The 141934-nt window shown below is 48.3% G+C and overlaps 4 protein-coding genes across 5 annotated transcripts in view; 2 read left to right on the top strand and 2 right to left on the bottom strand.

The window, feature by feature from the left end:
* The window catches only part of NR5A1 (nuclear receptor subfamily 5 group A member 1), a 15305-nt gene extending 9005 nt beyond the window's left edge, over positions 1-6300 (top strand). Inside the window, exons 4-6 of the mRNA XM_014880006.2 lie at positions 2247-2366; positions 2873-3020; positions 6053-6300. Coding sequence (XP_014735492.1) covers positions 2247-2366; positions 2873-3020; positions 6053-6300 — 516 coding nt within the window. The remainder of the gene's footprint in view (positions 1-2246; positions 2367-2872; positions 3021-6052) is intronic.
* Positions 6301-10805: 4505 nt separating this feature from the next.
* On the bottom strand, positions 10806-30310 carry ADGRD2 (adhesion G protein-coupled receptor D2). Its single transcript, XM_014879975.2, has 25 exons — positions 30247-30310; positions 30107-30167; positions 29283-29513; positions 28488-29141; positions 28249-28347; positions 27712-27797; positions 27052-27333; positions 25732-25843; positions 25383-25517; positions 24984-25104; positions 23678-23783; positions 23329-23384; positions 22149-22275; positions 21938-22041; positions 21210-21312; positions 20874-21027; positions 19970-20103; positions 19324-19439; positions 18328-18448; positions 15054-15095; positions 14805-14858; positions 14404-14545; positions 13837-13895; positions 11955-11985; positions 10806-10921 (listed from the first exon to the last, which is right to left on the bottom strand). Exons 1-25 carry the CDS (start codon positions 30292-30294, stop codon positions 10806-10808), a joined length of 3294 nt encoding a protein of 1097 aa, XP_014735461.2. The 5' UTR covers positions 30295-30310.
* A 9853-nt stretch (positions 30311-40163) lies between these two features.
* On the top strand, positions 40164-59591 carry PSMB7 (proteasome 20S subunit beta 7). Its single transcript, XM_014880009.2, has 8 exons — positions 40164-40307; positions 40431-40524; positions 40684-40781; positions 41089-41229; positions 41778-41893; positions 48072-48130; positions 58790-58941; positions 59422-59591. The coding sequence occupies exons 1-8, from the start codon at positions 40246-40248 to the stop codon at positions 59531-59533; spliced, it is 834 nt and encodes a 277-aa protein (XP_014735495.1). The 5' UTR covers positions 40164-40245; the 3' UTR covers positions 59534-59591.
* Positions 59592-60031: 440 nt separating this feature from the next.
* Positions 60032-105056, bottom strand: NEK6 (NIMA related kinase 6). Of its 2 annotated transcripts, none has more exons than XM_088177516.1 (10): positions 104937-105056; positions 88683-88803; positions 81551-81691; positions 80594-80656; positions 79441-79551; positions 76213-76321; positions 74859-74966; positions 68281-68375; positions 64653-64766; positions 60032-62038 (listed from the first exon to the last, which is right to left on the bottom strand). In XM_088177516.1, exons 2-10 carry the CDS (start codon positions 88773-88775, stop codon positions 61928-61930), a joined length of 945 nt encoding a protein of 314 aa, XP_088033642.1. In that variant the 5' UTR covers positions 88776-88803; positions 104937-105056; the 3' UTR covers positions 60032-61927. The 2 variants fall into 2 exon arrangements, with proteins under 2 accessions (XP_088033642.1, XP_088033643.1); XM_088177517.1 differs by having other exon boundaries at positions 88683-88806; positions 104937-105042.
* Positions 105057-141934: the final 36878 nt, after the last annotated feature.

Here is a 141934-nt window from a genome sequence, read left to right on the forward strand (position 1 = left end):
AGATAAGGATTGCCTCTCAAAGACAGCTTGCATCAGGCCTTTGATAAAGCACTCGGAGGAAAAGCCTTGACATTAAAAGAGGAAGATCCTTTGCTTAACTTTTAACAGCGAGCGTGTGTGCTGCCGCCTCGCTGGGAGGATTGATTGTCTCTGAGTGCCCCTCCATTAGCAGCCCCCTGCTCCTGTCAGGCCAGGCCAGGGCAGGGTGCAGCCCTTGACCCCCTGCAGCAGAGCCTCAGTGCTGGAGCTGCCACCCAACCTGGGCACGGGGACAGCCAGCTTGGTGCTGGGGACAACTGCACGGACCCCAGCCAGCTCTGACAGGCCCATGCAGCCCCCAGCCCCACCCCACCATGCTCCCAAGCACATTGCCCCCATGCCACGGCCATGTGGCTCTGGTGCACTGCGACGTTCCCAGGAAGCAGCGCAGCACGTCAGAGCAAGGGAACAGCCCTGCAGCAGCCATGAAGGGTGAAATGTGCTGCTGAGGGGCTTCAGGGAGGCAGCCAAACACCCCTCAGAGTTTGGGAGAAGCAATTTTTAAAGGAAGAAAATAAGATTTCAAAATTGTTGAAGTTCTTTCTTTGGAAAAGCTAAATTTTTAAAACAGTTTTCAAGGCAAAACCTTCTGTCTGTCTCTTCTGGAGCTCATCCCGCTCAGGAATGAGGCACAGGAAAGAACTTCCAAAACAACGCCCTGGCTGAGCCAGAGCGGAGGCGCTCGGCACCGGCCGGGATCGTGCAGCTGGGCTGGCCCCAGCTCCCTGCTGGGGCTGGCCACTGTCACAGCCGGCCACTGGCCTTCTGGCAGGGGTCACCAGGCTGCAGAAAGTCTCCATTAGGGTTCAGTGCAGAATGAGCTTTTCCCCAGGGTTTTGTTGAGCAGCTGACCTGGAGCCTCACGCTCTGCAGTGCTGGGGCATGAACAGCAGCTGCTGCACTGGTTGGGGGTGAGGGGTGAGTGTGGCCTCGGCAGCCCCGCAGTGCCCACAGCCCTGAGGGTGGGCAGGAGCAGTGCCACAGCCCAGCCACCATCACTGCCTTCCTTCCCACCTCAGCTCATCCCCTGCACTGCTGCACAACTGATTCTGGACACCCTCCACCCTCCAGGGACAAACCCCAGCAGGGAGCACCGGCTCTGAGACCATAAAGCTCTTTCTCATCTGGCTTCTATTCCTTTTGCAATCTCCCAGCGCGGGTTTATTGCAGCCTCTTCAGCAAAACGAGGGCATTATCCAGGCCGGTGATGCTGCATCTGTCTTCCCTCTATTAACGGGGGAGCACAATGGCCCTGCAGAGCTCGACTGCTGGCACTGGATGTGCTCCTCAGGGCTGTAGTGGAGGCTATACCGTAATCCCAACCCTTTCCCTACACTGTCCCTGCAGGATAGGGGAGTCCAGACAGGGCAGGAGTTCAGTTCTTCGTGGAAAGGAGATGGGGTTCAGTGGAGAGCAGTGCTGAGGGGATGAAGCCAGTGACCCATGGTGGTTCTTAGCAGGACAGTGGGGAAGGCAGCATGCCCTACATCCTGCCACAGCTCTGGGAGATTTTAGCTCTTCCAAATGCAGCTGTTGGCTCTGGCAGCTCGTCCCACCAGCCACTGGTGCTGCCTGCAGTCCCCAGTGCCCTGTGGGACCTTTGGGGACCCTTGCAGCCTGGCTCGAGCTGCTCACAGGGACGGTCCCAGGTGTTTGTCTGGGCACACACACACAGGCACATGTGATCCCAAGTGCGTGTGTTGGAGCGTGGGCAGGGCTGGGCTGGCAGCTGCAGGGCACAGCGATGTCCCGTGCCCAGCAGCTCCCCCACGGCCCTGCTGCCCCCCCAGACCTGCCATCCTGGGCAGGGAGGCCAGCATGGGCACTGTCTTCTTTCGTTTTAAAGTATCCAGAGGGGCTGTCTGGACACACAGGCCCTTTGTGCAGCCACCGTGTGTCCCTCCCGCAGTCATTTTGTTAAAATTTGTGTGCGATTTGAGGAGGTTGTGGCTGGTGGGGGAAGACCCGTGCTGATAAGAGCCAGCAAGTGCCACTGAAACATGTTGAGCTGCTTTGAAGCCAGCTCTGCAAAGCCACCTGCCCATCTCCTCTCCTCCAGCCCAGGGTTCCCCTTTCTGGGGTGCAGCTCTAGCTCTCCATGCTCACCCCAGGGACCCCCCTCCCATGGGATGCCTGCCAGGCACAGGGTGAGTGCTGTGCACTGCAGCACGGTGGGTGTCAGCTGTGCTGCTCCTGCTCTGTTTCAGGTGGGTGACCAGATGAAGCTGCTGCAGAACTGCTGGAGTGAGCTGCTGGTGTTTGACCACATCTACCGGCAGCTGCAGCATGGCAAGGAGCACAGCGTGCTGCTGGTCACCGGCCAGGAGGTGAGAAATGGCCTCTGGGACTGTGGTGGTGCTGTGGAGGGGCAGTGGGGATGGACAGGGGCTGCATGGGGGAATGGAGTGACTTCTTTCTTTCTTTTGTCCCAGTGTGGCCAACTTGGAATAGGGCAGGCAGGTGGTGTTGTTACCCTCTGGATCTGCTTGTGCAGAAGGTCCCATCCTGTCCCATCCTGCCACACAGCTCCTGGTTCTTGAGAATAATGTTTCTTATGGAGAGTTCAACAGCCCCACCATCAGCGGTGGGATGGGAGGAGGGGCCCCTTCCCTCTCTGGAGGTGGAGATGTGGTGCCTTCAATTCCAGCATCCTGTGAAGGGCCCCCTTGTTTTGAATCGTGTTCCCATTTCGCCCACCAGTCATTTTTTTGACACCCCTAACTCTCGGTCAGTGCTCAGGGCTAAACCCGGCTCCTGCCCCGTGTGAGGTGTCCTGCAGCAGGCTGTGCTGGGACTGGGGCTGCCAAAGCTGATGCCACCGCTGTCCTGGCAGGTGGACATGTCTGCCATCGCAGCCCAGGCCGGCTCCATCCTCAACACGCTGGTGCTGCGGGCGCAGGAGCTCGTCCTGCACTTGCACTCTCTCCAGGTGGACCGGCACGAATTCGTCTGCCTCAAGTTCCTCATCCTCTTCAGCCTCGGTGAGTGCAGCTGGGGGGGCACTGGGGCGAGGGGCAGCGCTCTGGGGTCTCTGCCAGCGGAGTTTGGAGTGGGAGCGGGGCTGGGGGGGGCTCCGGCTGTGCCACAAAGGAGCTCTTAGCGAGGAGCCAGGAGCGAGAGCTGGCACCTGCCTGTCCCCCTCTCCCCCGGCACTCAAAACCTCTCCCGCTGCGGGCCCGGGCTCTGCTCCAGCTGCAGGGCACGTTGTCACCCCCTTGGCCGATCTGAGCCTGTTTTGGGCACTCTCCCATCGCAGCGGGCAGGGAAACAAGCGCTGATATGGCTGGGGGAAAACAGGAGTGTTGACAGAGGCGGCCCGGCAGGACCGGCCGTATCTCCCGGGATGTGCGTCAGAGAGAGCCCGAGCGGGGCTCGGCCCGGGGCTCCCGGCTCCTGATTAGCCTCAGCCCGGAGGCTGCGGTCGGGCACAGCCGCCTCCCACCTCACCCAGACTAAATAACACCGCAGCCTGGGCGCTGCTGCCAGAGCCTGAAACGTGCTGGGGTGGCAGAGCCCGCTCCTGCCCCCGGGATCCCTGTGCCAGCCCACTGCTGGGGCATGGTGGTGGCAGAGCTGTGTCCATCCCCTCCCTGTCCCCATGCCAGCCCTGTCCCTGTTCCGATGGCTCTGTGCTTGCACTCCTGCACCGCGGGGTCCCGTGCAGGGACCAGCGGTGGGAGCTGCGCTGCAATCCCCTCCTGCACCTGCAGCATCTCCTCCCTCAGCTCTCCTTTCCTCGGGAGCTGTTTAGAAACCCGGAGAAACGAGACACGATAATTCGCTGCTCAGGCAGTGATAAGGTGTGGCACAAACAGTGCCCAGGCTGGGAAGTGAAGGAGCCGGGGGGGGGCTCGTACCCCGAGCCAGGACCTTCCCTGTCAGCTGCCCCGCGGGCTCAGGTCCTGTCCCGTGTCCCCTGTGTCCCCTGGCATGGCACACACAGGAGCGTGTCCCCCTCTCCCCAGTGGCTTCCCCAGAGCAGCGGCTTTCAGGGAGCGTGGAATCCAATAGCTGTGTCCTCCCATGCATCATTTTGCCCCAAATGCAACTTTTTCTCGCCATATTGCAGAGCTCACTTGGAGTAATTTGCCCTTCGTAGGCTCAGCTGTAGAGGACGGGATTGTGTATTATGTGCAGGATGTAATTGCCTTTAACAAGAGAATTTCCACATTTACCACTCTGCCACAGCACAGTCAAAGCCAAGCCCTGCTCACAAGAGCTGCCATTTGAGTTCTAAATAGATTTCTCTCCTGAGCAGGTAAAGAGATTTAATTAAAATTAGGGCTTCTCAAAATAGCAATATTTATGAGGACGGCACAGGTTAGCTTTGTTCTACAGAAGGGCTTAATAGAGCCTTAATGGATTGACCTATCATTCGATTTCATGACTTACATTCATGAAGCAGCTACTCTTGGGGAGGGGAGGAAGAGAGGCTTTTATAGCCCACATTCCCTTAAGCGTTTGCAATTTATCAGCAGCTTCTCCCAAACAAAAGGAGCTGTGAATAGGAAGAACACTTGAGGGCATAGAAATAATCCCAGGCATATCTGTATGTGTGATGGGAGGCTTTGTCACAGGACAGTCTTTGCAACTGCTGCAGTGTCTCTAAATGAAGTGAGTCAATGTTATTTGGACAACATTCTTTATTCCTTGCAGGAATGAAAAGATTATTCAAATATTCAATTAAACAGTGAATAGGGTCTTTCAGAGAACCAGGTGAGTTCATCGAGTAGAACTAGCTATTGTTGAGCCAACTCAGGGGATAGATTTGACATTTATCAATATAACTTCTTTTTTTTTAATGACATGCACAATAACCTGATGCAGATAAAGAGATTTCATAACAGCAACCCGGGTAGCAGGAGACAATAGGAGCAAATGTGCCGTCAGAGTGAAAAGGGAAGGGTGATCTGATCCACTGCATCTTGGCACACCCTGTGCCCTTTGTGCCTGTCCCCCGCAGTGCCCGTGGCCATGGGCATGGCCCGAGGCTGGGGCTCCCCGGGGGCTCAGGGCCCCAAGACTGTGCTGTGCCTCCCCTCCCTGGGGCTCTGCAGTGCCCCCGACCCCACCTCTGCTCCCGGCTCTGACCCCCGACCGGGCTGCAGCAGCTTCGGGTGCCACAATCCCTCCAAGGGAGCCCCAAACGCCATCTACCTTGGCCAGACCCTGTGCTCAGATTTCTCTGTTTCCAGCTGGTGAATTTGGCCACGCATCAGGGTCTGTGTGCACAGACAGTGAGTGAGGCTGTGACCAAGGCAGTGCTCCCAAGTCCTGCACAGTAAATCCACTAAATCCACTTGCCCTGGATGAACCCTGCCGGGGTTGGCAGCAAGGTCTCTGCTGGGCAGGTGTGTGGGACTATGGCTGTGTGCAGTGTAGGTGGTGATGGGGCAATGCCCATTTTGGTTCCCTAAAGCCACCAAAATCTGCGTGCAGGGACGATTGCCCCTGCCTGCACTTCAGTGCTGCTGCCTGCTGAGCTGCTCCCTGCCCTGCTAGCAGCAGAGCTGGCAGCAGGATTATGGAAAGCTGCTGTGGCCCTGGCGAGGTGTGCAGGATTAGGGTTTCCAGGCTGGTGAGCCTGGTTGCCACATTGGAAAGACCAGGTTTATCAGGGAATTAATTCAGCCGCTTCCTCGACCTTCAGGAATTAAAGAGGGATGATGGCAGCGACTCCCAATGTGTTGGCACAGCTGGCAACACCTTCTGGCTTTGCAGCTCCCTGGGCAGCGAGTTCTACTGCCAGGGGGTCTGGAATCTGTCTTCAGCATCAGGGAAGACCTGCGGAGTAGGGTAGGGATGGAGTAGGGTAGGGATGGAGTAGGGTAGGGATGGAGAGCCCGTGGCTGGGTGGGGACAGGCTGTGGGACCCCTCCTGTGTTTTCATGCATGAAGGGACATTGACCCAGGCGTGTGGATCCCTCCTGGCTCACCCAGCACAGCGTGGCACAGACAGATGAGGCAGACAGGTGAGTTTGGCACCATTTCACGCCCACGCTCCCCCTTGCAGATGTGAAGTACCTGGAGAACCACACGCTGGCCAAGGATGCTCAGGAGAAGGCCAATGCGGCGCTGCTGGAGTACACGGTGTGCCACTACCCCCACTCCACCGACAAGTTCCGCCAGCTGCTGCTGTGGCTGGCAGAGGTGCGGGCGCTGAGCCTGCAGGCTGAGGAGTACCTGTACCACAAGCACCTGAGCGGGGAGGTGCCCTGCAACAACCTCCTCATCGAGATGCTGCACGCCAAGAGGACTTGAGCGGCCACCAGCGCGACCCGGTGCCTCCAGCAGGGGCGGGACTGGTGCCCGGGGCTGGTGGTGCCTTCCTCAGTGATGCTATTTAACCTCTGCTATTGGAAACGCCCCAGAAGGTTTCGTACACAGCAAGGACAGCTGAGGCTGCAGGGCCGTGGCTTGGCAGTGCTGACCCCCAGCTCCACTGCACACCTGGTGCCCAAACCTGTCACTTGCCAGCCCGGCTCAGCAGCACCAAGAAAGGGTGAAGCCTGTCCCGGTTTTTCTCCTATTTCTGCTCCTCTCCTGCTGCCCCCACCAGCTGTTTCTTTACTGCCACCATCCCTCCCCAACCCTGCCCATGTCTCAGGGCCCCTCGTGCACAGGGCAGGAGAGAGGGGAGGTGAAACCCCTCCAGGTTGTGGTTTTATGGTGGTTGAGGTGTCTCCAGGCACCAGGGAACACACGGAGGTGGAGGATTTCTGCAGGAAATCTACACAGAATGCTGGGGCTGGGCTGGAGATGTCGGCCCCATGCAGCCAGGACCCCAAGGTGCAGATGCCAGGTCCCAATTGCTGCCAGCTCTGTGTCCTGCAGCTGCCCTGGGCAAGACAGGGCAGGCAAGGACGGGCAGTGCTGAATCCTCAGCTGAAGTGCAGTGCCTGCTGCTGTTGGAGACAGCAATTCTGGGGCAGCCACAGTGCCCAGAGCCCAGAGCTGCCCACGGGCAGTCCTGCCCACAGGTGTGGTGGCAGAGCAGCCCGGCAGGAGGGAGGTGCAAGCTCTAGCATGTGCCCAGGGTCTTGGGGAAACTTGGGGAGCTCTGCAGTGCCTCTCTGCATTTATCTGCTGACTGAGTGGGTAAGGAGGAACAAGGATTGTCCTGCACTTCATGCTGGGCCTCCTGGCCCCCTCCTTTGCTCTGCCATGTCCCCAGGGGACAGCAAATGCTGTGCCAAAGCCACAGGCAAGGAGCTCTCTGTTCCTCTCCTATCATGGGATCGGGGCTCACAGACAGGACTGGGAGCACTGGGGGTCGCAGCCCCCCCAAACTGGGCCGTGCTGGACTCTCACTGCTGCTTTCTCTGGGTCTCAGCCGTGCTCTCCTCTCCTCTGCCCCAGCTCTGGGGGTCCTGCAGCATGGCTGGGGCTGTTCAGGTTTGTTCCCTGGGGCTGGGGATGTCCCCGTGCCCAGGGGCCACTGCAGCTCGGCAGAGCCGGTGCCTTGAGGAGCCACAGAGGCTGCACGGTTTGTGAAGCTTGTTAGACACACAAGAAAGAGCATGTTTGTCTCTGCTTTAACACGTTTGTGCATTTTCCTCCTGAAGTCTGTGGTTTGATTTCACCTTCTTCTTTTTGTGAACTTAAAGAACTGGAGAAAATGGTTTGGGAGGTAAAAGATGTTTTATTTTCAGAAAATGAAGTGTCCTTAAGTGTCTCTCTCTGTCTCTTACATCCTTTCCTCTCTCTCATCCCTGCCCTTCCCCACTCCTCCCCCTTCCTTCCCAGGCAGAAGGTTACCAACTTCCTTGTCAGGAGCAAACCACTGTAATAAATTTTGCAGTTCATTTAAAATGGCAAACTTTGTCTTTTTTTGGCTGTCTTTCTAACCCTTGTGGTTGGTGCTTGGCTTGGGAAGAGCTGGGACAGCAACATTTATGGGCAATTAGTGGGCAGTGCCCTGGTCCTTGCACCGTGGCCAAACCCCCTTCACTGGGCTCAGCCACACAGAGCTGGACATGAGCCCCTTCCCTCAGACACAGTGCAACAAGGAGAGGAGGTTGTCTTTAAAATCAGCATTTACTGTTGTCATAATCAGCAAAACCCCACCACATTTTCTGTGTTCTAAACACTACCGAGGTAATAGGAGAAGAGGGAAGGAGAGCAGCTCCCAGCTGGCGAGGGGCCAGGCCAGCCGGGCTGGAGCCCAAGCAGGAGCAGGGAGAGGATTTTTGTCCTAAACAGCAGAAGATGCTATTGATGTCAGCTGGTTTAGAAAAGGCTTGAAGCCAGCTGCTGGCTTCCCTAGTGCCTGTGCTTCATCCACAGCCGGTCCCCAGCCCTGCCCCAGCTCAGGAGTGCTTCCATCCTCACCAGAACAGGAGTGTGGGCACAGCCTGGGCACGGCTGCCAGGGACAAACTGGGTTTGTTCCCATCCCACTGCTCCAGCCCCTCAGGCAGCACCAACAAAAGCACACAGCCAAGCCCTGCCAGTGCTGCTGGCAGGGACAGGGGCAGTGCTGGCAATGCTGCCCCAGGCCAGCTTTGGCTGCCCTGGCAGAGGCTGCAGGAGCTCTGGGGACCCCCGAACACAAATACCTGCCTTGGAATGCCTGCCCAGGAGAGGAGCAGGGCAGTCAGCAGCAGACAAAGCCCCATGAGACCCCCCCAGTGCCCCTGCCGTGGTTTGGCAGCACGAGGTGCTGGGAAGGAGTGCAGGGTGGCAGCTCTGCCCGGGCTGGAAAATCTCCAAGGGAAGCCAGCTCCTCTGACCTGCCATCCTTCCTGCTGGAGGACCCTCTGAGTTGCAGGCTTGTCACCCAGAAACTTCTCAGAAGCCTAAAGCAAAAGAGAGAAGGTCTCAGCTCTGCTGGCAGCAGGGGAGGGCAGGGGTCCCTCCCAGGGCAGTGGGAGAACTGGTGGGATCCCACAGCACAAACCTGCCACAGGACAGAGCTGTGGGTGCAGGTGGCACAGCTCTGCCACCCCAGACACCCCCCCCTGTCCCTCTGGGGTATCTGAAACATGGTCCCTGTGACAGGGAGCCAAAGCAGCCTCCATGCACAGGGCCATGGCTGTAGGGAAACCTTTTGTCCCCTGGTCAGTCATCCCTGAGCACAGCACCCAGTGCTGGGAGCACGGAACAATGAGCTTGAAATGGGGTTTAAGGAAAACACCAGCTCTGCCATGGCAGGAAGCACCGTGCCCCATGGGCTGCATCTCCTCCACAGGGTACACAAGGGACTCCTCAGGAAAGGCCATGGCACCAGTGGTGACCCCAGCAGGGCTGGCATGGACAGGGTCTGCATTTCCCCCCATGACACTCAGCTGCTTTCCTGGCTTTGTATCCCAAACACTCACAAGTTCCTTATTATTTCAAACCAAGCTTATGTAACACAATATGGTGAGAGTTGCAGAATTACTCAGTATCGATCAGAGGAAGGCTGGGCTGTGGAGACAAGATCCATGTTGCTATGTGTGGCTTAGCAACATATAAATGTATTCAAACAGAATAATGAAATTATCGTGGGGAAACAAAGCAGCCATCACTTGAGGAGATGGAGGATGTGGAGGCCTCTTGGAGCCCTTGTTTGCCAAGACAAGGAAGATGGGACTTATTGTTTGTACAAATATGTGAACGGCCCCAGCCATGCCCTGCTGACAAAAAGTGTGTAATGAAGCCAGGCAGGGCTTGCTGCACAGAGCAGCTCCTACAGCTGGGCTGGAGCTCATTACTGTGGAACTGCTCCATGGACTGAGCCCTTTTTGGGGGGAGGCCATGCCTGGCTCTTGCCACAACCACGCTGCAAAATTCCCCATTGCTCTGGCTCTGGCCTGGCATTCACCTGGATTTTATCCACCCTTATCCTCACCCATCCCACCTCCCCATGGACCCACTGTCTGTCCCTTGCCCTTGGAGCCAGTGCAGCACCCAGAGTTCTCACAGGAGCGTGGCTGAGGCCCTGGAGCAGAGAAGTGCTGGACCCCATCCCAGATCCAGCCCAGCTTTCCTGGGACAGACAGGTGGGCTTCTCCTAGGTCTGTGCCACAGCTCCTGCTGGCAGCAACACTATTTTCATCAGCTGGCTGGCATCTTTCATATAAAGATGTCTGGGGCTAAACTTGTCTCTTTTCATTAAACTATTTGGGAGACAACAAATAAAAGAGGGAGCAGTGTGTGTGCTGGAATGATCTGTCCCCATTCTGGCACCCAGGAGCTCTGCAGTGCTTTGCTCTGTGAACAGAACACGAAGGCACAGCCTGTGTGAGGCTGAGCTGCCCTGGGGTCCCCAGCAGCCCTGCAGCTGGGCACCACAGCCTTTTATTAGGTTTTATTATCTGCTTTAGTGGCTGGAGGCACTTGTGGCTGAGCCCAGAGCAGTGGCGGGGCCAGCACCAGCACAAGCACAAGTGTGAGAGAAGAGCTCTTCTGGTTCAAGATCTTCTCGTTGAGCCCAGCTCAAGGATTGCCCAGGCCCGGGGGCAGCCTGGGGGGCTCTCAAGGAGGGTGGCCATGCACAGCCCTCCTTCCACCCCTGGCCATTCCCATGGCACCGAGCCCAGCCTGGTGTTCCATCACCCTCTGTGCACACCTGGGCTTTAAAAAACACACTGAGGGCTCACCTGAGAAAATAAAGCCAAGCTAAAGAACCCACTGCTTTGCACAGCTGGAGTTTAATAACACATGTGGGTTATAAGATATGCAGAAGAAGGTGAGGATGGGTGTACAGAGCACAAATGCCTGTGTTGGGTGTAGATCTTGCAGCCTCTGAGACCCCGCTTCTGTACCCAAAATGTCACTGCACAGCTACTCCTGGGTGCCACCATCTCTGCCTTTCTCATGTGTCCAATGTGGGGAGGAAACCTGCACTGCTTCTGGCTGGCATCGTCTCGAAAATAGTCTGAGGATGCCCTGCTTAGACACTTCATGTGGAGCAAAATCAGAAACCTGCTAATGCACTGCTTGCCTTGACAAAAGGAAATGTCACAATGCAGGAAGAATGTGATCACTCCACCCCTGGTGTGCCCTCACTGCACTGTCCTCCTGAGGGTCCCCATCCAGAGGTGGCACTGGGAGTGCCCAGCAGTGGTTGTTAAAGAAAATAAAGTGAAATATGCTCCATTTGTATTCCGAGGAGCTGGGGACTTGCCCAAAGCCAGGCTGGGGAGCTGAGGAGGCAGCAGGGAGCTGCCATCCAGCAGAGGCCTGGGGCTTAGGAGGGATTTCTGGTTTTAACTCTACCCACCTCCATGGTGACATTGGCCTTTCTGCTACCTGAAACACAAGAAGCTAAATGGCTGCTTTTAAGCTCATAAATCCAGCCCTGTCTGATTACCCCACCTTCCCAGCTTCCCTCCCTTGGGATCATGGCACTCCCAGCACCCACCAGTGCTTTCTGCCACAGCTGCTGGTTTAAATGCTGGTTTAGAACAGCCCAGGGCAGGAAGAGCTGCTGCCCCCCTGGAGGCAGCCCAGCAGCAAGGGGTGCCAGTGCCTGCTGCACCCCACAGAGCAGTGGGGCTGGGGGCAGGCAGAGAGCTCCAGGAACCTGCAGGGCCCCTCTGCCCCCTGCCCATGCCTGTGACCCTCAGCTCTGCTGGCACAGCAGGACCCCAGGAGCTGGAGCAGACAGGGATGGGCACACAGAAAGGTGCAGGGACATGGGGAGAAACCAGGCAGGTGTCCTGAGATGGCAGCTTTGGCTGAGCCACCAGTGCTGCTGGAGAGGCAGTGCCACTGTCGGGGCTGCTGGGGCTCCAGAGCCTCACCTCCCCCTCGTCTCCTCAGGGGGACACAAATTCCCCAGAGCCTGGCCAGGACAGGGCTGTCAGGGCAGTTTGGAAATAACACAATTCCTGAAGCCTGAGCAGAAATCAGCCTCCCTCCAACACACAGCCACAGGAACCAGCACCGACAGCAACAAAAACTACAGAACATGATGTAGGCAAAAGTTACCTGAGCATTTGAACGCTGTCAGCTCTACAGCCTGCAAGAGGGGAGAACATGTGTTAGCAGAGTATGGGTCTGGTGGCTTTGCTGCTGGTGACCCCCAAAACACTCCCTGGGACCAAGCAGAGCTCCCCAGAACCCACCCAGCCAGTGTTCCAGCACTGAGCTGCTGCACAGGCTGGGAACCAGAGCCTTCATCCCAGCCCCGAGGGACGGGCACCTGGCAGTGTCCCCAGACACAGCTGCAGTGGGGAGGTGACACCCTGCTCCAAACCCCCACTCTGGGGACCCTGCCAGCCCCATGGTGACCCACCAGGCTGGAGACCACAGGAAAATCCAGGAAAGGATGAGAGCATCCCTGTGCTGCGGTGGGAAGAGCCCACACAGTCTGCACTCTGTGCTTAAGGGGTGGTGAATGCTGTGGGAGATGTGAAATTCCCACTGCCAGTCCAACAACAACAAAGATCACCAAACAACATTTAAAAAAGCTGAAACACGGAGAACATCTTGTCTGTGTTTGTATCTTCAATCGCTCGGTGTTTTGTCATTTTAAGTGTTTTCAAACGCCTTTGAGTAGCATCTTCTCTTCATCCCAACTATTGTGCAGCTGCCAGTGACATTCTGGGTTGGCCGCTCCTCCGGCGAGCGCCGTGACTCAGCCGGGGAGCAGGGAAACAGCCCTGGCTCGTGTAGCTGAGGGCACAGCAGGCAGGGCACGGGCGTGCCCAGCTCCTGTGCCAGCTCACAGACCCTGCTGGGCTCTGCACCAGCCCCGGGGAGCGCCGGCAGCCCCGGGCACCGACTGCGGGCACCGACAGCCGGGAAGGGAACACACGCACATTAAAAATGCAGTGTTTATGCAGCAGAGACACAGCAAAGCCCTCGGTGACCCTCACACGCAGGGAAGCACTTTCTGTCTCTGCCTGCTCAGAAATGCCACGGCCTTGGCATTTAGGGGATCTGCTGCCTCCTAATGCCCCTGCCTTAGGGAGCTCGGGTCCTTGGGCTAATCCCTGTGGCCCACGTCTCGTATCTGGGGCCAGGAGCTTAGCTCTGACCCTGCTTCACACAGCCAGCACCTGGCTGGCTGAGAAAAGCATCACCTGCCAGTGAGTCCTGGTGTTGCTCAGCACAAGGGGCCTGGTGCTGCAGCATTAACCACAATATAAATCATGAGAGGTGGAAATATGGATTTTACTGAGTGGCTTCAGAACGATATGCCAGCTATAGAAGTATTATCTATTGGATAAATAAGAGCTATCTATGTGACATAGGTTTTCAAAGGATAAATATTAGAGAGGGAAAGAGAGATCCTTCAGTGAGAGACTCATGAAAGTAGTGGTGGATTTTATTCTGAGGAAATTACAGCACTTGTATGTCAAGTGCACAAGGACTGATGATCATTTCAATAGCAGGAGATGGAAGTGGGAGCAGAGTAGTCAAATTTAAATTGCTCCCTGCTTTAGGCTGTGCCTTGCTGAGCTCTCCATCCTGATGCAGGCAGCACAGCCCTCCTGGGACAGATGAGACTTGCCCATGGCACCTGCCCCACTGCCTGATTTAATTTGCTATCCTTGGGAAAGTCTCCTGCTTGATCCAGACCAACCTCAGCCTTGGCTTTATGGCTCGAATTCAGTGGCACCTCATGTTCCTGTAGGGCCCTGCTCTAAGCACCCTCCTGGTGTGGCAGGGGGCTGGTTCCCCACAGGCTCAGGGTGAGCCTTTGCCTTGGAATTCCACTGCTCTGGGGCTGGGACCACCTCCTCTCCTGTCCTTGGAAAGGTGCCCTGCCCTGCTGTCCCCCTGCCCAGGCTCAGGTGGTGTCCCTACAGAGCTGCTGTGCTCTGGCTGGGGTGAAGGTGGAAGGATAACACAAGATGTTACATACCGGTCTCTCGGGTGACATAATTGATGAAATTCCCATGGGAATTTTGGCTCCAAAATTTCCTAAAGAGTGAAGCAGCACAGTGAGTTCACAGACCAGAGAACAGAAATATTTATGCTTTCCCAAGAACTTGGTGCTTTGTGTCCCCACTGAAGCAAAGGGACCAAATGGGTTTTCTGCATCACTGCACTCACAAAGTGGTTGGAGAACAGAAAACATTTTTTCCCCAAAGCCAAAATCCCTATTTTCTACTGTCACCTTTGCCTCTCCTCCAGAAAATTAATCTTAAGACACTAACATGGATTTTGGCCTCAGGAGAATGCAATGCTGCCTAACACACTGAGGAGACCCCCCTGCCCAGACCCAGCCTGGCTGCAGCCATGGACTGACCCCTCTGAGACCCACGAGGACTCTGCCTTCCCCTGCAGCAGCACCAGACCCTGTGCTCACAGGCACAGTGTGCAAAGGAATCAATGCACTGCCAGGTGCACTAAAATTCAAGTCTTGGGAACAACATTTTACTGTGGTGTCACCCCTGGCCTGGGCTAACAGTGACAATGATCCCCTTGCCTTTGTTGGTGATGTTCTTCACTGGAGGGTCTTTCTGCACAGGGCTTGGCAGGGCACTCCCAGCTGCAGGACTCAGCTTCCCTGTGTCCCAGGAGGTCGTGTTTCTTGGACTGGATAAGTAGTTGATGGGATGAGAGCAGTTCTGTAAGGACAGGCAAGAGACACAGGACAGTGAAAACTGCAACGATTCCACCAGCACTGCTTTGGCTCCCACCCCACCCTGGCAGAGCAGGCTGCTGCCTAATAGGGGTAGGCTATCTTTGGTTCTGCAAAGAAGGGAGACAAAAAATCAGATTTCTTTCCAGCATCATCTCCTCAAAGCAGACCCACGGTACAGCTGGGACCCTCCTCTGGTGGGTGGCTGATGGATGAAGGGGCAGCAGGGATTCTTTCTAACTTACTGTGAACGAGAGGGCTTTCTTCTTGTCCTTCATCCTCTGGATGGCATTCCTCACCTGGAGCAGAGCAAGGACATGAGAGAGGGCCACAGCAGCTCCAGCACAGCTGGAGATCCTCCAGCAAGTCATGGAGAAAAAGCAGCCACGGTTCCAGCAGCACAGTGGGGCTGTGCTGGCAGACCCAGCTCCCCTCAGATGCCAGCACACAGCTGCTGTGACGAGTGACTGAACACAGCCAGGGCCATCTCTTACCTCGCTGTTACAGACGGCATACACCAGGAATATGTACAGGCCCTGGAGGGGAGAGAGCAGAGCAAGGATCAGAGGTGTAGGACTGGTTTGTGCTCCTTGGCATGGAGCAAACGGGCTTGAGGAGCTTTGGAAGGGTGAGGCTGGCACAGATGGTGGGCACAGCACAGCCAGGGACAGCCAGGCAGGACAGACCTCCCTCCACAGCTGAGAGCAGGCTGTGCACAGAGTCTGCTGCTCTCACACTCGAGGATCAGTGAGCACCTTGGCCACCACAAGTGCTGGGCACAGCTGTGTGAGGGATGTGCCCAGGGAGAGTGCCCAGAACGAGCTCTGCCTGGGGCCACAGCCTGGGGCTAATTACAGCTCCAGACCCACGATTTTGGCCTTAAAGCAGCCCTATCTGGCCCACCAGATTTATGTTATATCTGTGGGTGTTTTGTTATCGCAGCTAGATAAATCAGCTGCAGCAAGAGATGCAATTCATCTTGTCTCCAACGAGCCTTGCTCTCATCTGTGAGCTCTTGGCAGGCACAATGGTAGCAGCCCCCTGGCACCGAGCCGTGACCTGTCCTTCAGCCAGCAATGCTGGTCACTCCCCCAGACCAGATTTCTGGCCAGGCTTCCAAGGCAGGTCTTCCTTGAAAGGATCATTCTGGATGAGCGAGGGGAGGGGGGAGTGGAGAGGTCGGCTGGGAGGAGAGTGAGGAAGGAGAGGAGGCCCAGCTGCAGAGGGCAGGAGTGGAGATGCAGCTCTGGGGGAGCCCCCTCCTGCCTGCACGTCCAGCCCTGCTCCTGCCCCACAGCACCACAGCCTCCCTCTTGCTGTGCATCACTCTCTGGGCTCCTGCCCTGCCTGGCTGGAGAAGGAGCTGTCATATTTGCCTTGAAGACAGGTTTGGGCTTCTGCAGAGAGCAGTCAAACGAAAAACAGCCCCAGCAGCAGAACAACTGCACAGGACTCACATGTGAAGAAACACTCTGGCCTCTAAGGAAATTCCAAGTGATCCACAGGACTGTCAGCAAAGGGGCTGGCAGGATGGCTTTGTCTCGACTCTGCATCTTCTCACAAGCATTTATTTCTCCTCTGGGGCAATCTACAGATTGTCCTGAACTTGGTAATGACGGGGCAGAGGCAAATGAGTCCAGCACAGCCGTGTCTGACCACACAGCTCTGAGTCTGCAGTTCTCTCCTGCTCAATAACCCAAGCGTGGCATGAGGACACACAGACAACTGATGCTGTTTAATTAGCACTAACACAGGCCTCCTGCCACCCTCCTGATATCCCTAAGAGCAGAGATGTGGAGAGGCAGCCTTGTCTGGCCTTGGAACCTCCCCTCGGAGCCCCGACGGATGTGCGTGAGCAGCACCCGGCTGCTGGAGCAGCTCCAGCCAAGGCAGCACATCCCTGAGCAGCCACTACAACATCCCTGAGCAGCCAGGGCATCCCTGAGCAGCCACCCCGTGTGCAGGTGGTGATAACTCCTGGGTTCACCCTTGGAGAGCTGGGCCAGAGCTGCTCTGCAAGCAGCCAAGTGTGCCAGAGGGAAGCACTGCAAACCCAGCTGCTCCACAAGCACGAGCTACAGCAGGAGCCAATTTCTACTGAAACAAATGAAAAATGGGAGATGGGGGTGGAAAACTCTCTCATCCCAGTGGTTTGGAGGGCAGTGCCTGGACTTGGATCCCCTGGAGTAGGATTTGTCCTCAAGCACTGGGCAAGAGACCCTGAACACGCAGTGCCAAGAGCTGGGTCTCTTGCCCAGGGAGCCCCTCGGGCACCTTTGGGGCAGGCACAGCTCAGCCCCAGGGCTGGGTTGACCCACCCTGTGCCCCTCAGTGTCCCCCTGCTCCCCCCTGCCTGCTGAGAGCTCCACGTTCCCCTCAGGCCCTGTTGGGAGCCTGCTGTTCAGGGGTGCTCAGGGGTGTTCAGTGCTTCTCTAGCTCCATCTACAGCTGCCTCCTCTCAAGGTTTGCAAGGCCTGTGTTGATGCTTTGAATCGCAGGTGGCAAGCACATGTTCCAGGAGTGTTTGTCACCATGTGTCCCTGAGCTCCAGATATCCCGAGGTGCTGGGAACAGCCCCAGCTTGGTGCAGAACTGAGCACTCCTGGCAGCTGGGATTTACACAGTTTGCTTTGCTCTCTTAACAGGCTGGTTAAAGCTTTAAAGTCTTTGGATGAAAACAGTAAATTCAAAAGCAAATATTAAGTGTTGCTTTATGTATCAGGTAATGATATCACTTTCTGCCCTCCAGAATTCCTTATTAACACTCACTAATTAACAACATGACTGCAATAACAGCAGCCATGGCCATGGCCCTGGAAGGTACCAAGACAAGCAAAAAGCCTTAGAAATGTAGCCAGGTGATGAAGAGGAATGAAGAGTCTGAAGGAGATAACATGATCCACAAAAGGTCTTGCAAGTCAGAGCTAGAAACAGCCCCCAAATTTTCCAGCTGTCCCAAGCAAGGCTCTGATCACCAGCTCAGCAAAGCTGGCACACCAAACCCTCCTGCACCTCACCCATCCCAGTACAGCTGTCACTGGGCACTGGGAGCATCCCTGGGGAGCAGCTGCATGGCTGCAGAGGGAAAGTAAATTCTGAAAGGGAAAGAAATTTCAGTTCTTCATTCTTAGTTCTTCCCCAGCTCCCTCAGTAAAGCTGAACTCCAGGAAGGTGGCCCTGCCTGTCCTGTTCACAGAGGTCACAACCTCTCAGAATGTCTGAACAGGAGCCAGATGGAAAATACCCATCCTGGAACACACCACCCGAGCAGCAGAGCACGCTGTGGCTGGATGTGACCTTTGCCACCCTCTCCAGCAGCAGCCCTGCTCCAACAGGGACAGTGACACCCAGGGCCCTGCCCTGTCCTGCAGGAAACAGGCTCATTTCCCAGAATCAAACAGCAGGAGGGATGTCTGCCCCAGTTGACTGCACAGGTACCATTTTAATTACCCATTATATGAGCAAATAAAAACTCCAATGAGTTTGTCACTGCCATTTTGAAACCACACCGATGTGAGAAAAACTAACACAAGTAACAAGATTCGAACTGGAAGCCTGTAGGACACAGCCAGAGACTGGTGCTCATTAGATGTACAAGGTGTATAGAGTTACATTTTGTATCTTAGAAGGATGAAATGAGTTTTCTCAGACAAAACAGCCCAGTGACTCGGGAAAGCTGGGCTGTGTCCAGAGCTGAAGTGTTCCTGCCTGCAAGGACGGGTAGAGTGCTCTGCAGGTACCTGGGGACCCAGGTGGTGCAGGACTCACCTGCAGGGAGTTCAGCACGATGAAGACATAGGCCCAGACGATGCTGAGGTGGACAAGGACCCCACACAGCCAGGTGAGCCCCAGCACGGGCAGCAGCACCAGCACGGGCTTGGCCGTGGCCCTGGGGGAAGGAAGAGCTCAGGGTTACCCGGGCATAGTTCAGAGATGAAACACTACCAAGACACTGGCTGTGGAACAAATTCCTCTGCAAACAAAATAAGTTCAGGCAGGAAAAACCAAATATTTCACCTCCCAGACCCCAGTGTGCCAGCCCTGCTCCTCATTTATCACTGCAAGTTAGCAAGAAGGGAGCTCTTTGACGTCATCAGCCATGAGAAAACAGCTATTTTCCCCCCAATTTCTGCTACAAGGAGGGTTTCTCCATTTGTTTTATTTGCACATGGATGTCACCCTGCCCTCCAGCAATGCCCTATCTTTGTGCTTCTGTAAATTTGGGAAAATTTATTTATGCTACGGGGGAACAATGCGTGTCTAGCAGGGGTATCCGGCGCCAGCTAACAACAATAAAAATTCACAGAGCATGATAAAGTAATGACTCAGGCAGCAGTATTTTAGAGGTCTCTCAGTATTGACTGATTACAGAAGTGCCCACTTCCCCTGTGTGTATAGCCCCCACCAGCCTTACTTTCAACCCACCAAGCCCCAAGCTTGGATTTCTGCAGGCAGTGCCAAGGGTGAGACTTAGGAGTGTGAGTGCAGATGGAGACCAGCACTGGTTTCTAAGCCGAAGGTGCTGGCTGGGATTAGAGTCTTTGGGTGAGACACAGTTACCCTGGGGGAGAGAATCCCTTCTGCCCCTTCTGCTCTGGCTCTCACAGCTCACTGCCTTTCACTTGGCCAAGCTTCTCTGGGCAGGCCGTGCCAGTGCCTCACCAGCTCCACTGGAAAGGATTTCTTCCATGGATCTAACACTGTCTCACATAGCTCACACCCAGAGCAGCCACAGCTGGCAGAGCCAGGCCCTTCCCTGCTCACCAGATCTGTGTTCCAATCTGGTTCTCCAGGCTGCTGTTGGGTGTCAGCATCTTCAGCCTCCTGCGGGCGCTGGCCACCGTCACCGTCACCACCCGGAGCAGCACCAAGGTGTTCACCTGCCAGGGCAGAGCTGCTGCACTCAGTGACATCCTGCACTCTCAGCCTCAGTGGCTGACACTTTTCTGCTGGTGTCAGAACTTGGGGACAAATATCACTACCAAGAAAGCAATGAAATCCAAAGACTTCACAGAGCTATCTGCGCAGGTATGAAATCGAGGAAACTTATCCCAAAACTTCTCCTACAGAAAGCCTTCCCTGTTAAAGGTCTATTCTGGACCCCATAAACATTGGACCTTTTTCTGCTTCTGAGTTTTGTATAATGATATTTCAAGGATGTAGATGCTCCTGTATTAAAATCAGACCTGTATCTAAGGCAGTGTCACACACCACGTTCCTAACAGAACAGCCAACCAAGAACTGGTCAGCAAAATTTTCTTAAAGTCCTTTTCCCTATTTGTGTTTTGGAAGTCTATATAAAATAAAACAACGTTTTTCCTATAAAAGCAGCAGACACAATGACTCTGCAGTGCTTTTCAAGGACCAGACCCAAAGGACTCCCACCCTCCCAGCAGGGCTTGGCACTCACAGCCAGGATGAAGAGCACGGGCCCCACGAAGGCCCAGATGACATTGGTCTGCACGTTCAGCCAGCAGTGGTTGGCTGCCACATACTTGTTGAAGGAAGTTGCAAGGGTCACCCCCACGATAAGGACTGGAAGCCCTGCAGAAAAACCCACAGGTTAAACCCTGGGAAAAGCAGAGATGCCCCATGCAGGGCACTGTGCACCAGACAATTGCTTCAAACCCCCCCTGAGCACACAGACTTCAGTGTGAGCCTCCAAAACCCCACGAGCAACATCAATTCTCTGCAGCTGAAATCTGTCCTGGCTCAACATAGCCAGATTTACAAGCTGTCAGCATCTTTCTCTGAGGTATAAAACATTCCAAGTCCTGAGTCCTGACCAAAGCAATTTATTCCTCAGATTGCTTTTTTAACAAAATGGACAATCAAAGACATAAACCAATCCAAAATACTTGAAGTGGTTGCCCAGTGTCTAACTAGGTGTGTGCTCTTTGAGCAGCACATCCCTAAAGAGGCTCCTCTTCTACACAAAACTCAGCTTATTCAAATAATTCCATGTCCCTAAAGGGCTCCCTCAGAATAAAAAGTGCTTAGTGAAGAACACATTTATATTTAATTACTATCAGACAATAGCTATGCTCTCCAAGAACAAGAACTTACCATAAATCTTTTCCTCCATTTTTTTTTACTGAACTCCTGGATTTAGAAATATAGCAGAGATGCTGCTTAACTTATACTCTAAGACTAGCAATTTGACAAATAATTCAAGAGAACCTCTGCAGGGCTCTGGCACCTAGTTGTCATATTAAATTAAATCAAACAATTGTACATCTCTCCTATTAAAACTTTCCCTAGAAAAGAAAAATAATATTTTCCTGAGGACCCGAGGCAGAGGAGTGTGCAGATACCCCAGCCTGTCACGTAGTAGAACTTCATTCTCCTGTCTTCACTCATGTTGACTGCTACCACTTTGCTCCAGAGGAGAAGCCCCTCTACCAGCATCCATGAGAAGGCTGCCATGAAGAAGAGATGCAGGAAGGCAGTGACCATGAAACACAGCACCTGGAGGGGACAGAAACCACAACTGCACAACGTAGGTATGTGCATCTCCAAACAGAGACACAATTCTACCCGAGGTGCCAGTTACAGGTGATTAATAGCAGGGTTTATACTTCTGTTGTGTTGCTGTGGCAGTGACTGGAGCCTGGTCACGGGGCTGAATGGGCCATTCCTGGTGAGCTCACCTGGTTGGTCTTGGCCAACTCACTGAACATGAGCAGAGCTTCTCCTGCAGCCAGGGCAAAGATCAGGTTCTTGTGCACAGTTGTTCGTTCACTCTTGGGGACGCTGGGGAGGGAGAGAGGGAGCCCTGAGCTGCAGCCAGACAAAAGGGTCTGCCTGTCCTCTTGGGCTGTGCAGGCCAGCCTGGGCAACACAGAAAGTGGTCTCTGTGCCACTCACTGCAAAGATGACAGAAAAAAAAACCAACAAAAGGGGACAGAGGACAGCCCTGCTGTGCAAGCACTTGGTGCTGGGAACACTTTTGGATACTCAGCCCTTGGCCACAGCTCTGGGAAACAGGCAGGGAGGGGGAGGTGGAGGTGGAGGGAGTCACTGCCATGCTCACAGGGCAGAGCTCTCTACTTGCCAAGTGACACAGAAGGGTTGGCAATCAAAGAAGTAGTCCTTGCTCCATTTATTTTATAAAAACTAATTCTAGCAGAGCAGCTTTTACAGTAAACATCGTTAGCAATTGATAAAAGTCTTGCCACAGACACCCAGGTGTGTGCACAGATCAATGAGCATCTCCACAGAAACAGCCAGGGCTGAGGCCCTGTCCAACAACAACCACGGAGCACAGGGCAGCTCCCACCTCTCCCCACGCCGGCAAAGGACACTTTGAGAAAGGCTCTGAAGTAAGATACCAAGCAGAAAATTCAGAAAAGACTACAAGTGTCCAGGCTTTTCTTACCGAACTACCAAGAGCAAAATGAAGGTGGCTATCAAGGCACAGAAGGAAACTCCACATCCAATAAAAGTCAAAGTCTGAAGTGTGAACTCCTCCTTGGCGGTCCTCTGCTCCAGACATGAAAAAACAGAAGACACGAATCCCTCCTGGATTAACCACACCAGTGACAGTGCCAGCACCCACCCCACAGCAGCTGAGACAGCTCCTCACATACCTGCATCTCGTACACCTGCAGCAGGATGGCAAAATTTGTGGTGTGGTTGCAAAAACAGGAGGTGGAGTCTGGGAGAGACATCACCACAGAGCAGCCAGCTGTGGACCACATCCCACCAGCATCTGGGCTAACATGCAGCAAAACCAGAGAAGACACACAGAAATTACCTTTCACTTCCACAGAAAGTCAGGGCATGATGGGAATTTCATTCTCCCAGGAAAAGCACAGTTTAAAGGAGGAAGATGAGGATAACAGAAACAGGTATTCATGTGGACTTCCCTTTGGTTCACCCTTTGTCTCAGCAGCTTTGCCTCATCCAGCAGGCACGCAGTGAGAATAGATCTGGTGTCAATGTGTGCATTAAAGAGTGGAGTTCAGCCATCACAGCTTCGAAGAGAGCCCAGTTATTGCCCAGCTCCGCAAGAGTTCCCTGCCCAGCCCCTCCCCTGGGAGCAGCACGGGGCTGGCTGTGCCCGACTGAGCTCAGCCTGCCACAAACCCAGCGTGCTGCCACCGGGCTCTGGGCCCTCAGCACATCCAGCAGTGCTCCCGTCTGAATTCCCTGGGCAGCGACCACGGCTGCAGCTCTGTCCCCACTGCCCCTTGAGCCTCCCCAGTACCACAGGGAGGTCAGGATCAGAGCAGGGCTGCTGGCACCCTCTGGACAATATCCAGCTGTTTCCAAAATCACGCCCTTCCCACCTTTCCCAGCCTGATCCATGCCTGCTACAAGTCTGGGACTCTAAGGAGGTTTTTTTCACTTGAATGACTTAATTACCAATCCATAATATATCACAGCCTCAGTGTTCTCACCACAGTGACATTCAGCAAAAACACATCCCAGTGCCAGGCAGGATTTATGAGGCTGGGAGTCCTGCATGTCTTTGGGGCATGTATCTTGGACTAACTCTTCTTTGTCACAGGCAGCAATCATAATTAACTAGGGCTTTCCATTTGAGTTGTATATACCTCATTAAAGGTCACTTGCTTGTGAGTGACTTCTCCAAAGGAAATCTTCCCAGGAAAGCATTCTGCTCCAGCAGACAGGGGATGTCAGCATGCAAAGGAGGCAAAAAATTCCAGATCTCTACTCTTACCATTACATTTATATTGAGATGTTTGATTTTCCAGTGGAAATAAAAAACTCATAAATCTGGGGACCCGAACTGAAACAAGGCACCTGAGGCTGAAGTTCCAGAAGGCACAGATGGGCCCCACCAGAGTATTGGGCAGGTCCTGCAGGCAGAGAGGGGAGAGGAGAGGTCACACAGACACACACGGGCTGGACACGGGGGTACAGGTCACTCACTTGGCTGGAGCAGGGTCAGTCAGCACAGGACAAACACCCCCCAGGGACACAGAGCCCAGGCAGGAGCCCTGGGCACGGCACAGCCCCATGCCAGAGCTCTGGGGGGCCGAGCCACGCTGTGACAGCGGGTCAGGCTGGCAGGAGGTGCCCGGGGGGGCACAGCCCCTCGGGGGTACCTGGGCACGGTGATGCACAGGTGGGCACAGCCCCTCGGGGGTACCTGGACGCGGTGCTGCAGGCGGTAGCGCACGGACGTGCTGATCTCCTGGAAGTCACTGAGCAGAGTGGATGAGATCACAGCTGTGCCCACCGCGGTGCTCAGGTACCTGCAGGGACAGGACGTGCTCAGGATCCGGGATGTCCCAGTGTACGGGAGAGCTGGAGGGATGCGGTGGCTGCCAGGGCTGCCTGCAAAGGGGCTGGGCACGGGGCAGGACGGACCTTGGGACAGCCGGCAAAACCCCAAACCCCACCAGTGCCCCGGCACCGGGCACGGGCACTGCAGCATCCCCAGCGTTCCAGCTGTGCAGCCCAAGGGCGGAGCGTGTGCGGGATGTAAGGGGTGTGAGGGATGTAAGGGATGGATTTGCGGGGTGTGAGGGATGTGTGGGATGTGCGGGATGTGTAGGATGTGTAGGATGTGAGGGATGTGTAGGATGTGTGGGATGTGTAGGGTGTGCGGGATGTGTAGGATATGTGGGATATGTGGGATGTGCGGGATGTGTAGGATGTGTGGGATGTGTAGGATGTGTGGGATGTATGGGATGTGTGGGATGTGTGGGATGTGTGGGATGTGTAGGATGTGTGGGATGTGTAGGATGTGAGGGATGTGTGGGATATGTGGGATGTGTAGGGTGTGCGGGATGTGTAGGATGTGTGGGATGTGTGGGATGTGTGGGATGTGTGGGATGTGTGGGATGTGTGGGATGTGTAGGATGTGAGGGATGTGTAGGATGTGTGGGATGTGTGGGATGTGTAGGATGTGTGGGATGTGTGGGATGTGTGGGATGTGTAGGGTGTGCGGGATGTGTAGGATGTGTGGGATGTGTGGGATGTGTAGGATGTGTGGGATGTGTGGGATGTGTGGGATGTGTAGGATGTGTAGGATGTGTGGGATGTGTGGGATGTGTGGGATGTGTAGGGTGTGTGGGATGTGTAGGATGTGTAGGATGTGCGGGATGTGTAGGGTGTGCGGGATGTGAGGGATGTGCGGGCGGCCATCCCCACCTAGCGTTCGGAGCTCCGGGAGCGCTCCCAGAGCCGCCACCTCCAGAGTCACCTCCTGCCCAGCCAGAGGGGACCCTGCAGTAGCCCCTGGGGGCTCTGTCCCCTGCCACCCCAGCAGAGCTGGGAACCCCCGGGAGCCAGAGGCACGCAGGAGACCCCACGGGGCATCTCAGTGCACAGGGCAAGGGCTGAGATGGGTCGGGATGAAGGCGACCCCAAAATCGAGGCACCAGCTCAATATAGATTTGGAAATTAGCTTTTTTGTGGCACTGGGGTGCGGGGGGTTCTGTTTCACTCACTTCTGTCCCCCATCAGAGGCAGCCATGTCCTGGGACACGGCACTGGTGCCACTGCCGGACAGACAGCGCTGCAGGGAGCCGTAGCCAAACCACATGTTCTTCACTGTGACCCTCTGGAGACCTGGAGGGACAGAGCAGGGCACAGGTACAGAGCACAGGGCAGCGCTGGACACCGCTGCCCTCATCTGGGGGGGGATACTGGGGGTCCAGAACACCCTCAGCTCCCAGCTGTGTCTCTGTAGGGGCTGTATAGAATCTCTCCCCCAGGGCCCCTCTCCCCTTCACCAAGGGCATCCCCTCCCCACACTTCCCCAGACCTCATGTGGGCAAGGTGAACAGTCTGTGCTCTAAGGAAGGTGATGCGGGAGTAGCAGGGGAGGCTCAGGTGTCATAACAAACCTCTGGATTTCAGCCTTTGCATTTCTTCTGCAGGAACTTCGATGAGGTCCTGCCTGCCTTTCTCAGGGGTCTGGACCACGTATGCCTCACCACTCAGCTCCTGCTCGCTCAGCTCCAGCTCCCTCACCTCCAGCCCTGTGCACGGGTAAAATCAGGTGCTGAACCAGTGCTCAGCCTTCCTCCAGAGCTACTGCTACAGCAAAAGTGTGCACAGAGGAAATGGGGAGCAGGATGCAGGGCTGGCAAGAGATGAGCCAGAGGAGGAGAGGAGCCAGGAGTGGATTTGGACTGGGAACCAGACAGGGTGACTGGTCTGGGTCTTGGTGAGATATCCTCCAGTGCCACTCACCAATATTCCCATGTTGGATCATGATCTTTGTCCTCTCTGGGGTCAGCAGTGGCACCAAGAGTGACACCATTCTGTCACAGAGCTCAACGACAGCCATGGGCCCCCTGATAACCTGCAAGCACAGAGAGAGTGATGGAAATCAGCACCTGCACCATCAGCCCTCCATTCCCACAGCTCACAAGAGCTTCCTTAAACCTTTGGTCCTTTGCAGAAAAAAAAAAAGAGAAGTTGGGACTCAAGGCTTTGGCTTTGCTTTTCTGTGAGTTCTCTACTGAAGGATGTTCCCAGTTCCTTCAGCAAGGAGACAAGTCTGGCAATGAGGGAAACTTGCTGTTCTGCATAAAAAGCCATTAAAACAGCATGGAAATAAATAACTATACGAGCTTCTGGAAAGAAAGACCTTTAGACTTGACTCCTGATTTTTACAAAGCTGTAGAACAACCATCTGCTCTTCCTGGAAAAGGTTTCACCCAGAAATAGACTCTGCAGCTGAGGAGCAGCAGAAGAGTGGCCCCATTGCTCAAGGTCCTGCTGTGCTGGATGCACAAGAGCCACCCCTGCAGTGCACAGCTCCCACCCTCAGCTGCACCAGTCACACTGGGCCAGAGCTGGGCTTATGCCACTGTGGAGAAGCTGTGAGTGACTGTGGCCATGGAGACCTGAGCAACTGTGAACAACGAGGCAAACTCTGAACTGCTCAGCATCCTTTAATATCCCTGGCTTGGTTCCTGGGGCACTGGCCAGGCCAGACACTGTCACACATTTTCCAGAGACAGGTGGAGAGTGCAGACCTTGCACCAGGCACAAAAAAACACACTGAGCATGGAGAAACACCTCACAGGGGTGGGATGATGGAAATCCCTTATGCAAAGCCTGACAGTGTTTTAAGCAGTGAGGGGGGTGATGACGAACAGCTCCTTGGCAGCCCATCCTCAGAAAACACAACACTCGAGAAAGGGAACAGCAGGACGTGGGAGCAAGGAAACGACACAGCACCAGGAGTCTGTCAACTGCCAATCCAGACTGACAAAGTGGAGAACTTGAAGAGAGCTGAGTCCACCACTGGAGGGGTTTGCAAGAGAGGCACCACTAGCATTGCACTTTTGCACAAGAACTTGCTTGCCCCTCCAATAAATGGGGCACCAGGAAAGCAGCTGGCCCTGATCTGAGCTCCATGTGCTTGCAGCATTCTCATGTGCTCAAGGATGGCCACAGAGGCTACAGGTGACCATGCAAGGACAGTGTGACCAGCCTGTGGTCGTGCAGCAGGCCAAGGATGAGCAGATGAGGCACACGGAGTCAGACAGGTGACACCATTACCTGGCTGATGGATGACCATGTCCCACTATTCTGCTCTTCCAGAATTAACTCCGTTACTTCCATGTAATACTGGCCCAACTGCTCCAACATCTTCAGCTCATCTCCCTCCTGGATTTCCATATCTGAAACTTGCTTTAGTAACTGAAGCACTGCAAGGAGGTCAGATGGCTCAAGCACGGGCACTTCTCCTCCTCTCAGAACAGTTGCCAAGATATCAAGAGCATCAAGAGCCATGGAGAGGTTCATGTCCTGCACATCACTCGTGAAGACACTGTCAGGAATCTGTCATGGAAAAGAGGGTTTAGTTCAGTGCAGAGCCCTGACTGTCCCCGATCATCAGCTGTGCCCTGGCAATGCCCTGCATGCCCTTGCTGGCATCAGGACACTTGTCTGGCCAACCAGGAATATCCTGGGGGAAGGGATCTCCTGTCCAGACTCCCATCCTCAGTGAGATGAGTCAATCTGAAGCAACACTGCTTGTTTGGTCACAGCAGAAGCTACAGCTGTGCTGGTCACAATCTCCAACAGCAGCTCAGGAAAGGTCTCAGGCACAACTGCTGTCAAAGTGACCTCAAACAGCCCTAGGTGCCAGCATGTCCACCCCAGCAGCTCCTGCCTGCTCCACGTGCCAGCTGCCACTGCTGGGGCTGCAGGACTCACCACAGTCCTCACTGCAAGGGTGTTCACGAGGCTGGCGAGTGAGTGACTGGACTCCAGCTGAGCTCTTTGCAGTTGCCAGTATGCATCTGGGGACAAACCAGAACCAGAACCACTGCTGTGGGGTCCAACAGCATGGTTAACACATGTCATTTCAAAGCCTGGCCAATGGTCCTCAGACGGTGGCTAAGTCTGCAGGACAGGCAGGACAAGGAGACTAGACAGCTGCATTTTATTTTTAGCACAAGATCCCATCTGGAGAGACAGTTTCACACTTGTGCCAACAAATCTGGAAATGCCTGGCTTGGGAGGCACTCACAGCACTGCAGCCAGAAGCCATGGAAGGTGTGCCACCACTGCCCAGCCGGGGAAGAGCCAAACCCCCTGCCAGAGTGCAGGCAGCTGCAGCAAAGTGCCAGCCCCAGTTTTGCATGAGACCCCTTCAGAGCAGGGACCTCCCCATCCCTGGCCACCACCCCCTGGGAGCTCCAGGAGTGCGTGCAGTGGAAGCAATGCAGAAATAACTAACAGATGCTGTACCCTTGCTGTAGAGACAGATGAAAGGCAAAGACTGCAAACAAGATTCATAACCGAATCCACTGCTGCCAACCTCCAGAACTCTGCATTCCTCAACAGGCCCTGTGGAAACACACACAGACAGAAGGGTCTCCCAGGGACACGCCATCCCCAGCAGGAATCACCTTTCCTGCAGCAGCCCACAAACGCTGTGGGCTGTGCCTTAAAGCCAGGATAGTGACCACGAGGATACTGAGACTTACCTGGGCAGAGAAGCTGTGTGGTCACTGCCTGAACGGTGCTCTCCACTTCCAGGGCATTTGAGCTCCAGCCAAACACAAGGTCTTGCTGTACCACCCAGCACGAGCGAACCTTCTCAATCTGCTCAGTGCTGAGGACTTTCTGCCAGATGTGCAAGTCAGTGATGTTCCCACTGAAGGACTCCTTCGCCCTGAAGGTGCCTCCCAGGGAATCTTGATCCTGCCCAATTATGAAGGTCCCTTGGCCATAGATGGCCTGGGGGGCAGATGTCCCCACAGAACACAAACCACTGGCAGATGCTCTCCTTTTCCCATCGGCATAGATGGCCCAGGTCCCATTTTCCTGCTGCCAGGTCACACAGAAGTGATGCCACTGTCCATCAGCACGGAACACAGGCAGGTAAGGGGAATGGTGCCCGTGGACTATGAGAGCAAACCGAACAAAGCCTTCCTCATCCACGAAGCCACGGAGCTGGAACTCGTTAATGAAAGCAGGCACGGCGTAGGAGAAGACGGTGGCGATGTCCTGGGTCCTGGTGTCCCACTGCAGGTGGGCACAGGCTGTGACAGCAGGCAGTGCTGGGAAGTCAGAGAGCACCTTCACATATTTTGTGTCTGTTTTGTCTCTGAATACCAGGACTGGTACGGTGTGGCCACCTAGGAGGAGGAATTTCAGTCAGCAGAAAGGAAGAAGCACAGGTCAATAAAGTGACAATTAAAATAACAGGGGACAACTACTCCAGTCATATTTTTCAGAATGCAAACATCTCTAAACAGCCCATGTCCACTTATACTCACGTCTCCTCTTTGTTTTGTGCAGGACACTGTCCCTTTCCTTTAGCCAGACAGAACCTCTGATGTGGTGGGACTGCAGCAGTTTGCTGAAGGAGCCTTGCTCAGTGTCCTGGGGTTCAAAGAGCAGCTGAGCAAAGTGCTGCTCACAGTACCTGTCAGCTTGCCACCAGTCCAGAGCAGTGGCCACATATTCATACGTGTGTCTTGGGGTCTCAATTGTGACAGGAGCAAAACCTGGAGAAAGATACACATGGCATGGGGAAACAGAAAGCCTCTCCAGCCCAGTGTTAAAAACACTGTTAAAAACATGGGGAGCTCATCTCCCCGTGCAGCCCCTGGGCTGGTCAGTGAGCACAGTGTGAAAGGTAAGCTCAGATTTTGTTTGACCTGAACTGAGGGATGCCTGTGACTCTGCTCTCTGGCCCAGGGCTAGAGCTGGGCACACTCCATGGGACACACAAACCATGCTAAACTCAGCACAAAGGAAAAGCTCACTCTGCTATGCCTAGGGATGGCTCTCAGAAAAGCTTGTTCAAAGATGTTAGGGAAAAAAACTTTTCTTGCTTGATCCCCACTTCCCAGCTCCTCACAGCTTCTGCACTTGCAGATGCAATTTGCATACTCAAAATAACCTGTTTGGTTTGCATTTGCAGTGGGACACAGAGCAGCAGCTGAGCAAATACCAGCTCTGCAAACAGCATTTTAGGCACAAAACAGGGTAACAGAAAAAGTTTCTTTACCTTTATTTGCACCACCAGAAAGCTTTTGTTTCTCTGTGCTGGATATTGCTTGTGAAACACACAGAGAGTGCTGATGAAAACACTAACCTTTAGAAGTCTGGTTCTTGGCAAGGGCTGCAAAGGCAAGGAGACTCCTGGACAGACCAACCTGGTGGAGAGGTTGTGTTGTAACATTCAGAGAAACATTGATATTATCTGAAATACCCAGAATAAAAAAATATACTCACCAGAAAGATGAAGAACCAAGAATCAGGTCTCAAGTCTCTCCTATACATGCTGACCAGCTGGGAAGTTTTTACCCTTTGCTAGAATAAATAAAATATTACTGGAGATGTATCACAGAGGCAGAAGCATTCTGCAGAAAGCCAGTTCCCTGAAGATGCTGCTTTCCTCAGAAAGTCTCGAAACAAAAAGGAGAAAATTACTCCCTCTGAAATATCTGCCCTGAATCTTATCCAAAGAATCCCCAGATCTTCCTGAAGAACTTAAGGTCTCAGTTTAACATTTGTTTGCAGGATGCAAAGTAATCAAGCATTAAACATAGAGATGTGCAATATTAAAGAACAGGCAAGATCACAGAGCCTCTTCATCTGCACTAACTAAATAAAAAAGCCACCACAAATGGCATCATTAAACAGTGTTGCATCACTGGCAGCTTCTCTCGTTGCCGTTAAAACCTTCAGGAGCAGAGCACCAGAGCAGACCCTGCAGGGCAGAAAATCCAGCCTCCATGAGCCCAGACACAGAGCCCAGCATCACGGAGCCATCCCGGGAGCTGCCAGAGTCAGGGCTTGACAGCGAGCCCCCGCCTCTGCCCCAGCGGGAGAAAACCCGGCGTGCACGGCAGTAAAAATCCCAGTAAAATCATAGATGAGGGTACGTAAAGAGACAGGATGGAAACTGGCAACGCCAATGCAAACAAGCCTGAAGCTCTGGGCACTGGCATCACCAGCTGTGAGTAATCTCTGCTCTCAGCTGTAAATGCACATTGAAGCACTTTGCTGCTCAGGGACTTCGGAGACCCCTCTGCAGCCCGGCCTCTGTGTTCACAGCGTTCCAGAGCTCAGCAGCGCCTTTGGAAACACCCAACACCCTCAGCCCTCCAGGGAAAAGTATAAATCTGATGAGTGAGAGGGAACCACGGCATCGCTCCTCAGCCTACACCTGTAGCCTCAGGTGTCCACTTCTCCAAGGAGGACCCTGGAGATGCTGCAGGCGAAACGCGGAACCCGGTTTGGGGAGAAGAAACGGGGCAGTGGGGATATCCCGGTGTCCCAGTGGGCAAAGCCCGGTGTCCCAGTGGGCAAAGCCCGGTGTCTCAGGGTACCCCGACTCTGGGGCCGCCCTGGGGAGTCCGAGCAGGGCCGAGCTCCGGCACGGCCACGGTGGGACCGGCGAGACAGCCGGGAGGGGCGGAGGGGGAGCAGCTGCGGGGTCCGGAGGGACGGAGAGCGGCAACCGCGGCGGGTCCGCTCCTGGGACCACGGCTCCGCACCCCGCACCCCGCTCCGCACAGCTCCCCGCACCCCGTACAGCTCCCCACATCCCGCACCCCGTACATCTCCCTGCACCCCGTACATCTCCCCACATCCCGTACATCCCCCCGCTCCCCGCACGCTCCGGACCGGCGCACATCGCAGGTGCCGCCGTTCGCCCACCGGACCCGCTGGTCGGCGGGATGGCGACTCCGAGTCCCCGGGGCGCTGCTGGGTGCCCGCACCCCACTGCTCACGTCCTCACCCCATATCGCACCCCGGGGCGCCCCTCCAGCCCACCCCATCCCCCTGGCAGCAAAGCACTCACAGCCCTCCCTGCTCGGCTGTGCCAGCAGCACCGGGATCTTCTTCCCTGGCAGTCACTGCTCCATAGAAGTGTCCAATAAACCTTCCCAGAAAATCTGGCACATGATCATGGCAAAGAAGTCAGGCAGTGGGGAGTGACCAGGGATCCTCACAGCAGCAAGAGCCCAAAGCAGCCCAGGAGTGCAGGTGAGGAGGGACAGGTGTGGAGGTGTCCAGTGGGTTCCTGGTGTAACGTCCTCACCGAGCAGCTTCAGCATTCCGGTGTTTCCTCACACTGGGGCCTGCAGCTGCCCCGGGGAGAATGCCAAGGCTGGGGGCTCCAGGTCACCCCCATGGCTCTGGCACTCTCCACCTCACCAGCCAGAGCTGCTCCTTTGGTTGATGCCCACTCACTTTTGCTACAGCAACAGGCACACAGCTCCCACTCCTCTCATCCCAGTAAATGCTTGAATCACACCATGGATTCACCAGCAACTGCCTTTTGTTCCTCAGGGTCTTCGCCTGGGAATGAAGACAATTTTCCCATCCCAACGCCTCTGCTCTCAGCAATAAATCTCCCACAGAAGAATGGGCCTTGGAGGCAGCTGCTCTGGGCTGCTTAGTCACCACTGCCAGTTGGGAAATGGCCTGGCACTCCTGGGCAGAATGGCACAGAGTGCCAACAGCCTGCCAGCAGCAAGGCAGCAGTGCAGAAACTGTGCTCAACTCCCCTGCTCTGGCCAAAACTGGATCCTGCTGCCCTCGATAATGGAGGGAGCAAAGGGCACGAGGCAGAGCCCAACTTTACACCAAAGGTCTTCAGAGGGAAACTGCAAAACTATTTCAAGCTTATCAAATTTAGGTGTGGATTAGGTTTAATGAGAGTTAGAGTTTCCCAGCAGGCAGCAAAACTTTGGTCTTTGTGCCTGTGTCTCAGACAGAATGAATTACCTTTTGTAAGAGCACAAAATGCAGTTTTCTGGTAGCATGAGAAAAGGGATCAAACCCTCAGCCTCCCTCTTCTCTGTATATACAAATAAAACTTCCTCTGTGCACATGCAGAGAGGTGAAGGGAAATTTCCTGTGATCACTGAATGCCACCCAAGTTTTCAACCTCACCTACACCAGTTATCTGAATTTAAACATGAACTGATTTCCATAAGTATACACTGGACTTTCAAATAAAGCTTGATGCTTTGGCTGGCATCAAGGATGGCTCTAGAGACCCTGGCAAGAAAGCATCACTGGCATTTCAAAGGAAAGGTCACAGCCAGCAAGTGGAAACCAACAGTTGGCATCTCATTGTGCTTTCACCTAAAATCCCACTGAAAAGGCCCCAAAGAGCACAGCCCAGGAAATATGGTTCCTTTGGACCTCCCAGCTCTCCAGACGATTTCTGTGCACACATGGGCTCTGCCAACTGTTTGCTCCTTGCCATGGAGCAGATTCATTGCCATCAGGGCTGGCAGCTCCTCATGGTATCAGCACTAATTCCCACAAAGCCAGTCAGCTGTCTCCTTAGGGCAACTGCAGTTTCTGGAATCACCTCCATTCATACATCTTAACGTCAATTGGAAATGACAGAGTTCCTAGAGTTAAGAGGTGTCGATCCAGCACATGAAGACCTTGGCAAGCAGACACACAACCTTGGGATGGTTGGATGGCAAAATCCCAAAGCACTTTTAACGCTGGTAAATCTCTCTAACAAGCAGCTGAGCAAAGGGCAAGTTGTGTTGTGCCATTTGGGTGATGCTGTCACTCTGGGTTAGCTTGGTTTGGAATAGGTTGCAGTTCTGTTTACACTCAGTCAATTAAAAAAATCAGCTCAGGTGCATTTTTAAGGAACGTTTCCTTAGCAGTGAGTAAACCCTGAGCTGCCACCCTCGAGGCACATCTTTCACACAACCCTTGGAAGAGCTTCCCAGCACATGGGAGAGCAACATGTTAATCTTTATAAATCAAATATTTGCCAAATGGAGTAGAAGCCATGTGTCTGAGCAAGATGCACTGAGAAATGGAACAAAGCACAGAGCATGTCAGAGATCACTCAGTCATGTGCAAGCCTGTCCCTCGCAGAGTTATCCTTCAAAACAACATTCCCCTAGCCCAGTTGGACATGTTATTCTCCTCCAGTCTCTTTACATCCTGCTGTGTGCTGCTCAGGACTGACACTCTCTCTAACCCAACTCCTCCTCACTGAGTTTAGGTTCACCCAAACTTTCAATAGAATCAGTTTCGACCCAAGGCAGGTTTCCCAAGGGCACAGGTAGAAGAGATGCAGACTCACCTCCCTCCCCAGTCCTGGCGCTGTGAGTGTGTCACACAACTGCCATACTGCAATTATTTTACCCTTTCACTCATCTGAATGTTTCACAAGCTGCTGCTGGCTTGTGCTGCTGCGGGTTCTCCGTGCCAGCTCTCCCAAAAGAAGATTCATCAGCATTCAGGGAGCAATTAACCCTTCATTGCAGTGCTCTGGTCATGGCACAGCTTCCCACTGTTCAGTGCAGGACATCCCATCTCTGTCACTCCAAGCAGGCTCTTAAAACACGTTACCACTCTCACATGGATCGAGTTATCAGAAGCAGCAGTGCCTGGAAGAATCTGGACAACTCTCCCAGCCCCTCTGGACAAAGGCACGGTGCCACACCTGACCTGCACACTCACCTGACCTAGAAAACTGGTCTGTACCTGGCCGTGCATTGTCAAGAGCACAGTTCAGACTTGGGATGGCAGGTGCCATTTCCCATCCACAGCTCAGCAGGGCAGGGACAGAAAGGACACGTGCTCAAGCGATTTCTCCAGGTGTCCAAACAAGTTCCTCACCCTGCACACTGAAGGTCTGCACTGATGTGATTTTATGGCCGGACACCTTCATGTTTGGCAATGCCATTATTTGTCTAGTTCTCTTAGTTTCCTCATGCCTTCTCCTTTCAAGTCTGTCACATCAGGGTTGACCAAACTTCCTGATGCTACAGGCTTCCCATCAAGAGCCTGGTAGGTGATGGATATGTCCCTCAGGAAGCTGAAGGGAGAGGGCACAAGGTCACAGGCAGAGCAATACCTCCCCAAGGGGACAGAGGGACCCATGGAGGTCTCAAGAGCCTGCCTATACCAAACACCTCCTTGCACAGGAAATGTACAGTTCTCCCTGCCAGCAGCAGGTGACCTGTCCTCAGCACAGCAAGCACACCTCAGCCACGGAACAGGGACGTGCAGGGCTCTGCAGTGGGAGCTGTGCCCAGCACGGCTGTCATCACTGCAGACCCCCACCCACTGCTTTATGGCATGTGGCAATCCTAAGTTACATCCCTGGGGAGAAGGAGCTGATAGCAAGGAAAGGATTTTCCTAGTTTTCCTCCGGCTTTCCTGATTCCTGTGTGTTGGAAGAACACCTGCATCAGGAGAAAAAAAAAATGTTTGAGACTTCCTGATCAAATGAGTTCCTCTCTAAGAGCTGCTCACATCTTCCAGGTTCAGGACTGGTCACAAGCAGTCACTGGCTCTACTTGTGTCAGTGCATTGCTGCTGTGTTGCTTTTGGGGCCCTTGCAGGACCAGTAATTTGGGAGACCTTTAAACATTCAGAGTGCAAAGTATGGAGTCTCCAGGCATGGAATTTGCATTAGTTAGATAAAAAATCTTGTCTGTGGAGGCTGCTGCTTAGTCCTGGTCCTGGCTGAGCAATGCAGAACTCCCAGAACTCTGCAGCTCTTGAGTGCAGAACCCCTCTTGGTCTCATTTCCTGTGATACACTGACAACTAAAAGACATGTCAGCTGAGAAGAAAGTTCCCTCTGCAACCCCAGACTTACATTTCAAAGGATCCTGTTCCAGTGCTGTTTTCCTTTCTAACTAGAGTTAGGTTTAACCAGGATTTTATTTTCTTGTTTTTGCTTCTTAAATGCCCCCAAGTCTCAGTGAGGTTTGTTTCAGCAATCTCATGTGGACATGCCAGCCTTAATCTCACTCTTCCAGGCCCTCCTCATTGTCTGGGATGAAAGCCCAACACAGAGCCTCCCTGCTAATTGCCAGCTTTCTGTTTCCCAGTGACAGGTGTATTGTCTGGAGGAACAGACCCAATTGTGTCCCTGCGCAGTGGGACATCAGCTGCTGATATTACAGAGCCTTTCAGGGAGCTTGGGCACAGCTCGTTGTTTAGTGCCATCATTTATAACAAATCTGTGTAGCCCAGAAACTTAACAGAAAAAACAGGAGCTGTCTGTATTACTCATCTTTTTGGTGTTTTTTTTTCTCAAGCTACTAACTACTCCTAAATCTCCCATCCTCCTACCAGCAAGACAGGGCATTTGATTCTGATCCTCTTTGAAACACTAAATCTCTCTGATACCTTTTTTCCATAGTTTTTAATAAAGGGATTTTGCTGGTTTAACCAGACAGCCACTGTGCATCCACTTGAACCTGGAATCACAGCTAGGAAAAACTCTGCAAACTGTCATTTCTGTGAGGTGTAAATATGCACAGGCTGAGGTCACAGCCATCATGGGGAAATGGTTCAAATCCTCTGGAGGTCCTGAGGAACACCATCAGGCAGGGATCTGGATTTGGGGGACAGTGACTGTGCCTGTTGTATGAAGTAAAAAGAGGAGCTCTGGTGCTCAGAGTGAGGAAAGGCAGCAGCAAGAGAGCTCCTGAGAGATGAGAGAAAAGCATACAGAAACAATATTAGACCCAGACTGCATCTGTCTTTCCCATTTTTCACATTAAAGGATAAAGCTTTCCATACGTGGCTGTTGCACGACAGCAGAGCTCCAGCCACTGTGACAGCACCAGCGGCCAGAAACGCAACAGACCATCAAGCAGATGGCCCAAGTCTTCTCTGCAGGAGCCTGGCAGTAGAGAAACCATCCCTTCACTGGCTTTAATCACGTCAGTCACAAGACAGGAGGGTCTACAAACAACTGGCATAAGCAGCTCCACGTTTACAGGAGCACAGATGCCGAGGAAAAGGAAGCACATTGTGTCCAGCTGAGCCCTGGGTGTTCAGTCAGCTCCAGTGTAGATTCCCAACCTGGACTGGGAATCCTCCCTCACAGCCCTTTTACTGACATCCTGTCCCATGGAGAGAGACAGTCTGTCCTCACATCTACAGCCCTGCCAGGAGCCATTCCCATTCAGAAAAGGCTCTTCCAGAAGCTCTTTGGAACTTCTTTCACATCTCACTACATCATCCCCTTTCCTGCACCACTTGTCTGCTCCAGCTTCAACTTCTTTCAGTTTTCAAAGTAGTAAAGGCACCCTCCTGGACTCAAGGCAACACTCTATTTCCTCTAATGAATTTAAAGATGTCAAATGAGTCTGCTTTTGGAAGTTTTGGTTACAATGAAGAAGATCCCAGCAAGCTCACTTTCTGTCCTGACCTGGGCAAAAACTGACTCGATAAGCTTTGGTTTAGCCATAGGTTGGTAAAGTTTGAGTCTATCTAGTTCTGATCTTGTCAGAATTGTATTTAAATTCTTCTGACAGATTCTTGGCTTGCAGCTCGTTAACAGATCGTTGTTGAAGCAAGATGTTTGAAATTAGAGTGGTTTGGAACAGGAGAGACACATGGTGCATTTATTCTCCAGTTCAGCGATTATCTCCCTGCCTGGCTCCACTCCTCACACAAGTTCACCTTGGGACATTACAGGAGTTGCTGGCTAGTTTGGGAGCTGGGAATGCACACCAGCCAGGAATATGTTGGAATTTGCACCAGACACAGCCATGATGAGGGGTCAGGAGCACCACCAGTGCTTTCAGCTCCTGGCTAGTTTGCATTGCCTCTGACCAGCTCTAAAGAAAACCTGTCCTGTGCAAGGCTGGCTGGGTGGTGCAGAGGCCAGCCTCACCGGGTAGAACTTGACTTTTTCTAACTCCTTTATTCTAGAGAGCAAAACATTGCCTGGTGATTTCCTCTAGTTTCCCTGAAACAGCATGTTTGCCTCTCACACTGCAAGAGCAGGTGCAAGCTTCGTAGAGGAAAACCATACTGAAGATTTCGTTAAACATTCCAAGTTACCCAGCGTCTCTTCAAAAGGTCCAAGAATTTGAGATGTCATTTGTCATTCACACTTTGAGAAAGCACTGAACACAAAACTGGGAACCCAGGCAGGTGTCAGACACCAAAATACCTGGGAGTTTATACATTACACACACACACTGAAGACAGACTCAGCTCCAATGCCCACCTGCTGAGATAACACTAAACATTCCTCCTATCCCAAGCAAGTTTTAAAAAATGTGTCTGGAGTGCTATTTAACTTCCCTGTCAGATGTCTTGTAGGATGACAAACCTGGATTGCAGCTTTGTTAAGGCTAGAAACAGATTTCAGGACTGCTTTAAAAAAAAAAATAAAGGGAAAAGTTTGTATTTTTCAGGCTCGAGTGCAGTTCATCATAGCAAGTTAAGGTGAGCTCTGAGGTGTGCAGCCCTAGGTGTTCTGAGATGTATAACAAGAACTCATTTATAGATGAGACCAGAACCTTAAAAATTAATTGAACCTGGCACTCTCTTCCCCAGTGTTTATTCTTCTGCATACTTTTGGACTTCCCAAACTCATCAGAACAGCTCCGCCCTCCAACCTTGCACAGTGGGTGCCCAGTGACAGAGGGGGTGCCCAGGGACACCTCCTGCTACCCATCACTGCTGTCAGGGTTTGGGGACGTCTGCACCAAAGGGCTCTCAAAGACATCAACAGACACCTGTGTCTACAGTGGACATCAACCCAGAAGCAGGTGTGAAATACAGGTGTGAAAAAGCCCATGTCAGATGGTCAGAGGAGATATTATTCTTTAGACCATCAGTCGTATCTGCATCAATGGGACTGGAAATCGGTATCCCAGAAAGCTGAGGGAGAAACAAGGGTTGGCCTGACTCTCAGCCAGCCATTACCCAGCAATAGATGGAGCTGGTGGTGCAGAGATGGCTCTGGAGCAGGGAGGAGATGGACCAGCACATCTGCATGAGGGCCAGTCCTGTGAGTATCTGGGAGGATGGGAAAAGGCACTCTGTTTCTAGAAGGTAAAACAATAATTGTAGGACATCTGCTTAGTTGTCAAGGACCAAAAGGGAAATAAAGCTGTTGTCCCCTCTAGCTAAAACCTGCTGTTTCCTTTTCCCCAGACTCCCCACCACCAACTGCTCCACAGTTTATATGCCAATCCAATTTTGATGGCTGTAATTCACCCCAGAGACTTTTTATTTTAACTTTATCAAGTGAAGAGAAAAACAACTGTGTTAGAATGAAAAAAGAGCATCTGTGAGCAGGATATCCTGTCTGTCAGCTTCCTAGTTTTAGTGGTGTACAAGAACATGGGATTTCAGTTACCCAAGGGCTGAAAGAAGGGGATCATGCAGGTTCTCTGTGTGTTTACTTTAAGGATGGTCTTGCCTGGTCTGGTGGTTTTTTTTCTGCAAGACTGGCACATTCAAGAGAGAGGCTGGGGTTTGGATTTCTTCCCCGTGGCTGTTTTTGTTCTCTCCCATTGGCAAGAATTTTTGAGCATTGGAGGAAAAAGTAGACACTGCCCAGTGGCTTTGCACACCCATCCCATTTTTATTGTTCATCTGAAGAACACCCTGGTGGTAAACAGTCAATAATTAGGAGGGACAGTGCAGGCATGCAGATCTAGTTGGACACGGGGTCTCCAGGTTAATTTTCCTGCAAGAAAAAAGGTGTCAAGTAATTAATATTTAATGTTTGGAACAAATGGCAATTTATTTGTTTAAAATCAAGAATATTTTTAATTTCAGGCACTTATAATATCTAGAAAGCAACTATGCATGAACCTTGGAAAAATCTCACTGTCTTCCTTTAAAGCACATCCTTTCTGCAGATGTGGCCAGAGGTTCTGTGCTCGGTGGACACATTTGACACTGGAGGGAAAGTCAAACTGGGGGCTGGATGTTGCTCACTCAGAAAGCATTGCATTAATGTTAGCGACATACAGCAGAACTCCTGCAACTTCGAAAATGGGCATTTACCCTTTTTTTTTTTTTTTTTTTTTTTTTTGCCATAGAACCATTCCATTGCCATCACGTCCGTTTTGGGTCGGTTTGGGTGCGGTTTTGGGGTGGTTTTGAGGCGGTTTCGGGGTAAGTTTTGTGTGGTTTGGGGACGGTTTTGGGGTCGGTTTAGGGGTAATTCTGGGGCGGCTTCGGGGCGATTTTGGGTCGGTTTAGGGTCGGTTTCGGAGTGGTTTTGGGGGCAATTTTGGGGCAATTTTGGGTCGGTTTTGGGATCAGTTTGGGGTCAGTTTTGGGGCACTTTCCGCCTCCCCGCGCAGTTTCCCGCGGTTTGTAAGGGCGGGACACAACGCTCAGGCCCCGCCCCTCAGGCATGGCCCCGCCCCTCGGACCAGGCCCGGCCCCGCCCCCCAGCGCGCGGCCCCGCCGCCATTTCGCTGCCCCGGAAGCGCTCGCGCCGCCCCCCCGTGCCCGGCGGAACATGGCGGCCGTGTCCGTGCTTCGAGCGCCCGCCGGCGGCTTCAGCTTCGACAACTGCGCTCGGTGAGGCGGCGGCGGCGGCACCGGGAGCGGGACAGGGCCGGGGGGAGCGCGGGGCCGGGTCGGGAGGCGGCGGCGGGGTTACCGGACCGTTCCGCTCGGCCTCACTCGCCCCCTGTGTTGCAGGAACTCGCTCCTGGAGGCCGATCTCGCCAAGAAGGGGCTGCGGGTGCCCGCGCCGCGCAAGACCGGCACCACCATCGCCGGCGTCATCTTCAAGGTGAGGCGGGCGGGGGGCAAGGCCCGGCCGGGCCCGCGGCGGAGGCTCCGCGCTGCTGAGTCACCCCCGGTGTGCCCGGGCCCATCCCGGACCCCCGGGCTGCCCCCGGGGAGGGCCCCCCGAGGTCCCGGCTTCGGGAATAATTGTCCCTTCCTGCAGGATGGCATCGTCCTCGGAGCGGATACGAGAGCAACTGAGGGCATGGTTGTTGCTGACAAGAACTGTTCGAAAATACACTTCATTTCCCCTAATATCTAGTAAGTATTGCAGTTTTTTGTTAGGTGGTACGTTATTTTATTGTGTACGTTATTGCGTAATGATGTTGGTACTGGGGTTTTAGCCGTGTTCTTTACTAGCAGCAAGTACTAAGCTCTGTTTCAAAATTATATTTTATTAGCAAGGCTTGGGGGTCTGTGGTATTCCATTGACACTTAAGCAGGCTCTCTTGTTTCATGCTCTTTGTGTGAAAGCTTAATTACCTCAATTTTACAATGAGAAAATTTCTGCTCGTTGCATGGAACGTGGGGGTTTCTGTCTCCCTCATTTTTTCATCACGTTCCTCAGCTGCTGTGGTGCTGGAACAGCTGCAGACACTGAGATGACAACTCAGCTCATCTCCTCCAACCTGGAGCTCCACTCCCTGTCCACAGGACGGCTCCCACGAGTTGTCACGGCCAATCGGATGCTCAAGCAGATGCTGTTCAGGTAACTGAGTGGGTTTCTTGCTTATTAACAAGAATTAGTTTGGTAAAACTACCTAATGATGCTTAAGGAGCATCCTGTCTCAGCCTGCTTCATAACAAGACTTCAGGAAAGATTTAATAATTTCTCTTTGCTTCATGGGCATCTTAACTGAGATAGAAGAGAAATGGAGCCTGTGATGTTTTAAAGAAGTATGCAACAGGCACACAACAAGAATAGAAGGGTATTAGTTTATTACATCATCACACCCGTGAAAACTGCTGTGTATCCTTATGGTGAGAAGGCTGGATCAGTAACAGAGCTTGTAGTGCAAGCTTGTAAAACTGGGAATTTCCTGCGATTTGTAATAGAATCATTACCTCAGAAAGTCTGCTGGATATTGAAATAAACCGTATTTTAGTACTTTCCTTACTTTATTGCTGCCAGCTGGTAAAAGCAGCGTGTTTAGTGCAGAGCTGTACCCGGGTAGTTGCAGCACAGTTCCCAAATGCCTGTTAAGCAGGCACAGCTGAGTTTTGAGCTGCAGACTCACCCGCAGACGTTGCTCGCAGGTACCAAGGCTACATCGGTGCCTCGCTGGTGCTGGGGGGAGTGGATGTCACGGGCCCCCACCTGTACAGCATCCACCCCCACGGATCCACCGACAAGCTGCCCTACGTCACCATGGGTGAGTGCTGCTCCCGCGGGAAATGGTTAAACCTGGGATTCAGGGCGGTTTTAGTTTAATCCCGTTGTTTGCTGGGAGCTGTGTGCGCCTCAGACTACACAGATAAAGGTGTACGTGTATTTATAAGGCAGGTGCACTGTTTTGTTTCCTCACAAACATGGGCTGGGATAAAACTCAGCTGCCAGAAGGCTGATATTGGGAACGTTGCTTTGTGTGTTCCACGTCTTAAAGCACAAGATTTGTGGGATTCCCAAAATCTTGTTGAAAGAAGAAAAAGAAATCCTCCAAAACTTGATTTGCAGGTTGTCCTAACTCGTGGTTCATACAAATTTCACTTGGGGAACTTGTATTTTGTTTGGAAGACTCGGATTATTTTAAACAGAAGCTTATGTTTGATAGAGCCATGGAAGTGTAAGGGAAAGTTCAAATGAATATATCAGAAAACTGATCTGGAAACGGAGTGTTATCAGATCAGTAAATCAGCCAGCCTGTGCCTGGTGCAGCTTTTATGCTGCTTCTGTGATGGGAAAACACACATTTATAGATCCTCATTAATATTTTTTCTTTCTGGCTGCCATCTTTGGCTAAAGCACCTGCTCAGGCTGTTGCTGGAGGTGGCAGAGGTCCTTGTTTTCCTGCTGGCTCTCGGTGTAGCGAGCGGTGATTAACGCCCGCAATTAGCGGGGCCGGCCCGGCCCGGCCGCTGCAGCGGCGGAGCGCGGCCGCTGGGTGGCGCCCGCGGCCCGGGCACGGCGGCGCGGGCACGTGACGTCATCGTGGGGCTGTGGGGGCCGTGAGGGCTATGGGGAGGCTATGAAGGGTGTGGGGGGGGCTATGAGGGCTATGGGGCCTGTGAGGCTGTGGGGAGGCTATGAAGGGTGTGGGGGGCCATGAGGGCTGTGGGGAGGCTATGAAGGGTGTGGGGGGAGCCATGAGGGCTGTAGGGCCTGTGAAGCTATGACTGGTGTGGGCTGTGGAGCTATGAGGGCTGTGGGATCCGTAAGGCTGTGGGGGCCTAATGGGGGCTGTAGGGCCAGGGCTGTGGAGCCCCTGGCCTGTGAGATTATGAGGGCTAGTGGGACCCGTGGAGGCTGTAGGGCCAGTAAGGCTATGAGGGCCTGTGAGGGCTGTGGGGCCCGTGGTGCTGGGGCTGTAGGGTCAGGGAACCGCACCCCTACATCACAACACGCGCTCGGCACTCCACACGTGTTGGCTTTCCTGCCTCAGGTTTAAAAGCTTTAAAACGTGGCCTGTCAGGAAATCCTGGCAGTTCCTCTTTCCCTCCACAAAAATAGCATGGTAGCAGGGCAAGTTCAAACGAGTGGGAAGTAGCATATCAGAGGATTAAGTTCCGTGCAGCTTAAAGTTTGGTTTGCTGTGGGCAGTACCAGGTGTGTGGCTGGTACCCAGACATTCCTTTTAGCCACGCTGTCGGACAGAGCCCTTCTCAACATCAGGGTCCTTCACCTTCCCACCCCTGGGGCACTCACACTTCCTCCAGTGACCAGAATATGTTTTGCTAAAAAATTATCTGATGCACATGGATGAAAGATAGACTCAAGACAGCAGAAAAACTAGGAAAAGTCAAATTTAAGGTAGCAGTTGGAATAGTAGTTTTTGGGATATTTTATCCAAAATGTTCTAAAGGTAGTTTTTTAAATCAGGGTAGGTATGTTTGGCCAGTTAACTTCTGGAAATTTAGTATTAAATAGGAAAGGTGGTTGAGAAGTTGAGTTTGATTTTGGTGTGCTGGTCTGTCAGGATGGACAGTGGTGTCCTGCCTTGCAGGAGATATTTAAAAGGTACACAGTGCTTACTCAGGAGTGAGAACATCAAATTAAACTGTTTATGCTGACAAAGGACAAAATTGGATTTCAGCAAACGATGCAAGATTGTCTGATTGCTTGGCTTGTCTAGGAAAGCTTCTGGCCAAAGCTTATAATGAAATGCATGCATAAAATTAAAGCACTTGAAGTGTGTATTTGAGCTTTTGGAAGCAGGCGGAGTGTTCAGGAGTCTCTCGTGGCTGGAGCTGCTCCCCTGGTGCCAGTGGTGCTTCATATTCATAAATCAGCTCTTCAAGCAGTGGCAGTGTCGTGCTGCAGAGCAAGAACTCCCACTGCTGGGAGCCAGCCCCCAGCCAGGAGCCAGCTGAAAAATGATCCCAATCCAGGGGCTGCCGAGATCATGGAATTCTTACCTGGGATGAGCAGCAAATTGAATAACAATGAGTGCGTGTGAATAAATGCCCTGTCAGGGAGCCCTGGCAGTGATGGATGAGGAGGTGCTAAATGTTGCTCTCAGGGCTCTGCACATGCTCTGGTGTGGCAGCAAACAGGTCCTTGGGTGAGGAGATGGACTGTACTGGGCAGTGAGAACTTGTCTTCAGTGAAGGTTCTGCTGAAAGCATCCAGAGCATCTGCTTTAGAAAAGCTCCCACAGTTGTAATTCAAGTGAATATTGTGAGCTGCACTTCTTTGCTATGTATCAATAATTATCTTCCACTTTAAATCAATACTGAAGTGGTACAACTGCTCAAGTGAAGACCAGATGGTTTTTTAAAGTCAGTTTATTACAGTTGCATGCAGAAAATTCAGCAGCTTGGTTGGGAAAATTCAGGAAATGACCAGTGTTACTTAAAGAAGAGAACAGTAAATTCTCTTATCGTTTCATAACTTACCTGGTTCATGCTAATCAGGAGACTGAAAAGCATTTGCCTCTGAGTAGTTCAGCTTCTGTAGTTCTGTAGAATTTGTTTGCACTCATTATGTGTGTAGATATTACATTAATGCTTCCTGAATATTTGGTTCTAAAATGTAGCTTACTGAAAATATATGCAAAGTAAATTCTTTGGAATTGAGATGACATTTTTAACTTGATGGTAAGTGTAAGCAGTATTAAGTGCATTCTTAGCAGTTAGTGGGTTTTAAAGATCTGAAAGGATTTTTCCTGAATGCTATATAATAAAAATTAAGTATGGCTTTGCCAATTACCCTTTGTTTTAATTCTTCTTACTGCTCACATACAGAAGAGACACAAATTTTAAACATGTGGAAAAAATAAATCCAGCAAAGAAAATGCCCTATTTCTGCAGAGCTTAGTTTGAAATCTTACCCAAGATAAATACCTGGTTTGGTGTTACTTTGAGCTCAGGTAAAGACACCATTTAATGGCCTGCTATCACACAGCCTTCCTGGAGGTTTTAATGAATTTGAGGTGGAGCTGCTGCCGAATCTGAGCTGGTAGCGACTTAAATCAGTTACTGTGTGTATGAGGTAGGGAATCCACCCCAAGGTAATGGATGGTGTTTTGCCGTGTTGGGATTTTATCCTTCTCCAGACATTTTGTTTGGGAGTTGTGATGCTTGTTTCTGCATAAAGGCAAAGCATGCTTGTTAAAAATGAATTATTGGTGGGCACCGAGTGCACGGACAAGAGAGCAGCTGTTTCCCCACACACAAACAAGTTCTCCATAGACCCTTAATATCCAAGTTTTCTGTGTTTTTACAGGAGCTGCAGTAAGAAAACCGTGCTTGCAGTGTTTACCTAAGTTGGCAGTTTTATTGCCTGTCACAATGCAGCTTTCAGGAGGCAGCTGGAGAGGCTGAACGTTGTGGGGCTGTTTGGGTGACGAGGGCAGTTTGACCAGGAGAGGGAGGTGGGTGCCGGGGGACAGCGAAGGGCTCAGCAGCGTCCATGCTGCATGGGCAGGCCTGTCCCAGCAGAGCAGGTGGGCTTTGCTCAGCTCTGTGCTCAGGGCATGTCTGCACGTGGAGGGTTTTGCACAGCAGGTCCTGGTGCTGTTGTCAAACATGCTTTGTTTTGATGCAGACACTCAGATGTGTGCATTGACTGGTGTTCCTGAAAACACGGGGCTTACATCTGGTGCTGGGAACAGGGAGGAATTTTCATTGTGCTATTTAAAATCAGGAAAATCTATTCTTTCAGAGAATGCCTTGCTGTGCTGGGAGGCTTTTGCTAAGTAAATTTTAAATGCAAGCTTGCTTAGGATTATAAGCACTGGAGAAAAAAATGAAGCGAGTCTATTCAGCTTTTCCAGCTTCCTGTTCTGCTAGAACCTCCTTAGGATCTTGGTTTTCAGATGTAAATGTCTGCATGTAGGTTTAATTAAGTTAAAACTTTAAACAACCCTTTGAAAATTTATGTTATAGGACTGTCTGGATTTATTTATTTAAGGTTGATAGTAGATTTGGCATTTATTTGTGTCTTGGTAACACAGTGAGATAAATAATTAAGTGTAATTCTTTATGTATAAAGGATTTCATGTACTGTAACATAAGATTCCCCCCGCCTTTTTCCTTTTTCTTTTTCTCTAAGTTACTGATTTCCTGCCCATAGGTTCTTTTGGGAACTCCTTCTTAAAAGGAGCTGGAGGAATTCAGCCTGAGCCATGTATGCAGTTGTGTTATCGATAATTTTTTGTGTGTCAATAGAAGTTGTTAAAAATTAAGAGGACTTTTTCCCCAACTAAATAGCTAATGTAGTAATTTTGGCCAGATATTACATTTTATATTTTATTTCTTGCACATCTTCTAGTCTTTGTACTCTGATTTTGTCAAGCTGTCCCCAAAAATAGGGTTCTTTTCCAGCTTTGAGGCTTCCCTGTCAGCTCATGGTAGGCCTTCATTTCAGTAAAGCAAGAATGTGGGCTTGGTTTGAGACCATAGCTCAGACTTTTTTTTTTTCCCTCTCTTTAGAAATATTCCTATATAATTCCAGAAGAATTATTATTTTATTGTTCGGGTTTCTTTATTTGTTTTGGCACACACTTTATTTTAACCTTGTTTGAAGGGTCAGTAAAATTCCTTTTATTTGTGGTTTGTTCTGTGATATCAGCTGTTTGCATCAGCAGTTCAGTTTTGCTATTAGTTGCTTTAAAATCTTCTTTATTCTCAGTTTCAGCATTTAAAAAATGGAGTTGTGTATTGCTCCAAGGTGTAAATGAATAGTCATTGCCTGCAATACAAGTACACACTTAGAGTGTCCTACTGCTTTTAGATGTGATGTATTTGGTACTGTAAAGGTAATGATCCTCAACCACAGCAATATTCTGTAACAGGAATATCTGTCATATTCATCAGGATTACCATGTTCATTGATTTGTGTCTGTAAATCTGCTGTTTCAACCCTTTAAATTTGATCTATAATTGGACCTCCTTAAATGGTTCAGCTAAGGTAGTCTGTATTTTCTCAACAGTGTCACTGTCAGCTTCTCCTTTTTCATTATACATTCAGCAGACTTGATAAAATCAGCAGGACACCTCATTTGAAACTGTTTAATCGCTGCCTTTTGCTTTCACTAAACCATTGAGGTGGTCAAGCGATATACACAAATCATTTTAAATAGGAAATATGGCTTTCTCTGTGACCCAGCTAAACAGATAGCACTATGCAAAACAAGTTAAAAAGTAATAAATGCCAAAAAATCTTCTAATTGGAGTAAAAAATTGCAGGTAACTTTATTCACTCCCCAAAAGTAGTGCTCTCTGAAATATGGGTAGGGCCACCGACAGACAAGAAAACCTTCCTGAAGGCTCACTCTTTCTGAACAAAGCAAGTTTACAGTTTCAAATGGTACCATCCTGCTTTTTGTGTTAATTCCTGAAAGACACATTTATAACCCTTTGTATATAAAGTCACAGTGCTTTGGGCAGAGATGGCTCCTCTTCCATCACTGCACTTGTACTTGGTCCTTTCTGGAGAGGAACATTGAACTTGTGGTTTGTCTCTGGCACTTCGTTCAGCTGTTATTGTTCATTATTGTAAAAACAATGGCAGGAGCACAATTAACTGTTTAACTGGAGGGGACATCTGCTGCTGGCAGCAGCCCCTGCCCTGTTCATCCCCAGGGCTGGGGCCATCTCCTCATTCCTGCTCCCCTCTAGGAGGGGCAGGAGGATGGAGGAGTAGACTGCAAACTGTGGCATTCCCTTGACTCTGTTTCTACCCTCCTTTTTGTATCTTCTGTTCACATGGTGTCAGGATGGGCCTGTGCTGAGGCTGTACCCCCAGGATTAAACAGTTCTGGCTTAGTGCAGAGGGAGCTAAGGTGGGCTTCAGTTTGCTTTGTGCTGATGAGATGTACTAGATTTTTCTCTAAAAAAGTTGCCATTCCTAAATCCATTGGCTAAAGGGGTGTCCTGGTGTTGTCACCACAGGTTCTGGATCGCTGGCGGCCATGGCAGTGTTTGAGGATAAATACAAACCCGACATGGAGGTAAGTCTTGGGTTTCAAACCTCCCTCTTTCTTCCCTCAGCAATCTTCATGATCATAAGAATTTAGGAGGTTTGAAACTCTAAAAGAAAGGTAAATCTGCTTTAGTCTTGCTGCACTTAAAATGCACTAATATCAGCTTACTGCAAAGCTGTAAAAAATGATGGGTAAAATAAATAAATTTGCAAGAAGCTGTATTTATATATGGGAAAATGTGTGATTTGAATGTAGGTGAAGGCTTTCAAAATATATAGCTCACTGGTTATAGTTGACTTCAGGAATTTACCAGCCCTTGCACAGTCAATATTGTTGTTTTTCTCTCAGTCTGTCCTTCTCTCTGTCTTAAAAAGAGAATGCAACAAAAAGTGTTCAGGTAGTACATAAAACAATTCTGATTGAATGGGGTATGTTCAAAACTAGTGTTTGCACTTTTAATATCTGCTTAAAAGCTGATTATCAGAAGACTCATGAGGTTGTGTTTTTACTGATGATACTGATAAAAAATGGAAAATATTTGTTGTTATCAAGAATCATTCAGGAAAGCTGAAAGCTGGAGTGTCATGATAAGATCAGAGTAAACTGTTCAGTTAGAAATGAATGCAGTGCATCATTTTTGTATTTTCTATGGTATTTCTTGCATTTGGTTTTACCATACTTCTAATCTAAACCCTGAGAATCCAGATGAAATTAACTAAAAAACATTGCAGGGTTTTCTGTATTTCATGAAATGCCTCAGGAATGTCAAGTCCTCTTAAACCACATTAATCTTTTCAGACTTTCTGTGAATGCTCCTCCTCATTCCAATTGATTCATAATTCCACAGTAAAGGAAAAATGAGAATTGAACACAAGATTGAAAATTGAGCCCATTAAAAATTACTCATAACTGTAACAGTTGCAATCATTTCAGCCTAAAAGGCAAATAAAACAAAGCTTGGAGCTCTTCAGTATCACTGAAGGATGTAGAAAAGGAGAAAGTTAGTTTACTATCAGTAGAGGTCTTCAGATGCTCCTCATTTTTGTAATGCAGCTGCTGTGAGTCATTTCCTCCCCCTCAAGTGCACTGTGGTTTTAGGTGATGGTCCCATAAATCCACAGTTCCTCTCTATAAAGCTGGTAAGTGAAGTTTAAAATGTGAGATGATCTGCTGTACCTTGGTGCATCTCCTGACAAATCACAGCGTGCAATTCCAGCAGATTTTTTTTAAAAAGTCAACCCCCCTCCCACCTTGTTTTGAGAAGTTTGCCATTAGTTAATTGCTTCAGCATTAGTAATAAGCAGTTTTGCAATTATCCCTGGCCCCTCTCCTGTCAGTATGTAAGCAAGAGTTGCAGGTGTGCAAAGTTAGGGACACGCAGTGGGATCAGCAGGATTCCTGTGATTTGGATGGAATCTGAAGACACTGGCCTCTAGTATATTTACAGTTGTTATCAGAAATATTGGAATATGTTTAATAGGCTCCCAAGTGTCTCTGGGAAGGATCCTCACACCAGATGGCTGATAGAGCCACTCGAGAGAGAGGAAGATTCTGTTTCTCCCTCTCCTCTCGTGCTGCTGTAAGAATGAGAGTCTCCTTTTGCAGCCTCCTGTGTGACTGTGCACTTGGCATGTGTGCCATTGCTCTGCAAACACGGACTGCAAATCCCTGCAAGCACCAGCTACTGCACAATAGTCCTCTTTCCAAGATACAAATGGCAAAGAGCTGTGCTGTGGAACTACAATTTTCATTTCTTCTCAGCTAGCTTTCAAGCTTGGATTTTAAGTCATTTCTTGTCTAAGAGCAGCCGAAAAAAGGCACCAAAAACTGGTAAATCTCTAAATTTTCCTATTTAGAAAGGTCATCCTCATTAAACTGTCTTCACACACAACCATAAGTGGCAGCAGATAGTCACTTATAACAAGCATGTAGAAATGCAGCCTACCAATTTGTTGAAATAGATATTTAGATCTGTGAGACTTGCATGCACCTTAACCCTTCCTTTGGTTTTCCTGGATAATCTGTTATCTAATAACAGTTCAGGAATTGTATTTGCCAAACCAGCAAGGTTTAATGTGATAAAGCTCAACTGTTCCCTTAACCACTTCCTCATATTCTGTTATGGCTGTGAATTTATATTTACATTCTAAGTCAGATGTGGGGGTTTTTTTTTCAGTAAATTAATAAAATAACAAGTATTTCTATTGAAATGAATCCAAATTAAATCTGAAGTATGCTATACATATTTTACATAAAACTTGCTATGAAATGGCAATGAAGATAAAATTGCTGGAGATTAATTTAATAAAATACATAGAAAATTATTATTTTTCTGTCAAGATCAATGCTCCTTTCTTTTGCACTAATTGTCAGAATAGCTTACTAGGGCTACTGGAGGGTAGTGGTGTGCTTCAAGACCATCACATCACAGAAAAATGATTCAAAGGCAAACTGTCCTGCACCCTCTGGTATCAACTTGCAAATTAGCATCTGGAATGTAATTAAACAAGCTTAATGAAAGTAGCAGCTGAATACTACTGGAAAAGACAATCAGCTTTTTTGCCTCTGATATATATTCTGTACTATTGAAGCTGATCACCAAACGCATCGTGTGAGCACAGTTAAAAAAAATTAGCATTTATTTGAAGAATAGGAACTGTTTTTCATTCTGTTATGCTTTTGGCATGCACTGGTGTCCCAGGAGAGCCATGCCACAGCAGATAGTGCACAATATTTATAAATCCATGACAGGCAATAATAGCAACTTGAAAAATTCTTTTGCTAGAATTTCAAGTTGAGAGCTGCCAAAAGCTGAGAGGATCAAATCTGCAGTGGCAGCTGCTGTGCCCTACAGTTAGAATCGTAGACTTTGAAGATGCTCAACGAAAAAAAAATAAAAAAATAATAAAATAAAAAAAGACTGCAGGCTTAGCCAATTTTTGCAGGTTTCTAGAGCCCTGGCTCTCTGCCTTTTGAAGATGAGTTGCTGAAGCTTCTCCCAGTGCCTGAGGCATGCTAACACCAGCAGGATGTGTTTTTTTCCATAGACTTAGTGTGTCTTCAGATTTAAGTAGCACATGCTTTATCAGTGCCAACTGTGATGGTCCTTTCCCTGGCTGCAGTGCTGGGAGATGATCTGTACCCAACATCCTTCAGAGGAGCAGTGGAGATGGATGGTGACGTCCCCGAGTGCCACTTGTGCAGCCTGATTTATGGAGGCAGGGTTTGTGGGAAGGAGTGCTGGCCTCTAGAGGAACCATTATAGATCGCTGAGGATGGGAACACTTTCAGCCCTGAAGGCCTCTAGATGCTTCAAAAATGTAATGCCAAGCACCTAACTACTGTGGAACAATATTAATCTGTCATGTGGGCAGCTATAGATCTACTTTAAAAATCGTAAGTGGAAGAACAGCACATCTAATGGAGTGTTTCAAGCTTAGATCTTTCATTGCAGCCAATTTTTCTTCCAATAGAGTCACCACTGGATTTTAAACCTTGAAGTCATTTTGTAAATGCGTTTGTGCCTTCTGGTGTTAAACAATAGCAAAGAAATACTGAGTCAGTGGATATGGAAGGCATTGTGAGCTGGGAAAAAATGTTTACAGTATTAAATGCTGGGATTCTGGGTTTATCTATCCTGTGGTGGTTGAATTCCTCAGGAGATGGGGAGGGGGGGATCTATTTTCTTCTGGTATTTGATTTCTGGTGTTTGAAAAGTAGAAGCATTTTGTCTTTAGAAGTACTTGATGCACAGTGGGGCTATGTTGTAGACTTCTTGTTTAAGCAACGAAAGGCTGCTTGTAACTTCATTTCTTTTCTGTATTTCATCAAAACAGCCAGGTTTAATAAAAACCAAAATTCCAAAAGGAAGAGAATCAGAAGCTACAGAAAACAGAACGTTTGCAAGGAAAAGAAAGTAAATCTTGGTGTAGTGAGTTCAGGAGCAGAACAGGTGGAAGAGAGGAGATAGTCTGGCAGATACTTAATAATTATTTCTAGGCTAGATCGCCACAAATGTGTGAGATTATATTTACAGTCACTTATTGTACCATTTCTTCAGTGTGGCAGGAAATCAAGTGGTACTGAATGAAAACAAAAATACCCTGGAGGGTAAGAACAGATGAGTAAGAGGAGGGGACTGTTCTGTGTTCCACATGGAGCACAGGCCCTCTCGTGCTGCAGCAGCCGTGCTGTCCCAAAACCTGCGGCTTGCTGTCCCACCAGAGGGGGTGATCCCCTGCTGTGCTTTGGTCACCGTTCTGCAGTGGGGGCTTTGGCTCACCCCTTTGGGTGGCACCTACATGGGCTGGGAGCAATCTGGTGGGCACGTTTGGGAGAAGTGGTTTTTGAGGTATTCCCGAGTATCCCTAATCCCTGAGTAAAGTAGCTGAGGCACAGAGTGCTTTCCTTGGGATGCTCCATGTGCTCTGGGTTCTTTGGTATCAAAATACAAAATAGCCTGAGTGCAGCTTTCACTGTGCACCTCTTATTTCAGTAAAAAAACCGCATCAGGCACACTACAAAATATTATGAAAACATGTCACTTTCTTCCATTTTTAAGCAGCTGACACATAGATCCTTCAAATGTTCCTGTGCTCACATTTCCTACTGCCCCTCAATATGGTAGAATTATTTTTGTTTATTAACTACTGACAACAATAGTGAGCTATTTTTGGGATCTGTCAGAAGTCTCTAATGTTAACAATAGTTGTCTGGGCAGCGCTGTGGCCGTGTGTGTGGCGGGGCTGGGGACAGTGACAGGCTGCAGATGAGCCCTGTGTTCATTAGTGCCGGTGATCAGCTCGGGCTCAGGTGTGGCAGCCGCGCTGATCCCGCCAGCTGACACCGCAGCTTTAATGACTCTGTGCCACGGTGACCACTTGCTGCGAGGTTTGTGGGCTCCACTCTGGCAGCAGACAATGGAGATCAAGCCAGACTATGGGAGTTAGGCTGGAGAGCCTGTCTGACATACTTGAACCCCTGTTGGTGTCAAACACGGAGTTAAGTAAATGGGGGTGGCAAAATCTGACTTGGTGAGCAAAAATCAGGACTTTGTGTTTCTGTGTGCTGTGTGTCTGTGTATTTCATTATCCACTGACAGGAACCGAGACTGTTGTTAGTGGCATATCTTCACTCTTTGCTGCCAGAGCTTGTGGCACTGCAGTTTTCAGCTTTCCTGACATAGCTGTGTTCGTGTCTCCTGGAGACACGGATTTCCATGGGTAAATATCAGGTATTAGTGCACACAGTCAGCCAGAAAATAAAGGCTTATCATACCTGTTTCTTATTCTTAGGTTAGATCACAATTATCCTGTGGCAGCCTGGTTTCTGCCTGACACATTGGACAGTTTGTACTGTTTTCATCATCTTTCACAGAACTGTGCCCTGGATCGATTTCCTTTGTGGAGCTAGTGTTAAAACAGGAAATCTGGGCTGATTTGGAATATGCCAGCTAGGTATGCTCTGGCATGGCTGGGATTGCAGGAGCAGGGTGTTGTGGGGTGCTTTCAGAATGAAAGGTTTGTGTGCTGAACTCGGTGAGACACTGCTGGCAGCACCAGTCCTAAGTTCCCAGAGATATCCAGCAGTGCTGCCTTCCAGTTTGCTGTTTGCAGACTGTATCAAGGGAAATAAATGTTACCTTTGTATAAATTGGGCCTTGCTGCATGTCAAAGAGCAACAATTTCTTCACCTTTATGAAAGTAACACTTAAACTTTGTCCGTAATAATGTAGACAAGCTGGCCAGAAGCAGGGCTCTGTGTTAAGAGATCATTTCACTGCACAGGGTAGGGGGAGGACAGGTAATTATTTTTGATGCATTTCTCAGGAGCAGGTGTTCCAGTTTAAATTGTTCCAGTTTGTATATCTCCCATAACTGCAGAACACAGACAAAATGTACTGGAAAATATTTCACATGGCACGAAGCCCGAGTGCTGCTCCCGCGGCGAGGGCCGGCGGGGCCGAGGGCAATTGCTGTGAGGGGAGGAGGAGGAGGAGGAGGAGGAGGGAGCCAGCCTGGGCTTTATGGAGCATTTTGGTGTATTAGGAAGGATATATTACCTGAGGGCCCAAGGCTTCTTTTCCAAATAAAATGTTGACCTTCATTCCCTTCCATCAGTTTGTCAGAGGTAAAGCAATAGTCAGATGAGCAGAGTTTGCTTTTTTTGAAGCCAGACGTGTTATTGCTTGATATTAATTTTTTTATATGCAGTAACATAAAGTAACTTTACCCGTAGTCTTTTGCAGGGTTTGCATATCTGGGTGGCTAAGGGTCAGTGTGTTACTGTAGAGCAGCACAGCAGGGCCAGAGGAGGAGCTGCAGCCTGGCAGGATTTACAGCTCTGGTGCTGTTAAGCCAGTTCCCATTTTGAGAATCAGTTCCCTAAAACCTGTGAACTTTACTAAGTGATGGATTGAACGAGTTTTTGTAATCATTCTTAGTTTAGAGAATGGGAATAGTATTAAAAGAAATCCCATAGTTGTGAGAAGAGCTTGTATTTAATTCTGTGCCGTTGGAAATATGGATTGTACTAATCCCTGTGTAGGGAATGACATACAGCAACTAATGTTATTGAATGGTAGTTCCGAATCATATAAGTTTCTTGTCTTGGCAGGTAATTTGGCATAAATTGTTAATGTAAATCCAGGTTAGTGGGGAAGACATTATTTTACTAAAAAAGATAAACTGCTGATTAATTCAGTATAGAACTCAATTACAAATTGAAAGTGTCTCTGCGGGACGCCAGTACCCTAAAGACAGCAGATGTTGAATTGATACTCCAGCATATTTCACCCTGGTATGAAATATTAACGTGGTTTATTATACTGGTGGTGTATGATATCAGAGAGGGGGTGGGGATGAGCCTGTGCTTCACAGGCAGCTTCCTCAGAATAGGAAAAAACTGTTTTCTCTGAGAATAATAATTAGGGACTACTGAGCACTTTATTTGGAAAGTTCTTAGCAGAAAATGGTTAGAAAAATAAACATTTACTGGCACTTCAGTCACAATGAACAAGAACATAAAACACATAGGTCTAATTAAAAAAAGAGACAGGTTGTGTCATTCCTTATTCTGAGGCAGCACTGGAAATGCACTTTTTTTGGGGGGGACATATTAAACCTGAGTGGTTTATATGACACATGCCTGTCCCTTTCCTGACAGCCAAACCAAATCTATTCGTGTTGCTGGAGCCTTCCAGCCTTCCCTTACAAGAAATAGAAAATCCTTTGCTTCTCAGGTTTGTTCTCTTTGGACTTAGAGCAGACTTCAGCATCTCTTCCAGACTCTGTGCTCCTGTAGGTGCTTATGTCCTTCAAGAGGTATTGCTTTCTATCCCCAAATTCCCAACACTCCTTTATGGATTTATTTTTTTTATTGTCATTGTCCTTCCTGAAGCTTCTGATTTTTTTTTCCTTCCCTTTTCTTCCCATACAAGTCTCACTTTTGGTATCAACTTTTTATATGATAGTATTTCAACAAATCTCATTGTAAAAGACATGTTTTAAGTATATATATATATATAAGACAACGTTGTAAGTATTTGCATTTGTTCATTTTTACAAAAACGCTTGCTTACGTTCATATTATGGTGATTGTGCATTGCATTTCAAATCTTTCTAAGAATTGCTCTGGAGAACTGCACTGTGTATTGCATCTCTAACAGCATCCTGGTGACCTGCAGAAGGGATTAATTTTATTTTGGTAAGAGAAAAAAAATCAATAATTTCTAAAATTTTAAAATCTGGAAAAGACATCTCCTGTTTAACTTGCTTGTGAAATTACAAAACAAATGTGAGGAAATAATGTTCAAAAGCCATTCCAGCTGCTCCCTTTGCTGCTGGAGCATAATGATAAACTTGTTTACAGGTTATTAGTGAAGACAGTATTAATACAATGTAGAAGTAGCCTCATCTCCTGTAGGAAAGTCTCATTTTTTTCCTTCAGTAGCACTTGAAATTTGGAAATTGCTTAAGTGAGAAGAGAAAGTTGATCCAAGTCATATAGAAGAATAATGTGTAAAAGTTGCTCCTCGGTGCTGTTTGGGACTCGTGGCAGAGCAGCTGTGAGAGGTAATCCATCAGCTCTGAGTGTCTGCAAACTGCAACTCTCCAGATAACAGGTTTAAAGTAAAGATTTAATACAGGCTCTATCTACTATGATGTTGCAGTGACAGTTTAAAACTCATTCTCTAAATCTCAGCAGACTTTATAGCCAGCAGTGGGCCCATATAAAGCTTAATGGCATTACAACACATAAATCATCTTTTAAAGATGCTACCAGTAGCGCCAATATTAAATGCAGACAATTGTCTGTGTTATAAATAATTTATCAAACAGTGTTTCAGATTAGCCTTCCATGCTGAGTTATTTATTTTAGCCTTGAGTGCCCAATTGCTGAGGCAGCCTTTGGCAGCCGTGCTGTGGTCAGTGTAATGAAGGGGCCGTGTCCCAGAGCACAGCTGTGCTGACCATTACTGCGCCGCGCCTCGGCCAAGCGCTGCCATTTGTCACACGCGGGTAAATGGAGCTGCACATTGGAGCCCGGGGACACATTGTGGGCTGTGTGATGGGGACAGACAGATCGCTCCATAAAGCGCTGCCTGTCACCGCTGCCTCGCCCTGCACTTCATCACCCGCCTGTAATCTCATTTAAGGAGCACTGCGCACCCCAGAGGAGGATATTCCCAGTTAGCTTGGTCTTTGCAACCATAAAGCAGGAAGTGCTCCTTTTATATACTCTGAACTTTTAGGGTTTTTTAAGATTAATTATTGTAGTGACTCATTGAGGGCCCTGTACTTGAGACTGTGTCAGCACTTTCCTGCTAACCCCCTATTTTGTGACTGCAAATAGCAGTCCTTGCTGAACTCCATGCAGGATCTCTGTAAGCAGTACTTTGGCTTTTTCTGGGGCTATTCCGTTCAGCTTTCTAAACTGTAAAAAGAGGAGCAGGAACAATTATTCCATGTTCACAGACTGAGCTGCACTGTGTCAGTGAAGGAGCTGAGGTTACAGCCTGGGCTCTCTGTGCAGTGGCTGCCTCAGTGCAGTTACAGCTCAGCTCTTCCCACTGCACTTTACTGGGTAGTTTTTGAACTGTTCTGATAACAATAGGGTGATGCAGTACATTTTGAAAAGCAAATCAGATTTAAATTAGAGGAGTCTGTGAGGTTTACAGTGTTGACTTAGAAGGATGAAATTAAAAGGAAGAGTGGAACAAACTCCACCAATCTGCTGTAGTTTTCCTAAGCTGCTTTTCTTATACCTAACACTCATAGCTTAAAATTACTCTGCTTTTGCTACCAGTTAGTTCTTAAAACAGATCTACACATACTTCTTTGGTTTATTTATTTTCACTATAGTACTAAAATAACCTTAGTCTGCAACAAATCATCAACAGTCTTGTGTCAGTTAAGTGAGGAATTACTTGCTTATCAGGATTTTATTGCCCAAAACACTAAAAGAAGGGTACAGGGATTATTTTTGCAGCATGGCTGTATTGTTCTAGTCAGCTTGGTAGAAAGTGTAATTCAATTTATTTATTTTATAAAGAGTAATAGTCGTAAAACTGAGAGCGAAGTAAGATTTGCTTTCTGTAGTTCAGTGGGGGCTGTGCCCTGCTGCTGTGGCTGTTGGCACAGGAATAATGTCATTCCCACTGTTGAGAGGGGCACCAGGGAGTGCGGGGCAGGCGGGTGGGAGCTGAGCTAATTTTGGGCTCCTCTTGAGCTGCGCTCGGGGCTGGAGCAGCTGCAGTCGGGAGCTGCTGCCCCTGGCACTGCTGCTGTCACATGGCAGGGTCCTGGCACAGACAGGCTGTGAAAATGAGGCACACTGCAAAAAGCTGCATTTATCAAATTCAGCCTTGACCCCATCTCTTGTTCTGGTGTCTGGTGGCAGAGGATTATTCCAAGGTGTGAAATAGCAGCAAAGCAGTGAGGAGTGAGCCTGGGAGCCTGGGCATGCCAGCAGGATCTGCTGGGTGAGCTGAGCAGCCACTGCTGCACACACCTGGGGACAAAACGAGTCCATGCCTCTGTGTCCATGCATGTGTTCCAGTCTTACTATTTCTGTACTGGAACAGGCAGCTCTAGTCAGTTTTCAAGTAAGTAATGCACCTTTCAGAGAAAGTACGGGGTCTTATATTCTCTAGTTTGTACTTTCTAGGCTACTGAAAAGATATATATGTGTATGATATATGCATATATCCATATATATATTTATATGGATTCATTCTGTTTTCCTTGCATTCTGACCCTTTGGCCAGGTGACAAGGGCACAGGGTCAGTGGAGCTGAGGGTGCAGGATTTCCTTTCACTGCTCTGGTGAGGGGGGAATGTGATCTTACAGATCTGGTGTAGTATTCTAATGGATATTTTGAATTTGAAATGTTTCTGTGTAAAAGATACTCCTGAGTGCTGCTGTGTAACATGGGCACTTTTGCTCTCTGGTTCCTTCTGACTAGTGGCTGTCTCTTAGTTACATCCATTACTGTAAAAAGTTCCTCTTTTGTTTCACTTCAGTGATACAAACTTAACCAACTGCAGCATTTTTACTGGGTACCTGGTGATTGATTTATTGTTGGTGTATCATTTATTATTCCAAGCCCAGCCTCCACAGGTGCAGGGATGCCCAGTCCTGGGCAATGCCAGCCCTGGGGCAGTGACAGCTTTTTCCCTTTCCCAGGAGGAGGAGGCCAAGCAGCTCGTGCGAGACGCCATCGCAGCCGGCATCTACAACGACCTGGGCTCCGGCAGCAACATCGACATCTGTGTCATCAGCAAGAGCAAGCTGGATTTCCTCCGGCCCTACGATGTGGCCAACAGGAAGGGGGAGAGGTGAGTGATCCTGAAGCTCCTGTGGGGTCTCTGCTCGGCCTGGCAAGGCCTGTTCTCAGTAACACCGAGTTCTGTCAGTGATCTCCAGTCCGTAGGACTTTAAACTGAGCAAATGAGCGGCCACAGCAGCAGCTGAACAGAGGCTGATATAGTGTTAGAATTATTCTGGAGTTGCAAAACAAGCAAATTGCTTGTTCTTTGGTTTTTAACACAAATGTCCCCCACCACTTTGAAAGCCCACTAATTTCAATAAAAACCTTTCCAGTTACATGGCAGTGTTTTTGTAAACAGTTTCCTGAACTTGCTGCTTTATCTGAAACTCTGGCAGTTATTGCAATCAGTATAGATTTTGCAGTAAGTACAGTTTCTTTACTTTGGACTTTTACAGGAAAATTCTGAACCTGATGGGTTCTAAAATTTGAAATGCAGGTTTTCCTATGTACCATCTTCCAGACTAATTTTCCCCCATTTCTTTACTAGGTTTGGTAGATACAAGTGTGAAAAAGGAACAACTGCTGTTCTCACAGAGAATGTGGCACATCTGGAGCTCGAGGTGTTGGATGAGACCGTGCAAACCATGGACACATCCTGAGCCCTGTGGGTGCTCAGACAGCAGCTGGTGCAGAATAAAGAGGCTCTGCCCAATCTCCTCTGTGTGTCTCTACCTGGTGCTGTTGCTGCTGCTTCTCCCTTCCTCCTTTAGAGCAGGTGAGAGCTGTGCTTCCCTCCAGGCACCACCTGGCACTGGGGGCAGAAAAGGAGCTGCTTTGTTACCTCACTCCAGGAACAAAACAGCAGGAGTAAAAGTGCTCTGCAGAAGTCTAATTTGATAAGTTTTAATTTAGTAGACAATAAAAAAAACAGTGAGCATTGGTGGTTCTGAATTTCTGCCTTTGCCCCCTCCAACAGACAGTGAGACTGCTCTCACTGCAGGGTATCTCTGGTCATCAGGGGATGTGGATGTTACACTGCTGCCCTGTTTGCTGTAGATACAGAGCAGATACAGCGTCATTTCAAGTCTGATTGTCTTGTTACTCACCTCCACTTGGATCTTAAATACTGGACTTTTTTGTTTTTTTAAACAAAGGTGTTTATTTTGGAAATATTTTTTTATTTATCTAAAAATGCACAATTGCAAAAAATTACCTTTTGAAATACATTTCTTTATAAGCACTACGAAATTTTATGTAGCAAGAAAGTGACCAGATACTCATCTTTGAGCTGAGCTTCCCTGGAAGCCATGGCTCCAAGGAAAGCTGCAGTGGAACCAGAGAGGTTCAGGCTGAACCCTGGGAAGTGCTAAAGAAGCTGGTATAAATAACCAAGCTATTTGCCATGGACACGGTGGGAGCAGTTTGGTGCCTCCACAACATTCTCCCACTGATTTGAATTCCCACATCCTCCCATAAGAGCAGCAGCCTCAACTTTCTGCTGAGAAGCCTCAGTAAAATGGCACCTTGCATTAATGATACCAACCATATTCACAGCAATTAATGGCTTTTCTTGGTACCCTATACAAATATTCCCAAATTTTACAGGAAGTAGTTGAAGATGACACTGCAGTTTTCCTTAAAGTAGAGTAAAGTAGGTTAAAAAAATCCACTAAAAGCATATATATGTATGTAACCCCCTAACCCTAATCTTAGTTCAAAAAAGTTAAGGATTGTAAGCTTTCTTTAAGAAAAGAAAACAGGCACAGGCTGCATTTGAACTGTCACACACAAATGTATACATTGGCACAAGCCCCTGTCCCACGTGGAAGCGGCACTGGAGCAGCACAGGCTGAAGGATTTCCTCTGGAGCACCGAGTGCAGCCCTGCTCCTCCTGACAGGCACATGGAATGGAGACACTGGAACGTGAATCCACGGCTCTTCCTAAAGCAGTGAGTATTTCCATTGACAGTAATGAAACAAATCATTGATTCAATGAATGAATTTAGCTGGTTGACAATTTTCATGCAGTTAAAGACGATGACTCCTTCAGATCAGGTTGAGATTTTATAAACATTCACATTCTGTAATGAGCTTTCACAGTTTGAGAGAAGGGGCTGATCCTAGGCAGAATTCCATACACAAAGCATTTCATTTATTTTTAAAAAATTTTCCAAGTGTTTAAAACACTGCTGAAGTTCCACCGATAGTACCCGATGTACTATTGAATATGTAAAAGTCTCTGCACCAAAACTGAGTTGGCTTTGAAAAACACTGGTTTTAAACAAGAACCTGGAGGTGAAGAAGAACCATTCCAAAAGGGGAAAATGAGGGAAAGGAACAGTTCTCTGCAGGAGCAAGGCTGGTAGGGGTTTGCTTGGCATGTTTGTCTTCTTTTCCCCAGGCTCATGTTTAACTCATCTCTGACAGAGAAATGCATCAGCAAAATACTCTTAAGTTTAGAATTAAAAAAAAAAAAAAAAAGAAATCATGAAACAAAAGGGTTTCCCACCCCCCAACCCTTCCCAGCTCCTAAGTCCGAAGAGGAGGAAATTAATAAAAACATAAATGGCTGCTTTAAAATATACCAAGTAAAAACTGAATTTGCTATTAACCATTTGCAGAAGAGGCAAAGTAGCAGTTATACAAATTACACAAAATCTATGGTAATCCTTACATTAGTATAAAGTGATTTCACTGGAGGAATTATTTCAATATTTCACATTACAGTTAAGATAGAAGGTCTGGCAAACGCTGAGCCCTCGGTAATAGCTGCTATCCTAGATTACACACGACAGTTTTAAGAAAGGACCCTTAAATGATCTACATCCGTAACATTATTGGCCTTAAAAATAAAAAATAAAAAGAATCACTTGCAATACCTCACAGAATCTTCACGTTAAAGCACGACCACCTGTAAGTCCTTGTCAAATAACCTGCAAATGATGGAGCCTCTGCTGCGAGTGCTCAACCTCCCACCTGTGTGACCTGGCACCAGTCGCTTTCAGCTGAGAAAAAGGATTCAAGTAAGACTGAGCTGTGCTGCTCCCGGCGCTCATGTGCTCGTCGTCCACACGTGCATTTGTTTGGCTATTTGGTGCACGTACCCGATGTCAGGCCTCTGGTCTGGGTCGGGGTATATGCACATGCCAACCAGCTCCCGCAGCTGCAACACAGCAAAACACACACGGGGAGTGAATCTGCTGCTGCCTTCTTGGAAAAGGCTCAGGCAATGTCTGCCCGAGCTCTGGAGCTGCACCAGGAGAGGGGAACCTCTTCTGGGCAGAATCCAGGCATGTGTCTGTCTCACATCTCTGTGTCCCACCTCCCAAAGAGCGAGGAACAACCTTTTCCACCAAATACTCACTAAAGATTTAAATCTTCCCCAGCCCCAGAATATTTTACACTCTGAAGGAGGACCCGGCTAAGTGCACCCAGGGCTGGGGAGAGCATGGGACAGAAGGAGGCACCAGTGGCACACATAGGACATGAAGGAAGGAAACCTGAGATGTGACCGAGGTGGGAGGTGAGGAGGGACCTGCCAGTGAAAGGGAACTGAGGAAGGGGAGCCTGAGCAGAGCTGCTCAGCTGCCCTTCCAGCACCAACCCCAGCACTTGTGTATCTAAAGCTACTGGACACAGCTATGAGACCCTGGTGCTTCCTAAAAAACGTTTATGAGGAAGAGAAACTGGTCATTGATTATATTTAATAAACAAAATGCAAAAGGGCTAGAGTCTCCCCACCTCCCAGCCCTCTTTATTGTGCACATGAAAGATTGTAGCTTTTAATTATACAGACACTGAAAGCTGCTCATACCCCTGAGGCACCAGGAAAAACAGCCTTGAGCCTCTGATCTTCTCACATCCTCCCAGTAGCCACAGTGCCAATTATTTTACCGGTAATTAAAAGCATGGCCATAGAGCTATCAAGCACACGGCTGCAGCTGCATTAACGAACGGACCTGAGGTCTCCAGCTCTGGATGGAGTGAGGCCCAGGCCTTGCTCCCAACCCAGACCTGCCTGGCCCTGCCCCTTTCTCTGGTGACTGACCAGCTCAGGGCAGGGACATTGCTGCCTCCATAACCCTGAGACCCCAAAGACAGAACATGTATCAGCCCTGACAACAAAACTCCCACAAACAACTGAAAATGTTTCTAGAGCTCTGCCCAGGGCCTGTGCTGTCAGTGCCATTTGTCCAAACAGCAGCTGTGCTCCCCTGTGCATGCAGCACTGACCCAGCCCCGGCAGTTCTGTCCTCACAGGCACCTACAGAACCAGTGGGCTGAGCCTGGATCAGCACTGCCAGCCAGCATCTCCAATATAGAAAACCCATCCTGGCTGGATCCCAGCTCCTCCTCCCACTTCCAGCAGCATGCAGTTGTTCACAGGGGGATCTGGAGTGGTGAGGCACAAAAGGCCACAGAGAGGAACATCCCTGAAAGGAAACGGAAGCAGTGGCTCTGCCCCAAACACTGCCTTGTTCCTCTTTCTTGTTCAAGAAGTACCACGCTGGATGCTGTTGGTGCTGGAGCCCTGTTCTAACTCTGTTTGTGCTGTTCCAGTGAGCAGCAGCAGCAGCTGAGGAGCTGCAGCCACAGGCACAGCCTCTGCCAGCATCCTGTTAATAGTGCATGAACCATCTGCAGTTCTCTGGGACCCGGCGCCTTTGAGCTCTAAACCATCCTTCTCACCCTGCTTGTATCACTGCACTACACACACTCTTTAGCACTGCCAGAGGGAAGCAAACAGACAGTAATTGTAAAGACAGGAAACACATCTGTCAACTTACACTAATTCCTGCTGCCAACAGGCATATCCTGAAATGCAAGCTGCAGCTGCACGGCAAAGGGACGCACAGAGCCGGGCGCTGCTACCGAGCTTGGGGCAAAAAAAATTAAAAATTCACTTCTACAGACTAGTTCTCAAAGCACCGTTTTGCACGAGTTACTTGGCAAGGAAAAATGAAGCAAAAAGTGAGGTGTGGTGCAGGGTCCCTCCCAGGGTGGAGGCTGCGCTCGGTATTTCCCGGCATCTGCCTCCTCCTCAGGATGCTGAGGTAGAGTGAAACAAAAGAAAAACCCCATAGGGTACAGTGAACATTTAGAATTCCATTAGCCATTTCCTTTCAAATACAAGGCAACTGTAAGGAATGAGGAGGTTAAGGAAAACCAGCTGCTTTGTCTAGGTGAGGCAGGAAAAAGTCAAGCTCATCTCAAGAGGCCCTGAGGAAAGCCAGCACACGTGTCTGCAGCTGGACGAGCAGGAACTGGGACATTACTGGGTTTATGCACTGGGTTCAGATGCTGCCCCACATCCCTCATGTTCAGACATACAAACCTGGACTTAAAAAAGCCCCTGTGCAGCTGCTGTAGAGGTGCCTAAATTGCTTTTCTTTTTTTCTTAAAATGAATCCTTCCCCACTTTGTCACACACTGAAGACTTCATAAACAAACATATTAGTGCTCTTTTATGAAATGTTTTATGGGAAACGAGAGGGCTTTCCCATGGATCACTGCTGGTTTATGCCAGCATCATGGACTTTCAGTTTCACAATATTCCCCACATTAAGAAAACTTTTTTTGAATCTTGATTTAGCTTGTCAATATTCAGACACATTACTATTACAACAGTAATTTGCTCAGCCAGGTATCCAGGACCCCCTGGCCATCCCCTGTTCTTCCCTAGATGTGGGGGGTTCTCCTCCTGGGTTCCCTTTCCCTGTGCCTGGAGAAACTTCACTGCACCTCCCCATTCCCCTGCAACCACACTCCCAATTTACCTTTTCAGAGTAATGTTCAGCTGGAAGAGGTGGGTAGTCACATTGCTCTATTTTTTGGCAAAGAGAAAACAGGTTCATTTTATCTCCATAGAAGGGACTTTGCAGAGCTGCCATCTGGAGAGAAAAGAACAGAAAATGTTTCAGGAACACAAAGGATTTCAGAGCCCTTGGTGCTGCCAGTTTGCAAGAGCCAATTCTGTTCCCTGGCAGGGAGCAGAGCAAGGGATGCTGCTGCTCCCCAGCCCAGGCTGCTCCAAGACCCCAACAGCTCTGCAGCCCCTGTAAGGCTGGTGCCAGGCTCTGCCAGGCTTCCCAAGGAAAAGTCCCAAGGAATAGGATGCTCAGACCGCCAGCCCATCAGCAAGAACTCAACTGGCTCTAAGACAACTCTGAAAGCCTCTCAGATACAATCATCTCTCCCTATCTTTGGACATTTAGCTGCTTAGAATATGAAGAATCTTGTAAGCATGAGCAATGTACTTCATTTTTTAAAAAACCCCAAAACAACCTCAAAACAAATGTATCTCCTGCCAGAAATCTGCTATTTAGAAAAGAGTATCCCAGGCAGACTTCAGAACAAAACTACCAAAAATATTCTTCATAAATCTGATCTTTTTCCTCTTTCAGTTTCACCCCGAGGCCAGCTGAAGTTGATGCTTCTCACTACACATTAAGGGGGTTATTTGATGATTAATGGTCTGTTGCTCATTACCTGTGCAGTGGAAGTGTCTGGAGAGCTCTGGCTCTTTCTGACACACAGGGAGCTCCCAGCAGAATTGAGGAGAGCCAATACCAAATCCTCCAATCTATTACCAGCACTGATGGATTATTAGTGATTTGGTGACAGAGAAGCAGTTTTGTTTGGGCTGGATTCCCAGAGGCACTGCAGGAAGAGGCTGCAGCCAGGGGGTCTCACCAAAACCTCACATCACTAACACACATCCAAGTGCAGAGCAGTGCAGGACACACCAAGGTAAACCACTCCTGGTTCAAAACATACACCTGTCTTTTAAAGAACTTGAAGTTAGTATGAAGTGCCACTGTTACTTCATTACTGTCATGACAGCAGTAGGCAAATCAGTAGGAGAAAAATTAGAGTCCAATTAGAGACTCTACTCTCCAAGTAGGAGTGATAGCAAACTGCTCTCCATCAGTTAAAACAAACTGGAGAACCCAGCACAGACTGATCCAGGGAGAGCACTAATGGGGGCATTAGGGAAAACACAGAAAGCAAGCAAGGGTTAAACAGGGTCTCCAAGATCTCAAGACACACATCAATAATGCCAGGGAGGTTGAGAGGGATTTTCCAATTCCCATTAACTTTTCATTCCAGGTTTAGTTAAGTGCTCATGTGCAAAAGGGAAGGAATGAAAAGGACACACTGTGGGGTTTGGGATGGTAAATGCAGGGAATTAAAGTGGAAAGAGAGAGCACCCAGTTGTGACTACAGCAGTCAGGGCTGCAGGGCCATGACCACAGGCACTCCAAGTACCTCACTAACTACAGTTTGTGATGCTACACTGGGGCTTGCTCCTGACATTTTGATTAGAGCAATTACCCCAGGCCAGGCAGATCTCCCTGGAAAACGCCCACCACGCAGCATGACTGGTTCAAACATCCAGAGATGGGAATCCCTGTTAGTGCTTAAATTGATCGTCTTGCCAGAACTGCTGAAGTCATTGCTTGTAGCTACATTCTGGGAATTAACAACTTATTTTTATCCCCTCCAAGTTATCTTGCTGACAGATATCTACAGGAAGTGAGGGATGAAGACAGTTACTACTATATTGATAAGATTTAATAAAAATCACTGTATGATTATCAATGTCAAAGTTAAGTGGTGCTATGTGGCATCATGTCCCAAAGCCCTCAATGTTCCCTAAGTGGATTCCAGTGGACACACGTGTCTCTGAAGGCAATTTGTACATTAAATCTCTCTGCAGCTTATCTACACAATCTATCTGGAGAAATATCAGAAGTGACTCATACCCAAACAAGCATCCCTTCCTTACTTCTAAGCCAAATGGAAAAACATTCTCCTTGCAAGACATTAGAGCAGATAAAACAGATCCTTCAAAGACACCCAGATCTGATGCTTAATTTTCAAAATTCTAGAAAGTTTAAGAAGGCAAGTAGTTGTTTAACTACTGAACATAAAATTGGTACCTGTCCAGTCCTCCTTGGAATATCTCACAGCTCCTGTTCCCTAAGTTAAGGCTTACCTACATAGGAAGGAAATTTAAAAACGCTTCACATGCCAAATCTTTCAGATGTTACTGTAGTACTGCTACTCCTACCAGAGAATTATGTTTAGTGTGCAATTAATTCAGCTTCTTGAAATACAAGGAGTACCAAGACTCCTGTGCCATAAGGGGACCATATTGCCTGCAACAAAAACATATCTTAGCACAACGCTAAATATTTCTCTCTGCATAAATCTGGAATCCCATCTCCAGGAGCTCAGCCTGGAGTGAGTCAGAGCAACCCAGCACTGCAGCATCCCCCGGGCACTGGGGTCCAAACTGGGGCCACTCCCACAGTCCTGGCCAGGCCAACACCCAGGGCAGGGCACAGCCCCCAGCCCAGAGCCTCACAGATGTTATGGGAGAATTCACTGTTATCCCATCATGTCCTACAGAGTTTGTTCAATCAACCAGCTGAAGTACATGCTCAGCTATAGTAGTTTTCACATCTGATGTGCTCACAAAATGAATTACATTTCTGTTTATTCTCTAATTTCACGTGATTACCAGAAGTTGTGTTGACAAGAAAAATGTCATCAGTTCCTATAATTTGTGAACCAAAGAGGATGTGAGCAATATTCTTGACTAAATACCCCAGGGATTTTTAATTCTCGGGGTGGGGATAAAAGCTTTTTAAATGTTGGCATGCACTGTCATTTGAATTAGAAGGAACACCCATCTAAAAAAAGATTTTGATTAGATTATAAAGGAGTACAACACTGTCTGATACCTACTAAAAATGAAATCACAAAACCAAAAGCACAGTTACAAAATCATAACACTTATTTCCAAAATACATGTAATAGCTTTTAAGAACCAGCTGCACACTGGGCAGTCCATCCAAATGTGTCTGCTCTGAGTCTGTGCCTCAAGCTGTGAGACAATGTACAATTAGAAAAACTTCCAGCCATAATATAGTAGTTAGACACACTGATTTCACATTACATAAAACCTCTGTTTTTCTTTATTGGAAGTTCCCAAAATTAAAATACCACAATTGGTCAGAATTCCATCTAAGAAACCAGTAACTTGCATTCAAATGAATTTGCTGTTTTCAAAACAAATACAGTAAGGAAAACTCTGACTATGCTGGCCTAAGAGAGCTCTGCTCCCTGCAGGAAGAAGGGATGCAGTGAGCTGGCTTTTCATGGCTTCATCCTCCACATCTGCTACATTAACTTTATCTGTGACCTAAATTAACTTTGTGCAAGTGCTGGGTGGCACAGCCACCCTCTGTTCATGCTCAGAAGGTGCATGACAAACACAAATCAGCTTTTTCTAAGGATTCTCAACAAGGTGACTACAGGCAGTCTGACCTACTCAATTCCTGTCCCAAACTGTGTGGTTATGGAAAACCCAGGGGAAAGAAGTGAGAAGATACTTGCCTCATACAATAAACAGCCCAAAGACCAGATATCAGACTTAAAGTTATAGCCGTTCTCGTGTATTCGCTCTGGGGACATATAGTAGGGAGTTCCCACTGCAAAAACAAACAAACCAGGGGTTATTGTGTTACAAGAGACTGTGCAGCCATCAAGGGGTCAGGTGTAGCACAAAGAGCTGATATAATCACATCACATCCAGAGCAGAGAATGGTGAATATGGTTGAAAACATCTTCTGTGTTTCTGACATTTGGGAAATGTTTTATTTCCCTTCCAGGCTCCCAAGAACCTTCAGTGTCTTGGATGGGCAGAGGCACTGGAAGGGATGATGCCTTGGCTCACCAGGCTGCACTGGGTGTGCACGACTGTGACACCAGAGCAGGATTTGGGGGCAGCACATCACTGAGTGTCAGAGTGAGCCAGGCCCCAGGGGAACCTCTGACAGGGCACCAGGCACTGCAGGGGACACACTAAGCCCAGCACCAGCCAGGAATGCAAAACCTGCCTGAAAAAAACAAGATCATCATTCCAAACTTTAAAACTCTGCTCCAGCTTGCAGTTATGTCAGAAGCTGGGGGACTTCTATGTACTTTCACAAATCTGTATTTTATCAAAAGAAATTTACTCAGTATTTGGACAGAAGTTACAGGAAATTATTAATAAATTCCATACCTCAAAGAGGTTCTTTTTTAAATCCTAAATAAGTTTCAGTTGTGGTACTGAAAATACAAGACATCCTGGCAGTCTCAACTACATCAAATAATCCTCAGATACATCATTTATTAAAACATCCAAGGACTGTATATGCTCTTTTCTCCTGCTTCCACTGCTTGTCCGTCCTCTGTCAATTTTTTTTTTCCTTTTGGCATTCCAGTGTATCCTTCTCCTAATTAAAGACCTTTCCTCACAAGATGGCAAATGTTTAATTTGCCTGTAACATTCAGTTTACAATTTCTCCATTTGAAATGCTGCCTGAAGACAGCTGCAGGATTAATAAGCTGAAGGATGGTGCAGGAGGTGGAAGAACAGCCACCACCTTCCCCAGCACTCCTGCAGAGGGGCCTGCACACTGTGGGAAACACAGGAGTTCTGGGGCAAGAGCAACAACCCAGAGAGGCAAAACCCAGGTGACCCAGCACAGAGAAGGTCATTTATTTGGGCCCTCAGGATGCTGAGCAATCAGCTGCCCTGAGTGATGAAATCAGCTCATGCTTGCAGGTCATTCACTGAAGAAATTACTTCCCTTTCAATGTGAAGAGTACTCTAATGAGAAGTTACATTTTTGCAGATTCTATAAAAACTACAACACAGGAAAAGCATCACAGGGAGATCACTTTGTTTCCATTCTCAGGAGGTGCAGGTCAGACTGGCAGCCCCAGACCTGGCTGGGTTTAACTGCCCATGAAAGGCCCCAGTGTAGGGAGGAGCCCTGGCAGGAGTAAAGGATTTTTACTGGACTGCACAGAGAAACTTCCCAGGACAGCAGGAGCAGACAGGACTCATTCAGAGGCTTTCCATGGCTCAGTCCCATGTGCGTGCAGCATCCACACGATGGACAGCACAGCTCTCCAAGTAATTCCCACACATCTGCCAGGTTTCTGTACAAGAACTGACTTGGCTGGGACAGCACTGATTCATTTTCCTGCTTAAAAATAGGCAGCTGCAGAAGAAACGGTGATTCATTCCAGGAAGTTGTGGAAGACACTTCTGGAAGTCCCCACTGAGCAGCAGTGTAAGACTCTTCCCCATGCTGCTGCACTGCCAGCCATGCCAGGAGCTCTGGAGCTCGTGGCTGGCAGGAGCAGCACCAGTGCCAGCCCCACCTGTGCCACTGCCAGGGCCCTGGAGCCGTGGCTGCTCTGGCACTCACTTATTCCAGGTCACTGCGTGGGCACCTCGCAGCAACAACAACGTGTGGGCTCCAGAGCCAGCCCTGCTCTGCCCCACTGTCACTTCTGATCATGCCTGTCCTGGCCCCTGTGCCAGCGGTGACAGGGCAGGGACAGGGGCAGTGACACAGCTCAGGGACAGGGGCAGTGACAGGGCAGTGGCACAGCTCAGGGACAGGGGCAGTGGCACAGCTCACTGTGTCACCAGCCCCACACTGGGGGCACGGGGCTGCTCCAGCCCATTAATGGCTCCACGCCTGAGCTCATTTTGTGGAGTCCACCTTGCACATTTACCTATCATTACTGAAGTCTTGTCAGCAAATGTACAAACAAGCAGGTCTCTCGTTTCAAAACTGATGCATTAATTTTTAAATAACTGTCATGATAAAAGACTGACAAGGCCAATTCTCTTTATGGCCTGTCCAACATTACGTGGGAATCTCCTGTAATGAGCATCTTCTAGAGAACTGCACAAGGCTTCCAGTGCAATCAGTCAGGGCTTGCCATTGCATCCCATTAGTCAATTTGACAAGAACAGTCTAATCGGAGACTATTAATCAGAAACTTTCTTCAGCATTTGCCCTGCTGAAAATACAAAATATTGCTCAGATTCAACACCACTCACTAGGTGGTAGAGTAATGCATTTGAAGTTATAAAGGTCATTAAACCATAGGGAAGATTATGGATAAGGGAGGAGCTTCCTGCTCTGTTCCTGGCAGTTGGAGCCTTCACTTGAACATGAACCACTTGGGTGATGCCAGAGCATTCCTGCTCTCCCAGCACTGCCCATGGGCAGCTGCAACAGCCCTGGGAGAGCTGCAACATCCAAGGCAGGGAAATGCTAATTACTCCCAGGTAAGATTAGGAGCAGAGTCTCTTAATTCACCAGGAGAACACAAAGGCAAAGGTGGCAAAGTTACTTCCAGAAATGCAATTCAAATTCCATTCCTCTCACTTGTGCAAACATGGCTCATGCTTCCTGAGAAACTCATCCCTAGCTGCTCGTGGGCAGCCAAATGTGATTCATACTTTAGGAGGCTCTCTCAGAGTCCCATTCACCGAGTTTGATGTAACCCAGACGAGCCTTGCACAGCAGAGGCTCTCCCACACCTCTACACAGATTGCATTAGACTGAAATCAGTGCAGAATATTTCCAGATATTTTTACAGGCTGCATACATTGAGGCTTTATAAATGCCTACATGCAAAAAAAAAAAAAAAAATGCCAAGTTTTTCAAATAGTAATAAAGATTTTCCAGAACTATCAGCTCAGTGTTAGCATGAGCAACACTAATGCACGTTCCATGAACACACACATAGCTGAGAAAAGTATCTGAGTATGTTTTAGTGCTATCTGGCAGTGCAAACACAGCAGGGAAGAAATTCTGCTGGAAAATGAGAGTCTGGATCTCTCACCTTGCTCACCCTCTCCATCCAAACTTGCAGGTCATCAAAAAACCATCCAGCATTATTTAAAAGGAGTCGAGTTCTCAGTATCCCTTTCTAAACTTTTGCTTTCTTTGGGGTTCATTTTCAACAAGGCAGCTCAGGTCTTTTTCCAGGAGAATTTTGGAATTGGCTGAAGTAAAACTGTGGTCAGATGAAATCTACTTACTCTTAGAGAAAACCAATAAATATTTTATGCATAATATTGCAGCTGTTGTTACAAGACCTGTTGACCAAAGCTCTTTTTTTTTTTTCATTATTATTATTGAATGACACAATCCTACCAAACTCTTTTTAGTTCTGTGGCTGGGTTGGGATATTGGCTGGTGACATTTTCAGGGGATTCCTTGTGTCCATTTTTTTCTTACCAAGTCCTGATTACCAGCCCCTCCAAGGCCTGGGATTTTGTTTCAGATGGCAAACTGGCTTGGCAGGCAAAAGAAAGAAAAAAAGGCAGACAAATGGTCCATTTATTGAAGAGCTCTTCAGTTCCTCCCTGCTCACCCTCACATCCAAGCAGGAACCAGAAGGAACGTGTAACACCCCATGTACTCCAATCCAGGGCTATTGGCACGTTCTAAACTGGGAAGATTTGATTTACGTGAATCTCCCAAAAGGAAAATCTGCTCCAAGCATATTCTTGTCCAAGAATAAATAATAAATCATCTGTTCCAAAACAAGACTATTCTGTGTAAAATTGGTTTCTGTTGGGGTTTGGTTTGTCTTTCTTATTCTTCTTGTTTCTTCAAAATGTAAAGCCAGTCAGAAACTCTAGATAATGCCAAGTTTATTTGGCTAAAAATGGACATTATACCAGTTCTCAAAAGAGTTATCCATTGTAATATTAATGGAGATTCTCTGTATTTATTACAACTCCTATTAAATCAAGATCTACCAGCTTAATGTTAAGTTTGCCAAAGTCTAAAATTAGGGGAGGAAGGTGAATCACCATGTTGTAACAAACAGTAAAATTCACCTCAGCTACACCAGTACCTTTAGAACTGAATTTGCTGGTGAGGCTTGTACAGGAAGAGCTCTTCCCTATGGAGAATCATCTCCCGTGCTCTCTCCAGGGAAAAGGGGCAGTGGAGGTGAGTGGTGCCCTGTGAACTCCCACAGCCCCGGCTGGTTCCTGCTGCTGTCCCAGCACTGGGAGAGGCTGGAGGTGTCCGTGCTGCCCGTGTGCCAGGTGTGCCCACGGAGCTTTTCCCTGCCAGGGCTTTCCCTGTCCCTGGTCTCTGCTGCCCCGGCGCTGCTGGCGGCTCCCGCTGGCGCTCGGAGCACGGCGCTCGCCGGCATCTCACGAGCTGTGTACAGGCAAATCTTTCATTTTTCTTTCATTACCTCGGCATGTACTGTCACTTAATTTTTATGTATGCAATCCTTCCTGACAAATATGATCTGCTGCCTGGTAATTCATCTGACGTTCATTCTGTTCCTTGCTCTAATTACGGCTCCGTTGCCGCCGCGGCGCCGGGCGCTGCCGAGCCCCTGCTACACCTGTCAGCCGGGTCGGGACTGCCTGATGCCCTTTCATGCCAGTCTGCTGCTAGCAAATACAACCAAAGGCAGAAATGAGATGAATATATTTGCATAAGCTGCACATTCAATTCATGGGTCAGCAGCCAGAGAAATGATGGCTCAGGGCGGTTGCCAGGGCAACGCAGCACCGGGAAGGGCCCGGGCTCTGCGTGCGGCCCCGGCCGCGCCTGCCCCGCTCCGGGCTGGGCTGCTCGGCCCTCACAGCTCCTCCAGAAAATGTCTTCATTAAACCAAACCCAACAGCAGCCCATTTCCTGCTGCTACAAAACCTCCGTCTCTGGAAAATTATCAAAAAAATAGAAAGGAGCTTCGGGTCTGTGTATTTTCTGATTGTTAAAATATTCTTTTTCACTTGGATCCCAGAACGGCTGGAAATGGGGACGTGTCCATCCCTGCCACACCTCCAGTCTCTCACTGCTGCTCCCTCCGTGTCCTCTCAGTGTTTGCAGGATGCTGGTGATGTGAGGAAGGGGTTTGTGCACCAGGGGCCCAGCTCTTCCTACTCCAGCTTTCTCAATTAAGACAGAGCAGCCCTGGTAAAGGTCACAAGCTTGGCTTACATGTGCAGCCAGTTTCCAAGCCCCAATTTATTCTTATTAATATAATAAGTGCAGCAGTCAAACTGGATAAGATCATATAATTAGACATGATCATATTTTGGCCTGTTCAGATGATGTGATTGTAACTTCCTGTGAAGAGGATTTATTTTCATCTATTAAGTACGGTGGGGATAAATCCTAGGACAGCTTTTGATAGAAAGGAAAATATGAAATCTCATATTTTATGAAAATAAACTATAGAAATGCCTCCTATTTTTAAGCACACACAAAACAAAGCAGGTATTTTCCTTCCTTGTGCACTGAGAAGCCAGTGCTGCTGGCCAGTATTAGCAATGAAATTTGTCCACATCCAAGAAGGGATTCAGCAAGACACACTCAGCAGAGGAAATTGCACAAACACAAAAAGTGAAACAAATATCATGTGTTCCAAAGTCAACTGAGAGACATTCGTTTAAAAGAGCTTAAATATTGCAACAAAAGCCAAAGTTCCTTCAGTGCTGTAATACAGAAGCACCTTTGGGACTCAAAAAATTCAGACCCCTTAATAAAAATGGAAAATCAGCCACCTCTCAAGAGGTTATAGACACAATTATGAAATACTTTATACTGTAAGACTGGAAGAATGAACTGCATAACTATGCAATTTTCTATAGCACTAGAATTCATGTTAATGGTAAAAATGAGGAAGACAACCTTGAGATATGTGGAATATATGGAGAAAAGCTGGATGTTTAAAGCATAGGCCAGATTTCAAGTGAAGTCCCTTTTTGGGACAGATGAGCCATGAGGGCTCACCCACCTTGGGCAGCTCCAGTGAGGGCAGAGCCCTGACCAGCAAAGGTAAAAGGTATTGGGGGTAACACTCAATTCCAAAAGCACAGCACAGCCAAAGTGCTATTTAGAGTGGAAAAGCTGCATTTGCTGTAAAATACACATCAGGCCAGGCCTTGCAGAAAAAAATAACAGATTTTAAAACAGAAGATACCTATTAATGCCTGCAAAGAGCATTTAAAGCACACATGGCTGGAAATGCAGTCCCATCCCCTGCCTCCCACTCATCTCAGCATGGAGGAAGGACACCCTGTGTTTGAACATCAGAGCTGGCAGTGCACGCCAGGCCCTGCTTAACGAGTACCAGCTTACCTAAGGAATGTGCTGCAGTGGTTTTAGAACTAAAAAACCGGCCTAATCCAAGATCTCCCAGCTTCACCACCCCTGTGGCTGTTATAAACACGTTGGCTGGTTTTATGTCTGCAAGAAGAAAAAGGTAAAAGGTCAAAGCCACAAAAGGTTATTTGGTTCTAATGCTGCAATAGAAGCATTGCCTGGAGCGCTCAGGGTACAAAGAGGCTCGAGCAGAACCGTGTTCCTTTAGAGCTTTGATAAGCTCAATCTTCCAAGGCTTCGAGCTCTGCACAGACACAAAAATCAGAGTGCACTTCCCAGCACACAAGAAATACCAATGAGGGAAAATGTAGGAAACAGCTCAACAGAACAGAGGCAACCTCTTTCACTGCTGGAAATCAAAGGAATGAGCCCAGTTCTCTTTGGGAATGATCACTTTCCACAGGAAGCTGCACTGCCCACCACCATCCCCTCATGCAAGGGTCATTACTGTTCCACATGCACAGAAATTCTGGGCTCTACACAGCCCAGGTGGTTCATGGAGGGTAGAAATCACTACAACCCCAGTTTCCCAGGCAGTCATGTCAGAACTGAGTGAGAGGCTCTTTCCTCATGTTAGAGCAGACTCAAGGTGAGGCTCCCCATTTCAGCCACCAATTGCAGACCTAATTCAGGTACAACTGATAAACTGCACCAGGGGACGTGTAACAGAGCAAAAATGGTATCACACTGTTGACAAACACAGTGAAGAATTGCCTCCTTCAAAGGAGCAAGGAAATAACAAGCAGCCAAGATGGGTGCTAGTGCCTTTTGGGAAATTTGCATTTCTTGAGTCCAGCCCTTCCCAAAGCACTTCACTGACACTGAAAGCAATAGTGTAATTTTTGGATAGAGCTCAAAGTTATAAGATGTTCTGAGACAAGAGATTCAAAAATAATTAATGAAAATAGAGAACAGGTTATGAGAGTGTGGGACATATTTATATTAATATTTCAGAAAAGCCTGCAAGACAGGAAAACTCTTCTCAACTCTCTAAGGTCACAGCTAATATAATGAAGACTATTTCTTAAGAGTTCACTGTATCCAGGAGTCTCAGCATTTTATTTCTGACACTTTTCTAATGGCAAGTTTGACACTTCTACTTAATATCAGTGTCTGGAATACAAAGCAGCTCATCTTCCTAATACCACACTCACTTCGGCCTGAATGCTTTAACAATGAGGCCGAGACAGAAGGAGAAATCCATCTCCCAGCTCCAGCCTCTCTAAACATGCATTGGCTGAACATCAGCAATAATTGTTTTTGAATGTAGGCGCTTACTAATTGGAACATTATATTATTATTCAGTGAAAAGAGACTGAATTAATGTTACCTCTGTGCATCACCCTGCGGGAGTGCATGTGTTCCACTGCACTGCATAACTGCACAAAATATTTCCACACCGTCCTTTCCGGGATTAACCGTTTCTGCTTTTTAAAATACTGTGGGAGGAAATAAATAAAAGATCAGTGAAAAAGCAACATATTTCACTCGTTCCTGGAATTGTGTTAGTCAGCTGCAGGTTGCTCATGTCTTCCAGATCTGCAGCTGCATGACTCTTCTTCTGATTAGCTTTTAACTCCTCCTCTCTGTGTGGAAACTTCGATGCAGTTCACTAATTAACAACTATTACGAAAAATATGCTTAAATAGGTTTGACATTTTTGAATGGACACAATTATGATTAGCATTAATCTCCTTAATTACCTTGCAAAACATATTTAATGCCTCAAAACAACAAATGTCTCAAATATTTTGCCTTAAGAAACAAAAGACCATTAAACCCCCTCCCTCGTAAACATTCATTATTACATTGTCTACTAACAAGGATAAGGAAATCTGCTTCCCTTTTTTAAAAGATGGCCAGAGCATCAATAAAGTATCCATGTTTCTTCTGTGATCAAGTAGAGTAATATATTCTATTTCATGCATAACAGGAATAGTAAATGAACTGCACTCTGTGGCGAGCTGGGGGTGCTCAGCCGAGCCGGTCCCATTCCAGGCACCTCTGGTGCCTCCCAGCTCTCAGGACAATGGGCAGCACAAAGCAGCACCACCGAGGGCAGCGTGGCCCTGGCTCCCTGCAATCCTCAAGTCTTCTTCAACCCACTACAGCAATAAAGAGCCAGCTGCACACTTCAGTGAAGGCCAAGCATTGCAGACCTTCAGCTGCTCCCCTCCTGAGCAGGGGGGCACGGCAGCCGTGTCTGGCACCGCACCCAGGCATCCCAAAACTGCAGGGCTCAGATCCTCGCTCCCTGGCTTCTCTCTGAGCCAGCTCTACAGCCACAGCATGAACAAACACACTTCAGCACTTGCAGAGCTTTCCCAGTGCCCCGTGCCCTGGCACTCAGGGTGGCACAGGCAGTGCTGCACTCCCTGCTGCCCCACCACAGCCGCGCTTCCCTCGCATCGCGCCCGAGAGCTCCCACGGCACAGGGATAAAGGGAGGGCCTGTGCCCCTTTCTGCATCTCCTGCTTTCCCCTCTCAGCACTGACATCTGATGTCCCTTGTCACATTCCCTATTTTATGTGAAATGCTGTTACCAGTTCGTGTTTGACTCAAGCAATGGCAAATTTTCCTTTGCAGATCAGCTGTGAAGGGGCACGACTGTGCAATTCCCCAGGCAGCAAATCTGACAGATTGCAACAGTCTCAACCCAAAACTCGAGAGAGAGCACAGAGGAATTACAGAGGGTGAGGGAGAAAGTGTTATATACACAATAAAATTATTTAATTCTCATTAAAATATTTAAGAGTGGATATGCAAGACCACTAGTGATAATTTTCTAAATGTCATGTCCAATAAGGTTTGCCTGACATTTACAAGGAAGTCCCAACTCTCCGGTGGGTTTTCCTGCAGCTCTACATCCCTCATAAATAATGCAGGCACTGGGGTGTGACAGAGACAGGCCCTGGGTTTATCACCCTCACACCTTCCCAGGGCTGTCACCGCTGCTCCTCTGAAAATCCACACAGGAGCTTCAGCTCCAGGGAGGGGAGAGGGTGACACAGAGGGGCTGCTGGGGAAACTCCCCTGGAGTTGAATTTAGTGGGAAGCTTTTGTTCCCTCTTGGGTTTAAGGGCTTGGTATTTTTTCTTTTTTACCTCTATTAGAAACAAAAAAAAAAAATTTAATTCCTAGATTTGCATCAGTTGAAAAACTTCATTTGTATGAGCTTGAAAAAAACAAATGCATCTTCTTCGTGCCTGAAATACAGAGAGAACACAGAGCTGTGGACACTGGAAGTCAACACAGTCCAGCACTGGGCAAGGCACCAATCTGAGACTCTGGCAGTTATGTTTTGGAAAATGTAACTCTTATTATAGTGACACAGAAAGTTATTTTTAAAAATTAAATAGCCAACCTTGATAAGCAAATGAACATATTTGTCAGTATTTTTAAACTAAAAAGTACAGATTACTAAAAAATACAAATATTTCATATTGTGAAATCTTACAATTCTGTAGGTAAAGCTTTTGTAAACTAAGATTGCAAACTCAAGCAGAACCCTTGCACAGCCCAGGAAGGTCTCACACAGCCCTAACTCCTGCTCTCACAATCCCTGGATTTTTTTCCATCCTCAACCACAACAAGATGAGCAGCAAGTTTCCCAGGAAATGGTGGGAAAAGGAAATGGGGATCTGCAGCAGAAGCCCCAGGGAAGCAGGGGGGACAAAGGCAGGAGGGGCAGCCGTGCCCCCCCAGCTCCCCGGGGCTGGGGCAGAGCCCCCTCCCCAGCCTGCAGCCCCGGGGCTGTCCCAGCAGTGACTCTGCCAAGCCCTGGGGGTCCAGGCAGATTCTCCTGCACCCTGGAAATTTAGCCATTGACTATGGACTGAATGGGAACTTGTTTGACAGCCTTTGGCCTAGTGCCTCATAGCTCTGCTGGCAAAGAAAACAAATCTGTTAATAAGATATTTTAACTGTGACAACAAGGAGGAGGAGAACTTTCCAAACATTCATTTATGATAATTACAGAATAATGATGGCAAAAACCAGGTAAAACATGGAGAGAAGGTTGAGAGTGCTAACAAACATGATATAACACATCTGTTCTCACAAGGGATGTATGTCTAAAGATTAACATGTCAAAGAAAATATAAAAGCAGGTGGTAACAGCTTAACTAAAGCTGGTTTGCAGCAATACAAGTATTCCTAAGAGCAACATAAAAGAAGAACAAGTACTTGAAACATTTCCTCAAACCCAAATCCCCATTGCAAAGTAAGTCAATAGACTTCCTTGAATGTCTTCGGAGTGGCAGACAGGCAATGTGAATAGTGAACCCAACAGTAATTAAATGTCCCCATCAATCACGGGCTGAGGAAATCAACCTTGCCAGTGCCACAGTGTCCCAGCAGATCACGGGCCCTTCCCTCTGCAGCAGTGAGCACAAACTCAGGGCATGGCCTGGGGAGTTTAAAATGCCACCAGACACTTTGGCTCAGGTCTGGAAGCAGCCTAGGGGTGTGCAAAACTGCAGGAGGAGACAGAATTGCTTCTAACGCAGCTGTGCCCAGTGCTGGGAGTCTGCAGCACCTCCACTGGACACATCCTTACCTTGATCATCTGAGAGAGATCCCCAGCATCAGCCAGCTCCAGGACTATGTTGAGCTCATTGTCTTCAATGAAAGAATCCAAATATTTGATGATGTTGGGGTGGTTCAGTTGCTGCAGAGGGAGGGAATGCAAGAGGAGCAGTCACAGCGTGGTCATGGCAAGTCCCAGGCACAGCCTGGGCTGATCTGCTCCTGACAAAATCCTGGCACAATCAGCATTTCCCACAGGCACAGCAGCCTGGGGATGTCCTCAGCAAAGAGCAGCTCCACCCAAACAGGGTGAAACAACCTCTTCTATTGGAAACTTGGTCATGTTAAAAAACATTTAAAAGCAGAGTCCTGAAGGATGCCTTGTTAAGCAATAACCGATTTTTCCCCCTCTTTAAATAAAAACAAACTCCCAACTGTTGGTTACAGTACTCAAGGTCTCTTTGCCCCTTATAAGAATAACAAAACTGAATTAAAACTTTGAAGGAGGACAATAAGAGGGAAATTGCACATGTCAATTTATTATCTGATTATTTGTGCTGGCTTCTTCACTAATTCCTTTCTTTCATTTCAGTACAGCTCATTCTTATATTCACAACTGAGGTTTCAATTTTCTTTTCCTAGAACCCAAAAATATGACAGAGCCTCTTTCTGAATGTAAACCTTGGCATTATTTTCCTCCATGATTATTGAGCAACTGGCTCATGTTTATCCTTCCCTACAGACTCAGGCTACAAGTGCATGAATTTGAACAGAAATTCCTAAAATCACAGGCACAGAAGTATTAATTATTTAATACTTTTGGAATGAAATTTGACTAAGCTAAATTTTTAGCCTTTTGCAGTCTGTTGCATTTACTAAAATAAGATATTTAAAGTGCAATACGTCTATGTTTTTAATCAACAATTTAAAATAAGCTACTAAGGCATTAAAATCACCACTTGTTTTAATCACTTAAATACACTCTGGTTTCAGAGCCTTTAGATAAAGTCTATTTTTCATGTGTGCTATTTATACACACACATACATAACATCTACAGGCAAAACTGCTTTCTCCTTTTGTAAGCTTTATTTGCTAACCTGAAAACAATTTTTTTCACAAAACAAACAAACAAAAACCAAACCCCCCCCCCCCCCCCAAAAAAAGTTATTATAAAAATTATTACCTTCAAGAGGTCAATTTCTTTAATGCAATCTTGCCTTGCCTTGGCATCCATCATTTCAAAAATCTTCAAACACAAAAACATAGAAGATAGAAATGAAAAAACAAAACAACAAAACAAAGTACTTTACACTTTAGCAAGCAGTTGGTGTTTCCTTCCCCAATTTGTACGTCCTCTACTGTAATGAGTATTCACACAATCCCCAGATCAAAGAAAGATCAATGTTTTCTTTATTTTGAAACCACCACAGGGATAACATTGTGGTAAAACTAAGTTTAAAACCCATAGGCAATATTTCTAAGCAGCACGAAAAATAAAGATGTAAGTTTGTGAATTTGCTGCTGTGATTTTCATTGGTTATTATTCATTTCATAAGGCAAGTAAAACACAAAATGTTTACTCTTCTGTTTTAAACAGATACAGCTTCCACTGATTTCTCTGTGATAATTAACAATAACTTTGCAGAATGAATATAAATGCTCAATCATCACTAAGTCACTGGAAATGAGAGTTTGGAGGATGTGTTGAAGGATTAAAAGCAAATTTCTTCCAAAAAAATGCTGTTCTGAATACTGCCCAATACTTTCAGCCAAGTTTAAAAACTCTACACTTCTGACATCCAAGTTTTCACAAATTCTTCTCCAGCTCCACCAGCAAACTCCAGCCCTTTTCCCTCCCATGTTCCCGAGGTCCAGCTGTGCTGGGATGGCAGCAGCACAGCCCAGGGCCTCTCTGTTTCACACAGTCATAACCACTTGGTGAGCCCTTTTGATAAAGGGTGAAATTTGAAATAAATGTGAGATGGCACTACTGCTGTGTAACGTGGACACTGGCAGCCACAGGGGTGGTGAGGGGTGCCCACCCTGCAGGTTTATCTTGTATCTGCCTCCGGGGCAGCTGGCAGCCCTTGATCATCCCCTGGATGCTCCCTGGAAGCAGGACCTGCACTCGGATGCTCACCTGCACCTTCTTCAGTGCCACAGGTTTCCTGTCCAGCAGACAAGTCGCTTTGTAAACCTCGCTGAACTGGCCTCGCCCGATCTTCTTCTCGATCTGGAAATCCGCCAAGGTGCAGCGGTACGGGTACGCCGGGAAATGTCTCTGCCAAAGGAACGGCGGTCAGCGCCCCCGGAGCCCCTCCTGCCCCACCACAAACACACAGCTCCTTCAGACACTGCAGCAGCACAGGCTGCAGGAAAGCCAAACGACTTCTTTAAAAAGGGAATTCAAGTCTTGCCTTCCGTGTAAGTAACTAATTAATCCCACACTGCTCTCCCTCGGTGCACAGGCTCTCGTCAGCTCTGCCTGAGTCACCCGGGAGATGCTGATGGTGCAGCCCAGCAGTGCCAGGTAAACGGGCACGGAGACCCAGGAGAACGAGGAGCACAGACCCCATGGGCTGGCACTGCTCCCCAGAGCCCTCCCGGCCTCCTCTGTAATTAGCGCGGCCGCCAAACAATGTTTAAAAAAGAAATTATGAGAATTAATTACTCAAAGTTAGCACACGTGCCAAGTACAACATTTTCGAGTTTCAGCATCTTGAGCCGTTCCAGACTTTGCATCAAAACCCACAAAAAGAGAAGTTCCCGGCACAGGCTGGGCTGGGAAGCGTTTCCCAGGGCTGAGCCATCCCTGCAGGCGAACCACGCCCAGCACAAGAGTCCGGGAGAGCTGCGTGCATGCAGGAATCACCATTGCTACCGCTGTCATTGCCTAATGCAGCAGCAGAGGATTGCAACTGAGATTTGAAATGCAGGCAAAGCTTTCAGAGCAGCGTTAGGACCTGCAGCTATTTCTGAAGGAAGTCGCACAGAAAGAGGAAGATCATTTCTCCAAGGGCTTCCTCCAAGCAGCTCAGGGCATGGCTCTCTTTTAGAGCACTCCAGAACAAGTCACCAGCTATTAACTGCAAAGTTTGGGTCAGCACTCAGTGCTTGTGCTGTGCTTGGAATTATGCTGCATTCACAGAGAGAACAAAAACCAGACCAAAATTCAAGTCTAAGGATTCATTTCTCCAAGTCTGGCAGTGTGCACTATCCAATAAACCAGGAGCATCCTCTCAGTGATACAGTTATCACATAAAGGGCAGAAGGCTACAATTGCTTTGCTTTATTGTTTACATGCATTCTCCTCTAAGTTACTAAATCATCAGCAGAGTAAGGCAACACAGGATGAAAGCAGACAAACAAATATTCCAATTAATCAGCCCCTGCAGCCTTCTCAGTTCAAACTGCTGGCAGCCTCTCTTTGCAGGGGTCTGATAAACAGACCCAGTCCTCAATCCCCATCACAGTGCATGGGGGCACTCAGCTCCTCCCAGGCACTGAACGAACACCAGTCCCTGCCCTGCCTGACAGAGCCAGCCCAGTCTGCACACAGGCATTTGTCCCATTCTCCTGGTTCCCACCAGGAACATCTCTGCTTCCCAACTGGTTTACACACGAGTTCCTTGACCTGTACAGACAAACCACTCTCCCCAGACAAAACAAAGGTGTCAGCACATAAACCTACAAAGCACTTTTTCCTAATTTAAAAACAGAAAGGAATCACAGCATTTCCTTCACCATGTCCATGTGCCCCCTGAGCTGCTCTTGAGCAGTAAGAAAGTCTGAGCAAAAGCTTCTCCAACTTGGAGTTACCATTCACAATAGAAGCAGCACTTCTAACAACATTTTATGAGGCAACTGCTACAAAACTTTATTTTTCAGAGAGAAATCCACACTGAAATCAGGGACAGCTCCCACTCGCCTTTCCCAAATGATTAAAGTGTGTGTTTACACCAAGAGTGCTCAAGTGTAAACTAACATTTCAAGCACGTGCCCAGGAATATCTACCAACTTCTGAACTTGCAAACATAAACAAACGTTGGGCCAGTGCGAGGGGAATGTGCCCCAGCCCCTTGGGCTGCTGGGGGTGATGCTGCCCATGCCTGGACACCTCTGCTGATGTGTTCTGGCACTGCCAGGACTGCAGCTGCACATTTACATATGCAATGACCTAGATTTGCATGGGCTATCACAACCTATCAGCCCTAATTAAAATAAAGAGCCTTCAGAGAGGGCAGGAGATGTTTGATTACGGAACAAATCATCCTCAGGTGAGCCCAGACTGCACCAGAAAGCTCCCTACTGGTCACAGGCCACTTCTCCTGATGTTCAAACTTAACCTTCTCTCATGCTTTGCTGTACTTGAGTGCAGAACACCCAGGAAACACCTCCCTGCTCACAGCAACACCCCTCTCGTGTGGCCTTACACATATTCCACTCATTCCAGGACTTTTGACAGGGGCACCCCATCGTTTTCATGTCCTTCCACAATTAATCACCATTTTTCAGAAATCTGGCTAAGAACCAATCCCTATTCATTCAAACAACTTGTGATCTTTATTTCTGTGAACCTCAGGGTTTTCATGTACAGATATAAATTGTGTGCAGTAAGATACCACCATCACCTTCAAACCTGTCCATTAAAAATAAATTTTCCCATTTTTAGGACAGATTTAGGCTCAGGTTTCCGTAAGTGCAGTAAAATCAAGCCCCTGCCTCTACAGATCGGGTGTCAAGTTCAACAATGGAGCTTGAATTTAAAAGAAAAAAAACAAAACTGAATAAAAAAAGGAGAAAAAAACCCAACCAAGCAAAAAGAACCCCAACCACTGGGGTTTCACTATGAAAACTGGGCTGTTTGCAAATTTCTGTTCCCAGAGAAGGGCACAGTCTGGGAAGAACTCGTTTTTAGACAAAGGCTGTTCTCTTCATGCACACAACGAAGTCTCATTCTTCTCCTACTCCATGAAAAAAAAAAAAAAAAAAAAAAAAGGCACCAAAGCACCAATGATTAAAGTCACAGAATTCCTCATGTGAATTAAAAAAACCATTCATTTTTAAGAAGAAATGCAGAGATTATTCCAAGAACAAGCTCTTCTGGACATCTCCTCTGGCATACATGTGCTCTGTGAGATGGAACCACTGGTGCCAGAGCACAGATTACAAAGCTGGCAAAAGCAGGAAAGGCAGCCCTTGTCACAGGACTTCAGGGAGAATTTTGTCAGGGCATTTTGCCTCGAATTTCAAGGTGTTACAAGATTGTCTGCAGAACAGGTAAGGTTTCATAACACCAAAAAATCCCCAACGAAATAAAAGCTTCAGTTATCCTGTACACACCTGAACAGATCTGGGCAAGGAACAAGAATTCCATATCCCAGGTTATAAAGGAACCCAAACACGGGGAAAGGCAGGATTAGGAAATTCCTTGCTCCAGACTTGCTCCTTGGGTGTAGTTTGTATTTCACAACCCCTGCTCTGGGGGCAGGAACACAAAGACCCAACTGTGGCACTGGGGATCCAACAGCTCCCTCCAAACCCTGCCCCGAGGACAGGCAGCCTCACACACCCTCTGCACATTCGTTCTATTTTCTTTTTCTTAATGAGTTGTTGTCCAGAATTTGGTTTGGGATAGGGAAGATGAAGAAAAAAAACTGTTCTGTAGAAACTTTCAATCTCCAGAACAATTAGTGTTTGGCCAAAACATTTATCTCTTTGTAATTACTTAAGATCTGGAGAAAACCTGAACAGCCCCAAGAGAACTGTGAGAGCAGCTCTGCCTGCAGCCTCTAAGCCCTTGTTTTGGGCCAAGGAGCACAAAAACATCACAAAAACATCACAAACACAGCCCCACTGCAGAGCCACAACTGTCCCCTGCTCCCTCAGAGGAACAGGGAATCCGAGCCTGGATGGGCTGAGAAAGGGGAATGTTCATTGCTAATTGCACAATATAAAAACCCAGAGATCTAATGTTAATTAATAATAAAGTCAGTTGTTTTACTGCTGATTGGCACGTGGAAAACAGGCACCAGTCAGCCTTGCACAAAGGGCTGTAGGCATTTAGAGTATTTGTAACCAACCTAAAAACTATTAAGATTAGTTAACAACAGTTAAAAAGTCACACAGTACAATCTTCAGATGCCAATAAAAGCATCTTTCCTGTAGAGCCATGAAATGAAATATTCTTTAGAAGAGTAAAAACATACTCGCCCAATTAATTTTCTGAAATCTCATTAAAAAATTTAGCCCGACTAAGTCATACACTTCTGACCTGAATTTTAATTATCTTTACGCTGGATATAAGGTTTTTTCTGATATTTGCAATGCATCATTAATTTTAAAGGAATGGTTTCCTTGCTTCTAAAGTGCATACTTCATGTGAGTGACATTTACTGTAACTAATTTCACCTTTAAAAGACATCTGCAGCACTTGTGGGGGAGCTGCAGCCCCTCCCGTGGAACCTGCACACATTATAAGCAATGATTTACTATCAACATCAGCATTTCAAATCCTTTCAGTATGTCCAAAATTATACACTTGCCTCCATTCAATAATGCCTACCTGAAAAGAATTTGCCATACTTTGAGGCTGAAATTCCAGTGTGAATTTATGAGAACACATTAGAACAGATTGATTAAAGAAAGAACTTCTAAGCCTGCAAGAGATGAGGAAACTTTTAAAATATGGATTATCCTTCAAACAGGTAGCCAAGTAATTATTGAAGAATACATCAGGTTTTTCAATTTGAGCTTCAAAATTAGACTACACAGTCATAAAATATCCTTCACCTGACCTGTTACCTGGAATTTAAAGTTTGCTGAGGAACTTGCCTAAAGTTTCAAAGTTTCAGCATGATTGGGATCAATCCTGATATCCAGATATTCTGTGCCTGGGAAATACCAGCTTGGAAATAGTAGGCCAAGGTGACATTCACAAAGAAATTAAAATTACCATAGAAATAATCTCTTAACAGCTCTGCTGCTAAAACATGAGTATATAAAAGAGCTATTTAGAAGTGAGTTACTGTGTTTATTTAGTATGAAAACTAAGTGAAAAATTACAACTCTATATTTTTATATCACTGATTTACTCCTAAATAATTTTTACTGCTTACTGCTATAAACACTAAGTAATCTGGAGACTTAAATAATTAACACCTTCACTCTGGAACGTTACTAGAAAAGTTCTCCCTCTTGCTGATAAACTTCCCTGGGGTATTTCTGGGCAGGTATGAGAGCCAAAAGCCAAAAAATGTGATTTTATTGGACATTTAAGAAAAAATTTTGTATTATAGATAACTTCTAAGTATCTAGCACTACTCAAAGGTTTCATCTTTTTAACTAAACTACAGCAGTTAAAGACAGAAAGAAAAGCCTGACACACTTCCTCATATTCTGTTCTGATGAGTTATAAAGCAGAAACAACACCTGTCAGAGTTAACCACAGAGGAAGCTTCAGGAAGCAGCACAAATTACAGGGAAAGCTGCTGGGAGAGGAGCACGTTGCTGCTCTGGTATTTTGGGGGCTGGAAGGAAGGGGAGGCCATTCCATGCAAAGCTCCCTCCTCATCCAAGACTCCAACAACTCATGTTCTGCTTTTTTCAGCTTTTTGTCTCTGCCATTAATGACATTTCTCACAAGACCAGCTTGGTCAATTTTATCTTCCCAAACCTCCCTCTCACAAACTATTACACAGCATGGCTGCATTACTCAGATTTTCAGAAGAAAGAAAGGATTTAATTTCAGATTCTTCCAGGTAAAAAGTACCAGAGATTTGAAAAATTATATATAAATATATTCCTGAAAAATGGAAAAACAGAAATATGTCATCAGCAACCCTATCATGCCACCAATGTAAGGCCTCTAAACACTACCTTTTTATATGCATTTTTTCCAGTTCCTTGGTAGACTGTATATTTTTGTTATTCAGGTCTTTTTATGTTCTTTTGACAGCAAAACCAAAGGAAGTCTTCCTGCAATTCTAATTCCAAATTAGATTATTCTCAGAACAGTTTACTAGAGGCCTCCATTAAGAGAACTTGGGTATTAGCAGAGTTGAGGGGAGGTTTCACTGAACAATGACCATACAGCAAAATGAGCCCACTCAGCATCAGCATCACAGCAGAACACAGATTATTAGCTACTAATTACACTTAACTATGTCATTACAAATTCTAACATGTGCTCCAAGATGCCATGAATGTATCTGCTGCACAGGAACACTTCCTAATCTTGTTCATGAAATAATTACAGGGGCACTATCCTGCCAAATGAGGCAGTAATTAACCCTAATTGCTCAAAATGCAACTGGCTAATTCTAGGAGATTAATCAAGGGGATTCAATTATTATTAAATGACTTAATATGACAAATTGCTGCATTAGGAGAGGGGGCTTTGCTCCACACCATGGTACTTTCCCAGCAGTGCACTCAGTGTGTGCAGAGCCTGTGCTGGGCACTGCCAGAGCTCTCCCAGGACAATTTCTGCCTCAGGGAGCCCGAGACTGGGACTGCAGAGCAGCACAGCATCACCCCACCCCTCCCCGGGCACACCAATCCACAGCTCTCTTCCTTCTCACAGCCTTCCATCATGCTGTTGGTCTATTCCTTAAAATAACAGAGGGGTAAAACTGATCAATAGAAAACAGGCTGAAAAGTCAAGCAGCCAGAATTCACAAAATCCAAGTTTCATGATTACACAGACTGTGGGTTAATCCTGGTTTTAGTTCCCTTCTGAAGAAAGGCAGGAAGAGAGAGGAGCTACTACAGTGAAACTTTATTATTGTATGGACAAAATACATTGCAGGATGAGTTCCAGAGACTCATAGGGAGCCTACAGTTCCATGCAGAATGAGCTTTTTCTTTTATTTGGTAATTACTCCTTCAGCATTTACTATGAAACTATAAAAGGAGATAAAACACATTTCTTCACTTACACAATCATCTATTTTACTTTGGCCTTTTCTTCAAAGAATCAAGAACAAGAGAAAACCAACTCAGTATGTTTTCATAAGATGATTTAAAAACACTTGCTTTAAGCAAAATTCAAACTATTTCCTTTTTCTCTTATTACAATCAAAAAGTGGGTTCAGGAAACTCTGGCTGGCTGGCAGAAACCCAAACTGGATATTCCCTAAAACTCATGTAAGTGCACTAAAAACAAAAGGAAGTGGGGGCAAAGGCAGCTAAATGCTACGAAATCAGGAGACTTTTACAGAATGAAGGTAAGAAAAGACAGAGGGAGATGGATCAGAGACAGCTGCACTTACCTGAGGATCATGCTGGAATTCCTGGCCTGGCAGCTTGCACAGAGGGTTGTTCTGGTCCCCTAGATGATGAGGATGGTTGTGCTGCCCTTCCATGGTATCATACCAGACTGTGCTCTCGGCTCTGCTGGGGTAAAGAAGGGGAGAGGTTGCAGAGTCCCCGGGGCTCCGGGCTGTGCCAGCCGTGGCTGCAGCAGGAGCTGAGCCCTCCTCTGCCCAGGGCAGGCTCAGAGCTCACACACAGCCCAGGCTGACTGAGCACAGCCACTGCTGCAGGGCCCAGCTCAGAGCCACCCAGCACCACCCAGCACCAGCAGGGCCACCAGGAGCACAAACACTGCTGGAGTTGTTTCACAACAAACAAAAGAGCAGAAAACGGCTTTATTTGTTATCTACTAAAGACACAGCTTTTGTCACCTGGAGCAGAAGCTACTGTCACTTCCCAAGGATTCATGGTCCCATCACTTAGGGGACATCTACAAAGGTCTGCCCCTCTCAGTTTGGAAAACAAAAATGACAAAGTCCCTCCAGACTGTTGCCACTTTCTTTGGTCAAAGACAACAAAAATTTACCCACAGTCTTTCTTGCTCATCCCCAAATTACAAGTTTTTATGCAGATTGGCAAAACACAGGAGGCAACAGCTAGAAACCGTTTTGGATTAAACAAGACTGAAGTGTTGTAGGAAGAACAGACAAACAAGGGAAAATTCCATGAATAAATTCCTTTGCTGCAGCTTCAGGCCAGCCCAACACAGAAATGGGAAAAGAGAGTCTGCTCCCCTTTAAAACTGGTACCAGAACATGCAGAAGTGGTAAAGAGCTGCCCATGGCACAGGGCACATTTCAGGAGCACCATGGCCAGCTGTGGGACACCTCCCCTGCCTGCAGAGAAGGAAGAGACTGAACATATCCAGATCTTCCCTTCTAGGAAACAAAACCCACACTTGAACTATTTGTGCTCAGGCCTGACTCAGGGACAAACCCTGGTAATTCTATCAGCTGCTCAGGGAACCAGGACTGGATCACAGCACTCCCTGCCCCACACCAGCTCTGGCCCTGAGCAAAGTCAGGTCCCAAAACACAGTCCCAGCATTTACAGAATAGCCACAATAAATAAATAATAAATAAATAAATAATAGCCCTGTCCCTTCCCCACAAAGGGCCATACACAGGTTTTGGTTATCCCTTACCCTCATCCTCTCATTCTGAGTCACACCACTCCTGTCCTTGGCACTGACTGAAGCCTAATGGTGACAAGGGAAGATTTAGTGGCCAACACAAGCATTTGCAGAAACTTATTTCAAGAGTTTTGGCAAGTATTCACTCAGTGAAAGAACACAACCTGACCTCATTAGTGTATTAATAGTGCATGCCTGGCACTTGGGCAATGACTAAGTCTTAATTTAAAATACAAAGGTATTTTAAATATTTGTGGGAGTGGGGGAGAAAATATGATGCAGAAGAATTTCTGCAGCAAGTAGTGCTCGATTCTTTTAATGGCTGTCTGTGAAATAAACCCTTGGCTCTGGCAGATCTTTGCCAACACCAGCTACCTTAACACAGAAAGCAGGGAGAGGCTCTTCTCCTGTCTCAAGCAAATGAACTTTCACTCTAACAAACAGTCACTAGACAAAAGAGCTGCTGTTCCTGCCACATTAAACAGGTGAACATGTGGGCTCTGCTCTCAATAAAAACAGTTTTTTAAAGTCAGTACCATGAAACTCCAGCGGGGGATGGAGAATCACTGCTAGTAGGAAGAAGTTTGATTTTAAGATCTTTTCAGCCTCAAGCATCTGTAGGTTTATTAGTAACCAGGTGAAAATACTTAGATAAAACTATGTCTCAATATTGACATTATAGTACCTCATGACATTCCAACCTTTATGTTATACTGCTGGAACTACCTTAATTATTTTATGATTCAAGATTTGGAAAAAGGCTGTTTACTTGGACAGAGTCACATGATCTCTCCCTTCCAAGTTCACACGCACAGAGCAAGCCCTGGCTCCAACAGCTGGCTGCTCAGGGACCCAGCCATGCCACATTCCCCAGCACAGACACATCCAGGCAGTGCCACTGCAACATCCCCAGCCCAACCCTGACCAAACTGGGCACCCCCTGGGTCCTGCCTTGCAAAGGACTAACGCTCAAAGGCAGGGCAGGGATTTACTGCTGACCATGGGAACCTGAGTGACCTGATCACAACCCAGTCTGGGCATTCCCAAGGGAACTGCCACTGTCCAGCTGCCGTGAGCAAACTCCAGCAGCAATCCCAGGCTGGGAGGGAACACCAGGGCCAGCAGCTCCCAGCCCAGCAGGGACACACCAGGGACACACCAGGGCAGGATCTGCACTCGGGCACTGCTCGTTTGAAGTGCTACAGCTGGAAGCAGAGGAAGGAGTAAGAACAAAATAGCAGCTTTGAAAAGAGATCCAGCAGAGCTCACATGACAGCAGCGAGCCCGCTGACACCTCGGGACAGCGTGTCCTGCCCCAGGCTGGGAGCTCGGCTATTCCGGGCTCTGGCACCGGGCAGGGAGAGCGAACGGGAATCCCCGCAAGGGGCTTCAGAGGATCTTCAAATAGCAGCAACAACACAGGCACTGCACAGCAGAAAAGGTACAAGGTACGCTCTCAACACTGGCCCGTTTTTACTTGACATTGTCTTAGGTCTGCACTTTTATTCCTGCTTCCAAATTTCCTACGAAGTTCTGCAGTATCAAACATTTTCACACTGAGTCTTGACTATGACTCTTAAGTCAAAACAGCCTTAAATTGCATGAAGCATCACATATCTTTCCAGAAAGCGAATAAAAGAACAGGATCATCATTACCATCACAGGAAAAATTATCACAACCCACGTGGGATGAGCGGCTTCTTCTTCTCCCCCACTACGGTCACCTCACTGCTCTACAGTTATTACTCCATGCAGTGGCACTCACAGGTAACCTGGAGTTTTACCAAAAACAAAAACCCTCTTGTGCAGCCAGCTCCCCTGCCACACCCCCAGCTGCAATTCCTCTCTGGGCACCTGCGTGTCCTTACAGCTCATCTCTTGCACCTAATCAGTAGAGAGCAAAACACAAAATCCCATCAAACCCCTGATAACTTGCAGGTACCTGACAGGTGGGATTCTCAGGGCAGAACAGCCCAGGGCAGTCGGTAGCAAAGGCCAGGATCATTAGTTAGGAGACACTCATTAAGGAGCAGAGCCTCATCAGCATCCTGGCACTGAGTCCCAGCCGCCCCGGTGCCCCGGGTGCTCCTCGCTGGAGCAGCTGTGACCAGTCTGATCGGGTATCACCATGTGTCTCGGGATGCCTCCAACCCAACTGCAGGCCAAATGATTTGCTCCCAGATGTATAATCAACATGACAGGACCGTGCACCTCTCGAGCAGGCAGCAAAGCAGCAGCTTGTGCTCAGTGTTACAACCATTTTCTGTACCAGCACTTTTCACCTTCCTGCAAGACACAGCAGCTGCTGCGTGTGCCCAGCGCTCAGCCCTGCCACACACAAACACAGATCTGTAAGTGAGTGTCAAAGCAGACATGTGGAACATACACACACCTGCCTTCCCCCTCAGGGACTGTACTCCTCTCTTATCCTCCCTCCACACGGGGACTTTTGGGGGGAGCCAAGCAGCTCTGTTGGGTACCTTGTGTAAAACGAACCCAAACAGAATGGCCAGTCATACCTGGTTCCAGAAATCCACGAGCTGATTAAAACAAGTATATGAGTTAACTTACTGCACAAATGCCCATCTTTTCCCCCCAACACACAGGGACCTGTCAGGGACTGAGATGCAGCAGTGCACATGCAGCAGCCCCAGCCAGCTGTGATATCTGGGGGCCAGGCTGCAGCTCCTCACTGCAGGCTCCCCAAAGGCTGGAGCAATGCAAACTGTTTTACACAACAAACACAACCACATCAGCACCAATTTCTTCCTCTCTACTGCCCAATAGTATTCTTCCTCTTCCTTGCTCATAAAATAAATCTGCCAGGATGCTCTATGAGATTACCTATATATTTAAATGATGATCAGGGCTTATGATTACATTATCACTGTGGTTCAGGCTATGTGCTCTGGGGAAGGCAGCCCAATCCTAGGAGAGTATTATTTTCAAGTGACTTTTATTGTCCATTACTTTACACCATTTCTGTCACAGCTATGATGTCTGGTAGGAATAGTTCACAACAGAAATATCTTTGTCGTTAGTATTCTCATTGCAATTTAGTCAGATCAACCTTTAAATCTCATCCATCATACTGAAGAGCTTTGGCAAAGCGAGCACAGTAATATATGCTTCCATGCAAAACCTAATTACAGGCTAGGTTAAAAAGCCCACCCTGTTCCTTCTGCAGTGCAAGGTGACAGGAAATTCTGAGCATCCCTTGGTTTCTCACTCTCCCTTTTTGCTGCTGAAGTGTGTAACCCGTTCATTACAGCAGACTGATTCTGTCTGGCACATGACAAACTTACTTGAACCTAACAATTAAACTTCTGACAGCGTTTCCAAAAGCAGAGAGTATTTACTGTAAATGCCTGACAATTTTTTTCCTCTCTCCTCATCTCTCTCAACAGTCACCTTACGATGACTGGAAATTACCATAAGCAAATAGCAGTCTAACATCCAAAAAACCCCTCATGTTAATGTGAAATACACACCTGCCAACACTGAAAAAATATGAATATGAATATTAAAGGAAACAACAGGAGGAATGGCACTGAAATGCCTGAGGAGAGAACACTGCAAGGGCACAGTTAGAGAATGTGACTCAGTAAAAGCTGCCTGTGCAGGGTGGTGGTCAGGCCATGGCCACCCCTGCCCTGCCAGAGGGACTGGGGCTCTCACCAACAGCTCAGGCTGCACTGAGAGAATTCAAGCACAAACTGTTAAACAGAGTCAAATAAATCTCCCAAAAAACAGCTCCTGAATTTCAGGCCTAGCATCATGATGGAACTGCATCTACAGATTCACACACACAAACATTACAGTGTGAGTTACCTGCCATTCATACCCCCCTGGAAAGGATGAGGCTCTTTGTAACAATTTGACCATTGAAGAGAAGAATGGTGGTGTAGTCACACCTCACATGTCAGAGGATTGCATTTACCCTGACAGCAGGTGCAGATGGGTTTCTGTTAAGACTTTGTGCAAACCAGATTTTCAACAGCCAGTAAGGGATGGGCTCCTCAAAGACCCCAAATCCACTCACTGAGAATGTTTTAGTGAAATGGCTGAAAAGCCCTGGAGCTTTTTCATACCATGTCAACAATTGATACTCATTAAACAAATGCTGTGACAGACACCATAATTCACTGTTCCATACCTAGAAGCAAAATGACATTAAGTCAACTATTTAAAGCTATGCAGAGTCATCTCTCTGTGGATGTCAATAAAACAAATGCTTCCTGCCAATAATTAACTGTATGAAACATCCCACTCTGTTTCAAATCACTACCTACACCCAGCTCGGGTCCATATTCCCATTCTAAGCAAGCAAGATTATAACCTTAGATACTCTGTCTTCTAGTTTGGGGAAAAATCCAGTTCAATAGCTTGAAAATAGCAAAGTTTGGCACAGAGTGCTTGGCTGGATCACTGCCACTTGAGCTAATACATTTTTGAGGGAACATTTCAAGTGCCCATCTCTCACCAGGTAGTTTACTTCTAATTTTAGTTTTAAGTTTTAAAAATTCTAACTGAGTTAAGGGTTGGATTTTGTTTGGTTGTTTTTTTCCTGTGTTGTAGTACCAGCCCCCCAGAACTTGGTCCTAAACCAAAAAACATAATTGTTTAAGTCTTCTGGACACATTTCAGATGCTCTGCAGACCCATCCATTCCAAGGGATGGTTTCACAGGGCTCCTATTAAACAGCTGCAGGATCAGTGCCAAGAGCACTTGGTGATTTATATTTTAAGGTAAATGTTCCTTCTCACCAGCTCAACTGGACTATTCCTACCCCTTCTTTCACTGCACTCAATTTACTAGTACAACATCACATGTAAATATTTATGTGTGCTGTTTGTGTAGGATATAAACATCAAATACATTTTCACATCCAAACCTGGGGATGGAGAGCAGTCAGCATCATTTAAAGGGACAATACCTGTTCTGCAGAGAGGTGATACAGTGACCATGGTACAGCAATAGAAGGTTGCATTCTTCCCCAACCAGTTTTCACTTAGGTGTGTTTCAGATAAAGTAAAACCTTAATTTATATTCTCACAGTTGCAATTTTGAGCCCTCCAGAAAATTCACTGTATTTTTATCACCTTTGAACCATTAGAGCCAGATCTCTCAGGCCACCACTGCTGCTAATGAAACACATGACAAAAATAAACACATACCAAACCTACCTGGAATTTTACTGTACTGCTTACCAAGCATGCAACAACATGCTCACGTTTTAATTTATAATGCAATAAAGCTTTCAAACACGAAGCCAAATTATTTAAGAACACTTCTGTTATCCTTCTTGGAATTCATTCATTTCTGATGAAGGGAAGATTAAATATAGGCTGGAAATATATTCATAACATAAATGCTCAGAGAAACTGCCAGACATTTTCACATCATTAAATGCTAAGTGAAATGAGTCCCATCTCGTGGAACACACAGTGTCTGTACCAGCACTGCCACCTCCGTGCCAGGCTGGCTCCTGGCACAGGGGGGACATCTCACTGCCCCCCAGGCAGGTGACAGTGACAGCTGAGACACAGCTCCACTCCCCAGCAACATCTGAAGAGCCCCTGTCAACACCAAGAGCCAAAACTCAAGCCCTGGGGAAGAGGGATTTTTCTGAGGCTATGGTGAAACCCCTCCATCTAAACCAGCCCCTAAATAAGTTCCTACCACACACAACCAAGAACCCAAACTGTTCACAGCTCGTTCCTATCAGACACCTTTAGCGCCCACCCATCCCACACAGGGGCACAAGTGAACAGACCCTCTTAACCCAGTAAGACAAAACCAGAACTAAGATCCAAAGTACAAAAATAAAATTTGAATCAGCTCTGCTGCTACAGACCCAAACTCTGAATGTGGGATCAATTCAGCCCAGCCCCTTATCAGAAAGTTTAACAAACATAAAACTTTGAATCTTAACAAAGTTTTCCATAAATTTTTATGTACATATGTGATTGGAAACACCACCACTTAGCACTTATAAATATCTTTTAATTAGAACACTTCCACACACTCAAGAGGCATTAAGCAAACCTCACAAAAATACCTCTGAAATTACTGCTGTAATTTCTGAAATGTTTGAGAAAGGTAGATCAAAGTACAAGAGCAAGCCCATGTCTGATGGGCTCAAAATCCACAAAAGCTGCTGTAACCAGCTCTGCTCACACAGTTCTGCTCAGGCTCTGTTGGCTATGAAAGACTCAAATCATGTCTCAAATCCAGGGAAAAGGAACGGAGGAAAATAGAGAATATGTTCCCCCAGCTTCAAAACATCAGAACAACAGCTTGAAGTATTTACATTTCCCATAATCAGAAGGAAAAGGAAATGATGCTGAGAATTGTGCAGCCCAGCCAATCCAAGGATTCATGTGATTCAAATCCAAAAGCAACTTCAAAGCCACCTCATAAAACTCAACCCAAAATGTGCAGGCAGCCAGATGTTGGCATCACAGGAAGAGCTTTCACAGCATCTGGATCCTGCAAACAACAGCCAAACGGAAGCAGAAACTCTTCTCCACATAAAAATATTTAATGTTTCTCTACTTACAAAAATAGCTATGCTAGAAATATCGTTTGTGCTTTTTCCGCCCCAAAATAACTTCTGCCAAGTAAGCCTGCATTATCAATATTGCTATTAAATAAAAGTCAGCTTCCCTGCACGTTCCTGAGTATCTGGAGCCAATGGCACAAGTTTTCCAAAAATGAATGCAGCTCTTTAGTTCCTATCCCCACCTCTGTATCCCTGTGTGCAGCACATCTCCATCTCCCTTCCCACATGGGCACAGCTGGACTCAAAGAACAGGATTCATTCACCACTACCTTGCACATCAAGGCCACAGGGTAAAAACAAAGATCTGTTCTTTATGATGTCTGCAGAGCTACTTTTATTACTTATTTTGATGACAGACAGGGTTAATGAAGTTCTTGCAGAGAACTCTCCCTTTCCTGGGCTAAATGCCCAAATTCTTTCAGGATTCACAAGACTTGTCTATTTAAATTGGGTCCAATTTTTTTTCCCTACAGAAAGGCCTGCACAGAATGTTCTGAAGAGAAGCTGGGAATTAACCTTTCAAGAAAATTATAACTAAATGTGCAAGCTCTGAATAAGAGACAAATCACATTTCACACTGCCCTCTGCAACAATTTTCTATTGCTCTAATAAGCTTCAGTGCTGAAGCATAAACTCAGTATTATCAGATTATTAAAAACCATGAGCTTACTCATGGAAACAAGAATCCTGCCCACCCTGCATCTCTTTCCCAACCTCCCCAATGCTGACACCTTATTAATCCCTGTGAATAACATACTATTACTCATCAAAAGAAATTTTTCAAGTCCAGCAAAATCCAGGTGCAGCTATGCCTGACCAGGGAAGTTGGAAGCCACGTGGCAAAGCAAGTGCAAAAGCAGAACAGTCCCTCTTCCTGCACTAGTGGTGAAGCAGAAAAGCTAAAATAAGACATTACAATCACCTCAAAGTGCAAACCAGGGGAACTAAAAGAAATCCCAATAAGTCAGTCACAGAATAAGTTATTGCATACCTTAATATACAAAGAACTAAGTGCAAACACAGGTAGAGAACCATCCCCAACACTGTTTACTCTTGGATGGTAAGGTTCTTACATCTGACATAATGTTATAAATTGAGTAATTGACCCACAAGGAAGTAAAGAGCTCAAGAGAGTTAAAAATTACCCTATAAATACCACAAAGATTAACAGGTTTGTAATACCCACCCAAGAAGCGCTTACTCTAAGGAGAATGATTATGAACACACAGCAAGAATATTTACTCCATGGCCCTGAGCTCAGTATATACAGACTCCACAAAAGGCAGCACTGCTTCTTAATACAGTGACAGCTGAGAGTCACTCCTTAGGGCTCCCAGTTGATTAAAGGGTGGCACACTGACACTCAGTTGTGACTTACTTGCTTCCTTAAAACACAGCTATGTATTTTTAAAACCTTTTAAATGTTTCTTAGGGGGTTTTGTTACAGTGTAATATTTTTGAGACTCATTTTTTTACAACTGTGACAGAAGAGCTAATGAAACACCAGCAGCACAAAGAAGGAAGCAGAATCTCCATGAAACAGGAAGGAATTTTTGCATTCATGTTTGATGTCTATGTACCCTGAAACTCTACTCTTGGGGGAAAGAAACCTTAAAATACCTAAACCCTGTCTCCTCACTGCAATGACAGAGATGTGCCCCAAGAACCAGAGCCCACCACAAACCCTCCAAGAGAGGCTTCACATTCAGAGTGTTCCTATGCAGGAAAAAAACATTCCAAAAAGGAGAAAACCCACACCTTTTCAGGATGGCAGCAACAAGTGTCCACAAGGTTAAGAACAGGACAGGACACTTCAACTGAAATTCCTGAAAGGATTGTATTGAATGTGCTTTGAAGCTCTCATCTATCCTGTAGGTCGGCATTCTCCAATTATTGCACCATCTGCAGCGATTTTCCTCTCCAACTCCACAGTTTAAAAATCACCAAGCTAAGAAAAAAGTTACTCTCCCAAGTCAAAGGGGACAGTTGGCTCTAAGGAAAGAAGAAAAACTGGAACTTACATTATCCTGGAATACCTGAGACAGGAGACAGCAGTGGTGTGGGAAGTGAGCACCACCAAGAGGGGTGAAAGAGCTCAGGCTGTGGCACCCCCAGCACCCCAGCTCTCAGAGGCTGCAGTCCCAACTACCCAGCACTTGGTTTTCCTGCCAGCAGGGACTTCAACCTCCACTCCATGCACACCACGAGTTTCTACCAGGCTGGTGGATACTTCCCACCTCACAGCAAGTGGGCTTCCCACAGACCCAACCACAAAAGTAACCAGAGAACAGGATCTGTCACTGAGCTCTGCAAAATGAAAGACTTGCAAATCCTCCGCAGGGTGTGGAGCAGCACCTGCTCTGTCAGCAGGCTGAGCTGGGACGGGGTCATAGTGCGGTTTTTGGTCCCTGCAATGTCACCCACGTGGGGAGGAGATCGTGATTCATTCGGAGAGACTGAGTGGAGGGGCAGGATGGCAACAGCCTCCCCCAAAGGGACAGCACAGTCCTGGGGAGTCCCAGCACATCCAGCACCGAAGGGTGTTTGGGCTGAAAGGTGGGAGGATGCACTGGAACAAGACACTGCAACATCCCCTGGAATGTCCCTCAGCTCTGCTGGCAGCGCTGCCCTGGCTGGTGGGGACACCCTGCAGGCACAGGTTTTGGAAGAGCTGTGCAGTGCAGAATGTCATCACCCTGCTCCGAGGGGATTCTCTGTCCTTTTCTCCAGCACTGCCACACTCAGGGTTATCGCCCTTAGCTCCTCCAGCCTGGCTGGCTTGGGAGAGGTTGGAGCTCACAGATGCCCACACCTCCTGCCAGCAGCAGGAGCAGCCCCTGCCTGCTAGGAGGGCTCGCTTCCAAAACGGGCATCTGGAACAGCAGCAGCATCTCCACACTTGGGAAATCAACATTTCCAGACCATTTCCAACTGATGTTACACAAACAATCCATCCATCCATCTGCTGAATTCAGAAAAAAGCCTGTTACACCTTGGGCTGCGATGAACCCACCCAGAGGTGCAGCCACATAAAACCTTGGGGAGCTGAGGAGAGCAGGGACCTCTGGCAGGGAAAGCTCAACAGCTTCACACTACAACCCAAACCAGTCAATACTTTGATAAAATAACAACATTAATTGCCTTCCTAAATCTATTGCATTGATCTGTCCAGACTGGTGCCCGAGGTCTGTCCAAGGGCAGGGGACAGGCTGGCACCTACTTTGATTCATCATGTGAAACACAATTCAAAGGTTGGAGTCCAGAAATGGAGACCGAAGTCACTCGAAACAAATAAGCACAAAAACTTTAAGAAGTGCCTAAGAACTGTAAAATGCCTATAAATAGCCCAGAGGGGTTAAAACAAGAAAGATAGCAAGGAAATCACCACAAAGGAGACACCTGGACGCCAACAGCAGCAACAACTTTGTCAGTTAAAAAGAATGATCTTAGCACTTCTGCACTTTGTGATCTGACATGTCATAACTATTTTAATAAGTTTATAATTACCATGGTGAACTAGCTCATAGAACAATAAACTAGCACATCCAATTTATAATCCCAAACTTCATGCAGTTCTGTGCAAAACCTCCATTTCTGCCATCTCGAGATCTCAGCAGAAAGCACTCAACCTTAAACCTACTCTTTTTCAGACTTAGTTACACCTGGACTCTACTAAAAATGTGGATTTGCTGATAGTTCCTAAACTACCTGATTTTCTTGGGTGAAACACAGTACAAGCACAGGACAGACAATACCACCTGATCTTAGCAAAACACAGCAGACTACACAAGTCATGAACTACCTGCAAGGTCTTTTTTTTTTTTTTTTCCAAAGATGCAATAAATAATACATCTGACTGCTCAACAAACATGTGTGAGGTTTCAAGAATGCTTTGGAGTACAAAATTCCCAGGGTCGCATTCACTTACAGCACTTGGTTTCAAATAGATACGAGAATGCTGTCGGTTCACTTAAACGTGTAACAGGAAACTCAAATTTGACTAAAAGGTTGTATTACATTACTACAGGGTTTATATGGAAACCTTTTTAGAAGGAAGAAGCTAAGGGTTTTTTTCCTCTCCCATCTGCGACAGACAGCTGTTCACTGCCTGGAATCTCTGATAGCAGACACTTAAAGTAGCACCAAGCTGAAGTAAATAATTTAGAAATTTAATTTCTTTAATTGTACTGGAACCGTAAAATTATTGGCAATTTATTGTATCGTGCCATGTTATAAGTCATGTCACAAGACTCAACACTGGAAGCTACACATACTGTTTTAACAGAATAGAAAATACAGCTTTTTGCTGAAATATTTTAAATGTTAAAAAAACAATCCAAGAGACTTCTCATGTCTGGACAGCAATGGCACTTACAGCGAGTCCAGATGTTTAAACACTTAGCACAGGTTAGAACTTGAAGTAATCTTGATTCAATTCAAGGTGCAGATAAAAAATATGCCAAGATAGAAAAATACTTATCTACCTGTAAAAAGATCTGACAGCTTCACAGGCTTCTGCATTCAAACCACTATTAAAAATAACTTCTTGTGCATTTCTGGTTTTAAACAAAGCTTCACTTCCAGGCTCTAAAACTGCTCACTTGGGCACACACTCAGAACCTCTGTTCCCCTGTCCTACATTTCAGCCAACTCAAGACAGCAGCTCCCAGCCCAGCTTTAGAAACACACACCTCCTCCCCAGCCTCAAAAACCTGTGAGAAAAAATTTCTGAAGTATTTTATGCAGTTTAATTTACTATGTAATTTAGACACACCACAGCAATTCCAAAAAGCACCATGACTTTTAAGTCAGACCTAAATCTAGATTTTGTATGCAAATGTTTTGGCTTCTGGGTTTTTTCCTTCAAAAAAGAGAAATACTGACTGGGCCAACATCACCTCTCAGTTTGAACACTTTGAATTCTTCTTTCACCTCCTAGATTTTCCTCCATTTAACGTTAGAGACAGAGCTCTGCAGTGAAACAGGGGATTCACAGGGTGCAGCCTGTTCCCAGGGAAAACATGCCAGTCCCTGAGAGCAGCCTTGGATCCCTCAGTGCCACCACGGGAACAGGCAAGGACAGAGTTTGGGAAAGCTCCATCTGTCCTTCCAGCAGCCACAAAGAGCCAAGTGTTCAACTCTCTTATTTCCAACTCCTTTTGGCTCCTTGGTTTTACACCAATTCCCTGAGAGCTGAGCCAGCCTCAGGACGGGGAATGGCAGCCAGGAACAGCAGGGGAACCCTCCAGCCCAGAGGTGTCACACACCCCAGGCTGTGACTGAGCCCGGCCACTCAGGAGTGCCTGGAGCCCACCCATGGATCCTCCCCAGTGCAGAACAACTGCTCTGATCAACCCTGAGCTGCCGGGGGAGAGCAGCAGGGCCCTTGCTGAGCACTGCCATGTGCTTGGACTGAAAGCTTTACACAGGCTGAGCACAACAAACACAGCTTAACAGCGCTGGGTGGCAGAAAAAACTGTTCTCAAGGCCTCTGCCTTTAACAGGACATTGCTCACTTTGCCCATTTTAGACAAACTTTAACTTCCATGTGATTTTGTACTGTGTCCAGCCCATGGCATGTGCCACAGGCACAGAGCCTCCTCTGCCACCGTGCCTGTCCCACAGCCAGGAGCAGAGCAGGTCACCATTCTCTGCCTTCATTTTCAGCATCTTCAACGACAAGTGGTATCAAGGCTATCATAAACTACATTTCAGCTGCATGACTATTTAGCTTTTGCCTTCAATATTACAAGATTTTTTCCTGATCTTGTATTTATACTGGCTACAACGACACATACCACATAATTTCCTACAAACAACCCAGTCGAGCACCTGGGGAGGTGTACACTGCATTAGTCACCATCAGCCCATAAAAGGTTAAACAGAATGGTTCAGTGAGCTTCCAAGAGAAATTCAGGAGTGTGTGTCATGGGCAGAATGGCCATTCACAACTTCCCAAACCATAATTCTGTGCTCAAACCATACACAGCATCACGACCACTCTCTGGCTATGCAAGTGCTGAGCTGCAGTAAAACTGTGGAAGTTGCAATTAGAAACAGGTTTGTTCAGTGGTGAAGGTGAGCCCAGCTTCTGAAACCAGGTTCCATGTACTTACTGTTCTCATTTGCTGAAGATCACCATGAACGACCTCTTTTTGCAACAAGAATCTCTATGAAAAGCAAGTTAGAATGACAAAAACTAAAGCACAAGTTGGGCTATTAAATTCATTTTCCCTAAGGACCCATCTAAGCTTTCATTTAGGACAAAGCAAATGTCCTACAAGTCCCTGATTTCCACTTTCATAATTTCATTTTTGAAATCCCCCTGCAAGTACTTCCTCTGCTCCTCCAGCCACAGTCCATTTTCTTGCTTTAAATTCAGACTGAATACATTTGATTTCTCCCACCTGCCCCAGCTGTTGGCTGCTGCAGCCACAGGGGTTGGTCTGTTCTGCCAGGTTGGTTGTTGTTATACATTTTTCACAGCCTTGAGGTCAAATATATTTCGCACCACATAAAGGGAGAAAAGATGCTAAAATACATCCACTAATTAATCCTTTACACATCTAGAAAGCTGCAGGTGTTCAAGAAGGGGACTTGTTGGTAACCATCCCCATTTTACAGCTAAGAGAGCAGAGGCAGAGCAGGAGGAAAACCCAATGGGCATTTCTGGCTCCTACCCCATTCAAACAAAAGTATTCATTTTACTCCGAGTAAACAACAGCTCATTCAACAACAAAAAAACTCTTTCAAGCCATTGCAAGAGCCCTTCAGACCAACAGGTAGGTGTGAATAAAGCCCAAAAACACTGCAGGAGAAGCCTCAGAATCTCTCACTGTTTTCTCCAGTACAGCCTCAATAACTGCAAGAAATGAGAAAAAGCCAGTGTAGGCTCAGTATTTCCAATGTGTATTTCAGTGTTATAGACTGACATAAAACTTTTCAGGCAGGATCACAGAGAGCAAGTACTGCAAAAAAAACCCTGTTTCCCAATATGAGCTTAGGGTTCAAATTATTCATCTTCATCTGGTTTTCTCCCAACAAAATGAACGGAGAAGAATTTCAAAAGGTATATAAAAAAATCATATTCCAATTATGCATCCATTCTATGCCACAAAACACCTATTTGTCAAGAAACAGAATTCCAGAGAAAGGAGGGAGAAATGAAACAAGCAGAAACATTTTATACATCACAGGTGTTAAGAAAGCAAGTTTGGTTCTGCTCAGAGGTGACAGCACTCACTCACATTCCATCTAGAATCTCACTTCCCACAGAAGATGCTCTTTTTACATCATAATCAGAGTTTCTCACAGCTCCCATTTTTTTAGGTTTCTAAGATTCAGAGCCAGAGGAAATAGGCAGCAACAATCTTATCTAAAAGCAGTTCCTTCTTTTTTTCTGTTGTTGCTTAACAGAGTATGCCTGTCACAAAGAATGTCTACAGGAAAAAAAAGTGGAAAGAGTTTGACTCAATGTCAAGAGATGTCTCAAATGTAAACGCTGTAGAAATGCTGCAGAAGTTAAACGGTTGCTTACAGTGATTCACAAAAAATGAACTTTTAAAAGAGACACAGAACTGACAGCAAGACAGTCACAATGTGTCAGGAACTTGCATCACTGGACTTGTAATTGCTGCAATATTTCCTATCAAACTACTTCTCCTGCAATAATGCCATAGGCAATCACCATAGGCGGAGATATTCCATGTGCGCGAACAGGCAGACAAACAGATGGGCTCAGAAATCCACCGCTATTCTAACCCAGCACAAATCACACTTCGGAGAGAGGAACACGCTGGGGAGGAAAAGCTGGTATTTGCTAGTTCAGCTCTAGCATGTGCTCTGTCCCGAGCCATGTGTGATCCTCCGGCGCTGGGGTTACCGCGGGGCTCCCAGCCCTGGGGACAGCGCGGCACAGTCGCTGCACCCCGGCACTGGCCAGGGGAGCGGGGATCGCCACGATCGCTCCCAGGACACCCCAGCGAGAGGAGCCGGGCAGGGGCTCGGGGCCTCCCGCACAACCCCGGGAGGAGACAAACCAGCACAGCCCGGGCTCTGCGGGGCAGCGGGCGGGGAACGGCTCCTCCTGGGTGCGTGTGCTCGGAACACAGCTGCTAAAGCGGAAAACCCCCCCAAACCTCCCCCAAGCCTCCGAGCGACGCCGAGGCGCGCAAAGCTCGTGTTCGCAGCACAGTCCCAACTTCGCTCAAGTGGCAAGGCCGCCGCTCGGCCCGTCCGGCGGCAGCGGGGCTGACCCGCCCGCCGCCGTTCCGCTCCCGGCCGCTTCCCGCTCCCGCCCGGGCACGTGCGGGCCCCGCGGCCCGGACCCCCCGCTCCCGCATGGCTCCCGCATGGCTCCCGCACGGCCCCCGCCAGCGCGGCCGCTCGATCCCCCCGCCGCCCCTCGCTCGGTCCCGCGGCCCAGCCGGGGCTGCCCGGAGGCGCCGGGGCCCGCGGCGGGCGGGGACACCCCCGGGCCGGCCGGGCGGAGCGCAGGGCCCCCCGTGTGCTCACCTGCGGGCGCGGCGGAGGCGCGGCGGTGGCGGCGCGGGGGGCGCGGGAGCCCCGCAGGAGCGAGCGAGCGGCGCCGCGTCCCGCACGGAACTTCGCCGCGCGCGCGCCCGCCCGCCCCGCGCTCCCGCGCACGCGCCGCCGCCACCCGGGCGCGCGCGCCGCCGCTGCCACGCAGGCCGGGCGGGGGCCGCGCGCGGGGGGCGGCGCGTGCGCGCTCGGCGCCACCTGCGGCCCCGCACCTGGCGCGGCCCCGGCGGCCCCGGCACCGCCCGCGCCCCCCGCTCCGAACCGGAGCCCGCGGCTCTCCCCGCCCCGGCTCCCCGGGCCCGCCATCCGCTCCCGCCGGGGCTGCGGAACGGCGGCCGCGGGACCCCAGCGCGGGTCCGGCCCAGGCCTCAAGTGCGGCACAGCCGAGTTCCTGCACCAACCGGCCTGAACGGGTTTGGCTCCAAAATCCGTCCAGCTTTTGGGATAGAAAATCCTCAACCCGGAAATTAAGACATGTATGAGTACTCGACATAAACTGAATTTGAACTTGAAATTCAACAGGTTTTGTTCACAAGTGGGCACGAACTTGGCAATAAACGCAAACCAAACAAGCGGGGCTCAGCAATGGTCCCTGTGTGGCAGCAGGGCTGGGCACCGAGGCAATTGCTCCTGTTCTGTCAGACTCGTGTGGAGATGTTTGCTGGTAGGACTGGAAACTCCCGGCGCTGGCACAGCACAGCGCTAACCCAGCGAGCCCTGCAGCAGCTCACAAATGAAACACGCTGTGCCAGCAAAAACACCTTTGCCAATGTAACCGTTTCCACGCAGCCCTTTGCTAGTTAAAATACTACTTTAAAATGCCTTTTTTTCCTTTTCAATCCCTGCTTTACGGCAGCTGAAGTGCCCTAGCAGTGAGCATGGAGGCAGCCCCAGCAGGAAGGGGAAGGTCAGCCCAGTCCAGGCGGACCAAGGCCGGGCACCGCGATGGAGCCGAGCTCAGGGGGGCTCTGTCCTTCGGGACAGGGCGGTGGTTCCAGCCCGCTGTGCCATGCCCTGGCCTCGCTGTTTCCCAACCCCTCCAGGTGTGCTGCAGCTGTCTGGAGCACACCGTGACGCCTTGCCCCGCAGCTGCGGGGATTTGTTGTGCACGATCCCCGGGAGCAGCAGGAAAGGCCCCGCTCTGCATTCTCTGCCCCCTGTTCCCGAACACGCAGCTTCCAAGGAAATGCCTGCAGCCCTCGTGGCGTGTTGCTGCTCTGTCCCTTCTCCCTTGACTGATTGCATCACCTACACCTACACCAGAGCTGGGGGGAACCTGCTGCCTAAGACATTTCGGTTCAAATAAGTCACTTTTTCCAGCAGACTCCATTCACATACTTCAAAATAATTCTGTGTTTTACAGAACCTGAAACATGATGGCAGATCTCTGCTCAAATGGCATTTATCCATAGAAAGTCACACTTTTAGGAAAACCTTCTTGCTAAGCAGTGCCACCTCCAGCATCCAGAGAGACCAGAAACTGCCGTGGTGCTTTGGGGAGGTTTTTACTGTTTCTTCTGGAAATGCCGCTCGGTTTTGGTTTTGTTGTAAAGCTGTTTACACCTAGCTAATAGAAATTCACGGTGTTCAGTTCGGGTGAATATAAACAAGATCCAGGGTTTCTGATACATTTCAGGGACAGTGAAAGTGGATTCTCTCTCCCGGAGCATTTCTGACGGCGCAGAGTTTCTCCCCGGGGTGCAGATGCCTGCACAGCTCTGCAATGCTTCTCACTAGAGACACAGCAATAGACACAACAGATGGAAACTAAGAGGCCACCTGGTTTTAAAGCAAATCATATCATCAATCTATCAGTACAAAATCTGAAACATGGGAAAGTGCTTAGAGAAACAAAATTAATTCAATTTTTTCCTCCAAACTCAATTTTCCCAAAGTCTGTTAAAGTACCATTTGCAAAAATGCATTTCTTTCTCTTAAAATGAGAATGTCAGTGGATTGAGGTGGAAGAACTTAAGTGCTTTACATCAAAACAACAACCAAAAAATATCTATTGTTAGGCTGCCATAAGTTACCCTCTTTCTATTCAGAAAAGCTGTTTTTAAAAATCTGCTACATTCTTGTGCACAGCTCCAAGATCCATGTTTTTCATAGCTAAATTAGACAGACCAGACAGAATTAATTTAAATTATCAACAGCAATTCAGTTAGGAAAGCAAATTAAATTTCCTCAATTAAGTCTTGACAGAAATAGACTTTCGTTCATATCTGTGCTACAGTTCTGTGTGAAATTCTCTTTCAAACAACCCCTGAAGTGAGAACTTTCAGATGTTTACTTTACTTCTTCTATGTTTCAGTGTCTGTAAGAACAGCCACAGATCAAGTTTCCTGAAGTGTAAAAAATGTATTTTATACACACACATCTAAATGAGGGTTGCATCATTCACAGATCCCAGCTAACCATTTCATTTAATCAGTTCATTATTTTATACAGTTCAAGGATGGGTTGATGTACATCTTAATCTACAGTTCTTAAAGTCACACTGATTCAGTTGTCCAAAGGAATTCTTAGTTACTGTAGGTATGTAAGGAATGGAGAATTACCTAAATAAAAGTATTTTAAATAACTTATTTTTTAACCTAAAATACAAAGAAATAGGTTTTTGTGCCTCTAAAGCATTTATGGCCAATACTCACAATGTTGTAGAGCACCCACGGCCTCCTCACTATTTACAGCCCAATGTTGTAGCACTGACCGACTGGGAGTGAGGCCACTTCATTCTAATTGATCCAACAGGGCCCAGCTCAGCAAGGGAGCACTGCAATATCAGGGCAGAGAACATTAAACCAGGAACATTCCTGTGTTACTTGTGGGTTTGGAGATTCACAAGTCCGTTTTGGGAAAACTAAAATGATCTTGACCCAAATCTTTAAGGATTTTAAATCAACATACAGTCAATTTGATTGATTTACTTTATTCTGAGAGCTAAATGCAACTGTCACTGCATCCTTCATCCTCAGTCCATTATTGATAAATTCTGGCCTTACTGACTTAATATATGCCTATTGACTTATTTATTTTCCATTCCTAATAGTACACAGTGAGCAGACTGCTAGAAGTTGCTTTTCAGGGGAGGAAAAGCAACACAAAAAAGCAACCAAACAGGAAAAAAACCAAACAAAATCAAACCCAAAATAACCTTCTTCTTCAAATGTAAATTGTAGAGTTGAAGCAGAGTCAGTGTTCCAGCAGTAGCTGGAGAAGCCAGGCTGTGGATTCCTCTTTCCACAGGCAGGGCTGAGCTCCCTCCACGCAGGCTGAGTTGCACAGAGCGGCTGCAGCCTGCACGCTCCGGCTCAGATTTCCATAAGGTTGGGTCCCAGAGGAAGCATTAATGCTGAAGGAATGCATACCAGCGTGGAACGAGGCGAAAAGGCAGCACAAAATCTCTCCAACAGATTGCTCACAGAAACACCTCTTCTGTACCATATTTAAGATCTGTAGATTGATCTCATGAGCATTTGTGCAGCAGTTTAGTCTCAAACTGATAAGCGTGCTCCGAAAGGAGAGAAACAGAATCAAGGGAGATTAAGAAGTGTTGGTCTTGGGGAAGATAAGGAACCCAGAGGCAGCACGTGATGAGAAAGTGCTCCAGCCCGGCCGCCTGCGGATCTCATCAGGGAACCAGATGTGACCAGTGGCAGAATATCCTCCTCAGCGTGAGATCTGGAGGATGTGATTGCCATCCAGGAAAGGGGAGATGGGAAAGTATGATGGGGAAAATGGCCTTTTTTATAGAGTTGAATTGCTTAGAAGAAAGACACGTTTTCTTTTAAAGAAGGGATGCTCAAAAACAGGCTCAGGAAGGTGTCTGGAGGAAGGAGCAAAAGGATTTTTCACATGGACAGAAAACTGAACATTGCTTCCTCTTTTCTGGTGGTTGTGTGTTTGAAATGATGAAGTGGCAGCAAACAGTTCTCATTCATTTCTTTGGTCAGTTGAAACTAGGGCGGGGCAGTGCAGAAAAAGTGGAAGAGCCTGTTGTCCTCTTCTCATAGAGCACGAAATTGTGTTTTCATTCATGAGTTTTCTCCTGCAGGGAGAAGACAGCTGGGAGAGCTGCTCCATCCCAGTGCAGGGAACAGCTCGGCCTTAGCACAGTCTCCGTGTCACATCCAGGCTGGCTGCAGGGCTGTCCCTGCCAAGCTGCTGGGTGGTACCTACACCACCCCAACTGCAGAGAGCTGCTGGCATGAGCTGCTCTTTGCCTCCCAGGGACTGTGGGGCAGCTGTTACTGCTGTTTTTGTGGAAGGACAAGAGGAAGATGGAGATTTTCAAGCACCCAGTCTTGTGGTTGCTGTGCATTTTGGAGCAAGAAGGAGGAAGTTTGCTGTACAGAGCTGGAGCTGGGACACAGAGTAAGCTGTGTGCCCTGCACACACAGGTACTCACTGTGCTCTTGAGAGAGAAAGAGTTGTGGGTGCCTTGTCTCAGCCCTGGCAAAGAGTTTGGAGATGAAGCCTGTGCCCTGGAATCTGTATTCCAGCAGAGCAGAGTAGTGCAGGGAGCAGTGTGCTGGGTGAGACCCCAGCAGCCTGTGTTGCCAAGCAGATGGGCAGTCGTGTTCTCAATCAAGTGCAGTTTTTAAGGTCATGCCTGGATAATGAGCATCACAGCACCCAAGCCTACAGATCATGAATATATGGATGAATATTGACTCGTGTGTTTTCCTTTCGGCAGCTCTGTCCCTGGAGCTGTCCCTCTGCTCCAGCTGTGCACGTCTGGAGCTGCCACTAAACACTGGTGTTAGAGCCCACCCTACCCCTGGTGCTGGGCTTTGGAGCACCTTCATTCAGGGGCCTCCCTCTCACTGCTATGGGCAGGGTGTGAATGTGGCTCACTGGGCTGGAGCCACAGAGCAGCAGGAAAACTGCAGAGCCTGGGCTCAGGTGTGAACTCAAACCATATGTTAAGCTGATAGCGAAGATAAACCCTTCTAACTACTTCATTATTGTGTAAGCAAGACACAAGCTTTATTGCTCTGTCTCCCTGTTTTCTTAATGAACTGCCTTAAGTTGATCCCTGTTTATTCAGTTTATATCGTTTATATAGCGTGCCTGGTCATTAGTGAGGCTCAAATGCCTCCCCTTGAGCAGCCAGAGAAGAGAAGAAAGAAATAGAGAAAAGAGAAGGAGAAAAGCAATTGAAGCCAGATTGAGCAGCTCTAAGAGTCCCAGGCCGTTCCCCTGTTTTTGCTGACATTCCTCCTGGTGACCCTTTCCAAGTGTTCCGGGCGAGTTTCGCAGGAATGCACAGCTCTGTCTCCGTGAGCTCGCCTTGTTATTCCAAAGGAGCTGGCACAGCTCCCCAGCTTTCACAGCCAGATGTTACAGGGGTGACCCTGCCAGACACTGCAGGCATGCACCTTCCCACTCCCAGCCCCTTGCATGGGGAATAGTTTCTGAGGAATCTATTCTGGGTAATACTTTCCTTTTCTCTTCCTTCACTCTGAAGATTGGTTCATAGCACCAATGCTGTATCATTTCACGGCTAGGCAAAGTGGGATGAATTTTGCTATAAACTAAAGGCAGCTGGACAGACTGGTAACTGAAGGATTTTTTGGTCCTACTCACGAGTCAGGACCCAAGCTGTGCTTTGGTGCAAAAAACACAGGACAAAAGGAGACTCCTGCCCAGAAAAAGCTGCGGGTGGTTTTACATTTCACACTAATCATATGGATCCACAGAGACAAAAGAATGCAAATGAAAAATGAAGCACTATTGGTAAGAGAACACACAGGGATCATACAACATCAACAGCTCTTCCTCCATCATTTCTTTGCCTGTTCCAGGTATTCCTGTAGCTCGTGGCCAGCTCTGGGGATGCACACACCGAGGTGCAGAGCCCGGGCCCATCCTTTGGCAGAGCAGCAATGCATCACTGCACACTGACTGACAGCACAACAACTTCATGATCATAACCTCGTGTCCTCTGTGCTGTGGGGCAGCCCACAACTGTTTCAACCTCCAATCTTCTTTCTCTTCTACTGCTGCTCATAGTTTTGAACTAAACTATAAATTCTGTGGGACAAAAACTTTGTCTGTTCTAGGAGCACATTGGATTCCTGACCACAGCTTTCCAAGAGCTACTGCACTACAAATACTTAAAGTATGTCTCAGAACTAATGACTTGTCACTTCACTTAATTCATCAAGATGTCAAATGGAGATTGCACTTTACCTCAAAATGAGCTGGAGTGGAGGTGGAAATAATGTCATTTAAATTTAATACCATCTTATGATGGTAACATTCAAAAAAATTACAAATTCAACCTTTAAAATAGTATTTTGAAAGGAAGTTAAAATCATTGCAGAGCATGGTTCTTAAAGTTGAAGAGTTTTCTGTTCCTGCACTGAAAGGTGCTGTCGAAATGCAGAGCATTATGTTTATTTATTAATAATCCCACAAAGAAATTTTCATGATCGCCACTGGGGACTGTCTGACAGGTGACACAGGCGACCTTCTGCCAGGAGTGACATCTCTCCCCTACAATTTACATTCTTTAAATGATTTGCTATCAAATTACTTACAGCACAAATTAGTTTCTCCCCCCACTGTTCACTCTCACAGCACCATATTCAACTGTTTGTTCCACAGGGCCATAAAAATAATAATATGGAAAGTCAGTGCCTCTGCTTCCAACATGGAAACAGTGCATTGGCCAAGAGATCGATTCCTGCACTCATTTTCTCAGGCACTGGGATTTGCATCTGGGAGAGATGCAGGTCATTGGCTGGAAAAGAGCATCCTGGGTTCACATTTTGATTGCACGACCAGATAAACCAAGTGTCCCAATTAGAGGGAAGAAAATAATCAGCATTTGGTGGTACAGGAATGCAGCAGACTAAGGAACAGCTTTGGAACAGCCAAAGAACAAACCCCAGACATTTACTGGGTGTTGGGGAGACTGTAACAATCAGTGGCAGAGAAATGGTTAATTAATGGTTAATATATTAAAGGTGCAAAGGGTCTCCTGACCTCTGCCACTGTCAGTTCTGTCAAGAGGCCAACAGACGCCAGCAGAATAATTATGGGCTATATTTAGATTATGGATGCGTCGGACAGGGTGAAGGTTGAACATGGGGAACATGGTTGTTTGCAGTTCATTAGTGATAGGAGCAGCCAAGGGTGGGAGGAGGGCACTGAACTGGATTCATCCCACCTGGAGTACTTGTGCTGAGCTGCATAATGTCAGGGAAAGAGATCTGATTAGATGGGGAAACAAAAGCAATAAACAACTGTGTTCAGCCTGTCACACCCAGCAAGCCCAAGGAAGGAAGGAAGGAAGGAGCAGAGAAAGCAAGAGCACGCTCTGGCTCTCAGCCATGCTGCTCCTGCAGCAAGGAATGCAGCTGAGACACGGGCTGGAAATGCAGAACTGGCAGCTCTGTGCTTGTGATTGTGGGGTGTGTTAGCACACGTGTGTGTCACACAGAAGAACATGAGGAGCTGTCTGCAGCTGTACCTGTGCAGCCTGCACCCAGTCCCAGCCCGTGTCCCAGGGAGTGGGGAGGGTGCTGGGGGCTGCTAGGGGCTGCTCTCCATGGGACATGGATGCACAGCAGTGAGATGTGGGAGGACAGGGATGACCCTGCTGGCAAAGGCCTTGGGGTGCTGCTGCACAGGTCTCCAACTGCTGATCAATCAACACACCTATTAGTAAATGGCGAGTCAGGTAAAGAAGAGGCTGCAGGGAATGTAAAATGGAAACCAGATGCCACAGCATCACATTAATTCTTCAATGCAGACTACAAATGACTGACAGCTTCCTATCATACTGATTACACAGGGCCTCAGTCAAATGGCTGGCAAAGTTTCTTTCGAGACACTGGGGATAATGAATTCAGAAGTTTCTGAACAGCTGCCTTTCATGGATCATTTGGAATTTGCGATGCAAATATGAAAAATCCATGTTAAACGCCCTCAACTAATTGAGTGGAGAACAGCGAATACAAAAGAATAGATCGCTGACCTTGGTAAAAACAGCACAAAAGCCTTAATCTGCCCAGAGAGACCAAGGGGGAACCGAGGAGTAGGAGAAAGTAGAAGCCTGTATGCTCTCCCTCAAGTTCCTAATTCTGCTTGCCAAGAGATAAATACAGACTTTCCTTTTGGGACTTTACAACAGCATCCACCTCCCTTCCCTACAACCCACAGCAGTGGAGGAGCGGGTGGGAACTGGGGTTCTGACAAACTGCCAGTGTCAAACTTGACAATTCAAGGCAGAATCTGACACTGGGGGAGAAGAGACAACTGTTAAAGGGTAGCTGTTAGGAAAGGTGAGGAGGTGGGTTTTAACAGTTGAGAAGGCATAAGATAAAAGTAGAAGAAAGGCAAGGCTGGGTGGGAGTGGGGTGGGTGAGTGCAGGACAGCTCAGACCCCTGGGGTTACAACACTGCTGCTCACAGGCAGGGGCGACATGGAAAATGCAACACTGAAAACAAGGGACAACTGTGGCTGTCTAGGATGATGTGGTAGAGCTGTTCGCCTTGTAAAAACAAATTCATGTTGCCTGCCTGTATATTGCAAATCCCTAACACTTTTCCCTAGCTAGGTAGGTGTATCCTCCAAAGGTATTAATTGTTGACCATCAGCTGCCTGGATGAGGGGCTGTTTCTGCTGAGCAGGGTGGACAGATAAGACATTGCTGTCCCGAGGCTCCCTGTATGGAAAACAGCAGCAAGGTCCAGTGAGTGAGCAAGTCTCCCCAGTTGTAGTTTTCCAAAATTGGAACGCCACGTCCGCTGGGCTCACATACCAGCTCTGCTCGGGTCAGCTGTTTCTCACTTTATCATCGTGCTCCTTCGAGGGAGACCAGCTAACTGCTCTTGTGTTGCTGCAGGCACCACCACACCTTTCCCAGGTTGTGTCTGTGAAGAGCAGCAGAACAGAAACACTGGAGACAGAAGAGGCCAATCTATTATTTATACTCAGCTACTCCCCTTGGGCCTGAACAAGCAAAAAGCTCTCTTTAAAGGCTTATAGTTCTTGGTCAGGTTCCAAGAGAGACAAAGGGATGTTGTAAAAAGAGTTTCATATGAGCTTGGTAAAACACTCTCCTAGGGAAGAGGCAGCAGGTTTCCTTTGTGTGGGAAGGCAGGAGGTAGACGATTTTGTTTAAATTTACATTCACAATGAAGGATTTTCCTGTGTGTTTCAATGGCTCTCATTCAAATTTACATTTCTTTGAGCAGTTTTCTGCATTTGTAGGGTTTCTGTGCCATTTCTAAAGCAGCAGCCCTGTTTCATGCCCTCTTAAGTCTGTACCACTCAGGAAGTTGAAAGTGCTGACTCAGCTCTCTGGAGAGCCTGTGAAGCATCGCTGTCCTCGCTGTTTGCAGTTCTCAGATGTGAATAACCACAGAACAAAAATGTTTTGGTGCCCCTGGCTCAAATGCTGGGCAGATATGGGGCTTTCTTTTAAACCGGAAGGAAACAGGGAGGCACCAAGGGGTGCCAAGGCTGCTGGAAGAAGAGCAAAGACAACTGAAGCAATGGAGTACCGGGCAGAAAGCGGCGTTGCAGTCAGGTGTTGTGCTAGAGGCCTGGGAAAACACTTGGAACGTGCTTTTGCTCCACTAGTTTCAGCCAAGATTTAAATGCCCAGAAAGGATCTGGAAGGTTGCCAAGACAACAGGGTTTTTGAAAACCGCAATGTTCAGGTTTGGGTGGGGATGAGGAACATGTTCAAGTCGTTCCACAGTATCTGGAGTCACAAGCCAGCAAGAGAGCACATGCGGTCGGTAATGCCCAGCAGGAACCGACGCAGCCGGCACAAAGTTCTATTATTCTTTTTACTCTGCACAAACCACATGTTTTTCATTAAGTCCAAATTGTAAAAGAAAATATATACATATTAAACCAAATACCAGAGTTGTGTGAACGTGTGTTTGGCAGTTTGCATTCAGGTTACAAATGCTCACAGTGTATTTTACAAAAATGCTGTTTTACAAGGTTGTGATCCGCAGTCAATAATGCCAGACATGCCATACTCTCAACCAGCATTTTGGCCCACACTTCCTCAAAAAGCAAATAAACAAAGTAAATTAAATCATCCTGCACTTCAACAGCTTGGTTGGTTGCGTAGATTAGTGCCTCAGAACAAAAGGGTTCATCGATCAGAGACCTCTTCAGTTTCCTGAATGCTTTAAGCCTGGCTTCCGTAGGACACAAGACTCCTGCATTCACACCATCCATCTGTCATCTCCCCCACCTCCTCCACCCCCATCTTTTTAGCTCACTGGCCAATTTTAAATAATTTTATGTAATTTGGCAGGCAGCTGAAGGAGGCTCCAACACCGAATTCAGTTTGCCAAAGTTTGTAGAAGATCAGTGGACTAGAAAGCGAGGAGATGAGTGTCCGTGCTGAGCCCTGCGGGCACGGCCCAGACCCCGGCCCCAGGGAACAGGGGACCCGTTGTGCCCAGCAGGGCGGTGTCACACGCACACGTCAGGGCACTTGTCACTGGAACGGCGGCTGGGCTGGGATGTGAGATGCTGCCGGCCCTTCCTCCGAGCATGCTGTTCCCTGGCATTGTGCACAGCCTGCATTTCACTGTTGAGAAATCGCTGAGAACAAGCAGTAACTGTTGAGCAGCAATATAAGTGAAGGTGGTGTTTATGCCATAAAAGTATGCTGTGCTGGTGAGACATGTATAGAAGGAAGCAGGATCTGGGAAGCGATTGTTTTATGAGGGACTGACTTTAAAATGACTCATTTAGCACAGAGCAGCGATTGTGACTTTATTAAAAATCACCATGTTCTGGAGTGAACTCCTTGGCATGGTTACATGTGCTGCCAACTCCAGCTTCACCAGAAAATAAGTCCTGCTGAATTCCCATGGAGAAGTCCTGGAGTGGGTCCCAGCTCTGCCTCCCTCGGCGGGGATGCTGCTGGCACCTCTACTGCGGTGCAGCGGGGCCGGAGCCTGATCCTGCACTGCTGCAATCACAGCTCCTGCTGCTTTTCTAACAGCTTCCTGTTGTTATTTCTGTTCCTCTGCATTCTTTAGGTACATTTTGTGCAGTACTCAGACACTTCAAAGTGCTGGTATTAAATTAAGCGAGAAATGCTCACTTAAGATAAAGATCAGAGTTTCAAGATTTCAAACTGCAGCCCCTTCCCCTCCACTGCCAGTGGCTGTGGCACACACCAGGACAGGATGCTCAGGGAACACAGAACCCAGGGAAAGCAAGTGTGGGAGAAACAGGACTTCTCGTAGTTAAGTTTCCACAGCCTTTAAGAGGATCCAACAAATTCCAATATAAAACAGACTGCTTCACAGTTAAAGTGTATGGACTTCACATGGCCAATTTAGAATTCTGCATCAAACCGCTTTCTTCTCTCCCTGCCCCCCAAAACAGGTTTTGGGGATGGAAATACTGATCTAAACTAAATCCCAGGAGCCTGACAATCCTTCTGCAGAACTTCCCTGAGACCCTGGGATGTTGCCAGCCTCAAGTGATGGAAAGGAAGATTGCCAGGTCACAGGGCATGCCACAGATGGGATTTGACTTCTGAGCAGTCATTTAATTTAGGCCTGGAACAAGATTTATGAGACTCTAGCTGAAATCACAGAGAAAGAAAAAGATAGAGGGCTGGGGGGACGAGGCAAAGAGATGTGAATTCAGATGAGACAAGCTCCATCTGAAGTGTGTAGAATATTCCTGCGAGGCTTCTAGTTTCCATCTCTATTTTACAGATTGGGAAATGAATGCTTCAAGTAAAAAATCCATGCTAGCAGAGAGAATATTAGCAGGGGGAAGATTAAGGACATGCAAGTCCTGCTGCCCAGCTTTATGGTCTGAGTCTTCTCCTTCTCCACACAGTGCCTGTGCAGGGAGGATGGGCCAAAAATGAAGAAATTTTGTGTTACTTTCTCCTTGTACCAAACAAGGCCTCCACAACTGGAGATGCACCACGGGGTTTGCCTTGCACACACATTAGGCAGGAGAGGTCCAATCGGCAGCCACAGAGAAGCTTCCCCAGCACAATCCCTTCATGCAAATGAGGCCTCAGCTCAGTGAGAGGAATGGGAATGTCAGTCCTATTCCCTGGAACAGTTTCACCAGCTACCTCTAAGGCATTTTGCTCCTATTGGGCAGCACCTCACCCAGAACAAGATGGTCTTCCCAAGTGCTTGTCATTTTCTCTTTGGTCTCCTCCCCTCTCAAACCAAACCAAGAAAAAAACCTGTTTCCCCACAGGCTGCAGACATAAGTGCAGGCTGCACAAAGCCAATGAGTTCAAATCCCAGCTCCTCACACTCCTACCTAGGAGATGCCCAGCCCTTTGAAGAGTGAAAATGAAAAGAGAAGGAGCACAAGTGGGTGCACCTGCAGGAGCTGGTGGCTGCTCTTGCTCCAGTGGTGCTGGTGGCAGGACCCTGCTCCAGGATGCCACACTCACTTCACAGTAATGTCTTTCCCTGAAACACTTCAAAGTACAAATTGAACAGCAGCCGTTGTAGCACTGCAGTGCAGCTGGTCACTGCTGTCCCCATATTACAGCTGTACAAACCAAGGTGCTGGGTAGAACTGGGAATTTGTCTGTGCAGATCATGAAGTTTGTAAGGGCAAAGACATGGGGTGGCTGTGCCCACCCTGCTGTGCTGCTCCCTTCCCTGTCAGCTGTGGCCCCTGAGGTACCAAAGCTCAGCTAAGAAACTCAGTTCTCTCCTGTTAGTGGCAGTGACTGGTCACCATGGCAAATTTAATGTAGAGAGAGGAAATTAAAAAGGCTCCTTTCCATTTTGGAATAGACAAAATTCCAATAGGAGCCAGGTGAGACTCAAATTAGGCCAGGGGTAGCAGCGTGCCACCACCCACCCCGTGAGCAGCACAGCTCACAGCTGCTTTCCAGACCAGGACCCACAGAGCTCCCCACGAGAGAGACCTGAGCCAGGACCAGCTGTGGATGCAGCCAGGGACCAACAGCTTGTCTCCTGTCTCACTTCAGGTCCCTGTGAAACCCTGTACCTCAGCGTGTCCCACAGGGAAACCACCTAAGAGCAGCTTTACAGAGGAGTCCTGGCAGTGATGTCTTAATCACTGCAAAGCTCTGAAAGCCAGTGGGAGAAGAAACATGTTCCTACAGCTTTAGACCGTGCTTTCCAGAAGCATCTCTCACTTTTCTGCTGGCAGCTTAGATTTCTATTATTTTGCCTGTTTGGCACATCTGGAGAAGAGGGGAAGCTGCCTCCTTCCCCTGCCACTGACCGGCCGTGCTGCTGCCAAGCCCTGCACGCCCCTGCAGTGAGCAGAGGAGCAAGGGGCTCACACTGCCCTTGCAGAGACCCAACTCCACGTCCAAGGTGTTCAGTTGCCCTCTCTGCCCTCCCAAGGGTCACCTTTCTCCACTCCCCAGCCACCAGCCCAGCACATGTCATACTGCAACTTGGCAAACTGTACTGGACCCTGAGCCCCTCTCCCACACCCCAGGCTGACAAGAACATTTTTCTGCTCTGCAGCATTCCCAGTCATGTCCCGCAGAACTCTGCTGTTGTGATGCTTTGTATTGAGAGACTGTAAATACACAAACTGCAGGAACAAAGACACAACACCCACAAGCACATGCCAGTGCCTGGATTAAGACAGAATCCATTAGATCTTGCAGCTAAGAGAGGACGGGTGCTGAAATTCCCCAGAGTGCCACACATGAAGCACTTCATAGGAACAGATCAGCCTCCAGTGCCCCTGAGACACAGGGCTGGCAGACCCAGTTACCCAGACTATCCTTTACACCTATCTTCCCACAGCCCAGCACCTCCCCTACCCCTGACTCAATCCTCCGGCACCAGCCCTAACCTGAATATCCTGGCAGGGCACCCCCAATGAGCCACATACTCTATCCAGGCATGGCAGTGATATAACCTGGCCCCGCCCCCGGCCACGTCACAACCCCCAGTGTCACGTGGCCCCGCCCCCAGTTACATCACAACCCCAGCATCACGGGCCCCCCCGGCTACGTCACAACCCCAGCGTCACGTGGCCCCGCCCCAAATACGTCATAACCCCACATGTCACGTGGCCCCGCCCCCCAGTACATTACATCCTTGGCGTCACGTGGCCCCGCCCCACCAACTGACGTCCCCATTCGGCGTCACGTGGCTTCACCCCCAAAGCACGTCACACCCAGGCGTCGTGTGGCCTCGCCCCCAAAGCATGTCACACCCAGGCGTCGTGTGGCTCCACCCCCCGAGCTTCGTCACCTGAAACTGAAACGATGCCATCCTCTGGGATCACGTGGCTCCGCCACCAGGACCACTTCGTCCCCAAGTGTCACGTGGCCTTGCCCCCCGGTATACGTGACACACCCGGGGTCAAGTGGCTTCGCTCCCCCGTACACGTGACACCACCCGGGGTCACGTGGGGCCACCCCTGGTACACGTGACACTCCCCCAGGTCATATGTACCCAGCCGGTGCCAAGTGATCCGCTGTTTAGGTTCCTGTTTGCTGCTCTGTCCAGAGGACAGGACGCTGCTCCTTCCTGCTGGGAGCAGCTGGTAGCGGTGGGAGTTAACCCTTTCCTCCACATGCCCACAGTGTCGCCTCTGCAGCTGGTGGAGCAGCGCAGGCTGGGGCTGTCTGGCTGCCACAGGCTGGCACTCTCGGTGCTGCAGGCTGGGGAAGCCCTTGTGCCATGCCAGCCCAGCAGGGCCTCTCCGCAGCATTCCTGCCCAGGCAGCGTTCCCCACCCTGGCTGCTCTCACCAAGAAATGTTTGAGCTTCATGGAGTTGGGAAGCTCTTTCTGCTGCTGGTTGTAAACCATGGCAGAGTTTTGAGAGGGGACAGAAGAGAAGCCAGGAGCCGGGTGTATTCACCCAGGTCCTGTGCACATCAGCCCCAGATGACAAGAGGCTAAAAAATTCTCGGTGCAAACAAGTGGGACTCACAGCCCAGCCCCACAAGCCAGCACAAAGCCTGGCTGGAGCTGGACCCCATGGGGTGGCAGGATGCAGAGCCCAGAGCTCAGACCAGCTGCCTGTTTCCTCAGGGAGCTGGGCCGGAGCTCTGGCCAATGTGCCTGATTTGCCTCTCATTTATTTTAGATTTTCAGCAAGACATTTCCACAGCTACTCCCGATTTACACCAGTGGGAATAAGTGATGGTCCAGGCCCCTCCTCCCAGAAGCCTGGCTGGAGTTCCTCAGATCTCTTCCTTACAGAAAGTATTGAGGGTCCATTTTTTCCCTGTTAAATCATCCGATTCTTTTGGCTTCTCTTTCGAGAGGAATTCTTTCTTTCTTCTGAATTAATTTTGCTCAGTTCCAGCAGTGACCTATGTTTATGAAAGGGGCTTATGAGCTGTTATGTTAACTAGCCTCAGTTTGCTGATTCAGCAGCAGAGTAAATAGGTAATTACACTCTGCCATATGTGTCTCTAATTCCAAATAGGTGGTGTCCAAAAGGCGCTGTGCATTACCAGTGGATGACTGGAGTTGGGACTGTAAAAATGAGTAAATTGGTCCCCAAGGCCAGAAAAAGCTCTGTCAAATCCCACTGTTTATATCATACTGAGTGGCTGACTTGTGGTTATTTTGTAATTTAATACTGCTAAATGTCAACGGGAAATCCTTTCAAGTGCAGTTTGATACCTAGTGACAGAAAATCATTCAAGACTTAGACAAAGCAGCAAGCTCAGAGAGGAGCATTTTTTTCTTTTAATCTTTGCATAAAGAGTGATCCTGCAGAAGCTGCCCTGCCCCGGGGGGGACAGGGCAAACCCACTGCTGCCCCTAAAGATGCCCCTGTGCTCTGCTGTGTCTGCCAGTGACTGCCAGGAGCTGGGCAGGGCTGCCTGTGCCTCCACCTGGAGCAGCAGTCACTGGGCTCTGTGCTCTCAGTGCCTCCCCTGTCAAGCCTAGCTAGACAAGTTTCTTTAGTCCTCATCTTGCAAAGCCCAGTGTATGAGCCCAACTCTTCTGGCTGCATGTTTGCTTTTAAAAAAACCAAAAACCCGGAATTCCTGCATTGTCCAAATACTTTCTGTAAACAAATCCAAACACTCAAGCAAGGGCTGCTCAAGCTCTGCTGGTGAAGAACACGCACGGGAGATTGCAAATGACTTGCAGTGTGTCTCCAAATGCTGAGCTGAGCCTCACAGGCTGTGTTATAGAAATGTCCAAACTCTCCCAAAGCAGCCTACTGCACTCATTCACGGTGCTGTCCTGCCCCACCGAGCTCTCTGAAGTGAGAAAACAAACTGGAGTCCCCTATTCTGGTGCTTCCAGCTGCTGGCCACCTCCTCAGTCAGGGACGGTAATTTTCTTGTCCCTGGAAACAGAGCATGGCAGTGGCACATTGGCAAGGAGGAAGGGACTCGGCTCAGAGGTGGCTGGGCATAGCCCAGGGGCACCTGCCATCAGCTCTGTGCTTTGGCAGGACTTGGTGCCATGGGGGAGCACCAGCCTGTGGCACACATGGCCTGGGGGATTCTGACACAGCCCAGACATGCAAATAAAGTTTTCTTCTTCCCAATGTGCAAGCATGGAGCTCTGCTCAGCCACGGCTCAGGCTGTGTCCCCACTGCTCTGTGTGCTGGGCAGCAGCACCGTGTTTCCCAGGGCTGCTGTCCAAGCAGGGTCTGTCGCACCTGATCTGCACTGCTCAGCCTGTCTGCAGCAGATCCCTCATCTCTGGGGGCTGAGCAGAGTAATTAGAGGGCTGAGAGCTGGACAAAGCCTGTCTGGTGGATGGCTAATTTACAAATGCTCAGACTGTCCACAGTCCTAAGCCAAAGAGGAAGCTTAATTAGAGGCACAGGAGAAATTCATCTGGGAGAAAATTAAGGCAGAGAGAAGCCCCACCCCATCAGAGGCAGAAGGACACCCTCAGTGCAGCCTGCTCCTTCAGGGAATCCTGCTGGCACAGGGCAGGGACCAGGGCTTTGCTTGGAAGCAAAGGGCAAGTGATGGCCCAATGCCTAGAAGCAAAAAGGGCACTGCCATTGCTCATTGAGTCTCACTCCCTCCTGCTTTGGGAAGCTCTGACAGGATGCACTGTTCAGCTCAAGCATCTCTCCAGGGCTGTGGGGCCCGGCCTTATGTTGGCAATTCCAGCTCAGGCTAATGGGGTCTGCGGGGAAGCTGTTTCACACTCAATTCTGCTGTTCAACACTGCTGCCTGCAAAGTGGGGGGAGCTGCACAAGCTGCTCTGGCAATATGTTTGCATAGATCCCACAGGATCCTCAGTGACCCCTTAGGATCCAGTCTGCTTCCTCAGCTCTAGAAAATGAGTGAACAGCTCAAACCTTTCTGTGCCAGGCTGGGGTACAGCAGTGTCACAGGGCAGGAGCCGCCTGGCTCTGAGTCACATCAGGGCAATGGACACAATTCAGCCCAGGCTAGAGCCTGTCACAGCACCAGGAGTGCCAGCAGCTTGTCTCACAGCATCTGGGGCTGTGCCAGTAGTTCCCCAAAAATCTGGAGAATCCCTGTGATCTAGGAAATTCTTCTCTCTCTGTCTTCCGTCCCAGTCATGGGGATGGAGCTATTTTGTGGCTGAGGCAGCCAAAGGCTGGGCACAGAGTCCCAGTGATCTGCTCCAGCCATTTGCTCTGGGGCTTTAAGCAAATACTTTTTGGCCCAGCTTCTTGCATGCACCTGACAGGGACAGAAGCCAGCGTTTAATGCATTCCTGCTCTCTACTTCCCACTCTGTGAGCTGGGCTGATGCTATCTGAGCCCCTCCGAAGATAGTGTGTCTGCAATAGTGCATGTGATGCATGCAGAGATCTGCAGGTGAAACAAACAGGATAATGCAATGGAACAATCTCTGTGCTAGCCCAGCATGCAGAAGCTGGTGTCATCTTTAATGGTGATTTGAGTGCTCTAACATCATTTCCGTGTGCTAAGCACTGCCTCTTCCAGGCTCCCCACTGAAAACCAGCTCTTTGTGAGGCTTTGGGCACCTCCCAGGGGTGCTCAGGGCAGGACTGGCTACAGCACAACCCACCACCAACTGCTGCTGCTGCTGCCTGAAGCCAGAGAGGCACAGGAGAAGCAAGGAATTCCTAGTCTCTAGCCACTAGGAATTACAATTCATGTGGATCCTTCTTCCCCCATGGCCTCATTTGGCCCCTACCCCAAATTCCACAGCACCCACCCTGTGCTACATCTTCACGATTTGCCCTGCCCGAGGCTGCTGTGTGCTGTATGCCCACAGCCCCTGAGTGTGGAGACAGTTTGGGGGAGCTGAGATAGGATGTGCAGGGGATTTCCCAGTTTGTTCTGTATCACAGATTTCTACCTTTGAGATGAACATGGAGGGGAAAATCTAGTTTGCATAACATTCCCTGTAAAGCAAGGTGGCTGCTCTGTACAGCAGGAACAGCTTTGCTCTGATTCCCCCAAGCCAAGGTAACTCCTAAGCTGCTCACCCCTAAAGCTTCCTACAGCCAGATCAGCCCTCTGGGGTACTGAGGGGACCCGTGACACCAGGAGTGTGGCTTCCCTCTAAAAGTTGCAGCTAAAGCCACCCGCTCCTGGTTTGTTTGATGAGGGCTCTGGGATGGCCATACCTCCTAAGTGAGGTTCATTTTTCTTTGCATCCTTGGGCCTTTCACAGGAGACTCATCCATTTGGGGACCAAATGCCACGAAGGAACTGCCTGGGCTCACAGAGTGGCACTGGGTCCATCACACTAGGCACGGCTACAAAATGGGAACAGGGAACAGGGCAAGAAGAACAGCCTTGACAGTGTGACTGATCAACACAGTCCTTTGAGAAAAACTGGGATACCTGCCCTGGCCAGGGAAGGTGCCAGCTCCAGGGACAAGGAGAGGTGAAGTCCAGAGCTGCAGGGCCCATGCAAACACGTTCTCTCTGCCCTGGGGTAAATGGTGTCTCGGGGAGGAGGCCCCGGTGAGGGGACAGGGGACATGTGGCTGTGCTTTGGCAGGCCAGATCTGCCCTGTCACTCCAGCCTGAAGTGACACCTGCCAAGCCCTTCCACTCGGCTGGGAGAGATTAAAGGATGAAGTGGCTGGCAGTTAAGGCTCAGTTCATTAGAAAGAGTCCTGTTAATTGGGTATTAACTGGCCTCTGCTGGGGATCAGGGACACATGGGCTGGGAATACAGGAGCTGCAGTGTGATGCTTGTCAGACATTTGAACTTTGGCAGGCTGGTGTAGCTGGCATGGGGAGGGCAGCCCAGCCCTCAGCTGGCACGGTCAGGCCGTGCCCCTCGGAGATTCACGGCTTCTATTGTCTTGGCCAGACTAATCCCTCTGACTGGGATGCTGGTCTGGTGTTTCCTCCCCATCCCAGATTGTCTATCACACCTCTTGGGCTTTTCTCAGTTTAAAAATACATGTTTGGGCCTTAATCTGTGCTGCTTTAGGGCACAAAGACCAGGCTGGCCCTGAGATCACCTGACGTTAAGTCCTGAAACAAAGCCCTTAGGGCAGAGTCCTCATACTCTGGCACTAAAATCTCAATTCCTGTCGCCTGGAAACATAACAGGATTGTCTCCGTTTAGTGGGATTATGTCTGAAAAAGCCTTTTGTTACTGCCACTCTCTGCTCCAGGGTTGACAGCTGAATCAAACCAGATGGGAGTCCCACGGTCAGAAGGAGGAAATGGTGCAGGGCTCCTGGCCCTGACACGGACCGACCTTGGACAAGCCCCTCCATTGCCCTACACTCAGCCTGTCCTCCCCGGGGCAGGGGCGAGTAAAGGCCCTCAGGGACCCAAAGCCTTTTGCTGCAGCCATGCCAGGGAGCTGTGACAGCTCGAGTAGGGCAGGGGATCCTGCCAGTTGTGTCCCTCCTTGACCCCAGAAGCGAGTCTCATATGCCAGAACACACCCTGCAGGGTGAGCTCTGGGGAAACAAGCAGGCAATTCTGCCAATACGGCAGGTCCCGGTCCCAGGTGCTGAGGAAACCTGGGGAGTGCTGAGATCAGATGGGAAACACGAGGCCTCCCAGCTGTGATTGCTGTCTCCCTGCTGTGTCAAACCCAGCAGGGCCCCTCCCAACAGCGCCCTGTGCTCCAGGCCAGGCCTCTGCGTTCTCAGGGCTGGGGGCATCAAACTGCCCAGAGCAGTACCCGGGGAGGAGGAGGAGGGTGCTGAGGGGCCTCTCACCACCAAGCTGCACCCAGCCTGCTCCCCTGACACTTGCAGAGCTGCAGCATTGATAGAAGCCTCTCTACCTCTAAGGCATGAGATATGCTATACACAGCAAGAAGGTTTGCCTAATTAACTCCGATTGTATATGACATTGTCATGTTGATTTACTAAATATACGTGGGAAATCTCTTTATTTCACCAGCTGATTGGTGACATAATCTGGGGCTGTAAGGAGCAGCCTTGACACCAATTCCCTCTGGTTATGTTACCTGTCTTTTCCACCTGCAATCGCATCAATGAAGCCCACAAGGAACTTCAATAACTAATTTATTCATTTTGCTTCTGATTTATAGTAAAAAGGAAAGGATGTCAGGATACACTTGTCTAGAATGACAATCAAGCCCAGAACCCTTCCAAGCTCGTGCCTTCTCAGGAGGTAGAAGGCTTCACCTTAGCAGCATGTGCACCGTGCTGATCGCAATTACCAACACTGCTGTGTTACTGCAGACTCTCACCAGCTGGGAGAAAGTTTCCAGGTAACACAAGCCTGGAAAAGTCAATTACCTTGTTCCCTTATCTGCTAAAGGTATGGCATCCCTGAGTGACACATGGCACGTTCAACCATGCTCCTCATGTCCCCACTTGCCCCAGAACAACTCTCCAGGTTTACCAGGCTGTGCTGAGATCCTGCTTTCATACAATGCTCTGGTGTCCACAGAGCCCTGGGACAACTTGTATGAGCAGCAGGCACAGGGAGGAAGACTCAGGTTGATGCAAAAGAATCCACAACTCTGTGGATGAGTCTCAATAAACTGCAGTATGGCTCAAGGATTTCCTCTTACTTATTTGCACCAAAGTACAGATATTCAACCAGTATCTGCTACCTAAAGAAAATGGACTCCAAAACAGCTCTGCAATCTCATACTAAAGCCTCTCCCCTCTCATGCGACATGGGAAATTTTCAGAAGTTTGTATTGGCAGGAAACTGTTTCCAGAATCTGACCGTGTGCCAGTAGGTCAAGGCTTTCCTCCCAGATGGAGAGCAGAGCAATAATTACTGCTCTCCTCTTTGGAGGCCCCAGTGAAATCTCTTTCCAGAAGAGAATACAGTTTCTGGTGATGTTCTGAGAAGCAGCAGTTGTCAGTGAGTGGTGCCTGCAGAGACTGCCCAGGTTTGCACTAACAGGGTCTGTCTGTGCAGCTCCTGCAGAGCTTGATGTGAACTTTTCCAGGCTAAGAGAAACCAGGAGCCACATTCCCTGCTCTCAGCACAGCAGTGGAAGGAGCACTGCTGTCCACTATTCATCCCACCCTGGCTCAGCATATCCCAGGCTGCTGCAGTGGCATTTCCCCTTTCCCACAACTCTGCTTTGATTTGTTTCCCACACTGGGAGGTGTTTTTAAGGCTTAGTCCACAATGAAGCAGTAGTTCTCGGGGGCTGGCAATGTCAGTGGCCTTATACTGGCAGAGGTACCCTGGGAGACCAAGAATGCCTCCTTCAGCAGTTCTCTGAGCTGCTCCAATTTCTGCCTGGAACAAGTAAAGTTACAGACCAAACCCACTTCCTCCTGCACACAGACTGTCCTCATCAATGCAGCACTCCTGATCACAGTGAAACCAGAGCCTCATTTGGCAGAGCAATCAGGGGAGCAGGGTTAGCTGCTCAAGGGGATGTGCAGATACTCTGAGTCAGGCGTGGAGCCCAGCTCAGCAGCAGGGAGAGCGGGGGACAGGGAACACGCAACTCCATTGGAGGAGAGCCTAGTTAAGACCCGTCTGTGTCAGCCCAAAGCTTAATCTGGATTGATGCAAACTGCAGAAAGTATCATTAGAGACTGTCTGGGGAAGTCACAGAGCTTCTCTGCTCCCTTCTTGTCTTCTGCAATAATAGAGATATTTCTGTTTACAAAGGTGGACTTGATCCTCAGAATTTCCTCTGTAGATCTCTAGTATTTGCATGTGTCACCCTGTTTTCCCTGGCTCATTAATCACTCCCTGTGCTTGTCAAAGTGGAGCAGCCCCTGCTGTGCTCCCACAACCTGCTAGAGGGGCCCCAGGCTGAGTGTTTGTGCTGCTGCAGCAGAGCTGTGTTATGGCACTCGGGCACACAGCCCTCGGCAGCTCAGGGCACAGCCCTGGCACAGCACATGGCTCGTGGCTGATTTCCTGGCTATGGAACAAAAAGATTTCCTTAAACTCCAAAAAAAACCATCTTCCCTCATCTCCACCCTGTGCCTCCACTGAGCCTGGGACAGGGCAGCCAGCCCGGGGAGTGGGAGATCTGTGGGCAGAGAAGGAGAATGTGTCAGCAACATGTCAGGATTGCTCCTGAGCCAAGACACAGACAGGTCCAGGTCCAGGTCCAGCCTCAGGTCTGTGCTCAGGCCTGTCTCAAACACAGGGAGGTTTCTGCAGCGTGCAGCATCTCTGGCTGATTAGGAGCAAAGCCCATCTCCTCCTTCCTGCCCTTCCCATCAGCTGGAGCACAGGGCTTACAGGAACAGCTCCTTGTTTTCTTGTCTCCCATTTCTAATGACCAATCTCTGTGATTGGCATGAAGAGCTGAGTCCTGGTAGGGCTGGGGAAATTCAATATTGCTAAGACCAGGACAGGAAACAGCAATGTGTTCCTGCAGTCACAACTCCACATTAAGTAATTTGTGTATTAAACTGAAGATGACACTATGAAATGCTGAAATTATCTGGGTCTATTCCAGCTTACAGGGCAAAATAAACTTAAAAGGTTCAGTTTGGTAATTCTAGGACACCTATCACCTTGTTATCAAGCTTTGAAGCACGTATTTAGGCATTTTGCAGAGCTCATCTATTGGGGTGGAGCAGCACCAAGGGAGGTTCAGTCACAAAACCTTGTGCAGAGCGAGGAGTGTGCTGCAACCCCCGTGGTGAGCCCCGGGGCCATGGGACAGTGGGGTCCCTGCTCCAAAGCTCACCTGCTAGGCTCAGTCTTAACAACTGAAGCTGCAAGAGCTGCCATGTGGTCCCAGATAAGGAAGCTCTGCAAGATGCTTGTTGTACCGATCAGGACAGGGATGACTGGGGCAGGAGATGTTTCTCTGGGCACTGAAGGGAAAATCCCACAGGCTAAGGTGGTTCTTTCCATTTGAAGATTGTTAACAAAAATGTCCCTGTGTGTGCTGCTCTGCAGAGCTCGGTGAGAGCCTTCAGCAAAGCCAGGTCTCTCAGGAGGTTGCCAGACTGGCTATTTTTAGTCAAGTCGGAAGAACTCCAAGGCAGTGCCAGTCAGGGCTGAGTGACACCCAGGAGGGCAGCTGGGCTCTGACTCGGACGTGGAAAAAGTGAACTCTGCCTCATCTCCAGTGTCAGAGCTGTGGAGCTGAGAGCTCCTGCAGCGAGACTGGCACTGCTGCCTTTCCTCACTCTGCAGCCCACAGCGAGACCAGGCTGGCACCTGGGCACGGGCTCTGAGTGTGCCCATGCCCATGCAGGCTGTGAGACTCACTGAGGCTTCTGTTCTACCTCCCCCCAGTTAAACTATTCTCCAGTGGAAAGCACAATTTGAAGGACAGTCTGAAATTTAAGCTTAATGTAAAGATACTCCTGAAGTTCTATTGAAAGGTAAATGAAACCCTACAAAACTCTCATTGAGTCCCATTAATAGTTAATACATTTACCAAAGGAGTCAATAACAAGTTACTGATTTGCATGCTCAGTAGCACAGCTTTGAAAAGAAAAAACCAAAACCACAGAAATCTGAGAGGGCATTGCCAGAATGATACTTTAACACAAACAATCACTGGAAGATATTTCATTTATGGTTTTCCAATGTCAAGTTAAAAGAGGAAATACAAAAAATCTGTTGTCTTCAGAAATGCAACTGAACTGCCACAATCCTATGGACTGTTTCAGGTAGAAACACCTGAAATACCTTTTGCACAGCAGGTGGTAATTTCTTTCCCACTATTCATTAGGAAATTGCAACAAAAGCTTTGCAAATACACACTCATGCATGTCTGTGAAAGGGAGGAGTAGGCTGGTGGAGCAACTCTGCCCTCCTCACCAACCCACTTAACGATGTGCTTAAATATAAGCTCTGCTTAGTCACATACCCACAGATACACACACACACTTCCAATCATATTTCGTTCATCCCAAACTTAGTATTTCTATTAAAAACCTCTGCAAATGCAGAAAGCCAAGACATACCCCCAGCACTGAATGGCAATTAAGCAATTTGCTTTCCTCTAAAACTCGTCTTCTGTAATCTTCATCAAGAAAACCAAGCAAAACAAAAGCAAATTAATATAGATATGCCTGCTCAAAGTGAATAATTGTTAGAGAAATCTCTCTACTGGAGAGGGCTTATTTATCTTCTTTTTTTTACTATTTACAGAGGCACTGCCAAAGAAAGGACATGTTTCATTTTTTTCATTTTCTCCAGTTCATGGGGTGATCTAATGGACCGGAGTGGATTCACTAAAGCTCCAGAGCATGGTATAAATGGGCAACAGCCATTAGACTATGCAAGAACAAGACAAATCAACCCTTTCTAGCTCCAGGTCCTCGACACGGCCCATGGGATTGAGCTAATGCAAGAACTAGGCAAAGAGAAAACCAAGGATGCAGTCCCTTAATGACAGGAGCTGCCTTCCCTCGGGGACAGAATGCTTCCCTGCAAGCAAGACAGAGGGACCCTGTGAGGGGACATGGTGGCAGGGAGCCACAATTAGGGGGCTCTGTGGTGAAGGTAGCAGGGGATGGGGATTTTCCACATCACATCTTATAGGGAAGGAGTGTGAGGAGCCTGTGGCACAGTTTCCCTGGCTCACAAAAGGGACAGGACTGTTTTCAGCTGAGGCTGTGCGTGCTCAGGACAGACACAGCCCCACAGCCCAGCCCCAGGTTGCTCTGTGCTGTCCTCCACAATACAGTCACCAGTCAGGGCAGCTCAAATTCCCTTTCACTCGTCCCTCTGGGGCAGCTCTGCATTTATTTGACTGACTTTGGGGAGCAGTCCTTGGCATAAGTGATGAGGAAAAGAAATTTTCCAAGTCACCTGAGTCAGCATCACTCACTCACCAGCCCAACCTGTCCCTCCTACACAAGGCACTCAGACTGGCACTGCTCACAGGATCTTCCAGTCTAGGCACCAGGAACAAGCCTGTGGCCAATGCCACCCTCAGCCCAAAAGGGCAGAGCTGCAGTCTGGAATATCTGTGATCAATATATGGAATCAGAGTCTGAAAGAGCTGTTGCAGAACAGAAGTGAAAGTCCTGCTCTGACACTGCACCGTGTTCCGGGGCAAGCACAGAGCAAGAGGGGATCAGTCACTGCTGTGCCCTCGTGCTCTGGCCAGCACAGAGTCACAGGCTCAAACAATGCCACTTCCTGTGAGAAATGACTCACATTCTAGTGCACACCCCACTTCCCAGCCCAGTGCAGTTTCCCCAATTCCACTCTATTTCTAGCACTGCTCCAAAGCTATGTCCCTTTGAAACCCTGTGAACATGCCTGTCCTGACTTGCCAGAGGGTTCTGTTCATGCTTTACCCCCACATCTCTTTCCACAGCCTTGTTTGGTTTCTCTGCTGTGAAAATGACCACACCAGCCTTGCCACAAGGTACATGAAGACGAGTTGCTCCACTAAATGAGAGAAAAAACGCTGGATGAAGATCCAAGGAGAAGGCAGGCAGCACATCCTGCATTCCCAGGGGATGTTGGAAGATGAGTATGAGGACCTGCAGTGCATTTGTTGCTGTTGGGTGTCTGTGCCTCTGTGTGTGCTGACATTCAGGCAGGACAAGAGAGATTTGCTGTTCCCACTGTTTGCTCCATTTGGGCTCAGGACTGTGAGTGGACTCGGGTCCATGCTGGGTGCCTGTCTCCCACTTTCCTCCCTGCAGTTCAGTGTCCTGATGCAGCATTGTGCACAGCTTTGGAAAGACAAGTGCACTTGAGAGTGTGAACCACTGCAAGGCATTTACAGCTAATGGGGAATGGCAGAGAAAGAATAAATATGCATTTTTCAAAAGCCAGTATAAAAAACGTGTAGAATTAAGCTAGTGAAATAGAAATTACAGCTGGAGCCCATGATCCAGGCAGAATAACTGAACAGCTGGAGGCCTTGTCCTTGAGGTGCCAGGGTGGTTTGTTCTTCAGACAGGTATTTACCACTTGCACTTTTCCAGGTTTGTTTCAAAGTCTTGTTACAGACTTGTTTCAAAACAATGTTCCCCTCTTCTTACACCAACATAAAATTTAGAAAAAGAGAGTCATAAAATACAGAGTAGCCACACAAGCAATTGGAGGTATGGCAGCTCCTACCCACTGGGTATAGTTTTTAACAACCCAAACCAGCTCCAGGATAAAGCACAGAAAATGTCAGCCCTTTGTATGAAAGGGCTTTTGAACAAGCCAAGCTGATTGCAATTTGCCAGAGGCATTAAGACAGCATATGTCACCGTGCCTGGGAGCTGAGAGGAGCAGGGCTGGCTCCAAAGCGCCGGGTAACGGAGCCACTGCTGCAGGTCCAGCGGGCTCCGGCTGCCACCCTGCTCCTGGTAGCAGTTTCCAGCATGCTGGCACTCGGTGCAGGCCACCTGCAAGCCAGATCTGCTCTGTCGGAGGAAACTGGGACCTCTTTTGGTTGCCCAGCTGCAGCTCAGCTCATTTGCACGAGGCAGGCTGCCACATGAGAGCTGCTCGAGGAAGCACCAGGAGGGAAACCAATCTGCTGCTCCACACACAAGATGGGGAGGAGGGGGCAGCCCTGCCCCTGCTTCCACAGGGAGCACTGGGGGCTGCTGTGGCAGGCAGGAGGAGGCAGGGGCTGTCTCCTCACCAATCACCCTCTCTACTGCCATCTCTTCCCACGCCTGGCCTTTTAGCAGATATAGCTTCCTTCTCTTTAGTCATACATTCCTGCTCTCCTGCCAGAACTCAATCTCAGACCTCCCAGCAGAGATGGCTGAGCTGTCCATGCCCATACATACCCTGCCTCCCCTCTCCTGCTCCATTTGCAAGGTGTCTGCTCAACTACCTGCAGAGAAACGGTAACATTGTCCCTCTACAGTCAGTTGTCAGCCTCCAGGAGAGCAGAGCTGTTCATGGCTATTTATGTTTCAATAAAAAGCAGTGAAAATACAACCACAGCAAAGAACAAGAGACCTCTGTCCTCTGGAGAGAAAAATTAGCCATTCCCACATCTATCAGCCTGTTTTCTTACCAGAAACCAGTGGCCAGGTGGGATGGACAGGAATGAGTCAGATGCAGGACTGGTCATAAAGTGAGTAGGAAATGAGAAGTACTGTCTGTGCAAAATGTGCTTATCAGAGGGCTGGAATGGAAATGTTCATTTTCTTAGGGAGTGTTTTTAGTGGAAATGTTCCAAGTATTCTTGTTAAGAAAAGGGCCAAATGCTTCAATTTTTCACTGTTACTTTTTTCATTATAGAGAAAAGTTTTTAAACCATGTAGAGGCTGTTATTTGAGGGATAAAATGTTCTTCTGACATTAGCCTGCAGCGAACATCCCAGGAACACTGCTTTACTGGTAGGAATGATCACAGCCCAGCAAATCCTAAACCACCCTGAAAGAATGTTCCATAAAGGGAATTATGGGCTCATAAACCAGGTTTTGCACCTGATGCCATGAGTTATGCTCCCCTGGTTTGGGAAGGGAAATGCTACCACGTGTATTGCATGTCAAAGCAGAGCAATGCAAACTTCAATTGTACAGGCTGGCAGCTTCCTGTCACAAACAAACTGCAGACCAAGAGCTCCTCATTACTACCTCAGTCATTTCAAAGCGTAAATGTAATTATCATGATCTGATCAGGGACAACAGAGAAAGAGGCATAATTTGCTGACAACAGTATCTGCAATAATTAATCTCCCAGATCTTGTCTTACAGGGTCATGGACGTCTTGAAATGGGAAATGGGATGTTTAAATCATTTGAGTCCCTTTAATCATCTGCACCAGCCAGGGTGACTCAGGGACTCCTGCCCCAAGTCTGGCGTGTTCAGAGGGGACAGGCAGGGCTCGGGTGCTCCCAGGGCTCAGCAGGGTCCCCTTTCCTTCCTCTTTCTTTTCAGGGACCAGAACTCAGCAAATCCGGAGGAAAAGCCCTGCTTTCAGTTAAGAAGGAGCTGTAAAGCCTTTACAGACGTCAGTCCAACCAGTATTTATCATCTGGAGAAGTTCAGCATGAAGGCTGCAGCCCTGAACTGAAATGTCATCCAACTCAGCCCCCAGCTCTGGATTTACAACGGGTGGGCGTGGGGAAGTTTAAGCTCTGCTGAAGACTATGGAGACACTCAGATAAGGTGTAGGATCAGTAACCAGACAGCGTCTCGAGCAGGTTTGTGGGCAGGGAGGAGTCAGGCACAACAGACAGGGCACCAGCAGGGTTTAGAGAAGCCAAGCCAGGCATTAACCCTGCCCTGTGATGTGCTGGAGGAGCTCAGCACCCAAAGCCTCACTAGTCCATGGACTTGCTGACACTGCCCACAACAAAGCAGTGATGGTCTGTGGCAATAGCTGGATGCTGTGCTGAGGACGCCTTCACTCCCTCACAAAAATTAAGGATGTGTCTCACATCCTTCCTGTGCTCTGCCTGACAGCAAAGGGCTTCATTTCAGCCACCCAGCTTGCCCCAGGAGGGAAGGGATGGCATGAACAGGGACACGTGTGCTCCCAGGTCTGCCCACGTGCTGCTGGTCCTCACGGCATCCAGGCAGGTGGGTGGTGCAGCAGGAGGTGGGGATGGGCTGGTGCTGCTCTAGCAGCAACACTGTAAAAATGAGCCTCAGAGAGTAGTATTGCTTTCATGGGGAAAAAAAAAACCCTGCTCACTTGAAAGGCAGCTGAAACAGAGATTAAAAAGGGAGCCTGAAAGAGGCAAATGGAGCCAGAATGCAGCTGCATTTGGAGGCATCATTTACAGTGCTGAGCTCTGGCCCCTGGGCTGAGATTGCCTCACTTTGCTCCCTGGAATGAGGCCTGTCAAAACTCTCCTACCTTTGATCACCTTTTGCAGGAAAATTATGTACACATTAGATGCTCATTAACATTTATGTAAGTCATCTGCAGTAGCAGCTTATCTTGTCTGCTACTTGTATATGGCGAAAAAAAGGAAAACTCACAAAAGGCCTGCACGGAAAAGCCCCAGGACCACAGCACTGGAGTGATGGTGCCGAGGTCCATGTGATCCCTTCAGCACCAGCCTCACCCCGTGCTCCCACACTAATTCCCACAGAGGCAGCTCCCAGCCCAAGCCTCAGCACTGCTGTACCAGGTGAAGTGGTTAACTGGATGCACTCTGCTTTTAGAAAATGGTTGGGTGAGCACAGCTGTCACCAAACAACAGCAGCAGAGCCTGAACAAATGCATTCAGAGGAAATCAGATAATAGAGGTGGGAAGTGTCCTGTGATCCATTTAACTGTGCCTGCTCCCACGAGAACACGGCAGAGACTGCCGGATTTGGTTAAGCAGCATGACCGTGCACACACACCGGGTGGGACGCGCTCACACCAGCAGCCCGGGGCAGGGCAGGGCAGGGCAGGACGTGTGGCACCAGCACGGACTGTGCTAATGGGCTCTGGGAGCAGGTCTGCAGGGAGGGATGGGCTCTGTGCTCTGCCCAGCACTCATTTCACTGAGCTTGTTGCTTCACAGAGCCTGTTGAGCAGATGAAATCTCATCAAAGCACTGGGTGGCATTCACACTGAGCCAGGTGAGTCCCACAGGCTCCCCTGCTCACCCGGCTCAGACAGACTCAGACTACTCTTCCCACTGCTGGCTTAATAATTAAGGAGTTGTTCTTACCAGGTTAAGGACACATTTCTCTTTACTGAGCAGCCGGCTCAGTTTACCCCTAATTGCACTCTAGGTAAGAGGTTAAGAGGAGAAAGGATCTTATTATCTGGGTAAGCTGAAAAAAAAATCCCCAACCAGGAGGGCCAGTGCAGCTGTTCCTGCTTCTCCAAGGGCAGGACTTTGCGTCTGGAGCCTCCCCAGAGCCTCATCCCTACCCCAGAGAATTAATTATCAGCTCTTTGTGCCCGGGCAGAGAGTGGAGAGAGACGATTCCCTTGTGTTAGGAGAGGACTTGTTAGACAGACGAATTAGGGCTCGCTCAGTGTTCAAAGTCAATCCCGGCCCAGCCCGGCACGGCTCAGGTCTGCACAAAGTGTGTGGAGCCCTGCACGTGTCCACACCCCCGAGCTGCGCTGAAACAAGGCAGGGCTGCTCCTGCAAGGGTCTGACACCGCTCAGACCGATCCTACCGAGCACCCCCCGGCACCGGCTGCGAGTGCCTGAGGTGCCTGAGGCCCAGCGGGGACGGCGCTGCTTCCACAGCTGCGTGCCAGGACAGACGTCGGGGGGCAGGCGGCAGTGCCGGGGCCCTGCTCGGCCCCGTCCTAACCAAGCAGGGGCACGGAGGCTGCAGTACGAGGTGGAGCTGTGCGTGCCCAGCTCAGGGGGGACGGGACAGACCCAGCGCACCCAGTCGGGATCCCTGCAGAACTCCCCCAGCCGGCATTGGACGAAAGACACACAGAGGACTTGGTACAAACCACCAGGGCGGTTCTCCCACCTGGCAGAAAGAGGGCTGAAGTACAGAGTTTCAGAAAAAGCAGGTTCGGGGATGCTGAATTCCTGCAGTTGAATTTGATAGGAAATGGACAGTACCAGACCCCCATCGCTCAGCAGCAATTCCAAAGGAATGCGGACCCCGTTGGGGAGGGCGCGTGCTCTGGGTTCATTTCCTTGCAGATGTACTTGGATTTCCCGAGCCACTCAGAAAACACGCTTCTCTTCCCCAGGTAGGGCTGCCTCTGGACACAACTAAGAGATGCTGGAATACACTCTCTGGGAAGCACAGTGGATTCCCCGCAGGAATTGCTTTTCCATTTCCCACGTGCACCACTCCGCTCTGCAGCAATTTCTCCTTCTCTGTTAACAATGTAAAGCTTTGGCAGATTACCCAACTTAAAAATAATTTAAACTGCACTTATAAAATATTTCATGAAACATTTCTAAAAACATTGCCATTTTCACTTCCCAGCCATGACAGCAGCAGTTGAAAGGAGACTGCAGTGAAATTTCTCTCTTAAACTCAGATCTCTTGAAATTTCTGCTGCTTCAAGCTGCTATTTCTATTCTGTATTCACTTAAAAGGTGTGGAAAATAGGCATATTCAATATCAGATTTTGTTGTTTTAAAACTCGTGGAAGTAAATACTTTGATCTAATCACATGTAAATTATGTGTCACTGTTAAAATATGGGACTGCATGTAAATCTCAGATACAAAAGAAGTCATCACCGTCTCCATGTAGAATGAAAAGAAATATAGAATATTAAAATCAAGAGGTTCAACTTTATTAGCATAACAGCTACAGTTGATATTCATGTGCGCCAAAAATGCATTCACAGCAAAATAACTCAGAAAGAAGAAAAGCCCTGAATCAGCACAGTAATTTAACTCATATTTAGCTTTGAGCATGTGCTTAAGTCCAGCTGGGCTTAAGTCCAGATGAAAAAAAGTCCTCTGATAGACAAGGCAAAGTCAGTAAAGTTGAGCAAATTATAGCAGACTGAGCAAAAAACACATAATAGTTTAAGTTCAGTCTTTGTTTCAAGTAAGTCCTGTTGTTACAAACCTCTTTGTCTGGGCCTAAACTAAACTCTCCAAGGACGAAAAATTCATAATAAACACTCTCCTTGAAGGATGGGGGACAAAAGCTTTCAGGCTGCATCAATCTTCCATTGACAGCCAAAGAGAGAGAGCTGGGAACACCAGCAGAAGCCAAATGGAGCAAACTGGTGTCTGTGGAGAGCTGAACAGGAGCTGCTCTTCCTCTGTTTTGTATGAAAAAATGCAGGAGGGGCCTGAGCTCCCAGCTGCTCCCTTCTCCCTCCTGAGCTGGGCAGCAGCACCCCATGGGATCCCAGTGCCTGCCCGTCCTCTGAGCTGGGGACACACTGCCACTGCTGAGATGTGCAGAGACACACTGCCATTGCTCAGGTGTGCAGAGACACACTGCCATTGCTCAGGTGTGCAGAGGTCTCCTGCAGCAGGAGGTCGCCGTGTCCCTCCCCTCCAGGCGGGGAAGGCGCTCCCTTTGCAGCAGGAGGTGCCCGGGGGCAGACAGTGGCTCGGAGGTGGCCGTGGGCACCACACGTGGGATCCCTGCCCTGCCGGGCGGCCGGGACTCCCCGGAGAGCCGGCAGTGCCTTGTCAGGCTGCTCCCAGATTTGCCAGCTCACTGAGCAGTGACAGCGCGTTACGGACCATCAGGGCACTGAATCCACGGCTCACGAGGGGGAGAGCCGAGTCTCTGCCCGTCCATCACCGCGTGTGTCCGTGTGTCTGTGTGTGTGTCCGTGTGTCTGTGTGTGTATCTGTGTGTGTCCGTCTGTCTGTCTGTCTGACCCACCTCCAGCCCATGGAAACAGGGAAAGGCTTGGGGAGACTTGTCTGGGTGAGCCTATGGCCCACTGACTGCCATGCTTGAAAAGACAGGAGTATGTTAAAAGCTGAGTAGGATAAAAATGATAGGGAAGGGTTTTCAACCTGTTAACTGGAGGAAACTTATGTTACCTTTTAAGTCACAGCACCCGGCTCCCAAAGAGAAAAGGACAGAGTCTCAGTTCACACACACCAAGGCCAACAGTTGCCAGCTGAAAGTAAGAGAGCCCTGGACTGCCTGGGGAGGGTGGGCTGGGGCTGCTGGGCTGCAGTGGGCAATTCTGGGACGAGAGGGAGGAACTCTTGTGAGCAGAACCACTGCTCACACCAACCCTCTGCTGATAACAACAGAGCTGCACGTTAAACCATGAGCCTGGCAGGGCAACAGCAAATCCTTACTCACTATGCACACAACACCTACAGAAGGAAAATACATTGTCAATGAAGGCAAAGACCTTAGGATAAAAATTACAATTGAAGAGAATTGTTCTCAAATTGAGGAGCAAGCGCACCTGAATAATCTGGGCAGTGAACTGTGCCTCTTGTGAGTGCAGGTGTCAGCAGCAGGGTAAAACATTTTGTCCTGTCTCAAAAGACTTGATGCCCTAAAAGCTCTCAACTCCAAAAAACCCTCTTTGGTGACATGAATTCAGCCATTTCCCAGCAATCTTCCTTTCCAAAGCAACAGCCAGACACCCTCTTTCAAGGCAGTGCGGAGCGTCGCTGGCCCCGTGCACACAGGAGGAGATCGCTGCTTCCTCTCGCTGCACATTAGGTGACTTCACTCTGTTTGCTGTGAGCTTTTGCAAAAGGTTCCTTTCATCAGCTGCCTTTGAGGTTCTTTGAAAAATGGAAATAATTAGGCATGTGTATTTTCATTGGCACAGAGAGGCTGAAGCCTGATCTGAAAGGCTTTGCCTCTGCAAGAAAATAATAGGTCCAATTAAATGTACTTTATTCTGTGAAGTTCAAACGCCATAGCTTTGGGGGCAAGAATTACGTGCAGAACATGGGTAAGGTGTATATAGGACTGGGGTTAAAGATACTCTGCTTGGGTTTACAAAGTAACAATGATGGTGATTAATGGAAATGCAAAGGGTGCAAGATTGACACTCCTGTTCAGAGGGACAAGGAAAACTCCTGTGTCCACTGAGAGCCGAGTGACTCCACCTGAATCTGCAATATCCAGCAGCCTGCTCCAGTGATGGATGTAGCTGTGATAAAAACACACTGGCCCTGGAGGGAGCTCCATCAGACCCCTAATTATCACTCCCGATTCCTTTTTCAGTTCATACTTGCAAAAAGTTTCTAAAGTTTCAAAGGAATATAAATCTTATCAAAGTATTTCTAATTGCACGTAAATGACAGGTACTGACTCATTTATCTTGAGCTGCAGGGAAGGGGCAGCAGAGCTCTCCAGAAACCAGTGCAAAGGTCTAATATTGCATTCAAAACTCACAGAGAAATCAAACCGTCATATAAATGTTAACTGAGAGCAAAATTGCAGTTAAAAAACAGATAAGATGCTCTAAAAGTAATTAAAAACATGTGAGACAAATCAACATGCTCCTCTGCTTATGGGTCTGGGCTCTCTGGGGGCTAACGCCTGTCTCTGCTGCCTGCAATGGCTTTCTGTCTGTATGCTTGGACAAAAGACACTTTATTACAGTAATTTATCACCCCATAAAAGTGGCTTTCTTGTATTGCTGAATAATTTTGAAAGAAATATGTTTTAAAAATTAAAAATGCAGTCGGTGTACACACACTCAGGTCTGCTGGGAGACATTTCTGCAACTACTGTAACTGCCTGGGTAGTTTTAATACCTCTACCTTCTATTATTTAAAGTATGATTATATTTTTTCCTTCTCTGAGCTTTGTCAGCTATAAATAAAATATAAGGGTTGAATTGTACAGGGTATCTGTAAGCACTTCCATTATTGATACTTAATGTTACTTGGAGGGGGTAGTGAGACCCTGGTGCTTCTCATTTGCACCTAAACCCTAAGGCCCAACTGAGAAGAGAGGTGGGTGCATGTTTGAGAAGTCATTTTCTCTGTGTATGCTTCCATTTCCTGTCTTCCATGTGGCACCTTCCAGCATGAAAATGAGACCTCTCTACAGATACTGAATGAAACATTAAACAAAGATGTTTGGGGTAACTGTGAGGACTGCCTGATGGGACCCAGGATCAACAGGAAAGGCTTCCTAAGATAATTTCAGGGCTCAGCAGATGTTCAGACAAGGTCTAGAACTGGGTCCGTGACCCTGAAATAACAAAAACTTGTTTTGCATTTTATTCTCCTAGATCTAAAGTGTTCTTTGCCTGCTGAGCTGCAGCTGCTTTCTCTCCAGCTCCAGAAAAAAGGAAATCCTTTTCTTTGCACACTCTTGTCATCCAAAGTGTTGCTCTTGTTTTTAGCACCACATCAGTCTGTGGTTTCTCAAAAGCAGTAAATTGCAGGACGACATAAGGAAGAAGAACACACTGAGATGGGATTAGTAACAAACACACACATCAAACTGCTGCAGAAGCAGAAGGGTTGTGTCACCTGGAGTCAGTCTGAAGGAAAAGGAATGTGTTAGTAGTGCTGCTCTTAAAGCAGAGCTGTAATTTGGTTTAGCAGGTTCCAGTGTCTTTGTTCCTCACTCCGCTGTCCCCACCTGTCCCAGCTCAGCATCCTTAGGCAGGACATTTGCCCCAAGGTGAGAGTCCCTATAAATACTTTATTTACAGCTGACTCACATCCTTGTTCCTCAGGAAAGCTGTGGCAAACCAAACCTCTTGTTCATTTTTCTGCCCACTATTGCTATTTAAAGAAAACTTTTGCTGTTAAAACAGACTCTTCAAAAGGGTGAGGGCCACCCACTCCATAAGAACCTTCATCTCCACAACCCCTTAGGATTTGCAAAGTAGCAGAAACTGGGCTCGGAACAAACACATGGAAGTAATCCTGATGGATAAACTGGCATGAATCCTAACATTTGTGTCATTTCTTCAATGCTTTTAAGGACCATGTCCAGCCCATCCAGCCAGGTACAATACCAGAGCTGGAGAACAACTGGGAAGGGGAGTCAGTGAGAGACAGCTGTCCATGTATCCACAGGGTCACACAGGGAAAGGGACCCCTCAGAGCAACACTGCTCTGAAAGCAGGGCATTTCCCTAAGAGCTAATGACCACTTTGGTGTTTATTGAAGCCCAGTGAGATCAGAGTAACCACACTGCTTGGCCCTGGAACACCCAGCATTTCCCTGATGATCAATAAGCACTTTGAGCTTTGTGTCCCCTTCATGTTCTGTTTTCTACCTTGCCTCAGACCTGGTGAGGATTGTGTCAGATACCCTGTGCCAGCCAACTCTAACTGCAACCAGTCTGATGCCTCTTCAAACCACAACGTGATAAAATTAGATCATTACTCACATCACTCTCTTTGCTGACAATTATCAGAGGGATGCAACAGTATCTCCTCATTTCATTTTCTTAGAAGTGACTTCAAGATCCAGAGAGTGAGACAGTGACTCATGCTCAGAGGTTTCTTCACTAGCTTTTATTTAAGCAGAGCTAGCAGTGAGAAGAAACTGCCCTCTCTGCACAGAGACCTAAAAACTGAACACACATGTTCACACTTCAAGAACAGCCACGCAAACCCCAGGCAGCGTGTAAATCCAAATCACTGATCTACATTTTAGAACTAAAGGGGCTGCTAGGCAAATTTCAGGCACTACTGAAAGCAGAAGAGTGGGAGCCTGCATCCAGCCACGAGCATAAGGAAGAGTCCCTTATCTCACTGGCACTTTTCTTCTGTGTCACACAAGCTTGAACTGCTGCAGTTGGAAACACGCAGCAAACCAGCACAGAGACCCAGCAGGATGCTCTCAGGAGCCTCGGCAGACACTCACGTATTGCCCTGGCAGGTTTTGGGGGAGGTACAGAGCTGTGTGTGGCCACAGCAGAGATTCACCGAGCCAGTGTCCCATCCCCAGCAGCAGCCAAAGACAGATGCCTACAGTAGGGTTTAAAGTTAGGCACTGTCTGCTAGGGCTGACCCAGGTCAGCTGTTCATTTAGGGGTTCATGCAGGGAAAGACGTGCCGGCTTGAGCTGGAATTTCCCACATAAGCATGGCAGCATTCCTGATTTCCCAAAGTGCTACAACACCCCCAGCCCCACTGCTCACACTCCCCTGCAGCCTCCTGTGAGTCCCTACCAAGCACTGCTATCTTTCCAGGCATTCCCAGCCAGTCCTGCAATACCACAGATACTTTGCAAACCTGCCCTGATTATGCTTCATGTTACAGTCCCAGTTTTACACTGCTCAAAAGGCATTAATAAATAATGAATTGGAGTGGTTGGCCTGTTATATATATAAGCAGCATGTGTTCAAAATGGTTACCAGCACATCAGTGCAAGTTACCATAGATAATGA

Source organism: Sturnus vulgaris, chromosome 22 (assembly GCF_052056855.1).
Source record: "Sturnus vulgaris isolate bStuVul1 chromosome 22, bStuVul1.hap1, whole genome shotgun sequence".
NCBI lineage: Eukaryota > Metazoa > Chordata > Aves > Passeriformes > Sturnidae > Sturnus > Sturnus vulgaris.

Coding starts and splice junctions, on each gene's coding strand:
- ADGRD2 (XM_014879975.2), bottom strand. CDS start 30,294: ATGTATAGGAGAGACTTGAGACCTGATTCTTGGTTCTTCATCTTTCTG. Junction 29,514..30,106: donor CAAGAACCAGACTTCTAAAG/GTTAGTGTTTTC, acceptor ATCTTTCTCCAG/GTTTTGCTCCTGTCACAATT. Junction 19,440..19,969: donor CCGTGCTCTTCATCCTGGCT/GTGAGTGCCAAG, acceptor CTGCCCTGGCAG/GTGAACACCTTGGTGCTGCT.
- PSMB7 (XM_014880009.2), top strand. CDS start 40,246: ATGGCGGCCGTGTCCGTGCTTCGAGCGCCCGCCGGCGGCTTCAGCTTC. Junction 40,308..40,430: donor AGCTTCGACAACTGCGCTCG/GTGAGGCGGCGG, acceptor CCTGTGTTGCAG/GAACTCGCTCCTGGAGGCCG. Junction 40,525..40,683: donor TCGCCGGCGTCATCTTCAAG/GTGAGGCGGGCG, acceptor CCCTTCCTGCAG/GATGGCATCGTCCTCGGAGC.
- NEK6 (XM_088177516.1), bottom strand. CDS start 88,775: ATGGAAGGGCAGCACAACCATCCTCATCATCTAGGGGACCAGAACAAC. Junction 81,692..88,682: donor AATTCCAGCATGATCCTCAG/GTAAGTGCAGCT, acceptor TTCCTTTGGCAG/AGACATTTCCCGGCGTACCC. Junction 62,039..64,652: donor CTGAACATTACTCTGAAAAG/GTAAATTGGGAG, acceptor GCTGTGTTGCAG/CTGCGGGAGCTGGTTGGCAT.